The following is a 144179-nucleotide window of genomic DNA, read 5'->3' as shown; positions in this document are numbered from 1 at the left end:
TAACAGGAATCATGATCTCATTCTGAACACATGTAGAGCCTGTTATGTGAGGACCACAGGATAATTCAGCTTCGAAGGGACCTGAGGAGGTCTCTAGTCCAACCTCCTGCTCAAAGCAGGGCTAACTCTGAGGTCAGACTCCTGGAGCCTGGCTCCATCTTCTTGATGACCTCCTCATAGACACTGGGAGCTGCTGTTCCATGTCCACAAAGCTGTCTCTTCTCCAGGTTGAACAAGCCCTGTTCCCTCAGTCTTTCCTCACAGGGCAAGTGCTCCAGCCCCGTCACCATCTTTAAAGGAGTTGAACATTAGCTTCTAGATAGAAATAGAGTACATCACAAATTCCTTCATTCATCCAGTAACAATTTACAGAAGAAATACAACAGAAGGGTTAGAAATGAGGTAAGATACACTTTTTGATAATAGTGCTAAGATCTATACTGGTGCAAGTCAAATATCAAACTGCTGTATTGAAAAATATTGCTATAGCATCTCATATAGTAGATAATTCATAAAACCACAGGAAAATTCGTGTTGGAAGGAGGTAATCTAGTCCAACCTCTTTCCCAAAGCAAGGTCAGCTATGAAGTCAGGGGTTTAATTCTTGAGTCATCCACTAGCACTGGTAGCAGATAAAGAATTCAACCTTATTTTCAAAAAATCCATTTCTTGCTAACTGACATTTCATTATAGGATTCTAAGGAATGAAATTATTTCATTATGAACATGGGAATTATAAGGCAAGAGGGAGGGGTAGCCATCTGTAGTAGAACACACTGCTCCTGTTTACATTCATCTCATCAGTTTGTTTACAGTGAACTCTCCTGAACCTCTCCTTGCTAGATAGGATGCCTTCCCTTTGTGTTAAGCAGGCTTATGCTTAAAGTCAGAATGAGCAGATGGAAAGAAAAGTTTTAACAACAAGAGTGCTCTTCCATTGTACTTATGATGACAAAACAGTACAAAGTGGCAGCAGACTCTGCCTACTGCTGACATCTACAACATTAGGTTTATTGCTGGTTTGCTTAAATCCAGAGTAGGCTGTTTCTGAGCAACTTGAAACATGCAGAAAAGATTAAAAAACACCTAGTCAACTGAGGGCAAAATTCAAAGGAAGTCTTTCATTCCATGTCCTATCCTTTTGTATATAGTATATATAAAAGAGGCAGTCAACCTACAGCCTTAGTTCAGAGGTAGTGCACAAATACAGTTCACCCACCTCTCCACTTGCTGTTCTTCAGTCAGGAGCACCTTAGGCACCGGCAGGAGGGGAAATGAATGCCTCAAACAGGCAATTACAACCTGCTTCTAGCTGACCTCCTCAGTGTTAAATTCAGACACAGCAGTTTGCACAGCAGTTTCTGGGCTCTGCTTCTAGATCTTCCTGAACTCCTGGGATTGCTGGAGGACTCCTGGGAACTCTCTGAGGAGCATCAAGGTTCCTGCAGCTGCCAGGAGAGGATAGCTACAGGAGGCTGCAGCTTCTAATGAGTGCTAGCAGCTTCTAACAAGGTCTGGCAGCTGTTCTTGATCAAAGCATGTTCTAGCCCTAATCAGGAGATTAGGAAGGGTCAAGCACCCTTCCAGCAGGTACTAGAGAGAGCCTAGAGTGCAGTAGTTTATGCATAAGGTGGGCAAAAACATTTTTACCTGTGCCTATGCAGAGGCAGTGACATGACATAGGGCATGATCCCCACCAGTGACTGGAGCAACTAGCCCTGACAACCTCTTTGATGACTGAGGACTGCTTAGAAGAGACAGGATCCACCCAATCAAGTGGAGTGTGGCAGCTGCATCCGTAACATGGAGCAAAGGCATCTTTGCCAACAGGCTGGCCAGCCTGGTGAGGAGAGCTTGAAACTAGAAACAAGGGGGCCAGGAGACATGGCAATACCCAATACATCAAAGAAGTGATGGACAGGGTTGGCAAGTAAAGTGTGCAGCGTGATGTGGACAGGAGACACCTCAATCAATGGAGCTGGGCTGAAGGGGCCACCCCAAGCCTCTACACACAAATGAATTGCCAAAAAGACAGCAGACTGCATATGTTTTCTCAGAAATCAGTAAACTGGTGCCTCTCTGAAGTGCCTGTACACCAATGTTCACAGCATGGGGAACAGGCAGGAGTAATTAAATGTCTGTGTGCAGTTACAGGGCTACAACCTGATTTGGAACATGGAGACATGGTGGGGTAGCTCACTCAACTCGAGTGCTGCAATGGGTGGATACAGGCTTATTAGGAATGTGATAGTGGATCCAGATGGATCCACCATTTGGAAGGCCAGGATGATGATGAGGGGGAGTTGCCCTTGGTGTGAGAGCAGCAGGCAGGTGATGAGTCAGCTAACAGCTTATAAATCAGAATCACTGGGCAGACCAAAATCAGTAATGTTGTGGTGATTGTCTGCTACAAACCACCTGATCAAAAGGAAATATTGGATTTTGTGGCCTTCTTCAGACAGCTGGAATAAGCCTCACATACACAGGCCCTGGTCCTCATACAGACTTTGACCACCCCAGTATCTGCTGGAGGGACAATACAGCAGGGCACAAGCAAACGAGGATGTTTCAGGTGTGCATTGAAGATGACTTCCTGACACCAGGAAGCAGCCAACAAGGGGAGATGCTCCGTTAGACCTTATACTTACAAACAAGGAAGAGCTGATCAGGGGTGTGAAAGTTGGGGGCAGCCTTGGCTGCAGTGACCATGAGATGTGGGGTTCAGGAGTCGTGGAGAAGGGTACAAGGCAAATAGCAGGATCACAGCCCTGGAATTCAGGAGAGCAGACTATGGCTTGTTCAGGGACCTGCTTGGAACAATCACATGGACTATGACACTGGAAAGAAGGTCCAAGAGGGCTGGTTTATTTTTCAAGGATCACTTCCTCCAGGCTCAAGAATGGTCCATCCCAATGTGCAGAAAGTGAAGCAAAGGTGGCACGGAGCTCCTGTAAAACTCAACTATCAAAAAGAATAATAAGAGGTGGCAGCAGGGACAGCTGACCCAGGAGGAATACAGAGACACTGTCCAAGAGTGCAGTAAAGGGGTTAAGTACACCAAAACCCATCTGGAACTGAATCTGGCTGGGAATCTACAGGGCAGTCAGCCTCACTGCAATCCCTGGGAAGGTAATGGAGCAAATAACCTTGGAAGCTAGTTCCAAAAATATGAAAGACAGGAAAGGAGTAGTCAGCATGCATTTATGAAGCAGAAATCAGGTCTGACCAACCTAATAGCCTTTTATCACGAAATCACTAGCTCAGTGGATAAGGGGAGCACGGTGGATATTTTTATCTTGACTTTAGCAAGGCTTTTTACACTTTTTCTCCCATAACTTTCTCACAGACATATTGATGAAATACAGACTAGACTAGTGGACAGTAAGGTGGCTTGAGAACCGGCTGAACTGCCAGGCTCAAAGGGCTGTGATCTGCAGCACAAGGTCCAGCTGAGACCAATCACTAACGGTGTACCCCTGTGGTTGATACTGGGGCCAGTGTTGGTTAACATGTTCTTAATGACCTGGAACATGGGCCTGAGTGCATGTGAATGGGGATGAGCAGCTGGTACACCAGACAGTTTTGTTGCCATTCAGAGGGACCTCAACAGCCTAGAGAAATGAGCTAACAGGAAGGTCATGAAGAGGGAAGGACAGAAGTCCTGCATCTGGGAAGGAATAACCCCATGCACCAGCACAGGCTGGGGGCCAACTGGCTTGAAAGCAGCTCTGCAGAGATGGACTCTGCAAAGGAGGGAGTGGACAAGTTGACCATGTGCCTTTGTGGCAAAGGCAGCCAGCAGTCTCCTGGTTTGTGTTAGGAAGAGCATTGCCAGCAGACTGAGAGAGGTGATTCTTCTCCTTCACTCAGCACTGGTGAAGCCACTGAGTTCTGGGTCCACTCCTGGAAATCCCAGTACGAGAGACACACTGGAGCAAGTCCTCCTATAAGGAAAGGCTGAGAGAGCTGGGACTCTTCAACTTGGAGAAAAGAAGGCTCACACCTGATGGTGGAGACAGAGTCTTCTCAGTGGTACCAGCCTCAAGTTCAAATACATGAAATACCATTTAACCATCAGAAAAAAAAGAAGAAAGAAAAAAAAAACCCACATTTTTACTGTGAGGGAGATTAAACATTGGAACAGGTTGCCCAGAGAGGTTGTGGAGTCTTGGTCCTTGGAGACATTCAAAATCAGATTTGACACAGCCCTGAGCAACCTGCTCTAACTGGTCCTGCTTGGAGAAGGGGGACTGGACTGGACTAGCTCCAGATGTCCCCTCCCACCTCAATGAGTCTGTGGTTCTGTGATCATTTTGGTCACCTTTCCAAACACATGACGAAAGCTCAGGAACCTTTCATCATGTCGTGGGTACACTTGTGGTCACTTGATTGGAACACTCATCTGTTTTAGCTGTATTACAAGAGTGCATTCACATCCATAACAGAAGAGGATCATGACCTATAAGCCCTGGAGTACTGTAGGAACACATGTATGCTGCACTGTGCTGAAAACATTGGGAACCACTGACAGAGTAGATTCTTTTAGTTAAAAAGCCTAAGCAATAACAGAGATCTTATAATTAGCTATGGAATCAAAGCTATATTTGCTAGTGCTGGAATTCGCAGGAAGAATTACTCTGTTTTACAGTAATTTGCCACTGAGGGTTTCAAACTTCACCAAAAAAAAAAAAACTAATGAGTTCATAATATAACAGGAGAGATGAGGAAACTCCCCAGGAAGGTTTTCTGTGTTGGAATATTTTTGCAATATTTTTGCATCCTTTCTCCACTCTGATTATATACAAGACTGTACTTGCTAACGAAAGAATTAGGAAGGTTGAAAACATGTTCACTAGAACCAGGGATGAACAAAAATGGCTGTCTAGTTCACAAACTATTTCTAGTTGTCAGGTTTTTTTATTTCACACTGGTCTGAACCAGAAATCATTCCAAAAAGAAGCCCCAAACCAGCAAATCCCACTTCAGACTAACCCACTGACTCCGGCACCTGCAAAGGAAAGCAGAGATGGAGGTTGACTCACCTGCTCAGAATTAAACAAAGCAGGGACTTGAAGTTTGATCTCCAGAATCCCGGTCAATGCCTTATGGGCTAATGCAGTGGAATATGTTAAGAAAAAACAGTCTATGGGGCTAATATGACTTTACTGTCCCCTTACAATAGCAAGCACTAAAATAAATCAGAGTTCTAAGGCTCGCAACACTTTAGCTTCTTAGCAGACAATAACAATTCTAATTTTTTAACATTCTATGGAGAACAGAAAAATAAGCAAAAAAGAAGTTGAAATCTAAAGGGTGGTATTTCTAGATGGGGGTTTGTTTGTTTTATGAGGCAATCTTCTACCACCAACCACATTGCACAGGATGATTACAATGTTAACATAAGTCCTTTTTAGGCAAGGCATTCTGTGGGATGAATTAAGTTAACTTTAAGAACAAAATAGAACAAGACAAAAATAAGAAGCATCTACAAAATCAAAAAGTTAGAACATATAATAGCTGTTTGTGAATCTTATACCACCACGTTACAGTTATATGATGTATATATACACATACCCATACACATGCACAGAGACATGTGATATCACTGCTGTTTGCATATACATACCAAAGCTAGCTGTAAACTAACTAGATAATCGTTGCTGTCAGCATAATCATAGCAGCTCAGCGCAGACTGGAAGACCTACTTGAGAAGCTTACTCAAGACCCTTTGGCAACCCCTACCAAGACCTACGCTTCCAAAGCAATACTAATAACTATATTTGAAACAGAAAGTTTAAAACTAACCTCATATATTGGCACAAGGCATAGTTATTCAATACCACTGAAAGATATTCTCTAACACATAAATCATCAGTGGACAAAGAAAAGCAGCGGACTATAGAGCTGCTAAAGAGGCAGCAACTTTGTAAACTTATACCACTTTTACTATCACCTAAGAAACACCTATCTTCATCTTTGTTCAAAGGTTCACATCAGAATGTTTCAGAAGACACAGCCTTACCTGGCTAAGAAGTGGTCACAGCAGGGGTCAAGTAGCCTGTAAGAGTGAGACATTTATTTCAGACAACTGAGGCCCATTAACCAAAACATCGTCTAATATCCCTTCTTACTCCAACTGTATGATCAGTCTCTGCCTCTCTCCCAAGTCCAGGTTAACCAAAGCCCACAATTATCTTGAGGGATCCCAGGATGTGGAAGGAGCTATGAAATTCAAGCTCTTCAATCTAGCTTTCCTCCAGGAAGGAGAGAGGTAAATGGACCGACATCTAATTGTTTCAACCACCGTGTTGTTTAATCACCAGTTAGACCTCATTTCTCATCTGCTAAGTTCAACCTATCGATTTCCAGTCACACACTCTTCTTGTTTACTTTAAAGATATGCCTCCTCTGTGCTCAGAGAAGGCAGCTACGTGTGGGTCCCACTTGTGCCCCAAGGCAGCTGGCTGTGAACCTGCTCCAGCTCAGCACTCAGCAGCCCCATTAACACATAGCTCTGCCTTTGCCTAGATGTCCACCTGAGAGCCAGGACATTTTATTGCAGGCATAGCTGCACACTAACAGCTCTGAAAGCTTCAGGCTGAAGTTGGCTCAGAGCAAGCATCTGACTATGCAGATACTGTCATCGAAAGCAGCCCTTGGGTTGTGCCTGCAGAGTGCTCTGTTCACATTAGTTTTCTAACTTTTTCAGACTTTTCTTAGAATAATTTTACATAACAGGTTGGGATGCCACTTGAGGTAGGTATAGCTACGTACAGCTTTATATAAGGGCTGTATAGAGGCCTCCGTACAGCATAAGTACCAAACTAAAAGCAACACTTATTCTCAGTGACTGGCTGTTAGCTGTTCTTGGGTGAACATATTTTTAGCACTACCTCAGTATTCCTGATGCTGAGAGACCTTCCTGACAAAGTTTTATTAAAATCATTGCTTCCACAAAATGTTTCAGCTTCAACAAAATAGTATTTCCTGACAAAAAAACCCCAGTGCATGCAGTAATGCTGAACAGTTCTACCAGCTTCTTAAAATAAGTAAAAACATTGGTATTGGAAACAGTGAACTGCAGTCATATGCATAGTAGAGGCAGGAAAAAAAGCAGAGTGACAGTGTAGCCCACAAATGAAACTCAAAAAAATGTTTGCATTTGTCTGGCTATTTTATATGCTAACCAGTATAAACCCATTGTTGCAAGACATCAAGTCATCTCAGTTACGTACTGTACACTTTCCTGTGGCAGAGTACTGAATGGGTCATTCTTGTCTACCTTTTCACAGTTTATATAGCTTATTGATACTATGAAATCAAATTTTTAGCAAAAGGATGGTCTGTCATTTTGTGGAAAGAAACGTAGAACAAAGCTACGCTTCTGTTAGTTTATCTGCATCTATCAGATTAATCTGATTACTTCTACACTTTCCTGAAACTATTCAGAAGGAAAAACTCTGTTAGAATTGGGAGTTACGATTATTATGTCCTTCTAATGTGCTTTACAAGAGAAATCATTACAGAATTCAAACCCCTTGGCAAACATATATTCCTGGCAAGGGAATGGACATTAACATGGCAGCAAAAGCAGTTTCTCATGCTCAGGCGACACTCTAGAGGGCTGTCCTGGAACAGAACTTTAGTTCTGGATGGGCTTAAGTCAGATAAAACCAGTTGAAAGAAATAAAATAAACAAGAATGTTGGAGAACAGAAATTTCAACAGTTCCTACGAAGAAACGAAAAAATTGCAAACCTACCATCACAGATAGCTGTAGAGACAGAGGCTGATTAACGAAAAAATATAGCATCTGATGCTGTGTTTGGCTAGATGCTGAAAAGCGAAGTCCATTTATTTAGAAGAACAAGATGACAATGATACAATCTGTTTAGAACAAGAATGTAATTTTCAGTTGCATGTCCACTTTCAGCAAGTGCAGTTGCTGGGGGAAAAACAGGAATCGAATCACACTTGCTGCTAAATACATATTTAATTGCTTATGTTTTTTTTATATTTTGTTTTGCACCAGACTGTTTACTCTGCTCGTGATGAAGTGGAATTAGTGTTGCGAAGTTTTCCGCTCCCCTTAATCAGTCTTAAAGTGCCCCCTGGTGCACGTTCGAGGAAATAGCCCAGCCTAACAAAGCGGTGCCCGCGCTCGGGTGAGCACAAAGGCTGTGCCGGCAGATCCTGTTTCATGTCAAAATTTTTCACTACCTCCCTCCAGTCGATTTCATCAACTTTTAGCGGCTGAAGCGGATCCGGCACCTCCGGGAAGGTGAAGTAGTAACAGCAAATCCAGTGAGATCCTAGACCGACGCGACGTGGCTGGACGCAAGCAGCAGCTCTGGTCCGTTCCGGCCGTCCAGCCCTCACAGCTGTGACAGAGGAGACCTTGAGATGGCGGCTGGAGCACACGGTGTCAGCCCTCGGCACCGGCTCCCCCCGCCGGGACCCTCGCCCTGCCATCGGCCCACCACAGCAGGCCCGGGCCCGGGCCCGGGCCCCGGCCAGGGGCCGTCCGTCATCAGCCCCGCCGAGGACATCCAGGCTCCGGACCCGCTTTCCTCCACTCAGCAAGAGAGGATGGGACCCTGTGACTCTGTTTAGAGCTGGGAAAAGAAAACTTGAGGAACAGGTTTACCTCTTCTGAGGCTTGGGAACGGAGTGACAGGGCCTGACATCCATCCAAAGAGTTACAGCTGGCTGCGTCGAAGTAAGCGGCTACAGCAACAGCTATCGCTGAAAACTGCGGTTATTTAACCGCACGCAGGCAGAGCATTTTACATCAGCGTAACAGTTTGTGTTTTCCTCAGGAGTGAACAAATCGCCAGTGCTCTGTGACACAGCGAAAGGAAGAGAAGAGAGGGATTATCCCTTTTTTAATCACAGAAATAAAGAGATATGACTTACTCAAAAGCCTGTCAAGAATCACATGAAAAATCTGAAATGAACTGAGCTTTTGGTTACCTGACTTTTGCTTGAACCATAGACTTCTCCCTCCCTTCCAAAACAGGATATGTCCGAAGCGAGCTCTGCTTTTCACTCCCTGATAGTCTTAACACTGCAGTGGTACGAAGGAGCTTGTTTCTCAGATGCTTGAATATTACTCCTGATGTACAGGGATCTACCTGTCTTTTGTGATATGTTGTGATAAGCTAATTCCTTCTGCAGAGCTTTCCTGGAAAGAAATTGTACTGCAGTATGAAAGCCAAATGGAAATAAACAGTTACAATATTTTCAGCTGTACAATTAAAAAAAAAAATAAAATAAAAAAAAATTAAGAGAGTCCTTCAGTCATCACTATCACATATAAACCCAAAAACAATTGAGGATCAATAAATGTATCCAGCTGGCAAATCTCAGTGACAAGATGTCCTTATAATTAGGGCAGCAGCATCTGTGGAATGGTTTCTAACTGCTTTCCCCATCCCTCCCCCACAGAAACCACTTCAATCTTGCCTGTTAGATATTTAGCATTTACACTGATGAGAAGAATATAAATTCCTAGAGAGAAGATGCTGCACATACACATCAAGAATATTTTAATTCCTCTCGGATTTCTCTCCTCTTTGGGATTAAATCAGAGTTCATACTATGACTCTACATGTTGTGGTTTTATTAATTTGTGTCTAATTACCTAGAGAGCTATTTTGGCTTGACATTATTCCTACTTGGGTTCTGTTAAAAGATCTTCAACAGCTGTTCCAGATCAGTGTAAGAATTGATTTCACATCCATTTTATCATCGGAATTAATGAAGAGAAAGAAGTATCTGACTTGCTGTGTGGTCCATGGCAAGTGGCTTTGTCTCTCTGCTTGAGTTTCTACATCGGAACTGCTTTCACAGACACTTATCAAGAATCACTTTTTTACATTTATGCAGTACTAATCACACAAAAAAAAATGCAGAGAAAGTAACCAACAGCATTCTTATATGCGTCTTTCAGTGGTGTATTTAAAATTTGTCTAGTGCAGATTCCAAATACTTTAAAATGTCATCAGATCATGGATAATAGGACCCAAAAGATCATTAGTCCATCTGGTCAAACCAAGACAATAAGACTTTGTACTACAAGATTTGAAAACACCCTATCACGCCACAGCAAGAAGTGCTATGCAGTAATGAATTAATTTATTTATATTTGCCACAAGCAGCTTGTTCTCTCATTCTCTTCCCTGTAACCAAATTACATATGCAAAGTAGTATCTGGTAGGGTTGTTTTTCCCTGCATAAATATATACATGCTGCTGTGTGCTTATATTAGAGAAGTCAAGGTCAAAAAAAGTATACTTTCCATTAGAAGCAGCAACTCCCACTGCGGTTCCTATAGGAGATTATTAAAAAACCTCTGCTAAAATAGACCTTTACTTTCATACTGAAGAGCAACACTTACCCAGATATCCAAAGTGTCTATGTCTGAAGGCTTTCTTCTGAAACTTGTACTTGGTGGCGTGCTGAGTGGACCCAGCTTTTAAGCACCTTCATGGTCTTGGGGGGTTCAAATTGGGTCAAGTAGACTGGGAACAGAATCACTGAAGTGTTGTTTGTAAGAGACCCCTGAAGCTCTCCCGTCCAGTTTCGCCCTCCAGGCAAGATTATCAGCAGAACTGAATGAGGTCATCTATAGAAAACCCCCAAAGATGGTCACCTGCCTGGGTGCTGCACTGCACTCCTAGGAAGAAAGGATGGCTAACCTGACCCTCCCCATGCAGAAATTGTGGCCATTGCCCCTTGTTACATTGTCTGCACCTTCTGAGGAATGTTTGGTACTCTCATTTTCATAACTCCCCCTCTTAAAGTAGTTGTAGACATCTACTAGATCACTTCTTAGCCTCTATATGACTGTAAGCAAGCCCAGCTCCCACAAAGGGCATGGTGCCCTGTACTCCATCTTGGTGGCCCACTGACAGACCCTCTCAATAACTACATTATGTATTTATTTAATTGAAACATGGCTGTGTTCCGAGTTAGAACTTCCGAAGTCACTGGGTTTCACATTTAAACATTCTGTATTGCTGTAGACTCCAAAGCTGTGGAAAAGACATCATCTGCTGGACAGGACAGTACAGGAAATGGTAGAGGGTCTTTCAGATCTATTATGCAAGAACTCACACAGAGAATTTATCCTCCCTGCAGAAAATACTGTACTGTGGCTGAAAATACCTCAAAGCACAGTTTAGGTCTACACTAAAACCCTTGCATGTGTCTTGTTTACATTCTGTATAGTTGTGCTTTCAGCACCTACCTCCGGATCATTCTGATGAGAGTCATATCATCTTACACAACTGAACAATGCACTATGTCATGCATTAAGTTACTCATATCTTAGCTCAGCTCTTCTAGATATTGTCAGGTTGCATAACGTCACAGTCAACTCTGCCATCCTAATGGATCTTTGTAATATCTCCATGTAAACTTTAAGTACGTCTGGAAGAGGATTGACCCTCTTGAGAGGATTGAGCCATGTGTGAGAACTGTGGCAGAACTATAGTGCTCTTGATACTAATGTTTGTCTTGGAGCAAATACATACAAGTTCTGGACTTACAACTAAAAATCTAAAAGTGGACACATCGACAGAATAACCACAGACACAATTTCATTATCAAACTGAAATGCTAGAAATTGAAGTGTGGGATGTATGTTTAACATATATATTCTACTGTTTATACTCTAGCTCAAAGCAAGAGCAGCAGTGTCTGGCCTGCAAAGTGGCCCTCAAATACCACCTAAAGCTGAGGCCAACATAAGATCTCCTTCATGCAGCTCTTGTGTCAGTTGCTTCCTTTCCTGTCACAGGTCTAAAAATTGCCTTTTTACCTCTGGACATTTTGACTTCAGAAAACCACTCAAGTAGCTTTAGTTTAGAACTGTGTCAGCTCCCCTCTAGCCTGAGCTATATCATATTTTCCTCAGTCAGACCTATTTGATCCAATGCATCCAGTTCACTGGTTGTTTTGGCGTCTGCATTCAGAGCCATGCCTTTGCAATACGGCAAGAAACAAAAAAATCACAGACTCTGACAAGTAACAAATGTCTCAAAACAGAGAGAAGCTGGGGCAAGATTTATGACAGACAGCAAATCTCAAAATCTCATGTAAGAGTTGAAAGATGGACTTCTATTTGTAAGTTGTACGGTCCAATTTATAGCTGCTGTTCTGTAATTTTGCACATGCATGCAAATAAATGAGAAAACAATATTTTACTTTTCTCTTCCAAAAGAAAAACAGTTTAATCCTGGATTTGAAAGTTTTCTGGCTGCCCAGAGGCAGTGATGAAACCTAACAGCTACCCTACCTGCCAGTATTTGTGTGCAGATAACTCATCTCGAATCACAAAGGTTTTGGCTTTGTTTTAACCTAGCAACTGTTCCTGAGGATTTCCATCACTTTTACACAAATGCAAATGTTTTCCATGCATTGTTGCACACCAGCAACAATTGCCAGTGTCATTCTCCAATAAATTTGTGCAGAAGACCACAGCAGGAAATTCTACACGCCCCATTGGGCTAGCAATCATTAAATATACAACATCCTAGTGAAAGGCAGTTTACAGTACCAGCAAAGAACTTTTCACACATTGACAACCAGTTTCTCAGCTTTTGAAAGCCGCATAAAAAGGCTTCCAGCTGCCATACAATATTTGCAACCAAACAAAAACTAATCCTTGGCAAATGTCTTTGCAAAAAATAACTACAGAGAATAATAAAGTGGTTAAAAATGGAGGCACACCAACAGGAAAAACAAACATTAAAACAATGCTTTTTAGCCCCCTTTCCCATTTCAAACTGATATGACTCACTCTTCCACGTCAATCTCCCACCTGTGCAAACTTTGAGGCAATATACCAATTTTCAGTCCTTCAGCACAGACAAATATGATAGCAACTGTCCTAGACGCAGCCAAATCTCACATATCTCAGCACTCAATAGTACACAAGCCCCATCTAGTTCAGCAGAAGCCTAGTGCAGGCTGACATAGTAGTATTTTGACATCCAACTATGTTTTTCATAAAATCATGATCAATTCATGCGTGAATCTCATTTCAAAAACCTGCCCAAGACCCGGGAGCACAGATTCTCAAGGCTCTTGCTTTCCCTTCCCCCTTGGCCGCAGGTAGACCTGTGACAGCCCTCGGGGCAGCAGGGCCATGGTTGCGATCTGGATGTTAGCGCTAGAGAGTAGAAGCCTTTCAAAAGTGCTTGCATTTCGCTCTTCTTCAACTGCAGGAGCTAGTCAGAAAGGCAGGTGATGGCGTTAACCCCCTTCCATACAGCTAGAGAAGCAGGTGAGACCTGCACTCAGAGGAGGAATGGCAAGGGGCGAGCGAGGCCAGTGAAGTTGAACAGGGAGTATCTGGGGTCATTATGGGCTGGACGTCAGCAGGACAGCAGGAGCCGTGCTTGGCAATGCACCAAGGCACAAATCCCACCTGGCAAGAGCAACGAAAGAGGCAGATGATTTGAATCAACATCAAAGGCTTTATCACAAACCCCCCATCCAAATCCTACCCAAAAAGTATCTCAGCATTTGGGAAGGAAACTGAACATGATACTTGTGGAACAAGCCCTTGTGGGAGCGAGACTATCATGCTGCACTCTCAGTAAGAATCAATGCTCCCAGCCAAAGCCTGTGTTCCCAGACAGCAAACTGCAACTTTCTCAGAGAAGACTGTGAGTTTGCAGCTATGTAGCATGACTTAATACAAAGCCAAAGGGGATGGCATGCATCTGACCTATTTTAAAACACAAAGCGTGGAAACAACTCTCACCAAGAAAATATGAGCTTTACTTTCAAGTGCAGGCAGGCCAAAGTAGCCCAATTATTTACCACCCAAGATGCTAAGGAGGAAATTAAATCTCACGGCTTCCAGCGTTGTTACAGGATCTCAGAAATATTCATGTCTCTAATTACTAGATGATGTTCCTAATATCCTTCACTAATATTCTCCTCTCTCATTTTTTTTCCTGGTCATCAGCAAGCTCAAACTACAAATCTCATTAACTGACCCCATTTAATACAGCAATGTTTTTGTCTAGATTATGTTACATTATTTTCTTATTTACTTTGGAAATAAGTAATGTATTACTTAAACATAAATTAGTTGGGATCAGAAAAATGCAATGTTAGGAAGAAATAACAGAAGGGACAAATGTGTGTTTAACTTTCAACTCAGTTTTAATTTTGTAGTTCCACTAAAGAAAAATAGGCTTTTCCTGCTCTCTCCATCAAAGCAAGCAAAAATGTCACTAACGCAGAAATAGTACATTGCAAAGGTACTAAACTTATTTCCCTATTTCTTTAAGCCTGCACCCAAGAACTCCACATGAAGGAGAAAAAAAAAAAAAGCCAACCAAGCAGAGTCTCCTTTTAAGCATTTTGACTTAAACATCTTTTTTAACCCTGGTTGTATTTTTAAATATAGGGAACAAAATTGTTATGTGGGGCATTTGTAACTTGCACCTCAAAAAAAAAAAAAAACCACACACACACACCCCCAAAAAAAAAAAAAAAAAAAAAAAATCAATGGCAACATGTTTTTTCTTTTCTCTCTTCCAAAGTAACTTGTGTAAGAATCACCTTTCAGCATACCTGGTAAGCTTATTGGCCTGGTCATTAAAAAAAGCAAAATAAAAGCCCAGATGTCTAACACTAGAACTACATAAGGTAGCAAGAGCAAGCCAGGAGCCTGCCTTCAGTGACATCTATGAGGATGCCCTTTCACAAAAAGGAATTGTTTGCTCCCTCTCATCACTGATTTTAATAAGATTCATTGGCTGAGACAGCTATTCATGCAGAGCAGTTATGATCCCCTCAGACTTTCACTGACCTTCAGGAAATTATAAAAGAAGGAACCAATTTTAATTCCTGGAAGGGAGGAGGGAGAAAGGCAAGCCCCCTCTCACAGAGTAAAGGTAAATACTTCAACAGAAGGAGCTCTGATGTTATAAAAGAATTCCTAACAGCAGGGAAGAAGGCATCAAATCAACTGCTGTCATTTTAAATATTTCCTACAAAGGAGGAAATATGCTTTAGTGCAATGAGATATCCAGCAGTGGATTTTTATGTAGCATGCTCAAGAATTAATCTCTACGTTCAACCCTGCACTACTACAGCTGAGTCAGCACCATTCTTTTAAATGACCTGATTCTGTAATCCCATTATTAATATCATGAAAATGACTTTCCTCTTTGCTGTTTTGTGCTGTCAATGGAAAGCCACAGAACCAAAATGCATTAGCTCTCACAGGTCTCCTCTAGGATTATTTGCATCAATACAAACTGAATTAATCATGAAGACATTTGAATAATCACCACTCACATGCTAGTGCCAGAGCTATGTCAGGAGCTGTGGTTCACTTCTGTAAAATGTTGCATTTTATTTGTGTTATTGTCATCTGAACCATGCATATTTTATCATTCTCTATCAGGAAGATATCTTGCAATCTACGTTGTTATTCTTTTCTTATTTCTTGGCATATTATATACACACTGTCTGCTTTATGTTCCCTAATCAGCAAGTCTAAATTTTTAAGTGGCACATGCTTAAATTTATGCATTTGAAGAGGGGAATTAATTAGAAGAAACACTCATAAGAAATACCACATAATGGAGACCCCCTTTATTTTTGCAAGACATTGACTCAGCCTTTGATTTGTAGCATTTTATATAGCGACAGCATATAACTGCAAAGAGGAAAGAGTCTACCAGGGTACCAGAGGATTGCTTTGATGGCCAGTAAAGTTTAACTCTTATTTCTGAGCAGTGCTATAATTCAAGTGGACTGCAAATGTGAAGAGTAAAGTGCTTTAGAAAAAAAATACCTGAGATAAAATTGACCAGTTCTAATCCAACTGAGTTGGTAACCAGTGGGTTCAAAGCAATTTGTGGAGCCTGTTTAGCAACCTAAACTCTAAAGACTTCAGCATTTGTAGCAACTTATTAGTAAGCATTTTAAATGCAAAAGAGCCTCAGATAGCCAGGGTCAGAACTCTGATGAAAGTGCTGTACAGATTGTCAGCATATTTATTCTGCAAAATAAATTAAAAAAAATAAGATGCGTCATGAAACAAAAGCAACCAAAATTCTCACAAGACAAAGGACAGACTAGGAGCTCATCAAATGTTGCCATATACTACTGAAAAAAAATTACATCTCCCTCAAAAATAATGCATAAATACATATGAAAGAGGTGCAACAGGCACAATGATAGTGATAACAAGCAGTCTTACACACTTACACACAAAAGCAGGAGTCAAACAAATGACTTGTACTGAAAATGATCACAGAAAAATACGTTTATATCACTAACATGGCTGAAGCGAGTTTTCAGCCATGAAAGAAAGATATCATTATCAAAGAGAATTCAGAATAACTAGAGTGCCACACAGTTGCCATGGGCTCTGGAAGGACAGAGGTAGTAGCCGCTGTCCCGTCAGCCATGCCCACCACTTTTCTGAGTCCTTCCAACTTCCAGGGCACCTGTTGCAGCAGTATTGCAACATAAGCACGATTTCCCAGAGACAGAAAATTTAATGATGCAAACACTCTCTAAGCAAAACTATGGAAACAATAAAAGAATCACCATACCAGAAATAATAAAACTGGAATAGCAAAAAGCGACGATGTATTAAAAACATCCAACCAAAACAAACATTGACTTTCAGTGGAGTAAATATATTCATCTTTGCCTGAAAGGAGGCAAGACCTATCATTTATGAGAGGCAAGGCCTTTCTTGAAAGTACAACAGCCAATTTACACAAACATTCGACTGGGCTATTTCCTCATTAATTTTCTTCTGAAATGTTTTTTCTTCTTTGTATGTGGAAAACAATGCTTCACAAAAGTCCACACATGGAAAAAAAAACCAAGTATTTAATCCTACACTGTTACTGTACAGCTGCAGTTACCATAACAACTTGCTGTAGCTCTTCTCATAATAGGCTTAGGGTAACTTGCCCACAAAACCATTTTGTGACTGGAGCTACCGTTAGTGTACTCTTTCACATCCATGCAGCCTTTCTGTTGTGAAGAGTCAAATCTGTCTCATTTCAAGTGTAAATATAATTCACAATACTTTGAGATTTCATGGCTAGAAAAGTCAGACTACAGGAAATGTTAGTAATCACATCACTTATCACTCAATGTGGCACTGGATTCAACATTAAAAAATAAATAAAATAAAAAATTTGCCTTTACCCTACTGGTGCTCATCCAATGTTTCAGTATTTCACTGTGCTTATAACAGGAAATAGTATTTTAAATACATATGTGAATTTGTAGCTGTATTTTTCAGTCATCTCACTGGTTCATTTACACGAAATCTGTAGTTCTTTCATTTCTATATTTTAAAATGAAATGTCATTTAAGCCTGCACTATATAACAACCTTTCTTAAGTATCTTTTATTACTGTTCTTTGAGAAAGTACTGCAGCTATGGAGAATGGTTGTGAAATCTGTCAAAATCCAGTGTTGGTAAAGTTGGAAACCTGGTGCTCAATTTGGGGCTCAAATATTTTTTTGAGCTCCATTTCACAATATAGACATTCTTTTATGCAATTTATTATTAAATATCAGTTTCTCTCAGCCTAATTTTGGTAGGAAGTGTTTGTACAAAAGCTAATATGGAGCTTGATGTCAAAGTACTAGGTTTGAAAGGAGGATCTTCAAAATATATTTTGGATGTTTTGAGCTCTAATAATTCTTTAATGAAATTATGCTGTCTTTTCAAGATAATTATTCACAGTGCCTCAGTGCAATAGAAAATGTACATCCAATCTAGCCTGCTATTTGGTGTTTCCAGTGGAGCATATTGGAGCAAAGTGCTGGGCAAATGCAACTCCCAAATGCTCAAGATCTTCTCAACACCTTCTACTGGCGGGGAAGATAAAAGATTAAACTAAAAACTCCAGAATTTTCTCTCCTGAAGGAAAGAATAATCCCTTTTCTCCACAGGACAAATCTAAATGCAGACAGCAGCAAATATTTTGCTCTTAAGAAAGTCTTAAAACCTCCTTTTAAGCAGGTCATGAACAGGAACTCATCACTTTGCACCTATGGTCAAGATCCATCCACAGCCCCAACAAAACTTTCTTCCTCTGGCTCAGCCCCTTCTACTCTTTGTGAGACATTTTAACCACCTTGTCAACCAACACAATAAAATTAGAGTCCTTCTGCAGGTTTTTTGTAATTTCTTTGTTTCCTTTTTAAAGGCATTTCCTAATCTAAATCCTCCCCCAGTGAAGTTTAGCTCTAAATCATTTGTATCTGCAAAGTTCTTTGAGGTCTACAGATTTGAGGTATGTTATTTTATGAAGCTTGATGTTTAAAGCATTCCTAAATCAAAGTAAACAATGTGACATATTTGGACTTAACTTGATGTGTAAAGACCATTATTATCTAGTTAGCAATCTCCTCTCAATTTTAAGTATTTTAAAAAGAACACCAAGGGAAAAATTCTGCAGTGTTACAGTCAACGCATACAAATCATTAGCTAACACAGTATTTATCCTTACCTATTGATAGAATTTTGTCTCAAATTAACAAGTGATGAAAAGCAGCAAGAATTTTTGCATGCAGGCATCCTAAAGTGGTTCTAGTCTAATTGATTAGCATTTCCTAAGCAGAAGTGGCAGGCTAGCAAAGACTACTTTGCTGATGTCAGCTCAGCTCTGTCATCAGTAAAGTCCCTACTGCAAACTTACAAAGGGTGGGTAAGTACAATGAGCAGATTTTTATTTCAGACCCATTAAAATGCTGGAGATTGCATTGCCAAATAAAACAGCAAAATGGATACAAAAAGCAATTGTTTCCAACTTTAAATATTACAATGAAGAAACATAAACTAAAAGTGTACTTGGAAAAACAGCAATATCAAAATGTTGGAAATTCATTAATCTGTACAACATGGTCCAGCTTAATATTGCAAATTCCTCAACATGCATAACTAAACAACTTTCTGTGGAGGGCAATGCAATGTAAAAGACAAAGAACAGGTGATGAAATGACATCAGTAAAAACTGAAGGTTACCAGAGCCTTACAATTCTAGTTATCTCTGTGGTCAAGTTAATAGGTTTTTATTGTATACAGACTAATGCCTTGTTTCTATTAAGACAGATGTGTGATCCATGGCAATCACTAGCCACTAGACAGTCCATTTAGATGAAGGAACAAATACACACTCCTTTAGGAACACATTGCAAAAACCAAAGCTGTTGTCCAAGACACTTCTTTGTAAGAGACACAGCCTGAGCACAACTTACAGACAGGGTGAGAAGGAAATCGTTGAGACTTTAGTATCTGGAAAAATCAATGGGAGCTGTGAGGTTCTGGCACAAAGAATGGTGGAAGCCCAAGAGAATTTTATTTAGTGATAGTCTTAGAAGGTTTGGAAATATGCAAACACAGAAACTGCCTCCTGTCCAGTAAAGCTAGGCTTTCATACATCTTCATACATATCACCAGGACAGTGCCAGAGAAATGCTTGCCTCATCTCGACCCTCCTCTGAACAAGTCTCAGTGTGGACAATCATTTCAAAGAGCAAGAATGCTAAAGGCTTTCATATCCTGAGATGCTATAACAGCTGTACATCTACAAAAGACATGAAGAACCAGGTGCAAAGCCACATTCAAGGATACGTGCAAAGCCTGCTCTATTGTCATAGCATGAAAAATGTGTTTGACCAAGGGAGCTTATCCTTTATGTTCTTCTAAACACAGGCTTCATGCTGTATCTCTTAACAAGCAGCTGGATGTTGCACCAATTCATAATACCCTGAGTAGCACCACTTGCAAATTACTTCCAGGGAAATGAGTACTTAGGAATTTATCAGAGACCTGATTAGATGGTGAAATGAATCAGTGTTAGAACTGCAATAGACTTTGATCAGTTTAAAAATGGCTTGTTTGAACATTTGAAATCATTAGCAAGGTGCAAATAGGAGTGATATAATATAGTGTTGAGAGCAATTAGATTGGAGTTCATTTTGTAGTGTCTATAGAGTACATTATTTTTATCTGGTTTAGAAACATTATAATACTTGCATAATAGATGTGACACCCATTCTCCTTGAACATTATTATAGATGTCTTTTCAGTAATATTCATACACGTGAAAGCAGGAGTAAAAATAGCATTTGCTCGTAACTTGATCTTTCTCTAAGAGAAAGCTGAAGATTTTGGTGGATCAAATACTTATTCTGCCTCCCAAGGTCTTTAGACGTTTATCCAAAGATCTACTAAAGCAATCAATGCAGATGGAAATGAAACTTTAAGACCTAGATCTGCAAGGTATTTAGATTGAATTGGTTTAGAAAAATCCAACTACACATATTAAATAGAATGCAACTTCCTTACAAAATACCATTAATCTGGAAGTTATACCTCCAGTTTCTCCCAAAATTTACAGTATTACTTTTAAAATAAAGCCAAGTAAAATGAACGTGCTCCAGAGGGATTCCATTCAGAAATTATAGTGATCAAAGTCCCTGAGTTCTCCATTATTTATCAAATCAATTTCATATTTTCTATGTGAAATTCTGATGGTTGCATCCATCCCCTCTTCCCAGCAGTCCTGCCTCCTTCTCCAACAGCAAAAATTTAAAGCTCTTTTATATCACTTTGCAGTAAAGAACAGTTGGGAAATATACCTGTTTTAATGGTAGCCTGTAGAAAAATAAACACATTGACTATAGTGGTCTGAAAATCAAGATACATAGCTTAGGAGGTTACCTACTGACAGACAACAGGGTTTTCAAAATCTCATTGTTCCACATAGTTTAATATCTTCTTTCATTACAGTAGATCACATTAAGGGCCTGATCCAAACCATTTCAAACTCAACAGCAGTCTTTCTGTTGTTATTAATAAGCTTTGGATCAGACACCTAAGCATGGAAGTCTATATACATGCAATAAAAAGTGCCATTTAGAAACCAGTAGTAGGACTGCCTCTATGTGATTTATGTGCAAAAGCAAAAAACATGCAGAAACAGACTAGTAAATGGGGGGGTTGTTTAGTTTTTTCCTTATGGCTGTGTTCACCATGAGTCATTTCTAATATACAACACTTACCGTTAAATGGACCATTTCAGTCTTTCAAGTAGTTTCCCTCACAGTAACTTCATGTGAGGTATGGAATTAATTTTATCTTTATTTATATACAAAAATTTGAGGCATTTAAATATGCTCATAAAGAGAAATTACGTGACAGTAAAGGAAGTTACTAAACCAAAACACAAAGTTCATATAAACAACTATTTTCTTCCCCACCTCTTAAGTCTCTTGCTTAAGCAGGCACTGCTGCAATATTTGTCTCCGTAGCATTCCTAGTTAAAAAACTACAGCTTCCTTCAAGGAAGTATCAGGAGTTCAGACCAGTGACACCAGCGTGCTCTGCAGTGGCTTTGGATGGGGATTCATCGCAAATCAGAGGATAATTGCCTGTTCCTCAAAGTCCTATTTCAGGTTCCACAAGCAGGTTTTGTTGTTTCTAGGGCAGCACTGACATGGGAATCTGCTTTGGCACATTAACCAGAGCACCCATAGCAGTTCTGCTAACAGGCTGGAGGAAAGCAGCGTATAGACAGTAACCTTTGCTATTTAATGTTGCAAAAGCTCCTCATCTGCCAGATAATTTATGCCTTTTACTGAAGCTAAATCCTTAGAACAAACATGTTAACTATATACAGAATCAGTTTCAAATAAATGATGACTTCTGCCCCAATGCCAAGTATTCAATCAGGAGCTTAAATTTTTGTTGTCAGGCAAATTAAAAACTGCTGTTCCCCTCGTTAGCGCTCCACAGCTATCAAACTATTACTTCGCATTCAAATCCTTCCTAAAAACTCAGCTTGCTTAAACATGTGACTGTGGGGGACTAAGTCCATGAACTTCTACTAAGCTTCATTCATTCTGCTTTTTCAGTCAGACATTTTGAGCCACACAGCACAGTCTGTCATATGTTTTTTGTAAAGCACAGAGTACACTAATAATTAGTAAAAGTAGTAATAAGAGGTTAAGAAACAGAGTCAAGCTAATCAGAAAAAGAGGTTTTCCCAGCATCATAGGTATTTCCAATATTTTTTGCTATTGGTTTTCCCTCCTGGAGGACATGGCAACAAGGAGGGCAGAGCAAAGCAAGGCAATCCAGCTCATGAGTTACTTCTAGTTCCCATGAGGCAGCTAAGAACAAGATTAAGTGGAATCATACCAAAACATTCAACTATGAATTATTTTTCTGAAGCAAAAGAAACATTTTGCCTGTGCAAAATTCAGAATTGTAGACATTAAAAATTTTCTGTAGAAAATTGACCATGTTTACAAAGTAACAAGAATCACATCTTTCTCCTGCAGATGGCCAGGTGGAAAATAAACCAACAAGCTTTTAAATGCAATTTGTCCATCCTAAATAGTTTCATTGTGCTGGGAGGGAGGGGTTTTTAAGATTATTTTATTTTAAATAATCAGTCCTTCAAGAATGTCAGGTCACTTAAAACAGAACCAGTAAAACAAAAACCAACTGATTTCTGCCCTTGTCGGAAGATGGATAGTCAAATAAAAGCCAACAAAGGTCGAAAGGAAGATGATTTCAGGGAGAGAGAGTTAAAGAGAGAGAAGCTCCCAGAGGACCTTACTAACAGATGTGGATAGTATATTACGCCATTGTTATCAGGCAAAACTGTTCTCTTTGCTTGTAAATTAAGTTAATGTGTTACTATCAACACTTAAGGATTTGAATAATAAAACAGTTTTCAGTTACCAGCACATTTCTATACCTGGTGAGGATTGAGTCCTTTATATCAGGATACATCCTGCAGAGTATTAGCTACTTACAATCAATTTCCCTGTTCATCTGCCTCCACTGCTTGCAGGATAGCAGGACAGGAGCAGGGGAGTAAAGGCAAGCTGGCATGGGTGGCAGCAATGCTGCTTCTGATGGGCCCCTAACTGAGCCCTCATGTAAGCTCCCACCACCACCCACCCAAGCAACTGGTCTAAAAGACAAGCAAAATTAGGGCAATCCTTATAGCAGTCAATTTGAAATATCTCTAGGACTGATCTCGATAGACAGTGTCGAGCTAAGGACTATAACATGTACACAAGTGGTGAGAGGCAGCACTCAAGGGTCTCAAGTCTGACCTAGTCAAGAGAGAGGGAATGAAAACGCTTCCTCACCTCACCTGCTGCAGCCTCTCTGCTCGTTCGTATTCTCCAGTTTGACCCCCCCATGGGCCTTGCCAGTGGTATCTCCTTGCATTTGGGCAAGGACCCCCTGCCCTTTAGATCCATCTCCCCCTGAGCAGCCCCACAGAGAACTTCCCTGTGCCAGATCCAAGTGATGCAAACCAGGGCAGGAGGCTGCTCAGTAGAACAAGGAACTTTTCCCCCACCTCTACAGTGAGAAACAGGAAACTTGTATAATTAGTTAATTTAGACCCTGTAATGAACGTTGTTTTATGTTCTGACATTAAAGGATGTAAGAATCATTTAAAAGCTGGAAGGCAAATTCACTGTTGGTGCAAACAGCTGACTTCAGTGACATTCAGCTTGTTTATGCAAGCAATGAATTTGGCCTGCGTGTACTTTTTGCTCAATGCTTCTGTCAAACAATGCAGAGCAAACAATATTTGGCTTCATATCACTCTGGGCAGATCAACTATTTGCACCCAGGACTTTTTTCTTTGCCCGCCAGTTTGAATTTTCCCCCAGCCCAGGCTTTGATGTACCTTTATAACAGCTGCAAAACACATTTCATGCCAAGGAGCAATTTGCAGGCACAGCACTAGACATTTCAGAGCATAGCTAGTTATTCATACAGTATTTTTTTGGCAGCTTTTCGAAATATAATACCATAGAACTGTCGTCTCTCACAGTAACAAGTATTTTCATGCATTTGTCTTTTCTGTGAAAATAATTTATAATTTTTTACCACAACAGAGAACTCATCCTAGCAACATAGAAATTTTAAATCCAATAGTTTGCTTTTAACAGTGCTAATTCTAAAGCAGTCTTAACAAAAGCTATCTTGACACATGTGTACAAAACATCTCTTGCAGGTAGGTAACGGAAAGGAGGCAACAAAAAAAAAAAAAACCACAAACACCTTACATCCCCCATTGCATGCTTCAGCTGACCTACCTTCCCCCAGGGAAAGAATGCAATGCCTGATAAATCACACACATGCTGTGAAAGCAAAGGCTCATCTCTCTCTTCCTGCTTTTTTTCTGTACAAAATGTACAAAGAAGTACTTTTAATTTGGATAATAATTCCACATAGGAAAAGGTTTCTGTTAAGCAGGCATAGGTCATATGTACTTCATTAACTTGAAACTCCTAAAACCAGGCTCAGAAGGCTCTGAACTTTATAATTTATGAGTGATTTCAGCATAAAGATATGGTAAATATTTAAAAAAAAAAACCAAAACACCTTGCACTCATACTTTACTATCAGCAGCATTACCAGCAAAAAACAAAGCTGTTCATAGTAGGTTTCCTCAATGAAAAGAGTGTCCATGACAGGCTAGCTTCTGAAGTATGAGAAGATGACTTATTCTTAGTTTAGTTGCCTTTTAAGACCCAAATGTATTTGCTACAAAGACGTCCAAGGACAGTTTCATCATAGAACTTAAGTTCCATTGATATTCAACTATCAGTAAACAATTCCTACAGGCCAACAGCCACAGGACACCATTTCTAGCTCTCTATCTTTCCTCAATTCAGTACATACATCACTGTTTTCTTTTTGTTTCATGTCACAGGCAGATTTAGCCATCATCCTAAGCTACATTTTCAATGTCAAAATCAGACATCCACATCTCACGTTCTGGCAGACGTCCATCTCTACTCACCAAACTCTCCCCACCTCATTCACCCGGTCAAAAACTTATCTCATCAGACTTAAAGGCATCCTGATAGTCTGGCTTTTAGGAAAGTACTAATTCATCCCTGGGGGATGGGCTGGAGGCACTTCCAGGATAACCTCCTGAGAAGAGCTACCTGCAGCAAGTTTAAGCTCACCAGCGCAGGTCTCCTCTGTCCTGGAAGGCAGGTCAGCCCTGCTTGTCCAGGAAGGGATGTCCTTCTCCCATCTGCTCCAGCCCCAGAACCTCTTTGGGAAAGAGAGAAAAGGATAACTGCTGCCAATTCACCACTCTGCTCCTGCGCCCTCATGCACCATCCCCAGCTGCCAAGCAATTTGATATTCAGTTGGCAGCAAGCATCTTGTTCTCTCAGAGAAAGTAAACTAATTGCCTTCATTACTACTGTTGTTTCTCACCCCATTTGTGCTTTGTGCCACTTGGCTCTTTTGATCATTCATCTTAAATATACACAGACTTCAATCCATTTAGATTTATCAGTGTTGTATTCTGCAGGTTATTACTCTTTCCAGAAAGTAAGGTTTCTTATAGTTTGATAGTGTTTGGATAAGTAAGGAGTCAGTGTCTCCCTTTGCACCTTATTTACTTTTCCCCTCCCTCCACATATCAGTTAATAAAAAAACATGGATGCAAAGTGTAGGAAAATCTTATGAGATAAGAGTGACTGCAAAAACATACAGAGAAGTTAAACACCATCACCTAGCAAATCAATAGCAAAGTCAGAAAAACTTCCAATCTCTTGATCTAAATCCTAGACAGTCTCAAAAAAGTACTTTATTTCTAACATCACCTTGGCTTCATTTATGACATATTTCTCATTTCAGTTGCTTGAAATACTTTCAACAGTGAAAGAAAAAATATGTGATGAGCTCTCCTTTATTTTTCTGGTTTAGCTTTAAGTTAAACAGAGGAACCTAGCATCATCTCTAAATCCTATATTTCAAAATTTAGGTTTGAATTAACAAGGAGAGATCAAATGGACAGCAGAATGTGGGGACATTCTTTGTTTAAAACAAGGCAATTTTTTATTAAAAATGGAAGGAAAATCTCTACAAGTACTTCTCAACTGTAATTTGCTGCAGATAGATAGATATAAAATAAAAACATCTGACTCCAGTTTGGTGTACAGAATAATAACTACATAAGAACAATAGTCAAAACCTAAAGATTCAGTTTTCAGGATCTTCTAATATTGAAAACTTTACTTAGAAGCATTTTTGGCTATTTGATAGATGAAAGAGATACATATACCCAAAATGATCAGAGCAGATAGGGCAGCAACTAGGTAGCCTTCCAGTTGTCATTTAAGAGACTCAGATAGCAAAAAACACAGCCAGCAAGGCAGCTGGATGCACAATTTATTTCCAGTCTCTTTTCTCATATTAAAGACTATTTCTCTGTCATAGCAGCAACATTCATTATAATCAGAGCAGTGAAACAATGAAAACATTATCACACTGTAATTGGCCTCAGGGATGCTGGCATTAGGGCATGTCAGTTCTTTCAGAGGAAGACTGTGGCTCATTCCTCCAGTGATCCCCACCCAAAACCAGCTCTGCAGCCAAGAGCTCCTACACCTTTGTTAGAGCTATTAGTTTATCCCGTCAGGCTTAGATATCTTAAAACACCGTAAGCAAACTCAAAACGATCAGTCAGTCATCCCTACTGGATTCCACTCTGGCTTAGAACAAATTGTGGGTTTCATGAGCAATTACAATTAAATCATTTTGTGATGAAACTTTTATTGAGAGGCGCCATAGGAACAAAACCAGCAGCATAATTCAATTTGTTTTCTCACTAAAGATACATTGTTGATCAGTATTTTTCAAATCAAGGCCTTCTACCCTTGTGTCTTGTAAAAAACAGAGGACATTTCTCTAACCTCATTAAGTTCATAACAAAGACCAGAAGGAATACTGTCTTCAGTTTTCAAAAGATGACATATGGTGTGTTCCACAGGATTGTCAGAACTAATCTCTGAAATCTTCACCTTAAATTGGCTGACAACTGTGCTAAGCTAAATTTATTTTTGTATTAACCCTTAGGAATACAAGCACTTTCCAGATTGCCAGCAAATAGTAAAACTAGTAACCTTTGCAATTCCATTTTGCTGTTCATCTGAAAGCCTCAAGGCAGTATATATGTGCCAGTCTTCAGAACATCCAGTAGGAGAGATACTAAAGCCACTCTAAAGATAGAAACATAGAGTAACAAACAGAATAAATTAGATGGCAAGATAAGATTGCAATTCAAGGACAAAGCTATGAAGCTAATTTCCCAAGTCCTAGCTCATAGGTGCAGACAGTCTTAGCATTAAAAGAAGCATTTCCTAAATGTTTGCCAGACCCACTACAATATCAGCATCAGCCAGTTTGAAAACTTCTGAAAACTAGCATCTTCAAATTCACAGAAAACCATCCACACAAGGCACTGACTCCAGTCTTGTTGGCTTTATGAAAGCTGTTCCAGTTGGGACCCAGAAAGATATTAATTCCAACACTTCCATTCATGTATGTAAAGAATTTGAAGAAACCTGGGAGACTTCTGCCTCGCTAGAGAATCAAATTGCTATTATCCTGAGCAAGGACCTTAAAATGAGGTGCTCAAAACCATTAAGCAACTTGTTTCTCCTGCCCACCCACCCCAAATCTATAAAACATCATTCTGTACTTCAGAGATTCTATGAAGCAAGCTGATTAAATACTAAGATACTCAGTTATTACAGTCAGCAGTCATGTATATGGGACAGGACTTTAGTAAAAGGAAAATTTTTCCATTAAGTGCAGGTAAAACTTGTCCTCCCATCATTTCAGATGGTCTCTTCCAGCTTTTGCTGAACATTGTTTCTAGAATTACTCTGTACAGCACTTGAGGCTATCTAAAAAGATCAGTAAGATCAGTAAACACTAGCAAAATCAGTTTTAACAACACATCCAGACTTATATTTCTCCAATACTAGACAATGTAGGCATTCTTTGGCTTAGTAGCAGAGAAAAGGAAAGCTTACATCTCTAGAAATCATTTCCCTTTGATCATTTCTTGATCAGACACAACAGCTTCCCTCAACTCCATCTAGAGAAGTTGCCTTAACCCTTCCTAGATTTTCTTTGCACTAAGGCATATCACAATATACTATTGCTCCAAGGTGAGGTATTTATCTCATAAAATATTTGACTAGAAGAAAAGCCTTTCTGAAACTGAGGAATATCTGTTGTCCCCCAATTATTTTTGTCCCCTCAGCTGTTAGAGATTCCTACACATTATTATCTCTAAAACCTAACTCCTCACAGCTTCTTCCTAGCTGTCTTTCCATAAACAGCTAAAACCCATACTTATTTTTGATCTGCATGTTCATTGTGCTTGACTGTAGTGTTAGAAATCACAGCCCATCTGAGCATGGCTTTTTTCTTTATCTGACTACTGTTTATTATGGCTACCAAGAATTTGCCTCTGCAACCTCCCCAAGCTGTGGTACATAAAGATCATTTCAGAGATAATCTCAGATTCAACAAAAAGTATAGGCAAAAAGTATAGGCATTCATTTCATGAACAAAAAAATCTTCAGCTGGTGTTGTTCAGGCAACATCAACTTACACGCAGTCTTTGGGAGATGTCACTCGGATTCTCTGTGAACAAAGAGTCCTCAGAGCCAGAGACTCTCTGTCATGCACCAAAAATTAAGCTTGCAAGCTCCTCTAGGCAGAGAGGAAGAAACAAAGAAAACATTCAAGTCCCTTTTATATCACATACACTTAATACACATGTGAAAGAGCAAAAATAACACCGGTATAAACCCTTCATCTACCAGCTCATCACCTCCATTGGAACTGCTGAAGCAAAGACTTTGTGTCAGCTTCATATTGATCACAGATGGAAATCAGTTAACCATTTCCCCTGTCACAAAGTTTCTCACCATGAAACTGCAAGCACCTTTGTAATATAGAAGTTACTTGTTCAACAACAGAAAAGAAGCTTTGGCTTCCACAGTCCTGAAAATTAGGCCTCTAACTCCATTGTGCCACAGCCTATATTCAAAACTCACTGCATTCAGAGGAATTAGAAATTTCTATCTACCGTTCAGAATGATACCTGTTGATCTTATGGGGGGGTTTTTTGCAGCTCTTCAGTCATAATAGCATAAGTATGTCAAGATTTTTGTAAAATTTATTTCAATTATTCCCTAAAAATTAATGGTGACCTTTTGCAGTAGGCTAGTATAAGTTCAATATCTATAGACTTTCTTACAGCGCTCTGCAGAGACATTCTCGAAAGAAATACAGACATTATTGCTGAAATTCACATCATCAGAATACATGAAGTGTTACACCTGAGAATACTGTAAGGTTGTAAGATCAGACAGGCACAGTTGGCCTATAATTAATAACATTGCACTGACAAGCACATGCACATGTATATATATTGAAAACTAGTTATATATATAAAATGTTTATATCTTGCATAATATTAATTTACATATAAAGTAATATGCAAGATGAATAATTTTCTCCTGCAATGATAATGACTTCCAGTTAGACCTCATATACAGTAAAAGCTTATGCCTGTGCCAAATCACGTATAAGCACTTTTATGCTCTGTCAACACTACACCTCTGTATCAGCAAAGCATTGGGGAGCCAGCAGGCCCTACATTCTCAAACATCTTTGAATCGAAGCTTATTTTACATGAGCTATATTGGCAAAAGTGGTTTGCTTTTAAACCAAAGTCTTGACCTTTCCAGGGCAACAAAATTTTCTACTGTACATTGCCATTTCCAAATATAGGCAGAAATAGTCCTTTCTGGAGCAGGTTCACAGAAAGGTATTCCAGTTCATTTTCAAGTGAAATACTAGCCTGTTTTCCCAAGCAAAGCAGTGAAATGCCAAGGGTAGGGGAAATGGTTACTGCTGGCCTTCAGTAAAATGATGTCTACTATGTGAAGCTACATAGCTGGCTGGGGCCTAGGTGTCCCAAGACGTGTTCGGGACAGGCTCCAAAAAGTACAAAGAGCGATAAGATGCTGCTTCAAACAGCCTATGTAGGCCCTAGCTTACACAATCTTTCCTGCTGGTTTCAGTGGTCCAGTTGGCTTTACAGCACAAGTCTTCTGGCCACACTCCAGTAGGCTCAGACTCCCAAAACGTGTTCAGCCCTGCCTATTTAGGAGGGGAAGCAGCTCTCTAAAACAACAGTACACTCTTGTACGAACAAGTAACTGCTGAAAACAGACACAGCCCAGCATAAGGCGACACTCTCAGCCCCTCCCCTCACCACATTTCCACGCTTTGGTGTTTTAGCAAAAGGTTCATCTTCATGGCTATAACATATTTAGAATTCTCCTTGATGACTGCAGATGAACAGAACCACACACACACCTGCTTGCCTTCTCTTGACTTTCGATTCAGCAAAACTTTAACTAAATCCTATCATTTAAATAACCATGACATTAACATGAACACTTACCACCACTACGTTGCTTACTCTTCTTGTATCCCCATCAGGTCCATTTAACTTATAGCCTCTCTGAGATGAGGACTAATTATTGCTTTGTGTTTGCACTCCAACATCATCGAGCCCTACTTACGAGCATTTAAGATAATAACAGCATGCTTGTATAAATTGCCACAGAGACAATTCAGGCACAACTACTTTTCTTCAGTGCATTTAAAAATCTCACTCTACTTTGCTGTTATTTGGAGAACAACAAATAGCATTGAGGACAGTAGTAATTAGAAAAAAATTTACATACATATATATACAAAAAAATAATAATATAAAAGTCCCTGTCTAAAAACTTCATGCCTGAATCTGTTCTTATCGGAACCAACTCTCTAGTGAAGTGAGAAAACAATTAAATGAAGCTCATGAAGTAGCCATCCTTGAATTTTTGGTTGAAGATGAAATTCCATGCAATTTTTATTATTTATTTTCCACTATTTGGAGTTGAATTAGCTTAACGCTTGCAATATGTAGGCATCATTGAGTCTAAACTAGAAACGACATCTGATCTGGCCTCAAGTGTCACAAACACGATCAAGTCCCTAATGTTTTTCTAGGGAAGCAAATTTTTGCACGGAAAAGTAGTAAAAATGTTAGTAGCTCCAGTTTCACCCAATACTTTGTATAAACGATGGCATACATTAATGGGACACAAGCTTTCCAAAGAGTTAATGACAGAAACATTTCAGTGTTTATGTGTCAGTGTTACAAATTTATTTCTAGTAGCATCACAAGTAATTATTCATTGTGCTTTCCATCAGACAATGAAGAGTTTGGGGGTTTTCTAAAGCAAAGAACATGAGAAAAAGTGAATATTTTGATCTATGTAAATATAAAACTACACAAAATGATGATGAGATAGTTAAGGTGATACAGATTATTAAATTAACCTGCCTCAACAACCCATGAGGAAGGAAAGCTGGGCTATCAAAATCAGCTGTAATTGTTTAACATGGATGAAAACCAACAATTCAGAACTGATCACATAACTCACAGTTAGTGTGCAAGTGTTAATGTGCAATACCTACATGAGATAGGCTCTACTGATATATTTTCACATCCAAAATCTACGTTTTGTAGCAATTGTTTAGAGAGATGGAGATTAAACTATAGTTTACCATCTTAGAAATGCCAACTTGGAATTTGAACAGTTTAATATATTATTGTACTAAACACCCCAGTATTTTCAGAGAACAGGAGAATGTTTGCTTAATTTCCTGAGATGTTATAGATTAAGACATTAAAATTGCATGGGAAAGCATAACTGTGCCCCCTTGTGTGCATTAGTAACATCATCATATGACAGGTCTTGAACACACTACATGCTTTTCTGCCAGCTTAGTTTTCAGTTTATGAAACTTTTCACAGAATTTAGTTAACTCGGGGAATAATTTCATAATGAGTAGCACAAATGTGTCAGGTAAGAGGCAGCAAAGGGAGATGCATGGTAGGCCAGCCCTCCACCCTACTGCTCATGAGCGCTGGGTGCCCATGATACCCTCCAACATCGCTCACAGGCAAAGGAAATTAAAAACTTGAATTTAAGCTGAAGGGAAGAACAAAGTACAATACGCCTGCAGCACGACTCATTCAATATCACTACCCCCAGGCCAGCAATGTTGGGGAACATTGCCCCAGGCAGTGTTTAATGGTGTCCTTAATATGCTTAGCATAAGCTTTTTTTTTCTTTTTCTTTTTTTTTTTTTTTAAATTGGCTATCCTGAGTGAAGAAATTTTTTTTTTAATTAACAACAGTGGAACACAGTCTCCAAAACTCCAAAGAATTTTCCCAATAACAAGGAATAGTTGCACTTACAGCTTCTGAGCTTTTCTAACACAGTGAAATAATGTAACTCGGGTGTCATTGGAAAATGACATTGGCTGCAATATTCTGCTCTGTCCGCAGGCCTATGTACTCTTCAGAAGAGAGCTATTGAAGATCTTCCAGCAAATTTATTCCCTGTTCAGAGTCACATGACTAAACAGCATTAAGATTAAGTCAAAACCAAAAGTTACTGATTCTCTCTGCTTTTAACAAGCTAGTTTTGAGGTATCACATGGATTAACAGAGTACACAGAAGTCTGGCTGGGTACAGCACTGGAGTTCTCTTTGTAGATGAGCTAGATTTCCTTCCTTCTCACAAATAATTTTAAAAAAGGATTCTCAATTTAGACAATAAGGTTCAATTGCAAAAAAAAAATCATGTGTCCAATACTAAACAAAAGAAAAAATAAAACACCACCACAACAAATTTTATTAAGAATTCAGTGTGTGTAAAGCAGGAAGTAGTTTTCTTTGTTCTGTCCCTCTCCCCACCAGAGTATTTATACTCTTGGCACCATGTGACAGCAGTAACTTAAAACAATAAGTAGGATATAATCGCTTTACAATATATTTCAGTACTGACTAGGGTACAACCTCACCACCAGTGTTGGTGTCCAAGTTATTGGTCTACAGGAGAACGGAGTCTTTACAGATGGTTGCGTGATGTTTATAGAAGGTTAACATGTTAGACCCTTTTCCCACCCACATATTCTGTTCTCCCTATTGCTGGTTTTCTGGTTATCATAACCGATAAAAACAAGGAACTGCAGATTAAACAGTGTTCCCAGTTATAGAAGTAACACTGCAAATACTGGGATTAAGGCAATAAATACAGACTTTTATCCCCCAAAATTTTCAAAGATAGTATCTGGAAATTGTGAGAACGTATGTAAGTATATTCTCGTATACAGACACATGCACACAAGAGAGCAAAGGTGATGCCTAAAACACCACCTGACTTTTGGAAGTGATAGAATCTGACACTTAAAAAGGAAGAAAAAAAATCTCTGAAAAAGTATTTGTGACATTGAAAATACATTACCAAGCTACAAACATGGTAGCTGCACTAGGTAACTGGTTTATTCTCTTTTCTGTGTATATGATCCGTATAGTCTCTCCAAAGACACCTACCTCCCTGGGGGCATAAATTGTCCTCCACACCATACATACAGCCCTTCCACTGTGCAACCGACTATGTGTGCTGCTTCAGGAGTTTCATTTGAGACATGCAGACCCATAGAAACCAGAGTTAAGCATGCCAGGTAGGCTGCTTTTGGGGCTTACAACAGGCTGGTTTCAACCTCCCCTGCTTTTATCTTCCCTGTTCCAGCAACCACTATAGAGGGGGAAGAATGTAAAAGGAGAAAAGCCCTGAAGCCTACAAAAGAAAAGTTAACAAAATAGTAAATCTACATTTGCAGAAGAGCAGGCAGAGCCTCATTGCCAGAAATGGAGGAGCCTGAGACAAGTTCAGCCATCCTAAATATTAGGAAAGTTAGGCTTCTTTGCTGTCTAAAATCCTTCCAATCCAATTACTACAAATAAATATCACATTTTAAGAATCTGTTCAGACGAAAGGCATGGAAATTGTTTTTGTAATCAGATTTTGAAATGTTTGGGGTTTTTTTCCCATGTTGATTGAAGAACTAATATAGGCCTCTTCATGTAAAACATGAGGTATTCACATGTATTCCTTAGCAGATGTTAGAAATGCTAACAAACTACTGAAATACAGGCAAATTGGTATCGAGCTACATCAAGAGAAGCTTAAAAACATATTTCAACATGTAATAGAGAGAGTTTTAGCACATTGAACAAACTTGAAAAATCCCATTCTTGTGCTGTTTGCAGAAAAAAACCCTACAAATTACTCCCTGAAGCCAGAGTCTGCTCTGATAAGAGTTTTATGTGGCTAAGCATGATTTAAGATAGAATAGTCTTTTTTCCATATAATTTGCTGTTTCTTCCCATTCTCCCTCAACCCCAGAAGTTCATTTTTAAGCAAATCAAGAAAAATAGTTTTCTCTTGAATTGGATTTTAAACACTCGTCATTACAATTCTGTTAAGTTGGACTGCAAGCACAAACACCTCTCTGAGTCAGGAAAACTCTGTTGTGAGAGCTAAAATTTTAGAAATGTTTAGTCTTCAGGTAGCACCTTCACTTGAATTGCCTTTTTTCTTTTAAAAATGAAAATTCCATAACTCCTGAAAATCCAGTCTGTAAATGGATCCAGTCTGTTCAAGGATCTCCAATCCCCTGTTGACACAATAATCCCATTTTTTTCATGATCCTTCAGCTTCCAGTGCCACCTAGCCAGTCTCGACTTTGCTGTTTTCAATCATTAATAACATTCTAGTGTTAATCATTCTTCACAAATAGATGAATGATGCATCTGCATGGATTTCGAAGTAGAAGGCTGGATCTTTATTAGCTGCGAGGTGATCTCCTCTCCCAAAAACCTGATACCTTACTGGGTCTAGGCTGAAGTTAAATAAGCTCTGACATTAGTCAAGGAATCACAGTTAGCACTTTTAAAGCAAATCCCTTGACTCCTCTCCTCCTTATGAGGATAAGCTACACCCTAAGTCTGTTCATTATTTACCCCTGGAAACTGGTTTTCTCAGCTTTGCCTTCCTTAAGAATTGTAAGTTGATAAACTTTGTCCCTGTAATATGAAACAAATCCTATTCTCACTTCCCTATAAAGAAAAACTGTCCCTTAAAATGAAAGTAAAGACACAGCCACCTGCTCTCTTTTCTCCCAGATAGAGGAAAACAGGCCAAAAATACACAGGCAAATCAGACATTTTGGGTCTAAGCAATATCTCCATTGTATGGGAGAGGGAAAGGCGACACTAGCAGAACAACTGTCTGATTCTCAGGAGTGCCTTAAATGAAGAAAAGACTTGTCAGATTGCCAGTGGCTGCAGGAGGAAGACCAGACCCCCTCCTCCTTTGAAAAGTAAGGAGAGTTAATGTTCCATAAACAGCAGACTTTAAGGGAAAAGCTATAAGGTAACTTTAGCTAGGGACACGTTTTAGGTAATCGAACAATGATGAAATGTTATGATTAATAACTAAGCAATATTCCAGCATACAAACTCCACTGAAACACCTTTTAATTCTGAAATTTCTTTCTATTCTGAATAAACCCCATTAATGCATGGGGGTTCAGCATTTACTTCATCTTCAGCATTTACTGTATTGTAATAATCCCTTTTAATAAGTGGACTTTAGATGCAGCATAGACTATATATCTTTCCTCAGATAGTATTTTGAGAACTACTCAACTTTAAATTATTTTTTCTGCTTGTCAGCTGGTAATAGAACTTCCTTCAAAGGCTCTTTGTAGGTCTGAAATCATCAGACTTACAAATTGTTATATTGCATGTCCTGAAGTATTCTTATGCAATCAAAGATTTCTCACACCTTTCTTTCCTCTACAAGTCACACTACATATAATGTTACAACCATCCCCTAAAAAGGCCTATGCTTCTGTTAAAATACGTTTTCCATAGAGAAAAGCCTCAGATTGAGACTTAAAAAACAAAAAAAAAAAAAACAAACCTCTGAAAACTGAGTTCTCTCTTTTGATTAAAAGGCAAAATATATCAGCAAATACTTTTTACTAAGTTGTCTCCAGGTTTTCTTAGTGAAACTAGAGCAGCCCTACCGGGCAGCTGGCTTTAGCTTCTGGAGACAGTCCTCACCAGGCTTTCCTCTGATGGGCTTCGCAGCAGCAAGGCAGCTCGCCAAGGCAGGCAGACATAAGCACAGCACACTGGTTTCAAGAGGCAAGGCAAATCGTTTCAATCACGGTATTTGAGTAGTAAAACACTGAAACAATATTGCTGAAGGAAAGTGAAGGGAATATTAATACAGAGGAAGGTCAAAGCACACAAACTGACATCTCAGAGAAGCAAAGACAATTTTTCTTAATGCCATGTTAATAAGCGTGGAATAGATACCAATACTGTTTGCAGCTCATATAAATAAGATTGTGTGAAATACTTGGTAAAGTGGTGGGAGTAAAGGTTTCCCTTATGCTTTCTCCAGGATAAAACACAACGTCAAAAACCTTTTGTAAGATAGCTTCATAAAACACAAAGTCAAAAACCTTTTGTAAGATAGCTTCATTAACATTAAAAAGATGTAAAAGTATGACATTCTTCTAGTACAGAAAGCAGCTACAAAGGTAGTAACCCTCACCTCCTGAACATCACTTTATGGTACTTGATAGCAAACCCCTGTGGAAAACACATTAAACAATATTAGCATAGAGCTTCCCACTTCACAGAGAACAGAATCTCCTCATGGTGACTAGAGCAAGTTAGAAGAAAAATGATGTCGCAAAAGGTGACCTCTGAATAGTTTTATAGAGAAGTGATAATATAAACCTATTCTCCCAAAATAGAACAGCACAAGAATTGCAGTTATGAGCTAAAGAGGATTAGTTCAATTGCCCTATAGCAAGGAGAAAGTATTTTGTTTAAAATTAAGAAACTACAAATTAAGAAATATGATTACATTAAGCAGAATTCAGTTTTGTATGACCTTTCCCATTGACAACAGGGTATGAGTAATCTATAGAAACACCAGTCTTGTCATATCAAGCAGTGCATAGCAGCATTAACGCTGAGGACCTTCAAGACTCCCTAATGATAAATGGTTACGTTGTGGTAGCACTAGTTAGCATGCAGAGTGCCAAAATCCTTTGAGAGTCAAAATATTCCTACAAATATATATCACTGATTACAGATTTGTAAAGTAAACACAACAGATTTCTTACAAACAAATTGAGCAATTGAAGGCAGTCTTCAATTTTGTTCAGCAATCAGGCTGATTTATTTTTTTCTAGAAGCGGTAAGAGTACAAATTCATACTGGTTTTAGTCAATAAAAAGCTGCTTTTATAGTCTATAGAAATGTTAAACTCCTAGGCTTTGAGGATTTATACATAAATAAAGCTGAACCTCAGAAATAGGCAAAGTATTCTTTCATTCCTGGTTAAAAATATTTAAGAGTATTTGAGCCAAGCTGACTGCCAGTTTTTTCAAAAATTCAAATATTCATATTTTCCTGAAACTTTTACATTAAAAATTTTAGTTATTTAAACTTCCTTTTGCTTTTCACAGTTAAAAAAACCTCAGCAGCACAGTTCTCCTATTATTTAATTTTTTCTAGAACAAAAGAGCTTTGTTAAGGGATGGTGGGAGCAGCAGCCACCTCCAGCAGCTCCCACCCAGGACCCTCCTGCCGAGGCGCTGGAGCCCACCCTGGTGCCCAGGGTCTCTGCCCAGCCTGAGGGACGCGGCTGCTGCTTTCCTGTTTGCAGCTTCAACCAGTAGCGAAGCTGCACACGTGTCCCAGACACACACAGAGGCACACGCAGAGGACGCTGACGTGGCACAGACACACGCGCACACGACACTGACACGGCCGGTCACACAGGCTGCCACAGACAAGGCGCTGCCTTCAACAGCACCTACCGACAGGACTCACGTACGACACAAGGCCAGCTCAGCTGGTAGAGACAGGAGATCCACTAGTGAAGACCCCACACCCACCCACCCCCTGCCCCACGGGTCCTCTACTCACCAGCGGGGCCTGCTTGAGCTTTGCTCGTGAATACACACGCACACCTGGTCTGGGGGAGATACACTCGCCCCCACAGCAGCCAGGGGCACCAGGCACACGGGCTGTGATCCACCGTCCCCCTCCAGCTGCTGGCCCTGCCGAGCCCCTCACTCACCTCACTCACGCTGTTCCCGCCCCAGTGGCTGGGACTGAGACCCCCACTCACTCCAGTGGGTGGCACAGAGACCCAGTGGCTCCAGCAGCTGACTCCGCAGGCCAGGGGTGCCCACACCCCCAGTCTGACTCCAGCTGCTGGCCCCAAATCCACTCACTCTGGTGACCCCCAGGAGCTGGTACCTAGTCCTGCAGCACTCACACACAGTGAGGTTACACAGAGAGATCGTTAAGAAAGGATTTACCCGGAAGATCGGACAGGCTGTGGTGATCAGGTGCAGGGCTCAGTCAGAGAAGCGTACTGACCGGCTGTTTTACAAGTGACCAACCTCTTTTTTTCCCCTTTCTGTCTATTCCTCCATTGTTCCTCCCCGATTCCCTTCCCCTGCACATTCCCCCATCAGATTGTGCCGTACCGCTGACCCCCTGCAACGTCCTGGACCCTCAGGATTGCAACCTTATCAGCTGCAAAGTCCCAATTTGCCGGTAGTTTCCTGATAGCCCATCAATTAGTGTGAGTGGTGAGGTTTTTTCTTGTCTTTGTCCCATTAGGTTTGTCTGTCAGGTCTGTGCCTCTGTATTTTGGTCATTGCCTCCCTGTCTCTTTCATCACATTTGACAAGGTCCTTGACCAGATAATCTTACAGAAATAAATGTTCCCACGTTCCCCACACCCTTTATTAGTTAGTGTGACATACCCCTACATAGTCCCACACGCCCTTAAAAACTTCTGATTGAAGTTAAGTGAAATCAAGCGAAAAACACATTTCAAATGTATCCATGGATAAACTGCCATGGGAGTCTTCCACCTTCTATTCTTCTTTCTGGCGCGCTCAGGCAAGGACTGTATTCATACTCATGTAGAGAATTTATACTCCCTGCATTTACAAAGTATCTCCATTTTATTTCAAAGAATCCTTCAGGGAGGAAAGTTATACTCAGTGTCAGTAAAAGGTGCTTTCAACTCAAAATGCAAGGCAGATTATACTGCAATAAACCAATCTTAGGAAAAAAAAAAAAAAAAGCCTAGATCATCCACAAACCACAGGCAAGCATTTAGTCAACAATCCTATTTTCTGTGAGGAGAAAAAAAAAAATTACACTTTTTCCAACTTTGAGGAGAGGTTTGCAAGCCAACGCTATAGCTGCTTCACTCTCTTTTTAAACCACTAAAAACGTAGAAAGTTTTTGGTCAAATGTAGCATAGTTTTGAAAGAAAGCTTATTGTTTCTTTCCCTCATGTTCCAATAGTTATGTGTCCAGCTAAGTCTCCCCACCTTGCAAAGAAGGGCAACACCAGTCTCTGGAATAGCACTACAAAATAGTGCTTAAAATTTCAACAACAGCAACCCTGTTACAAAATTTAGAACAAATGGTAAGCACAGGGAGAGGATTTTTCCTAAATAGTTTTCATTTAGGAGTAGCAGTAACATACTGGCCAAGGATGGCCAGGGAATGTAACAACATGGGCGATGAAAACACATAATAAACAGAAGAACTGGTATTAAAGCTGGAGAAAGAGGAAAAACATTACTTCTTTGGAATTTTCTATTCCCCTCCACAGCTCCAGAAAGAGTTTCTAGACTTCAAGTGTCTGATCCTAGAGCCTAATTTAATTCTCCTTCCTGAAAGCATTTATTGCTTTTTGTCCCCCCTGTATTCTGAAGTTCAGAAATACTGTCAGGAGGACACAAAATTATACTTAAAATTTATTACATTGGGTAACAAAGAGATTATATCCAATGTTCCAAAACAAAACTATTTGAATTAGAGGATCTAGGGCAGAACTTTTGTCAAAGTGTTAATCTAAACCATGTAACCATCAGACCAGCTCAATCCTTCTAGGCTCTTGCAATGCACCTGACAGGTAATAGAACCTACACTTGCTCAGCATACACATAGATATTTTAGCCTAAAAGAGCTGTTTCCTTACAAATGTGTCTAAAATGCCCCAGCTCCCTGTTTAACATGCATTTTGTGTTAGAATTTAATTCCTCCATATGCAAAGAATTTGACATAACACTGTTGGAAAGATTAACTCTTCCCCCAACCTTAGCCCCTCCTAGGTAACTATACATACATGGCAGTTCATACAAATTCTCAAAGAGTTGCTCCAAGTATCAGCACTTCACAGCAATTATACTTTACAAAATATTCTGCAGTTTCTCATTGAGTCAGGCAGTTTTTATGAAGAAAGGTTTTTTTGGTGGAAGGGGGGGTCCCCCTTTTAAGAAACACAGCTTATGAATCCTACCTGCTTACTGATAAAATTGACACTATTGGAAAAATAAGGCAGCTGATTTAGGAAACAAGAATTATTCACACTGGGGAGGTATACATCATTAACCATTTTTTGTTTCTTAATGTTCTTCAAGTGCTGTAGATAGAACAATTCTGCCACCTAGAGTAAAATCCAGGACCAAGATAAAAAGATTTTGGTGAACACACACTATCCGCTTGACTAATTTGAAATGGAAGAGATACATTCCGTGGCAGATAATTAAATGCAAATATTATGGGCTTATTCATTTTTAAAAAAAATTGTGCTACAAAAATATTTAGTAGGCTGCTTGCTATCAAAATCAGCAGCATTGTCAGAGAACTAGGTGAAATATATGATAAATACAGTTGAGATCATTTACATTTTTATTGGCCCTTTCATTACATACATCTCCAAATAATTCCAAAGCTTCACAAAGTAGTTATCCATCTCCCCATATAAATGGAACAGAATACCCTTAACAAGGTTTTAAATTAGGAATTCGTCTACTTGGGCAGATCAGGAAATCATAACCCAATTTAACAGGAAAATGGTTCCAGTTCATATAGATATATATATACCTCTATCTCTCACATCTCCAAATATTTTTATTTCTGAGGCCAAGAACTGCTGCCAGTTGATATGTAAAACACTGTCCGCTAGCTGGGAGGGGAAAAGTGAGGTAATGGCAAGGCAAAGCAATTCCTCACAAAGAGTTGATGATCTTTAGTCTAATTTACATAAAAACTAGGATTTTTAGCATCTTATTAGTATGAATTAATGCATCTACCTCCAGTTCTCCAGCTCACAAGGGTAAAGAACTGATGTCTCCTTGGATATGAATCTGCGGTTTTAAAGATTCAGATAAATTTAAAGCAATAAATCATCCTATTCTGAGGGCTGAAAGGGCATATGCTGAGCTCTTCCATAAGCAGTTATGTCAAAGTACCAAAGAGCACATAGTTTTTCCTCTAGTGACTAAAATGCATTTGTCAATGTGTTAGATAAAGATTTACTTCCAGCTAAACAAACTAAAAATATTATTTTCTTCCTCTAGGTTCTCTCTCTTAGACAGAGGAGAACACCCTATGGAGGGTATGCGAGGTTAATCCCCCAGCTCACCAAGCACTGATTGAAATGGCATGGACAAGAATTCCCTTCAGAGGCAGGTGCTGGCTGTAACCTCCGGATCACAAAGTCTTTAAAATATTTGTTGCTAGAAGCCAGGGGGGTTTGCCAGATAAAGCATCTGTCTTTTTCACAGTTCTCTTCCTTAAACACCTGCTATTCCTGGAGACTAGATAGCAAGATAGCTAAACCTTGGCACAACCCATCATGGCCATCCTCGTGTGGCTGTTTTTGTGATAGGAAAAGCACCAAGAATGAGTTATTGCTGAAATTAAAAATAGCCTCTGCTTATTGGCAATAATATGTTGCACCGGATGCACATAGCACACTTCATCTGAGGATCTAAGTGTTTTGCAAACATTAATTAAGCTCTGCACTGCTGTTATGATTCACAGAATGCCATTATCACACCCAAGGGATGCAGGAAAGAAAGCCATTGAAGCAAAGTATAGGGAAGCAAACCCTTGAAAGCACAATGACTCTGGTTCCATTTCAGATCACATCGCAGGACAAAGAAAGTAAAGTCAAGGATTATTCAGAATAGAGTATTTCATTTTTACATGATTTATGAAGCATAGATACTTTTTAAAAAGTACTGATTTCTTCTGACCATTCTTTCTTTTCTTGTCACTTGTGGGATTATATATTATTAACATTTCCCAGTCCTATTTCTGTTTATTCTGACCTCTTCTCTTCCTAATCCTGAGTACATTCACCTTTCTTTTCCAATCTGCTAGTCTTGACCTACTTCCAATCACTTGTCCTTTGAGTATCACATTTCCTCCAAACACCCTATCCCTCACATTCTTTCACTTGGCATTCCCCCTCAGAAGTCAGAGAACATTTTCCTCTCTCAACCTTTACCACATTTCTCAATACTGTACTGATCATTTCTGACTCCCTGGGAAGCAAATTACTTTCTACTGCTAGGAACAGGGAGTAAATAGGCATAGTGGATCTCGGGAGCAGAGAGCAACAACCAGCATCCATTGTCCTCCACTACTTCCTTTCTTCTCATCTCCATTAAAGCAGAAACACGCTGAAGGACGTGTCCTCAGAGTTTCAATTACTGGTGCGTTTTGTGTTGCAATAGGTCTTTATAGTATCAGTCATGGTATCAACAGGGAGCCAGCATGACTGAGCACCTCTCTGAAGTGCCTGTAACGCTAACACTCACAGCATGCAGAACAGACTTTAAGACTTAGAGGTCTGCATGCAGTTGCAGAGCTACAGTCTCACTGGAACCATGGAAACATGGTGGGATAGTTCACACAACTCGGCTGCTGCAAAGGGTGGATACAGGGCATGATGGTGAGGAGGTGGAGTTGGGATGCGTGGAGCTCTGCCTGGGGACAGGTGATGAGCCAGCTGACAGCTTAATGGCCAGAATCACTGAGCAGATCAAAATTGGTAATGCTGTAGCAAGTGTCTGCTACCAACCACCTGATCAGGAGGAAGTATTGGATTTTTGCAGCCTTCTTCGGACAACTGAAGAAGCCTCACATGCACAGGCCCTGGTCCTTGTGCCGACTTTGACCACCCCAGTATCTGGTGGAGGGACAACAGAGCAGAGCACAAGTGACTGAAGATGTTTCAAGAGTGCATTAGTGATGACTTTCTGATACCACTGACCAAGCAGCCAACAAGGGGAGATGCTCTGCTGGACTTTATAATTACAAAGAACAACTAGTCAGGGGTGTTGTGATTTAACCCGCATAGGCAGCTCAGCCCTACACAGCTGCTCACTCCCCCCACAAAGGGATGAGAGAGAGAATTAGAAGGGCAAAAGTGAGAAAACTTGTAAGTTGAGATAAAGACAGCTTAATAAGGAGTGGGAAAAGGGGGGAAAAAAACAATAAAACAAAGAGAAAAAAAAGCAAAAGTAATCGCTTACCACCAGCCAACTGATGCCTAGCTAGTCCCTGAGCAACAACAACCCCTGAAAAACTCCTCCCCAGTTTTACAGCTGAGAACAATGTCTTATGGTCTGGAATATCCCTTTGGTCAGTTGGGATCAGCTGTCCCAGCTGTGTCCTCTCCCAGCCTCTTGTCCGCCTCCAACCTACTCGCTGTGGGGGGCAGAGTGAGAAACAGAGAAGGCCTTGACGCTGTGTCAGCGCTGTTCAGCAATAGCAAAAACATTGGTGTGTCATCAGCATCACTTTGGTCACAAATACAAAACATAGCACCATACAGACTGCTATAAAGAAAATTAACTCCATCCTAGCCAGACCCAGTACAGGGGGTGTGAGAAGGCTGGGTACAGTCTTTGCTGCAGCAACCATGAGGTGTGGAGTTCAGGATCCAGAGAGGAGGGAACAAGGTGAAAAGCAGGATGCTGAACTCCAGGAAAGCTGACCTTGGCCTGTTCAGGACCTGCTTGGAGGAGTCACATGGAACATGGTCCTGGAGAAAATGGGAGTTCAGGAGAACTGTTTGATTAATTTTTTCTTCCAAGGGTCACCTCCTCCAAGCTCAAGAATTCTCCACCCCAATGTGCAGGAAGTCAGGACACGTGCACAGATGAACAGGGAGCTCCTGACAAAACCCATCTATCAAAAGGAAACATAACCAGAGATGGTAGCAGGGACAGGTGACCCAAGAGGAATAGAGAGACACTGTCCAAATGTGCAGTGATGGGGTCAGGTACACCAAAGCCCATCTGAAGCCAAATCTAGTGAGGGACATGAAAGGCAATAAGACAGGCTTCTACAGGCATATCAGCAACTTAAGGAAGACTAGGGACAGTGTGGGCCCGCTGAATGGGAAACGCAGCATATGGTGACAGCCAGAGTGAATAAGGCTGAGGTAGTTGATGCCTTCTGTGCTTCAGTCCTTACTGGCAAGATCTGCCTTTCAGGAATCTCAGATCCTGAAATCAGTGGAAAAGTCTGGAGCAAGGAAAACTTAGGAGAGAAGGGATGCACCCACAAGCACTGAGGGAGCTGGCCAATGTCACTGTGAGACCACTATCAATTATCAATTATCTGAGGAAGGTTCCCAAGGACTGGAAGATAGCAAGCGTCACATCTTCCAGAAGGGCAAGGAGAAAGATCGGAAGAACTACAGGCCAATTCACCTCACCTCAAACCCTGACAAGGTGATGGAGCAAATAATCCTGGAAGGCATTTCCAAGCACATGAAGGACGGGGAGGTGATGAGTCAGCATGAACTTACAAAGCAGGAATCATGCCTTAACAGCCTAATAGCCTTCCATAATAAAGTTGAGCTCAACAGGTAAGGAGAGATCAGTGGACATAGTTTATCTTGATTTTAGCAAGGCTTTTGACAGTCTGCCATAACTTTCTTATAGACGTACTGCCAAAATACAGACTAGGTAAGTGGATAATAAAGTGGATTGAAAACTGGCTGAACTGCCAGGCTCAAACTGGTTGTTGCAATCAGCAGCACAAAGCCTAGCTGGAGGCCAATCTCTGATGTTATATCCCTGAGGTTGAGACTGGGTCCAGTACTGTTTAACCCCTTCATTAATGAACCAGAATATGGGACAGAGCACACCAACAGCAACTTTGCAGATGATAAATAATGGGGAGGAATGGCTGATACCTCAGATGGGTATGCTGCCATTCCAAGGGACCTCAACAACCTGGAGAAATGAGCCAACAGCAACCTCATGAAGTTCAGGAATGGGAAATTTCAAGTCCTGTATTTGAGGAGAAATAACACCACGCACTAACACAGGCAAGGGGGCAACTGGAAGGAAAGCAGCTTTGCAGAGAAGGGCCAGAGGATCCTGGTGAACAAGAAATTGAACATGAATCAGCACTCTACCCTTGAAACAAAGATCAACAGTCTTCCAGGATGCACTAGGAAGAGCCTTGTCAGCAGGCAGAGGGAGATGATACTTCCAGTGTTGATACACACCGTAGGTGCTATGACCAGTCCTGCTCTCCCCAGTACAAGAGAGAGATGAACAAACTGGAACAGTTCCAGCACAGGGCCATGAAGATGACTGCAGGACAGGAACATCTGAAGAGTGGCTCAGAGACCTGAGATTGTTTAGGCTGGAGAACAGAAGGCTCAGGGAAACCTTATCAATGTGTATCAATACCTGATGATAGCAAGACTAAGTCAGACTCTTCACAGCGATACACAGTGAAAGGACACAAGGTAATGGCCATAAATTCAAATAGGAATTTCCATTCAAAGACAATACTGGTTTTACACTTAGGCTGATCACACACTGGTACAGGCTGCCCGGAGAGAAATCGCGGAGTCTCCATCTGTGGAGATACTCAAAATGAAACTGAACACAGGACTGAGCAACCTGCTGTAGGTGACCCTGTCTTCAGTAGGGGTATTAGATTAGACAATGTTCAGTGGTTCTATCCTAAAAGTTCCGTGATTCTATGACACATGTTCTGGCAACTAAGGTGAAAATAAAAAATTAAAAAAAAATTAAAAAGGAAATGGACTGTTCTCCAGTACGTTTCAAAATCAACGTATGGGAAGAGATCAGATTGTTAGACAATCACAGGAAACATACGCTAACTGCAATCCACCAGCAGGTTAAGCCGTCAGTCATCTCACCCAGAATAAAATCTCAGGATACTTTTGAAACACTAGGTGGGCTTGCTGAGCATGTTGAGTTCCAATAAAGTCAAGTTGCAAGATTTTTTTTCAGGAAAGGAAACACAAACTCCAAAAACAGGGACTATGCTTTAGCAGAGTACATATGTCAATGCCTTCAGCTAATAAGCAGCAATGACAGGATAAGCTTGAACATTCCTCTCTCCTATTTGTGTCTACTCCATTAATTTATAAAGGTTTTTATAATAACTAGCAACACAGATGTGAAATACATATAGAGCACTGTTGAAAGTCTTTGTGATGGTTCTGTGCCACTTACACTTTACATTCTCAGTATATGAAGTCTTTCTCTTCCCCCCATCATGTCACTTTATGAAACTCCCTGTTTAAGATGAAAGAAGGTCAAACCTGCTTTTTATATCATACTCTTCCCTGGCTTTTCATTTTACTTGCCACTCACTTCCCCTGCCCCCCACCTCTGAAAATGAATAGGTTAGAGTATCCTGAAAGACAGAGCAGAGTTTAATGTAGCTTTGAAAATCAATACTTCTCTTTGCAAGAGAAAATGCTTAGCTCTCAGAAGAGTTTTATCCCTTAATCTGGTGAATTACTAATAATATCTACAATTCAGAGTAGTACTTTCAATTAACAGAAGCTTAACATTCATTCAATCCCTTGCAGGAAGCCAGTCACTATTGCCTTTATTTTACAGAACAATCAAAATGTCTAATTAAAAGTCACAAAGCAAATAAGTGACAGTAAGAACTAAATTTCAACTGCCTGTCTGAAGCTTAACTACATGTACTATGTTATCTATTTGTTGACATTAAAGCAAAGATCCAAAGGTATTATCTTTGTCGATACTCACCTCTGAAGCACCAGAAAACAACAGAAAACTTTCACTTCAAAGTGACGACAGACAACAGATTTTTTCAGTTGAAAGATTTGTTGCCCTAAGGTGTCAGTGGGAATTCATATGGATCCTTAGCCATATATTTATTTTATACGTATGTATAAAAACATATACACACAGTTAGCTGAAGTTAAGTTTTAAGCAATGTCATTTTTCTTCTAAGGAAGGGTTGGGGTTTTTTTCCTGTCTCATTACTGTGAAGATTGCCTTGCTAGGTAGTAGCTATTTCATTCAGACTGAACCTGGCTGAGCTGCTCTGGGTTGGGTCCTGTCAGGTAAGGCCCTCAAAACATACAAAGCACAATCAGTAGCAGTCTAGGCAGAGCAATCAAATACTAACTTGGAGTGCATTGGGAAAGCACATCTGGGGCTGCTTTATCTGGCTGCTGAAACAGAAAAGAACAAAGTCCTACTGGTTCATTAAAAGCAGCTTTGAAAGACCTGTAGTTTTGTAGAGTACTTCCAGAGCAGCCATCACTACATAAGATGAAGAGGGCTGTGTAAAGAAAGGTTCATGAAGCAAACTTTTTCACAGTTGTGAGCAAGACATTACTGCTGTTTTGTCCCTGAAAAACAGAAATAAAGAGCACCATACTACCTCATTTTCACTATGGACAGGTAAATGATTTGCAATAGTGCACAGTATATGTAATAGTAAGTTATATTCTTATGCTATAAAGACACCAAGTGCAGTCTCATACTCAACAGTCATTTTATGTGTATTTCTACATTCCAATTCTACAGTGCTATGGAGGGAAAGTTTAAATAAAAATTCAGTAATTAAGGTTTTGGTTGCACTTCCAGCACGACTTGGCAAGAATTTGCTAGTTTTAGCTGACCATATCATACTACCAGAGATGGGGTCAGAAATGTAATAGAAACATTAGTAATAATCTTACTGGAAGATACTTAATTTGGAAGAAACGCCCATGGTTACTTGCATGAGCTATAATTTCAAGTTCGCAAGTTGATGGAGCACTATTTAAGTGTTTCAAAGTTATAGGATACTATTTTAAACCAACCTAAAAACCACAGGTGTTGGTAAATCTTTCTGGTGTCCATACTAGTAAGCTATAAAAATTCAAGGAGGCTTCCGATTAAAGATTCACAATCCAACAGTATTTTCCTGAAAAGTAATACCGGTGTGATCTTTGAATTCCTGCCTTTTCTATTATTCTCCCTCCCCCAAATTCTTCATTGCTCCAACTATACCCTACAGTAGAGTATCAATCAAAGCAAATGTCCTTTGCTGCTACAATGCCCTCCCTCTTTTCTTGCATGGAAAAGCATCCACTGGTAGGACACACAGATTTCCCTAAAGTCTGCAGTAGGCAAATTGTGAATGTGATGTATCATGAACACAGCACTAAAACAGTGATTCACCAGTGCAAGACCCTGAAGAAAAAAAGAAAAAAGAAAAAAAAAAAAGAGGAAGTAGCTAGTGTTTAAATGCAGCCTGAACTCTGCTGAAAGCGAGGGAACGATTTGTTTAATTTCCAAGCCTTTCTGTTCAAATGAATGTTTGACTTCTCCCAGACAGGGAATAAAGTAAGAAATAAAAGGCTTTTTCACAAACAGCTAAGAAATTGAGCCGCCTGCCTAGTTTATATAATTCTTTGTAGAGAAGACATCCTCTAATGTGCATACTAATTTCCCCTTGTGAAAAGGAGCAGCAATAATAACCAACAAGTTGAAAGTTAGCATATTTGCGACCTAGCTGTCAAATCAAAATGTGTGAATTACAGTGCTGCTTTCTCCATTGATGTTCAGAATTTAACATATGCCAGCTTACACAGTGCTCGGAGATGAAGAACATCTTTAAAGGAATGGAAAACATAGACCGCCTCCTCCCTCCGGAACAAAAGAAGAAAATTAATGTTTGGTTGTAATGCAACAAAAATCAATCACAGATCTTTGATAATAGGTTTGTCTGAGCTCCCCTGGAAAATAAGACCCTTGAGAATTCTTAACTACAGTAGATGCAAATCCAAAATAGCCTTTGCAATTGCAGCAAATTAGTGCCAAGGAAGGCAGAATTATTTCCACACAAATCTCGGAACAGTTTAGTTCCACAGGAATACTGAAAGATCTGGCAGAAGCCAAAAAGACAAGATGAACATCTGAACCAAAATACACCACCTTTTACCTACAGATGTGTATGGCAGGTAAGCAGCATGGGGCAAATATTCTTCCTGAGTTTGGCACAGGCTATATCTAAGAGAATCTAAAGAAAGGAATGAATGAGTACCTGTTATTGAGGATCTCACATTTAATTTTAATAGCTCTAGATGAAACAGGGAGAGCACAAGCAGCAGAACTGTATTCTCTGTTACACACTCAGGAAGCAGGAATGGGAAAGTACATGGTCTTTAGCTGTGTTTAGAGAAAATGCCAGCAGGCATTTCTGCTTTTTTGCAGCTCCCCTTCACAAGACTCATGCAGGACCTTTAATTTTAAATTACAGGATCTCTAGATAATTCAGTGTTATTAATGAGGGCTCTGAACAGCAGAAATCTCTTCAGACATGTGGAGGAGCCTGGTTTGGTTTTCTCTTTAGCTTGCTCTAATACTGAAGAGTACACTACAGCTCTCAATTATTGATTAATTCAAAAAGAGCAAAGATAGCTCTTATAAGAGATATTAGCATCATGGCAGCTAATGATTACCTTGCACAACTGGCCATACTTTAAATGTCTTTATCACTGTATTTTCTACACACCCAATTCCAATCCTGACATCGTGCATGTTCAAGTTGATTAGCAGCTCAACACCAAATTCTACATTGGGCTGCCAAGTCTCTTTCCCAAGTTCTAAATTACATCTAGAGCATTCTAGGGATAAAGTAGTTGACATTTCTAACATACATATATCAAAACTGATAATCTAATCACTCTTCTACACTTGTTTATACATATTCCACCTTTCCCATCTTTAATGAAGTTAAATACCAATAAATCTAACATGGAACTTGAGGTGCCTTCACTGTTCCCATCAGCTATGCAAGCATACTACTGCTTCTAGTTTCTTAACTCTTGGCTGCTGTGTCATGAACACTTTCTTTTGTAGCCCTTTGCAAGAGGAACTATGTTTTCCTTTACTCACACTTCTTTGGAAAGCTGAAGGACAAAGTAATACTAATTTTTTTTCTTTTCAAGAAAATAATCTGATTCAAGACTGCAGTAGCTAGAGCTCCTTCAAGGCTTTTTCTTAATTTATATTGGCATGATTTAGATAGAAAAAGCCTCAATATTTTGGTGAATGAGAATTTTCCCCACTCCCTGCAGAGCCTCACCTAGTATACTTGTCTATGGCTAATATTAGCAATGGCACTGAGTAGCTACAGCAGTTGCCTCAGACACGTGATCCCTAGCAATGCCCAGTAGCTCTGGCCAGACCTGCCAGGAATGAAGTATTCCAGGCTTGACAAAACAAAATTCCAATTAAAAAAACCTTTGAACTTGCCACAAAACTTCGGTTTGCCTGTAACATGAGGAGATACATTGACAACAGCAAAGCAGCAGAGATATCCCAGGCCTGATTTAAACAATGGAGATTGCAGAGGTAGACTTCAGGGCATAAATTGCACTGCAGAAACTTTTTTTTGCATCACACAAGACAAAAAGTAGTCTGACTTACTACAAAATGTAACTTCATGTTGAGGTAGACACTTGGAGTGACGGGTTGAGCCACTTATCAAAAGAAATCAAGATCACTGATATACAACTAATTGTTATATTTAGCTATTTTACACTAGAAAACTTGTCTTAAGAGGATGTATTCTTCCCTATTTGAAGTTTCTCAACTGAGGTTTTGGGGCTTGGGGTTTTTTTTTACTTCAACATATTAAATTTGGAGGTTTTGCTGTTTATAGATCTGAAGACAAACATCAAAGCCAAAACTACACAGTTAAAGCACACCTTTGGCTGAACAATTCAGCAATGCCTAGAAGTATGAATGCAAGGACTTTTTAAAAGTGTCATGAACCTCATTAGAAAAAGCCCACATTCAGAAGACCTTTGCTTGTTAGGTACTGGTGATACATTATCAAATTTCATCAAAACTTACAGTGTTTCTTTTTTATGTCTCTGTTGCTGTTTCCACCCTAGACAGAAATTAATCAAAATATCTGGCAATGTAAACTACGGTTATCCAGGCTGTTATATGCTCTAACTAGGCAACAGCATACTAAAAAAGAAAACACTTAAAAGACCACAGGGCTTGGAGGTTGGGTTGTGGTTTTTTTCTTGTAGAGATTTAGGGTAGTCATCTATCTTGGAGCATTCCTGGCAGATAACATTAGCTATGCCATTGGAGATAGAATGTTATTTCTGATGTTTTATTTATCTATCTATCTATCTTTCTCATACTATTTTATCTAAAATTGCTACAAAAAGATTAATACATTCTACAGGTTAAGCAGAAAGCAGAACAGATTTTTTTTCCACAAAGCAGTATTTTCATTCACAATTCTCTTTAGAATTTTATCTCTACACCTCAAAAACAGGGTATATTTCATGGGGGGGGTGGCGCGGGGAGGGGGGGAGACAGGAGGAAAATGCTTCAGCAATTACATAGTCTGCGTTTGAACTTCCCTCATATATACTTCATCTTTCCAATCATTCTTCCAGACTCTTGCATTTCAGAGTACAAACAAGTAACGGTGTACTCTGTCTCCTGCCCCTATCCCCAGGCTCTTTCTTTACCTAAATGCTGTTATTGTTACTTACAATTTCTGGAATATTTTCCTATTGCTAAGCCTCCTCTGTATAAAACCAATGAGAAAAACTGAAGAATGAGTAGCTTTATAAGACATAGGTAGTATACAGAACAAATGGAAATGCAGCATGAGGTTCAGAAATTACTTCCAGAATATTATCAGCCACTAGCTGAAAGACCTCTTAGAATACAGACAAACAGTGGCCTTCAGAACTTAACTATATTTATAGTTTAGATTCATGAGTTCACCATTTAACTGCCACTTGGAAACACTGGGGAAAAAGTGATAATTTTAAGTATAGGAGAAGAGAAACAGGACTGAAGCCGACAAGTACTGCAGCATTAAACTGATAGGGAACTCAGCCAAACTTTACTTCAAATACAGACGAATTCCTTGAATAAAGAAATACATGTCGCTGTGCAGCCATGTTAGTGGATACTTCACACATACTTACAAGGCACTCAAAAAGAACAGGGAGTATGGGAGACCTTTATGAAGCTGACCCAGAACTGGCTTAACCAGGAGCACTCTATCCCTAGGAACAGCTCAATGCCCAAAGGGCCTTACCAGAGACTGTCCCATTTCAACCCCATTCCACATTCTCCATCTCGTCAAGGGCAAGCAGGATGCTACAGAATTTCACAGGCAATGCCATCACCCAGTGGAACTGGTAAAGTTGTCAGTTTAAAAGCCTAAATTTGGCAGGGTAAGGAAATGGACTTTGATTCAATAGTAATCAAAAGCATCATCTGGGGGGGGGGGGGGGGGGGGTGGGAACCCAAACAAACCCAAACCCAAAAGCTGACTTCAGTGACTGAATACCAGCTTGCTGAAGTTGTTAATTAACCACAGCTCAGTAATATCCCATGGGATCAGAATGCTCTGTGTTCTGCTTGCTTGGGTGCCAAGTCTTGCAGTAAAACAAGATATTTCTTATAAGCTATGCTATAATAGCTCAATCGAAATTAGCAGAAAAAATTAATAGTAGGTCCCCAACAGAAAGGTATTTAGCTTTCTGAAGATGCAGAGCTGATTTTGGCTTTGCCAGCCCGTATGTATTTTCCATTGATAAACTGTTAACACTCTTTAATCAAGAACACTAAGGACAAATTGAAGTGAAACAACTCACACACACCAAGTTATTGCCTCTGCAGAGGGCTTATTAGACAACTACACAATTGAAAATAATTTATATATGGGTTCAATTACCAATATCCTATTTTTATCCAGGAAAAACTGATTTATTTTGCACTGTAAGTTTTCTAAACATGATTCACACTGATCCCATGGTCCACATCTGTATAGTCACTCACTCATTTATCTCACTGCAATCTTGTCAATTCCACATAGCTGGGACTTTTGGTTACAAGAGAAGCCACTTTTAAAAAGCTCTTCTTGATGTATAGATAGTGCTTCTTCCTTCTCAGAGTTGCTACAAGTTAAAAGGAATATTAAACAACAGCAGGGAATTTTTTTTTTTTTTTTGATAGAGCACCACAGGTTCTCAAACTAATCCTCATGCTCAAAATCACAAGGCTATGCATTATTCCAACAGTCATTTGGAAAGGCATTTCACCTTGTTCGGAAGAAAAAAAATAAAATCCAAAAATCTTCAAAATATGAAACAACTTAAACTCAGAAAGGCTCTTTCAAGCAAAAGCCGTAAGACTCAGGATTTCCAAGCCTAACTGTAGCACCCTAGCTGCCAAACAAAACTGTCTCCACCTTTCCCTTCCCAGTAATATTGCTGTCAAGATTTAATAATAGTATGAAGCAAAGAAATATTGGCCAGAATCCTAAGCAGAATGAAGAAAATTTATCTCAAGTTAAATAAATATATAAAAACCAAAGTTTATATACCCTGGGAGTGGTCTAAGATGAATTAACATTACATAACATTTTCACTAACACAGTTTCACTTTTCAAAATGGAAGTCAGATTTATTCAACATTAAGTGTAACAACACATCAGAAATCAATATCCACTTATAAAATAAAGTAACATGAATAAACACAAGAAAATACTGTCTGAGACTCTCCAAGCAGGACATTTCTCATAAGACTCACAGAAAAAAAAAAAGATTTTTATATGCAAACAGACTTAGTTCCCAAAAACTCAGTTTTTTCCAGTTGTAAAACAATATATAGCTAATGGGAGATAAACTAGAAAGGGGAATGAAATGCATCATGCTGTACAACATCAAAGAAATACTCCAACTGCATTTGTGTACAGCATTAACAACATGCAGTAGGTGAGGTTAAAAGCCAAGTACAGTGTGTATTTATTAGAGAGACAGAAACTAGTCAGTCTGAGGGCTTTGTTTCTTATTTTAGTTCAACTAATGAAAAGAAACAGAGCTAAGAGCAAATAGAGGAAGAGCAGAATCTGCATGGAGAACAACATCTCTTCCCAGAACAGTAAAGCATCTTAAATAAGATTTAAATTGTGCACATATTTACTTGTCTTGGTCCTCTTCTTGCTATGTCATTGAAACATACCTAGATCCAATGACAGACTTTATGCAAGTATCTACATTTTTATAAAGCTGTAATTAAACAAAACAATGCAAGTCATTCAATTTCTGCTAATCTTTTAAGTCAGGCATTAATATGCTGAACACTCACTACAATTCAGTGTTACTTAAATTAAAAATAAAAACAGGGCAAGACATCTCCCAAATAGCCTTGCTGAAATGTAGGGTATTTTAATTATTTTTGTTGCTTGGAGGAGAGCAATGTGAAAATACACATGCTACCCAGTTCATTTAATTAAGAACTATTTAAACAATTTTTAGACAAAAAGCTGGGATCTTTGTTGGTTCTACTCAGTTCACAGCCTGACAGATTTCTCTGATTTCTCTTGCCAGTCTTTTTTTGTTTTTTTTTTAACAGCAATTTTTTTAAACAAACCCCCAAGATCTCCTATAGTTTTTGTCAGCTATTGAAAAGCAAGCAAGCATAGCGCACATGCAACTTATTAGAATTAGGTAGCCAAATATAACTAACTACAAAGTTCCAAGCAGTAAGTACATCTACATTCCCCTGGGGAGACTCCATCTTACTGGGAGATGGTTTTGAAAGATGATAAAGAACACAGGTTACATGGTTGACTTCAGAAGTTCTCTGCCTTCCACCTGAAGACTTCCAGGAACCCATTCTACCACCTAACAAGCTAATAAGCTAGTACAAATATTCAAGATTTTAATTTGTTTCAGTAAGAATGGACTGATGGCTGACAACTGAAGACTGACTTTTATAGGGCTGGACATACTGACCTTAATTTTAAATGAATTCAAGTCTGAAAATAATTGTGCAGCATCAAGTTAAGATACAAATAAAAAACAAAGGAGAATTTAATGATAACTTTACTGCTCCTACACAAATTGCACCAGTCAATGATGTACCTACTTCAACTGAGGTGCAGCAGTGTTTTTACAATATCCAACCATGATCTAGCCTTTAAAAAGCAAGTATTTTTTTTCAGCTGAGAATTACTAATCTACCACTTATCTATTAGTAATTCTCAGCTGAAAAAAAATACTGTATTCTAAACATGAACATGAATCAACTATCAGTACCTGTTTATTTTTTTAACAGTAGAGGGATCACAAAGAACTGAGTTGAGTTAAAATAAAAGGAATGTAAAGGAGAAAGTCTTAATTCAGATATCTTTAGCACATATCAAACCAAAATTGCCTTTAAGACATGCTACTGAAATCACTACATGAAACTGCTCTGAGGTCTAGCAATCATATAAGTTAGTGGCGTAACTACTAAATTTAATGCTGGGCCAAAAACTGAATAGGAATATGAAGGTAATGCCCTTCAGAGTACGTCTAAAGAAGAAAGGCTTTTTCTTGGATAAAGAGTTACTGATCTAAAAACTTTTGAGACTGAATGTACCTCTCATCTCCAGCAATGTAAGCTGTAAGCATTCCTTAGTCTTCTGGCTGCGGAGCAGATAAAATATCTCTGAACTCTTCTTCACCCCCTGCAACGAGCATAGGAATTTCTTTTTTACCCTGCTCAAATGTGCTTTCCTTAACACCTAAGCAGAGACCAACCTTCCCACTTTCATTTCAGTGAAGCATTAAATACACCACACACACACAAAATTTGGTAAAATTGAGTTTCAGAGTTGTAGAGGACAAAAAGGTAACACAAATCCATGTTATTTCTGAAAGACTGAAGTGGACAGATAAATACTATCATCTTGCTTAAGTAATGTCAGATGCAAGAGCAACGGGAGTAACAGTTTAAAGGTTAATATTGCTACAATTTATATGAATCAGTGCATTTTGTTTAGGCAAGAGAGGACTAAGTGGAGTTTCAGATCAGCTCCATCTCTACAGGGCTGGAAGGGAAAGCTATCTATTGAAAACGGGTATGACACTGTTGAACTGCTACTGAAGCCTCAAAGAATGGTTACCGAAACATTTACACGCTGTCAGGCAGTCAAACTCTACTGGCAAAAGCCTTTTTTGGTTATTGGTTATATCAACATCTGTATTTAAGTCACTAGTAGAAAAGTTTACCAGCACTTAAGAATCAAACAGCCTTAGTAGACTTAACCACTATTCAGTGAAGATGCAACATCCAGGATTAAAATGCCTACAGCAACTCAGAGCAAGCAGTGTTTCAAACATGAGATAGTAATGCATCACTTCAGTCAGTGCAACTGGAACAGATTAGAAAACAGTGTTCACCCTACTTAACATATTGTACAAGGATATAAGCAAATAGTAAAGAGGTCCAAGAACCAGTAATTCCTCTATTTGGCTTTAAATTTTTTTTTCCCAAAGTTAAGCATTCAGTTTATTTACATTCTTCTCCCCTGCTTGTAAGTAAATGAAAACTAAATGCTTCTTTGCATGCATTATAAAATTAAGGTAGTAATCCCTCTCTAGCAACATATCTTGAAAATGGAATGAAACTATCCTGAAGCTCTAAAAGCTGGTAGTATAAGAAATGCTAATTAGAGCTCATCTCTCTCCTGTGCATGCTGTTTTCCCATATATTGGGAAGCAAAAGGGCAAACTCTTGAAAGCTTCAATTTCTAATTAATTTTATCTTTTTAGGCTTTCAATCAGTCATAAGTTAATGCCTAACTCAAGCTGGCATCCATAAATATCATAAGAAAAAACTGAAGCCAAGTATCCTTGGCTTTACCACCTTCAAGGCTTCTAAATGAGGAACTGTATTCTTACTATAACATTATTACCTTGACTACGATGGAGAATCTTCCCTCTTTCGGCAAACTGCCCATCAGAGAGTGGTGGGTAATCTGCTACCTAGGTACCAGTGAAGTGGGGAAAGAAAAGTTGACATATGCCTAGAACTGCCAATAAGCAATTTTAAATTCCATCACTGAGCAGGGAAAAAGAATCAACTGTTTTAATCTCAAAGTCGACAGCGTAAGCTGGTCAAAAGCATTCCCCGTGGCAACCAGAAATGCCTTTCCTAAAATTGTTATGCTATTAAGAAAGAAGTGCCACATAGCTTTAGTAAGAATTGTGGAAAGGTTTGGGTTTGTTCAGTTTTGGAAGAATTGGGGGTTTTTTCCTTCTTATTTATATATAGAACCACACACTTGACACTTGTTCCTTTTACAGGTGAAAGACTTAAATGGTAACCTCTTAGGGAGAAGCCTTTTAGGCAGCTTCTTCTGAGAAATACTGGAGAATTTAAAATAGAACATGGATTTTAGCTATAAAAGCTCAAAAAAAAACCCAAACCCCAACCCTCTGATCACAACCATTCTGAGTTCAGAGCTTAGGAAGTCCTCAGCCATTTAAGGATGATGACACTAGATGATTGTCTTGAATGACTGACACGTCTTACAGAAATCCTAGTGGTTGGAATGCTGGCTAGACTCACTGACTGCCAGCCAGTTCAAGTTACACCGTTAAGCAAACGGAGAAAAATGGAGGACCTTTTAAAGCACATCGTCTCATTTCTGAGATGTTGACATATGCCAGGTACTGCAACATTAAGACTGGACTTGATGTTTGCCAGTGAGGGTCTACCTTAGAGTCAGCGCTCTCAACACACCTTAGCAAAATGATGCTAACAGTTTGAAGATGAGCATTTCTACAGTAGCCATAGTAGGAGCAATGCAAGTCACTTAGATTGTGTACAAATTCAGGTGGCAAGATGTGCAAGAGGTCTATTAAAATAACAAAACAAAACCAAACCAAACCAAAAAAAACAAACCAACTCCATGAACTTGAAAGTATACCTTGTGCTCCAACATACAATACTCACCACTTCTGATCATGTTAACTTAAGCTTTTAGTTCTATAATACTTAGTAAGCAGCAGCTATAAGGTTACAGGACAGCTGGTGATAAACTTAGTGTTAAGAGCAGTCTGTGCTCCAAAGATTTGCCATTTTGAAGCCAAAATCTATCACTATGATAATCTCATCTGATTTGTTTGTACAATACCATAACATTTTTTTCCAGAAGACAGTTAAATTTTGTATTTTAAAAAGATACTTAACACTTAAACTCATAGTCAATGAAGAGTCCAACATCACCTCTATTTCAATTTTTAGTTATACTTACTACAGAAAACTGACTTAGTCTGTTTTGGCTTCTCAGTATTTGAGCTTGCCTGACTTTGACGCCAGGATTAAGAAGTGCTGTCCTCCCACTCCTCAGTACCAGATATTTTTTTCCATGTGTAAATATTTACTCTCCAGTATCATAATGCTGCTTCATCTTCTTTGGTAATGATAGAGCAGAGTTCTCAAACCTCACACTGCAAGATCTACTATCCAGCCCCAGATCTTACTTTAAACTCAATTATTGTTATTGCCTTCTCAAGTGCAGACATCAAAAGTGAACATTTTCTGTTAGTAGTCTTCTCCATGCTGTTTGGGAGGCAAAATAAGTTCCTTACTTTTATGTACTTTTTCCCTTTGTACATGTTCAAGTACTTCATCAGGCTTTTAACTACAACTCTGAAGGCTCAGCATTGAGGTGGTTCTCTGGCACAAGTCTTTCTGCATCACTGCTTTTTTTGTCTACCATGTACAGAGTGTACAATCTTTGAACAAAGAGACCATTACCTTGTGATGACTTTTTTTTGCAGCTATAGCTGTTCAGTCTGATGATTCAGAGAATAATGGAATATCACATTCTCATTATTTTCTATTCCACCAATTTTTCTCTTCTCCAAACTTTACCAAACAGGGGATTCCTCCTATGCTTTTCTGTATAGATGACATACACTCATTCTTTGTTAGACAGCAAAACTCTGGATTCCTGTTCTCTTAAGGAATTAATCAATGTACCAGGAGTTTTAAGGTACTTGCACATGTAAGGTCTCCATTCCATTTTCTAACCTTCCTCTTCTAACTATTTCACTAGCCACAGTAAATGCTTCTGTTAACATCACCACCACTTCTTCAGGACAGAACTAACACATCATTTATGTACAGTGGAACCTAAATAGAAAATGATGGAAAATACATGTATCACTTGATTTCAATTAGCTACAGGTTTTGAAGGTTCCTTACTAGAAAAAAAGTCAGGCAGTCAGTGACTTAATTCTTTCATACAGTACAGCATGTACATATTGGCAAGAAGTGAGTCCCTAATCACAGGTCCCTGGCAGTGGCACCTGTTACTGAGGCAACTAGAACACCCCTATGGAAGAGCTGAAACTATTTAGTCATCACTGGGTAAATTGCTTGTGTTCACCAGAGCAAGAAGTATTTCTTTGGAATGTACCTCAAAAGAAATTCCTGCTCAGTATTAATATTTTCAAACAAACTGAATAAAAGGCACTGTTGCTCAAGCAGTACGTTGGTTGTCTCCAACTGTTTAAAAAAAAATAAAAAGATGTTTTTGAACAACTAGCTACTGTTGCCCTAAGAAGGCTTCCTTGTTACCTCGTAGTAATTTCATCTCTCCCTACAAAAGCAAAAGCTTAACATAAAAATTGCTTTTATCTGAAGCATGTCGAGTCTCACCTTTATATCTACCTTTATATCTAAAATTATGAGTTAGTATAACAGTATGCATTATAAAATTATACCATTTACTTCAGACATGTCTGAACAGCTAAATCTTCAAACTATACAAAAATAAAGTGTATGAAATCTTACAAAAAGAGGACATTAAGACATTAATAGCTAATCCAAAAAAATATAACTTATACATAGCAGTAAGCATAAGCAATGTAGCCTACAACAGCTTTCAATTAACAGGACCTCTGAAACGTGTCTGAAACAAGCATCAGCTAAAATTGGAACATTCCCAAGCACAATAATGTTTCCAATTTATTATCTTTACCACAGTACAAACTTTCACAAACCAAATGTCCATTGTCTGTCAGTCTGTAAACAAAAGCTACTATCCCCCCTCCTCATTTTAAGAGGGTGAATATTTTCAGTCCTCAGTCAAGTTTCATATCCATCACTTGCATAAGGAATCAAGAGCCTTTTCTCTTGTTAAATTAGTTTTTTTCCTTTTTTTTTTTCCATACAGCCTGCAGTGAAGTAAAATCACAGTGAAAGTCCTGGGAAAAACATGATCTTTACAGCAGGACTTGAACCATTCTAATAATAAATGCATCTAACAAAGCTTCCCATAGTAAAAGCATGGCATTTCCATTTCCAGAAATCAAGTCAATTAGAAATCCTAAGTTCTACTTAAAAACCCCAAAAGATCTAAAAGTGAAAAGATTCATCTTCTCAGTCAAATACAAGTCTTTCAGTTTCACTTGCAGAGAGACTTTTCCAGTCTGTAAAACAGTAGTGCAATTCAATTAGTTCTACTTCTTTTATTTTTCTTAAAAGTCCAGTAGATAAATGTCCTAGCTCTACGGAAAGATAGGAAGATGCTCCGGTAAACAAGAAACTTTGGCAAGCCCAGGAAGGCTTACTAGTCCATTAAAGCTTAGAAGTCCAAAGTGGCTTAAAAATGATTTATGAATAAATTGGGGGGGGGGGGGGGGGGGACGGGGGGGGGGGACAACAACAAAACAAAATTTTAAAAAATCAACACTAAAAAAGACAAACTAAAAAAAAAGAAATAAATAGGCAGAAATGAATGTAAACTGTCTGAACTTTTTAATGATTTCTCATTGACAGTTGGCATGACCTTTGACAGTACAGTCAGTTAAATATAGTTGACCTACAGAGCATTCCATTAGAGCATCCAGTTTGGAATGCTCAAATGGAATTACATTCCTAAAGATTTAAAAAATAGAGTTCTTGTAATATTACTATAGGTTTCTTCTGCCCACATCACTTACACTTCTTCTTAAAGAAACTTTTTATTTTTGATGGCTTTTTGTTTTTTTCACCATTTTGGTACAGGTCCTGTGGGATGCTACTTATCCTAGGGACAGAAGCAGCTTCATGGCTGGGTTTACTATCACTGCTGGCTGAAGAACACGAGGTGTGCCGAGGCTTTGGGACTAGGATCCCAGTTGAAAGCTGGTTCATGCTGCAGGACTTCTCCAGGATTCCATTATAAACTTTGCTTGCAGGACTAAAGATCATGCTCTTAGTTTCTGCCATGCCTACACAGTCAGGAGAGCCCCTAGAAATATCTGCAGTTAGAGAAGAGGAGTCTCCTGTAGATGATTCCTCCAGTGAGAATTCTTCTGGGGATGCTTTCTGAGGAGAAAGTGTCTGGTACATCTCAAGACTTGCTGGAGGAGACTGCTTCCTTCCAGTGGATGAATTTAAGGAGTCACATTCCGAACCTGTTTCCTGTACTTCCCTGAGTCAGAGCAGAAAGAGGAGAAAACATAATGAAACTACCATTTCCTTCATGGAGTTAAAAAGGAAATTAATTTAGAATCAATAGCATTAGTCTAAAAGCACCACCCACACTTTTCCTTAGTAGTTAATTAACAAAAAACATTAAGTTAAACATTAAGTTACAACTTGCATGACATCATTTTATTATCTAAACTTAAGATAATTAGTCTGTGCAATCTTGGGTTTTGTGGGCAGCAGCAGCATCTGCCCAGAATCAGTCATTTGTATCTCACTTCAAAGAACAAAAACTATCTTTCTGGCACATGAAGTCAGAAAAGTTATGAAATGAAAGAAGGAAATTAAGCCTATCATATACAAAAAGTTTCTTCAGGACAAGCGTCCCTACCTTTCAACAAGCTCATTTGCTCCTTCCAAAAGGAATTTAACCTTTTCCTATGAGGCCATGTAACAAGAGTAGGTACACGCTCAACATGCTGTAAGAATTGTGTTACCATCCATCTTCTCTTCGCCCAGTAGCTGACATTGCTTTTGATCCTAGTTTCAGATGTAAAAGCCAGTAACATATTGTAATGGAGAATCAGGGTTAGTTCAGTGCACCCTGGACTGTAACATTACTTAACTGTATATGACATGCTAGCTATTTACATACACATACCAGACAAGAACTCTCTCTGTTCCATGTGGACTATATTAATTTATGTTATCCTACAGATTACTTTAACTTTTGGCTTGGTTCAACCTCTAATTCTAAACTGTTAGTCTCAAATAATCCTATCAGAGTTCCAAGTGCTGTTTGCTAATCTCCATACCATTGTTTATCAGCAGAGAAGTAAATGGCTTCCTCCTCCTCTTCAGTTCGATAAAGAGCTGGGCAGCTCGACACAGAAAGGATGTCAGGGTCAGGGGAGTGCAAAGCATGCTGAGACTGTGGAGATGATGGCACAACATTGCGTCTTGATCGACACAAGCTACTGCTTCTTGCCAGTGTGCTGGGAGGTTTTACAATCGACCCTGAGGCAAAGAAAAAGCAAACCAAAACTCTCCAAGTGACGTTGATGTTAACAATATCTACTCTGAAGACTAAATAGCAGGTATCTGCTTCAGCCACAGTGATTCTTAAACAGCTTTGACATTGCTTGACTGTTTAGGGGGAAGAAAGACTGGCATCACTTTATACATCCTACAGTTAGATGAAGCAGCTAACCAAAATGCAACTGCAGCAGTTTTGTGCGGGCCAAATATTACTCGATGTGCACCAAAGCTCTGGCTCACTATGCTCTCTTGAGAACAAAGAGAAAGATTCTGCTGAAACTCCCAACCCTTTATAAACTAAAAATAGCAGTGCTGAAATTAGTATGTTACACAATATCCTGTATTTTACTTGTGTGGAGATTTGGAGCTTAAAAGAATATGTAGAAGTTTTGCAATGTAGGTATACCTAACCAAAAAGCCAACTGAGATACACTGCATTATTTGAAAGTTACATTACACAGAGAAAACCAATTTCATTTATATAACATGGAGAAAATATATAATTGAACCTCATTTTAAGCTCAAGAATTTCCTATTTGATAACACGTTCTTTTGCCAGGCTAACTATGAATTTCCGGAAACAAAAATACTAAGAATGGGTGGAGACAGCAACACAAGACTTGACCAGGGAAGTGTCTAACAGGAAGTAACAAACTGAAATGTTCCTAATCCAATTCCTCCTTCAAAAGATGATTAGGCATACTTCTATGGAAATACATCTACAGACCTGTTTTCATGCTAGCTGTTATGAGCCTCAGGATTTCTCATACCCCTCTTCAAACTGCCCCACAGAATGTATCACTGCTTAGGCAAGACAGACCATACCCTTACTGATGTTCAAAATGTTTACCAAACACAACACACTAAAAAAAATTCAATTATTTTTGTAGACAAGGATGTCTAGCCTGACAAAATGCATTTTGTTTTCTGAGATGCCAGTTTAGCATCAGGTAAATTACAGTTTCCCTTCCTGGAATCTCAGAAAAGGTTGAGTTGTCATTCTGCTTTTAGTGCAAGAAATCACAACTTTCACAAAAGAGCAAGTAGCTGCACCTTCCCCAACACTTAAGACTTCGTTTCCTACCACGCTGAGCAGAAAAGAAAGGTTTACAGGTTCCAACATGACAGTTGTCATGTAACTCAAACTCTTGGTTTTACTTTTGATTAACTCCCTACTGACCTGAAAGGAGGTGTTGGCAGCTCAAAAATAAGCTTGTGTCATTACAAAAATATTCCTAAAAAAGTAAATGTGAACTGAGATAAGAGAATAAGAATCCCTTTAGCAAATTTGTACTATGTGTACAGGTACATCAGATGCCATCCTACTCACTGGTGTAAAAAAAGAACAGGATTGCACCATCAGTGAATTTTGAGAGAAGTTACAAGCATTTTAGTTCCTTGTAAGTGTATATACACAGGATTATGAAGGATTCAGCTATGACAATTTAACATCTAGAATTTTCTAGTACAAATGAAACTCACTAAAAATCAGCTGAATCCTAATCAGTCAGTGGAAAAGTAGAAGTTTCACTATCACCTTCCTGTAATGACTTTGTTCCAGTCTCATACCTCTACTTCTTTATCACCTTTTGTTCTTCAGCTTAGAATTGATTAAACAGATCTATTACTTCACACCATTTTAGCCTATCATCCCAACTGCTGCGGCACAAAGAAGCCTGTCTGGCAGACTTCAAATTTTGTCAATCTTAAGAGATCAAAGGTTGCTGGGGCAAGGTAACAGCCCAGGTAGTTCAGTATAGGTCCAAAGACTGAAACAGTCTTGCTCATAACTGACCTGTCTGCACACTGCGTTTTGCTTCTGCACACTGCATTTTGCCTGAAGCCTCATGACACAAGCCATTTTGCTTCTCCTTCCTCATGTGCATTTGTCATTTTTGTCTAAAAGTTGGGAATAATGTAGCAGTTATCAAACTAACCTACAATTATTTGACTCCTGAACTGGTTTCAACAACAGATCATTTAGCATATTTTCCCCTCTCTTTCCCCATGCCCAAGTGTTTCCAGGTTTTTTTTACCAAGTAGAAATTTTAAAAGCTAGTAAATAAAGGAGAAGCTATGTGATCACTTTAACAAAATCAGGCTCTCATGCCTTACCAAAATTCAGAAAAACACACTTAAAGTTTTTGTAATGTTACTAAGATTCAGATAACTCACCACTGAGACAACATCCATTAGCTAAATACTTCCAAATGAACTGAACTCTAACAAAATAATCAAACCATAATTGCAAAAGCATACAGTAAAGTTTCAACTAAGTATGCTCTTACAAACTGTACAAGCCCTTCTCTAATTTTACTTCCTCTGAACCAGCTGCACTTTGCTCTCTGGCTTCACTTCTATGCAAGACCTGAATGAGAAGAGTGGCTAAACAAAAAAAAAAAGTCTGAAGTCTTATACACATATCTAAGTGTTTTGTCATTTTAGACCATCTGGAAAGTTGTGCTAATAAATGGAGCTCTTCATTTTGAAATCAGACCACAGGTTTCTCCATACAGACTTGGAAGTTTAACTCTAGGCATCCACATTTTACTGGGCCATCCAAGAAATTTGTTGCTAAGGTTTAAATAAAAGCCTTCACCGTGAAGATAACTAGAGAGACACTATTCTTTAAAAGTGATCAGAACTTGCAGTAAGTAGTGTTGCAAGGGGATTAATGAACTTTTCAATGTGGCCTATAGAAAAAAGGTTGGTACATTCAGAAGAAAAATGTGTGCCCAAGGCACACTAAATGAAGCCAGCAAAGTGGTGACCATTCTCCTTGTGCTGTTTAAAAATACAGTTCTAATTTCTCCTAAGAATCCCAGCTCTGGAAGAAAAATGTACATATATGACAAAGTTTTCTTCCCTACTCATTCCTCAGCTTGTTATTGCTTGTTTAAATAGCTACATGGGAGCTCATCCTTTTGATTTGCCTCTAGAGTCCAGTTAATCACAACTTCCATGAAACAGGCTCTTGTATTGACACAATGACTCAAGATACGAGGGTGGTCTGAATCCCCAGTGTGTATCTTTTCATCATAGTTTAACCAAAGCTGGATTTCCCTCCCTCCAGCACTTGGCCTCTCTGCCTCACACTCAAACAACCCACTGTATCCAAACACAAACATTCTGCCTGAAAGCTTCCCTTGGACAACAACATGATTTTGTTCCAGCCACTAAAGAATGTTTGAAAAGCTATGTAGAATGCAGCCTCTCAAAGGGTGTGATCTTCCTAGCAGCTCAAGGGACCCTAGACTAACTCCATCCCTTCCATCTGAAAGAATAGATGTGCTAACAGAAATTCAGCATTACTCATTATAAATTTTTGTCTAAGTGGCAATCCAAGCATGACAAGCAGACTTTCAAAACCTCAGCTGGATTTGCCCCCCACTCCCCCACTGAAATGGAATAAAGGCTTTTTCTTCATGTTATCTCTATTGCAAAACCCAGTTTTCAGTTTATGCAAGTCCCAAAAAATGCACCTGAAACACTAGATAGAATTTTTGTCCTTTTGACTTTGATCCAATCCTGTTTGATTTCAGCACTCTTCTCCCACCTGACTTTAAAATCCCATGCCTCCACAACTTTTCCCCTTTCTTTTTACTGAGCTCACCACTTACCATGAAACTGTGAAACTATTGGAGGAGTATCTTCATCTAAGTCATCAACTCCCCCTGCAATTGGGTAAGGAGGAATGGAAACTCGAGGCATAACTACCCAGCTGTGATCAGAGTAGAGAGAAGAGGTCAAGCTTGGTAGCCCAGAATTGTGTGCTATTTGAAAACCGCAAATCTTCTCAATCTGTTGCCATCGATAAAGACGCTCTCGCAAACACGTCGTCAACTCAGAGAGTGCTTTCCTGAAGAAAAGCACACATTAAAATTACATACACTGTTCTTAATGATAAAGCAAAGCAACACAAGTGCAGTCATTCCAGCACACCAGAAGATCCATGAGGACTGTCCAAATATTTGTACTTTAATGTCTTTTAAACTGTTTTATTTAAAAGTGCAAAAACACTTCAGACACTAAGTTCCATAACTCTCAAAAAATTCCATTGTTCCAGGAATTAATGATCACAAATGAATACACATCCTGGTAATAACTCTTACTTTGCTTCAAGGATTTTATGGTCCACTTCATCTAGGGAGGAGCTGTGTGCAACATGTAATGTTCCAAATACAGTGCTTCTCTTCTTTTTTATCTTTTCTGCCTAAAAAAAGCAAGATAAAATGCAATGCATAAAACTAGGACTTATATACTTAACACAGGTGACAAAACATTAGCAATATTGACAGGTAGCAAACAACAACTCAGAGGAAAGAAAATATTCAAATGCTTATCTGAATAATTTGTATTTACTATTTCATATATCTAGCAACAGATCAGGAAGGTCTTTCAGTAGCTGAAGAGTAAGAGTTAGTACCTCATCTTTGGCGATTGCTAATTGCATTTCTGCATGCTGTCTTTTGATATTGTAATATTGTACTTCAACCTCATGTGTTAACTGAAGCCACTTTTGCAAAGCTTCAGGAACAGACCAATTACTTCTCAGCTCGAACTCCTTCTCAGCCTTTTTTAAAGCCATGCGAACCTAGCAATCAAGAAGAAATAAAAGTGTCACCAAGAGTATCATTAGAACTGACAGCAGAAGAAAGTGAAATATAAGCACCTTTATACCCCACAGCAACACACTAAGGCTTTACAGAGCTTCGGTGTGTGCCAATTGCTGTTAGGAAGGCAGATCTGGCACTTCTGAAATACAGCATACGAATTTCCATAGACTATATTATACTCAGATTTTTTTCTCCTGTGATATATAGTCCCTAACTTGAAGCTTAAATATTTTTGTAAGGCAGTATTTTTATTTAGTACAATAAATCCAACCTGTTCCTATTCACAAGAGACAAAGCTGCTATCTCTTATCTGATAACAAGAGAGAAAAAAAGGCTTTTTGTATATATTTTGTTCCATGAATCCAACAACATTATGATAAGCTAATACACAAAGTATAATTTTTTTTTATAGTTTCAGGATTATTTTACTAGATAATGGCATGGTTGACAGACAATCATTAAGTGCTCTTAGAACTCTTTTTTCCATTAAAATCTAGCATTAGAGAAATTCTGCTTTAAACACTCCTAAGGATCTAATAAAACCAGGACCAATTTAAAGTCAACACTAAAATTATAAACAGTTTGCAGATACCTGTACTAGCTCTTCCTCTGCATATTTGAGCCTGCTGAGCTCACATTCAGCTCCCTCCCTCAACTCCCTTAGGCGATGAGCTTCCCGTTTTGCGTCATTAATCTCATCCATCATTTTGCGCTCTAGATTTTGCTTTTCCACTGCAACATTTCTATTCTCTTCTTGTGCCTTCTCAAGCCTTCACAATTGAAAAAAAATATGAGAAAAATACACAGCATATTTGTTAAAAGTTGCAGCCCTCAGGAGAAGAAAGTGTGTCCAGCAACAGGGCAAGAGGCAGTGGGCACAAACCAGAACAACAGGTTCCATCTGAACATCATGAAACACTTTTTCACCGTGAGGGTGAAAAAGCACTGGCACAGGTTGCCCAGGGAAGTGGTAGAGTCTCCATCCTTGGACATATTCAGAAGTCACCTGGACATGGTACTGGGCAACCTGTCCTAACTGATCCTGCTTGAGCAGGTGAGGTTGGACAAGACAACCTCCAGAAGCCCCTTCTAACCTTAACCATTCTGTGATAATAAAGACTGTGCAAGCTTCATTAATCAGCAGCAATTACATCACACAACGTGATGTCCACATCAGACAAAATATGCAAACTTTTATGTGAACCTTCATTAAAGGTGTAGTAAGATCAAAGTACAAGTCTTTTATAGACAACTGAGTTACAGGTGCACCAGAGAAGACCATGAACTCTCACACTGTTAAATAAGCAACAGAAAGTAACAGTCCAGGTCTGTCTCAATCTTGAGAGCTTAAAAACAGGAGAAATAGTCTCATTTCCATGTATGTAAGTATTCCAAAGTAAACTGTAATTATATGAAAATAACAGTAAATACTTCTAAATCTGTAGGTAAAGAAGGTTGAACCTCTATTCTCTACCTTCATCCCCAAGTTCATATTGCCTGCTAAAATATCCGGGAGCAATTTCTACCCCAAAACCCATCATCACTGAAATGACAATGTCTATGCAAAATGAACAAAATCCAAAGGCAGCTTAGTGCAAATAATTTATGACTGTAAAGGATCTGTATTTGTATTTAACCTCAAAACAAAAGGACAACAAAACATTAACTTTTTTTGTTTTTATACCTTTCCTGCAAGTCAAGAAGACTTTGCTCTGCTGTTTGGAGACTTTCCAAGTCCTTCATCATTTTTGTGATATGTTCTCTTGAGGTTCTGTTCTGTGTATATGCAAACCAGCAGCCTCCAAAACCAATAACTATAGAGACTGTTAATATAAAATCCTTCATCCAGTTGTGAGGGGGACCTGCGCAGAGAATAACACTATCATTAACTAGTTCATTGATACAGACAACAGAGTATGGACTTGGTTTTTTTTCACCCCCACAGCCTAAAAGGTGACAGAACCTGATGCTAAACAAAATTCCATCTCATTTATCTCAAACCATCTCCAACGAATACCTTTCAACCTTTCAGGTGGATCCCAGAGCATTCTTCATACAACATAAGCAACTCTGCACTAATACAATCTACTTAATCTATACTAAAACATACATTAGATTGAGGAAAGCTTACTAAGCTTTTACAGTACATAGTCTTTATCTTTCTTTAAATGAGTTGAGAGGGCTTCCCCAATTACACTTTATCAGGCCAGTAGGAACTTTAGTTATGTTCAAGTTCTCCCCAGTCTGCACCCTCTGGAATACCCTATGCCGAGTTAAAAATGCACTTGTACAAAATAAAGTAGATTTTAAAAGGGTAAGTAGCTAATAGCAGTACTTTGTAAAAGCAAAACCTGGATTGTCAAAGTATCATATCCAAGATTCACATACAGTTCTTTGTTAGTACAACTTTTATAGCCACTTGCTCCTTTCTAAAACAAACTTTTAAAAGATAGTTTCTGCTAGCATTAAAGGTATAATACAAACAAAAAGCGCTTTTTTTTTCCCCCTAAAAATTCCAGCTCAGTTCTGTCAGGCTAACTCAGCTCAGTCAGGCCAGCTCAAATCTGGCCTGACTTTTGCAAAGCCATTTACTACTCTCCAAAATGACCACCAAGCTCTGAAAGGGCCTTGTAGTTCAGGAATATCCAACATGCAACAGATCTGTAACTGTGTACAAGCAAGCATGCAGACCACTGGTGATGTGGTAAGGAAGGGTCTGCATATGCTAAAATAGGTCAGATGTGGAACTCCTGCATTAAATTTAACTGCACTTAAACTCAGGTCTGCACAAAAGACACTAGTATTGGATTTGCACCACCATCTCCTTTCTTCTTCCTTGGGGAAGGTCATGCCCTCTCATTTCAGCATCCCAGCTTACACTGTCCAAGCTAGTTAGGAAGTGAATATAATGTTAGCTATAAGTGTAATTTAAACACTCAAAAACATTTAGAGGGCACATCTTGTGACACAAAAGGCAACATCCATCTGATAAGTGGGGTTATACTAAAATTTCTATGTAATCTTACACACAGACATGAACCTTTGTCCTGATCGCAGCATCTTGATAACCTTTCTCAACTCATTGCCCAGTGCCACAACACATGCCAAGCAATCCATCAGTACATCCACAAAATAAATAAGCTGTCCTACCTACAGTATCAAGTGTCACTGAAAATATTCTCTGTTAAAATTCTTACAGGTAAGAGAGAAGAAAAAACTCCAAAAAGTTACTAACGTGTGAGAGGTCCAAATAAAACAACATCCAAGGCTTTAAGCTGAAGCTTTTGTCTATGGCTCCGGTCAATTATTTTCAAGTGAGATATCATGAAAGCATGTTCATTAACTGCTATCCTGTTAATGATAAAGACGAAATGTTACCTATTCCACAAGCTATATTCAAAACCAGTCTATGGAAAGAAATACATCAATAGCATTTCCCACAGTTATATAGTTACGCAATTAGAAAGAGAGATACAATACAATGACAGCAGTGCTATAAAAAACAACATATCAGCATGTGGCAAATGAAGAACATCAAATCATTTCCTATTCTTTTCTTTCTGGAATAATCATGAAATAAATCCATTTGACATAGTTAAAGATAGTGGTGTATTTGCAGACTTGTGACAACAACTCTCTGAAATACATGCAATACTCAAATTTAGTAGTTATGGTCTAGAAAAGGGGTTCTGCAGATAGTTTTTTGATGTATATCCCTACAATAGATTGGAAGTTGTTCAAAGAAAGTTCACTACCATAAAGAATTATGCGATCATTTATAAAAGCTTCAATAGCAAGAAACAAAACTAAGATGAAAGGAGTGGCAAGAAGCATTTATATTTTGAAATATTTTGGCAGAAAAAAATGCAGCCAGCTCTTCAAAACTGCAAGCACGCTTCTCTTTTTTTGCATTTGACCATATCTTGTTAGACGTTAGGTTCAACATAGTTGTTCCCACACACAGACTAAAGCAGCAACCTACAGGGAAGCATTTGAAACTAAGCCAGAAGAAACTTTCACCTGGGAAGTGTTGTTCCATTGACATTGCTGTCTCTAAAATTCTTTTCATATTGGGGCAGTTCAACAAATTCTGACAGCCACTGAAGAGTGTCTTCTTGAGTCCAGTTATGAACTGGAAGAAAAAGTCAGTTTAATTTTTGTAAAAATCAATAGCAAGACATAGAAGACAAGCAATAGAAAAGCAGGTTACAGTGAGCAAGAGGGTTTAGCCGAATATAATTGCAGAAAAACTAGAAGTAACATTCACCAAGGTGTTTCTGGCATTTTGCCTTTTTCATTATATGCTTCTCAGAGGAAGTTTAAGCAAACTATAAACAAACAAGCACAGAACCAATAGAAACATTTCTTTATTAAAAATTCCACAGAATAATTTAGTGTTTTGCTTTAGTTTAAATCAGGACAGCATCTTGTGACTGTTATCTACTTAAACTGATCTCAGCCTCAATCCTTTTGTCCTTGCTACCCTTGCAGAACTAAACACGTCAGCAGGTGTTGTAGCCTTTTAAGGCAATGTACCAAGATCTTTCCCAGGGTGATGGCTTAAGAACTTGTTTTCACAAGAATCTTCATAGAGGCTCATGCCTATTAAGCACAAAATGGGAGCAGAGAAGAGAGGAAATTTTCAGTATTTTCTTTCAGACAGAAGAAATTTAACAAGAAAACAATTAAATTTCTCTCAAATATGCCCAAACCAGCTGTATTACATGCAATAATCTTCCCACTAAGAAAAATTATTTAAAATAAACACATGTAGAGAATAATTACCAATTTTCCTGTATAACAGTAACAGTCTATATAAACTTTCATAGCTACACGTGCTCTAAGAAAATAAGGAATTACTACCCATAGATTTTACAAAAAAACAAACAAAAAAATGACATTTCTGGCCCTTACAGGCCAGCTGCTACAGCTTACAGGTTCACACTGACAAAGTTGAAGTGAAATTGTTCTCTCCATTTGTGAAGTCTGCAGAATTTTGTTTGCACATGAAAGAAATAAAGCAACAGTCTCCTTCTGGACAGATATACCTTTGCATGAACAATTCACACACACACACAACCCCCGCCCCCCCCCAGCCTTTAAACATTTCTCTATCTAAAACTACTTGCATGTATGTGACAATGCTGGTCAGAGATTTCTTTAGCAACCTTATCACAAGGACACATTCGCAGTGGTGAATTCTGACAAAGATCCTTTAGAAAGAGCTGCTGAAAGCTTGATAGGTAATCTGCAGGAAACGGAATTTTTTATGAGTTCAAATTCATATTTCAGTTCACACTGAAACTGAAATAAGGACTTCTAGGTCTCTTGTCTACACTAGCGTAGCTGAAAAATAAGCTTACACATTTCAGATTTTCATCCTTCTAGATAACCAGAGACAGAACACATTTCACAGACCCACTTACAGCTTTAAAAAATAAACTCACAGTACAAACCACTTGTATTCCACCCATATGAATGGCTACATCTCCTTCCCAGCATGCTGTCCCATTTCCTCCTCTGCTTTTGAGCCACAAACTGTTTTCCAGGTATTGATCTTGCCACAGACTCAGTTTTATCATACTACTCTAAGCTTTTAGGCAAAATGTCTGGGCCCTGTTTGTAAACAGATCATTTTCACGCTGCAAAGACTCTTAACTGTTTTGTGAAAAATAAGTGATCAGATTTACAAGTCATTCTAATCATCTCAAAAGGGTGGCAAGATCATCCAGAAAAATATCACCTTAACTGCATTTCAGAAATACGTTCATAAACTGATCCAAAGCAAAAGCATTGTTTTTATGTGACATAGGAAAAAAGTCACCTAAAATAGCTACTATACTCTACAGACTTTATTACTGACAGTACAGAACATGCAATTTCGGAAGCCACACAATTCACTGAATTTATAAATTGAGGGGGAGAAAGAAAAGAAAAAAAAGAACATTGAGAATTTTCACTTCTACTGTTGAAAGTATTTTGCAGTCACTCTCTCTGTCAAATTTTATGTAAATTTGTACTTTTTTATACTTCAGTAGTAATTTTAAACATATTATCATGTTAACAAAGGAGGTACATATTGAAGTTGTTTACAGCAGAGCCAATCAAATCTCTTCTACTGGTTAGACTGGTGTGATGTTTCCTTCATAGAATATCACAGAAATTTCCCCAGACAAACCAGTTATATTTAGGAAAAAACACTGTGCTATTTCTTATCTATGACTGTATCAGATACTTCCATTAGTACAGAAACTGTGAAAAGAATCAACTGAAGTCTATCCTGAACTAGAATCAGAACTTGTCCTTTCTGTATTCTTACGCTGACAGTAACTTTTATGTAAACAGGTAACAATTACCTTTTGGTGTTTGTTGTGTCCTTTTAAAGGACCACTTGCCATTGAAGCTAAGCATAATCAATACATACAGTCAAGTCTTATTCTGGCATTTCATGGTCTGAATCTCTGCCCATGCACGTATTTCACAAGAAATCTAGATTTATTATGTAAACTAATTCTGGATTAGTGGAATTCCAGTGTCAGTGCCTGCAAATCCCCAACTTTTCCAGGTGGAACCAGATCCTAAACTACCCTGTCCTCCCTTTCCTACAGCATCACACTGGAGCCCTGGAATATTAATATTAGTGAAAACATTCAGACTGTTTCTTTCTGTTGATATCTTCTATATGCTATATATTGGTAAGATGTATTGCTTAACTTGTCTCCAATAAGACCTTATGACCAACATATATGTTTATTCTACAGCAGCATACAGTACTGAGAAGCAAACTGGCCTTTCTTCAGTAGAAGCAGTTATAGCCTACTGAAATATGACACAAGACAAGTGATATACACCAGGTGTACTGAAAAGCAAGCAGGCCAGCTGAAATTCATCTCGATCAGCATTGCCAATCAGCATGTGCAAGCTCCTACTAATTAACTGAGGTTGTAACTTTTCTTTATTTTAATCACCCCAAAAGAATACAGTGCTTCAGACAGTGGAGTAGCAACTGAGAATTACTTTAAGTTAAATGCATATAGTATTAAAGAGTAACCATAACATCCTTCCCTCACACGTATTTTCACAAATAGATATCTTGAGAGAGAGGATGTCAGCAACATGCCTTGGGCAGGCAGGTGTAGAAGCGACAGTGTTTATACCCCAGTGCAGCACTCAAGTCTCTAGACTTGCATCAGCTGTTCTATTTCAGATCACAAGTTGGGGGGGGTACTTTTTTTTTTTTTTTTTAAACTGCTATTACAACATGCCTGTAGGTAGCTGAAGACAGCAGAAGTAGCTTCAAATTGGCCCTATATGAAAGTTGCTCCTTGCTAAGCCACACCAATGGCTGATTAGAAGATCAGGCTATGTATCATTTTTTCATGTTAAATTTGTACACTGCTTCAGGGCAGGGAGGCACGAAGTAGAACAACATTACACGGTCAGCCTCAGTACTCCTATGGGCTTCCTACTCCTTTCAGAAATCAAATTACATTCCATAAGAGTATTTCATGGCAAGGAGTGAATGACAGCAATGTATTAGGCTTAAAGTTGAGAACAGGCTGACCAGGGAATACAGAAAAACACAAGATTGCACACACAAGGATTCATAAGTTAGTTTTGTTTTAGCAGGTCCTTCAGCAGCAACATCAGCATGAAATATGCTGCTACCAGTAGGTGTTTAAATAGCATGAAAAAGCAAAAGAGAGGAGTAACCCTGACTATCTTTTCAACAGTCTAAGATTACAACTCTTGTTTCCTCTCACGCAGAAGGGCCAGTCTGCAGCACTGTACTGGTCCTGCCTGGAACAGCATGCAGCATTATGTAACTCATCCTTAGCCAAGCGCTGCTGGCATGTATTTCCAATATCCGGATTTTTAAAACCTGAGACAGCAAATGATTAAGAAAGTGCGAGGCGACCATAACATCTTTGTGGTGTGCAGTTTAGTCCCACTTGCTGCAAGAAGACTTGTGCAACATTACCTCAGAACACAACAGATGATCTCACCTACAAACATAAAGCCATTTTTTACCTTCTTCCCCTAATAAATAAGGTACCAGACTTCAGGTCACCTTCTACTTTCCACAGAGAAGGAAAAAGTGTTAAAAAAAATAAAATACACAAGGCAGGGGAGAAGCTTTTTTTGTATTATAGGGCAGTCCACAGGATATACTATACATTAAAGGTCAAATATGCCATAACAGTAGAGAAAAACTACTTTTTTTTAAGGCAGTTTGTAAAAACTAGTTTTGGTATGACTTGGGTTAGCCTGACAATAGTAAAGCATTCATGAACACCAGGTTTGACCAATACGGTTTTACTTTGCTACAAAATCAAGTCCCAAGGGACAATGCTACATCACAGAGAATGCAGCACCCTACCTATTCACCAAGACAGGTCAGAGACCTACCCAGCTGAAGACCCAGCTGCACTGATTTTACAGACTCCCTTACTATTGAGACTAAATACCTACACACCTCTCTTCAGACAGCAAATTGATATGATCTCAGCCTATTAGAGGGGCAAAAAAAAAGAGAAGACAGACACCCTTGAGATACAGAATTTTCAAAGGTAATTGTACAAAGACTGGTATTCAGACATCAAAACAAATGTTCATCTGTCCCCTTTACTGCACTCACAACTACCACTTCTTCAAGGCCCTTGTAAAAAAAATACTGAAGATGCACCTTGGATTTTAACCCAACAATAACTACTAAGCTTGACTTTAGAATAGCTGAAGGCTCTGTATGTGTATAAATACTGCTTAGTTAAAAAGGAGACAGTCAAAGCAAATACCATACAACAAGCATATACTGGCATTTAAAGAACAGACACACACAATAATAGAAGCCTGAGGACTTTCAGAAAGCAATGTTTTTCTATGCTTTAAACACCTATGCTAGTTCCTAGCCATTCCTCTAAATGGAGCTCTCTGTAGAATTAGATGATGATATTAAAAAATTTAAAAGATCGCAAAAAGTGTAAGTAACATCAACTAAACTAAATTGACAGTCTTGTTTTGTACTAACATTGAAACTGTGTGGCAACACAGCAACAATAGGCTAGATGCTGATTTAAGCTAAGATATGATTCCTTCCATGAAGGTAAAACCTATAGTAGCCTTGAAATTCCTTTTAATTTGCACCAGTACAGACAATGCCTTAAGTATTCTGCACCAGGTACAGATACCAAAAGCCTGCCAAGTGCCAGAAATATTAAAAAGCAATATTCTGAAGCTGCTTCTCTTATTTTATTAGGCAATATTCAAACCTTTGAATGGAGCCAATCCTCAGGGTTCCATTCACTGTACAAGATTCTGCTCAAGCAACTACTTAAAAAAACCCTCTTTTTCTTAATCCTAAAAGGAGACAAACAGCAATAACACACTTACTATACCATAAACCGTGTTTTCAATTTCTTCCCTCAAATCTCATCTGTCTCACATCACCAATATCTTAAAGAGAAAGCAACTTTAAGCTATTTGACAAATACTTAAGGCAAACAAGCAAGCTTATGGGAAGGAATGGGCAATTCTACTCAGCATAAACTAAGCAGCAATAAATCCAGAAGACATTTCTGCATAAGCACTAATGGGCACTGTCAAGGGCACTATTTAGAGTCTGTAATTCTCATGCAGATACCTCAACAGACTACTTAACGAAGTTTCAAATGACTGATACCATCATTTACACTACCTTCCACCCTCTTGTTTAATGCTGTCAAATTGCATTAAACTGGCACTGTAAGCTAGCCGCACGTAAGAAAAAAAATAAATCCAAAGTCCTAAAAAGTCTAGTAAGGAAAAACAGTATTTTCCATGTTAACTAATAGTAAATGAAAGTAGTTTATTCTTTGAGGGGCTTCATGCTTTCTAACAGTCACCAGATGACTGTTAACACCACTTGGGAGTCTCACTCTAAGGGCCTTCCCTGTGGTGCAACTTCAGTTTCCTCAACAGGGTGCACTGTAAAGCCATTATGAGCAGACACAATAAGACCAGACATTCCTCTCAAAATCTTTTTAGTCTTACTCACACTGCTCACTACATTCAAGAAACCTGGAACAAAAGATATACACAACAGACAAATGAGATACTTCTGATACCACTATAGCCTAAATTTTTGAAGAGTTACTTATAAGTTAGAGGAACAATTGTAGGAAGATAATTTTCTCTGTTAATTTAGTTGCAATACTTTCATTGAACAAGATCTTTAGTGAATAAGTATTTACAGAATATTTGAAGAGATGAGGCTAAAAATCACTGGTTAAAATTTACATATTTACTACACAGCAAACATTTAACCAATGTATTACTTCAGACTGCACTTATATGACTTCCTACATTAGCAGAATGAACCAATGGTGTATTCCTAGTTTTACTCCTCTTTTGTTCCTACTTTTAGCTGTTTGACTAATACCAACTTTTAGATCTCTATATGCTCACCATTAGCACAACACTTTCTGAGTGGTGTGGAAAAAAATCCCAAAAGTTAACTATTTTTCTCCTAACAACTCTAACATTCCAGACCTCTAGGAATTTTGTTTTTAATCACTACATCCTGGAACATATTTGGCAATAATCACTGTACTGCTTATTAAGTACTGTCTTTTGATATTTGGAATATTTGGCTCAACTTATTTATTTCATTCAAATCAAAGTGTGGGAGCAATGGCGGTGTTGGGTTGTCAGTCCATTTTCCTGTATCCCAAGTTTAAAAAGATATTACAAAGTGCTTTGGACTAAGAATTCTAGCTCTTTGTAGCCCAAAGAAAATTTACATCAAAGTGAAAGCACAGTGGACTTTCCACTTACTACAACGTATAATAAATGTTTAAAAATAGCTTGACAGCAATTGTTAGGGCTTACTAAATTAAAAATATGCTTATCTGGAATTCAGCACTTGCAACAGCCACCTTCATAAATTACAGCCTCATATGGATAAGTGTGTAAGCTAGCTTAGTTTACTTACAATACACCCAGCACTCATGAGGAAATTAACACTAGCTGGACTGAATGAGTTTTTAGTCAGGTTTACATATGCCTATAAATAACAGTACCAAAACAGATTCATGAATATTCTTTACGAGGTCATCCATTTACTACTCTAAACTCCTTGGTGGAAAAATTGTTGAATTATGTCCATTTCAATAACCAACATCATTTTTAGCTGTTCCTCTTTACCTACCTTCAGACGTTTTCCAGCGTTTCCACAGATCTTCAATGGTGATATGTTTGTCTTCTCTGTGCAGGTGACTATGTTTATTAGAGGCATCCTTGTATTGCATATCTTCCCTTAGAAACTGAAGAAAAGGGAAAAACATCATCTTAAGTGCCAAAATAACAACTTCTAAACAGAAACTACAAGGAAATCGGGCAGAGGAGAATCTTTACCATCTCTTCCCCATGCAAGCAGCACACAACTCATGTAAGTTGACTACATCAAAGACTCCGAAAGCAAGTTAAACACTCTTACAGGATTTTATTTTCACAATGATAAAACCCTAGAAAAACTGAAGGAGCAGTTGCTAGTATACTAGGTTCAACAACATTATTAGTACGCCTTAGATTTACAGTGATTACAAGAATGCACCACATGTCACACTGCATACTTCTCTATTCTGAAGACGTTTAACCAACTTCACCTACTTGAAGATAAGACCATGTAAGATTTGAAAACATGCCAGTCCTTTATGGATTAGTAATACCTGAATCCTCCTATACCAGTTAAATGCAACTGTTTGAGGGATGAGAGAAAGGTATTAACTAAGTATTACTAAAGTCATTTGATTAGACAACAAAAATGTTACCTCTATTTCATCAAATTAAAAAACAGAATTCATCTCATGGTCAATTTCCCTCTTGCTAATCATTCCTCAGTGGTTACACTCCAAGCACAGAAGCATTACACAAAGCTGTTTCATTCTCAGTAATTAATGGGAAGCCTATGTCAAAATACAACACCTTGCCTTTTAGTAAACATGATGAAAAGGAAGATCCTGCAATCACGTCACTTATAGCAGTGTTGTATCAGTATTTCAACAAGTCACTACAAATGGGTTCTCCAAATACATACAAGAAAAAAAAGCATGGGACTGTAAAACCCATTTTATTTTCATTTCACACAGGCCTAGAAAAGTTGGAATACTGGTTAGCAAACCACCTCCCATTAACAGTGGAAACCTTCCATAGATATCAGTCCCTAAAAGGACAGCATGAGCAGTCTCTGTGGGTGGAGACCTTAGTATTAGTACCAGAAAACTAACATGAGAGCTAAGTAATCTTCCACAGCAGATTGCTCGCTTTCTTCAGTTCCTGAAGGATAAAGCTGCTCAAACTAAAACAGCTATAGATAGTCATGACAGCTAACTCAAAAAAAAGCTTTTTATGTGGCTGGTTGTATGTCATCACCACTTCAAGCAGAGGTGAGGAAGACAACCAAGCTAGCGATGCACTGCAAAGATCCCACTTCTTAAAATTCACTCCTGGTAGTAACTTATCTGCAGAGCTTCCCACATAGGCACCATTCCTAACAAATCTACAGATTATGTCATTCAAGAAACTGCAGGAGAAAGTAGTCAATGTTAAACCATAATATTTACTCTTAATAAAAAGAGACAGTGTATAATAGCAGAAATATGCAAGGGAGAGCTAACATTTATCAATTTCCCCTCACTAAAAACTTCATTCTTACCAGGAAGAAAGGGAATCTAAAAATATGGGAAGGGATTCAAGTTTCTCCTCTAACTGTTAGACGTGGGATAAAGTACTAGTTGCCTTCCCTAATGCAATCATAAAGCTATACATGTCTTTTGGTTCCAAATACAGATTGGATGCAAACTCTCTCTCATTCATCTACCACTTCGAAACTTTTTTGATTGTCAGATATTAGCTTTCTAAAGCCTTTTCATTGCTAAAACAGTTCCATTTAGACCATACAAACTGCACAAGCATTTTTAACTTCTCTTCCCTATGTATATTAAAGGGCATAAATACAGATATATCTACACACGTGTATATACATGAGAAATATAGGAGAAATTTATGAAATATGTGATAACAATTGAAAATAGCAGCCTGTTGGGGCAGAGGCAATTACAGGACTTCTGAAACACCATGGACCAGCAACTGTAAAAAGGTACAATAAGCACAGAAAAGGACTGATTGCTGTAACTATATGCAAACATAAAAACATCTGCAGTATAACACCTCTGTTGCATATTCCATAGACCCAAGTATGAACTCTGAGTACTTCCCAAATTGGCACAACTGCCATGAAGCTGGCAACTTCCACAGCTAACATGCAACGTGCAAAGGCGTATTGTCTCATTCATTCCCACTCCATGTTTATTAAAGGGTAAACTGAAGAAAAGGAATCAAACAGTAAGAAAACAAAAAAATCTTCTTATTCACTAATGTCTCTGAGCCTTTCCAGATTAAAGTACAGTCTCACAGCTGGAGCAGCAGGAAAAAAATTATGTTTGCCCACCTCACCTTTCCCCTTCAGACTGCAAGTACCTACTGTCAACTGCTGTCCCCAGCATGTCTTTTGGGAACTTGTGAAAAATGTACTAAAAAGCCAGCAAAAAATGTATTATTGGTCCCTCCCTGTAAAGACCATCTCCCTTCATATGGGGGTTAATGTACACGTTAACAGTCCTCAGCCTTCTAGCAATTCATGATGCACTGCCCTTGGAGATTCCAAATGTCAGGCATGGACATTTGTTTTAAAAACAAACATAGTAGGCTGATCACATTTCTGAAGAGGAGCAGAATGGAATATATGCTGTATGTAAAGGTTTCAGCATATTTTGGATCTCCTCAGCTAAAACTCATACCTCAGATCAGTTTTATTCGTAAGAAACAAACTTGCTTCTATCTGTACTGCTAGTTGTCAGCAACGGTTGTAAAATACTTTACTTTAGGACATTTGACCAGTTACAGGTGCTGTCAAGGAAAATCTGAATGGCTGTTGACAATACTGCATAGAGGGTTAGGAATAAAGAAGAGAAGGAAGATGCCAACTGGTAAACAGAAAAGCTTCAAGGTGTTACATCTCATGCCAAAGCACTATAAATGTACTATAAGAAAGTGTTCTAATTTAAAAAATGGGACAGACACAGGTTACTTTGACACCCAGATAAGCAATGCAAACAACAGTTTATGGAAAACTTGCAGCATTTCATGTCATTCTGCTATGGAGCCCGCAGAGGGAGCAAGAGTTAACGTATGAATCCACATTCTCAACACACTGCTGGAACACAACCAGCTATGCTAACAAATTGAGATAAAAAATAAAAAGCCTGATTTCAAATTTCATCACAAATACAGAAAATAAATCCAAGTTCAAAGCACAAGATTTCCCGGGAGAAGATGGCAACAGTGGAAAAGATCTGATTTATACTAAGAGACTGTTTAGAGTATTTGACTAAGTCCCTTTTTTAAAAGGGGACTGTCAACACACACACTTTGTAAGCAGTTTGCATTTCCAATCAGTATGCAGTCACTCCTCAGGGGGAGAATTTATACATTTATGAGAATTTCTTCAAGAAAAAAAAAAAAAAAAAAAAAAGAGCCCCTCTTCTGCTGTTCAATCCTACCCCTATTGCTCCCAGATCCTGTGAGAATAACCACAACGACTTCCATCCAGTGTTAGAGAACCTTGTTGAGGTCACAACCCTAAAGTTACAGCGTGCATAGCTAGAAAGAAGCAGTCACATTTCAAAGAATGAATGTATTTACTAATGAAGAGATGTGACATCAAACTTCCTTCTTTTGTTTAAAAGATCTTTGTTTCAAAACTGCCCTAATATGGAAGTTCTCCTTTAAGAAAAGGAATTGTGTTCTAAATTGAAGAAAGCCATAAAAACAGAACAAATCTGGTAAAAAGAGAGGATTTTTCTGTTCCTTGTCATGGCAGCTAATCTCTCTTCTGTTGCCCTGGTCATTAAGTATACAAAGAAAAGGTTAGAAAAATAACTCTAAATAGGGAGGTTAAAAGAATAAACTCTAATAAAAAACATCTAAGGATTATCTTAGCCAACATAATTACTCAAGAGAGAGAAGGCCTTTTTAAGACTACAAAGTTCAAACCAGGAAAGCAGCAGATAAGTTACCTAAAAACTCTGTGGGAAATAAAAAAATCATTTGTCAAAGTAGTTACTTCAAAAACAAGTAAAGAGTAAAAAAAATACCACACCTAGACTTGAAATTGGAGTTTTGATCCCAAAAGTACCATAACAACTGTGCCTCTACAAAGATTCACATCCCAAAGACCAAGGTTCAGCAGTGTAATAGGTGGAGAGGAAACTTTCTCCTCCCTGGAGGCGACAGGACTTGTGGAGCCTTGGAGAAGAGTTACAAGGTCTGGTACACCACAACCTTCCTCCTTCTTCAGAAAGCCTTTAGTACCGTAACATTCACCAAAATCCAGTCAACTCATAATCAAAAACTAACCTGAAGCGAGAACCACCAAAAAACCAACTCCAATCCTTACAAAAGGGGGAAAAAAGACACACTAATACCCAATACCTGTTTGACATGGAGATAGCACTTATAAACCAAAGTCACATGCAACAATACAAAAAGTTAAAATATGGACATTGTAAGAGATGCTTGCTCCTTGAAGAGCAAATGAAAAATTGCATACTTTTACAAATGCCAGTTGAAAAGTAAAACTAACCACACTCACTAACTGCAGAAGGTAGTACTCATGTGCTATGTTTACATTTTGTTCTGGGTGAAGACTCAAGTTTATGATTTTCAGTTTCACCAACTTAAAATAGACCCTCTAACTGACGAGTTTACTTTAAGAGCAATTAGTGGCTAAGTGTTGCTGTCTTCCTTGAGCACCTATTCCTTAAACAGTGTTATCTCCTTCAGTTTTATTCTTTCAAAAGAAAATCTGCAAAAGTTGCAACTTCAGTTCTCCTATAATCCTAGCTCCAGATACAGCTGGTCACTGTTAGACAGCCTTTTAGTACATTCCCTCCTGTCTACTGCTACCAGACTCGTTGTAGCTACTGCAATGTGTCACATTTATTTGACTAAGTTATGATGGCAAGTGTGCTTTTTAAAGGCAACGTACTATGATTCAGGTATGACAGAGTTCACAACTGCCTAACCTGTAGAAAGGGCTTCTACAGATGTTACACTGTAAACTAAGAAAATGCATTTAAGCATAATAAAAACATTAGTAGGAAAATGTATGACATAGCCATGAAAGTGTTACCAAGTATATCTTAAGTAATCTACAAATTCTCTTGAAAAAAGATTACTGCAGCTCAAAACAAAATTGTAGCTACTACTACTGGATATACTCCTAGTGCAAAGCAAACTTTGCAATCTCTTCAAAGCCAAGTTAGAAGCAGGCATTTCATTGTAACAGGACTAAATGCCTGCAGTGCTGCACAAACAGGTGCAGAAAGCTACATATTAGCTTAAGTACCTCCAAGGAGGCAAGGCATGAGGTAGGGCTGATCCAAATCACATTGGAACAGGTTTCTATGCAACTGTACCCATGCTAACACATGCTGCCTCTCTACAGGACTCTTTGCATAGGCACAGCTGTAGACTAACATGGTCATAATGTTTTCAGACAAGACCTGGCTCCTACCTATCCTGCTCTGAAAAAAACAGACTGGGTAGACATGCTCAAAGTTGCTCAAAATACTTCAGGAGGCTAAAAGACACTCTGCCTGGGGACAAATACATTAGCAGTTGAATGATAAAATTCAATGCAAAAAAGACCTCTATTAACAGATCTACAATAAACTAAGGGAATCAAAGGAACCCAATAGCTTGGGGGGGAAAGGGTTGCTATGCTGGTTAGGAAGCTCAAAATACCCGTTTGAAAGATCCGTGTTCAAAACACAATGTTCTTGCACAGTGAGATGAAAAACACACTCAAGAGACATCCCAGTATTATGCAAAACAGTTATGTTTTCAGTTTCTGAACCACCGCAGCAGGTATTCTCTATCATGCAGAATTTTGCCTAACCAGCTAACACTGAAGTAAGTATAAACTAGTTTACAGAAATAAACACCAGTTTAAGGACCTTTATTATACAAATGATGAAGATGAAACCAGAATACTACAGGAACTTTAAAGGACATTTAACATCTTGCTGAGTGTGCATTTGCAGACAACAAAATGAAGCAAGAGCTCAGTCCATAGCAGAACCTCTGCCGACTGGAATTGCAACACCTGGAGTAGGGTCCTGAAGTTTAACAAGGCCACAAGATGCACTAAATGGAGACCAAGCTTTTGAACTACATCATCCTTTATTTTTTAACATCTGTTCCACACATAGCTGTACTTCTCCCCCACCTCCAAAATCTTCTGCTAAATCTTTACTCCCTGCAAGATGTAACAATCCAAAGGAAGAGAAATTCTGCACATAAATTCGCTTTCCTTCCAGAATACAGAAGGGCTATTCACTTAGAGTCATCCCGAGTTTAGTGTTAAATTCTGAAAGTGTTTTTTCACCTTACACTTTATGCTCCTAATATCCAAAATATACGTACTTAAAATGGGGGCACCACACTATATTGGCATCTAGCTCTTCAGGATTTCCTCTCATGGAATTTCTTGCAAGTCTGCCCAAAGTATTTAGTACTCGCTACTGTCCAGAACAGACTATTGAAATGAATAGGTCTCTGGTCCAAACTAGTAAATCATGTTTCTTTCATTTTTTATATCCACAGACTTCTTTCACCAACTCATCTTTACACAAATTGAATAGGCAGCTCTATTTCAGCAGTAATTCAGAAAATAATTTTACATTGAAAAGTTACATGTTAAATTTCATTTCTCCAGAGTATCCTAAAATAGTCATACTAACGCATAATATTTTAATTTAGCAAGCTTGTACAATAGATTGTGATGTATAGATGCACGTACCATTTTAATTGCTAAAAGAAAGGAAGCATAAACAACCAAGAATATCACTAGCATATTAGTTACATTATAACAATAAGTAATAAGAGCATGAACTGGTTCTCCTTTATTATAAAGCCTTTAATCACAAATTAGCACTAAAGGGAGGGTATACTGAAGCATATGTTTCTGAGCTTACCCCAGTTCTATAAATTATTTATTTTTAACTGAGTAGTTTACACCTGACCTCTGTATCTTCTCCATTTTTATTTCTTTCTGGATTCTTCCTTTGACTTTTTTTCTTTTTTAGACTCCACCTCTTCATCTTCTCCCAAAAAACACAGCATACTCTCTCAAAGATATTTATGTTTGTTCCACCTCTCTTGGATTATTTGCATCCTGGGTGCTAATATGACCTCAAGCCCTCAAACAATAGCTTCACAGAGCCCATCCATTCAGAGATAGTCACTTCAAAGGAAGATCTTGGGCTGTCAAATAATCTGCTTGTCATTATAGCCAAAGTGCTATATAACTATTGCTATTCCTTATCAGATCATACTAGCAACTTCTTCCACTTTAATCACTGTATAGAAGACAATCATCCTCCCTGGTTTAGGCCACTAAAGCTAGATTCTTTTTGATTCTTGCCTCCAGACAGCATGTTTAAGTCAGGCACTTCTGCATATCAACCCTGAGGTTCCAACTACTTTGACTCTAATGTTAAAAGCCCTTCTCTAATCATTTCATGCTTTCGATACTGCAGTCTATTCCTCTCCACACAGTGTTTTTTGTCTTTTTTTTTTTTTGGGTGGTTTTGTGGGGGGTTTGCTGGGTTAGGTTTTTTTGTTACGTAATTATGCAAGTGCACTCAAAAAAAAACTCAAACAAAATACCCAAGATATTAAGTGATCTATCCAAAGATCCCCACAAAGCTGTAAATTCATGCCATTAGCTTTGTGTGACATTAGGCACACAGTAAGATATTAATATTTCAAAAACATCAACTTATTCTATTTCTACAGAGAGATTCCTTGAGGAAATGACTTGATGTAGGATCTACATATAAAGGTTCTTTCAAAGCAGGAAAAACCTATGTAAATAGTGAACATATGATAAGTCTGTCTTATGCTTGTGCCTTTTCATCATTAAAACAAATCGTGTACACGTGGTGCAACAGATGCTTCCTGAGGCAGATAGCCTCCCACAACACATGACTAAAACCTCGGTTAGTAATACACCCTCCCTTTCAGTTACCCTTTTACAGCCTACCTCTTTAAATCAGTTTAAACAATTGCAATCTTCTGTATGTTAATAATAAAGTAATAATAGCAGGAGCTAGTTTGATAGGAAAATTCATATTAGCCTGCCCTAATGGTACGTATAGTCTTTTTCCACATCCCTCCTTTTTCCTCTTCTCTGCTGTACCATACACGCTCTCTGGTTTTCACACTGTGATAGCCTACTTTACAGAAATTAGTAACTGCACAGTAAAGCATACTCTACTTTAAAGTACGACACAAATTTATTACCTAAACCTTTTTTTTCCCCCTTTAAGTTATGCTTCTTGTTTTGAAGTGCATAATTCTACATTGAAAATTCAGGGCAAGTATTAGAAAGTTACGTGAATCCTGAATGCAAAAAAAAAATTTCAAACATATGAGTAGCTATGACAAAAGCTCTTTTCCCCAAGAATTTTATAATAACTAGATTTAGAAAATTATATTCTAGTGAATTTAGAAGTTCAAGCTTTTTCATCTTTATAAGTCTCTTAAGTTATACCATCTAGTCTAACTTAAGTAACAGACCAAAGAATAAGGAAAAAAATATCTAACCAGCCCATGCTCAGACTAGAGCCCCTCTATCTACCTTAGAAGACTTCAACAAATCACTCATGTGTTTCTATGACTAATGAATCCCGTGCTATAAATTTAGATCAAGTTTCCCCACATCAATTTCATCAAGGTCAAATACAAGCTTCTTTCCAGTGCACAGAAGGTAAATCCAAAAGGCTTCCAGCATCAGACAATTTTTGAGGAAATAAAAAGTTTCTTATAAAAGTTCAAGTTTTCTTGTATCCTAGAGAAACTCTTTCTCTACAGAATGATTTTCTGTGAGACTTCATTTTACAGAGGAAAAACAAACTACAACATAAAACAGGGCATGAGGAAAATTAGGAAGAATTATAGCCTGCAGATGAAATGTCTGCAATCACTGTTGGGAGTTCTCAACTGGATTAGCAAATTAAAATACTTAAAATACATAGTTCAACATCTTTAGCTCTTGTTACCTTCCCCTCTCAAAATAGCTTATTTACAAGAACTTCCTCCCCTGGTGTAAATATACACTTGTAATTTGTAACACTGTTTTAGTGCTGATAAAACAGCAGAAAGTTAATGTACTTTGTCACATTTTTCCTGCCAAATAAAAAGCCAATGAATATCTAATCAACATACTCAATATACTGCTCTTCCAGGAGTCTTGCAAGCAAAACCATGCAGCATGAAACAGGAAATCCATTACCCTGCTGTTAAGTAAAATCACTGTATTTCATGTAAGCTTTAATTCTAATAAAGTTTTTTTTTTAATTATCAGTCTTCATTCTTAATCACCCACATTCTTAATTTACCCACTGTGACAGGAAAAAAATAAATAATCTAGTTTTGAAATAGTGTATATTAGGACATATTTAGTATATATTCAGACCTACTGTAATCAGGTAATTACATAACTAAGTTGTTAAAATGTCAGATCTTTTAAGATTATGGTAAAGATCCAGTAACAGTGCTACAACAAGAACATACAGATTACTAGTTGAACTTGCAACTAAATTGCATTTCTAATTAATTTCAGGTTTGCTTTTAATGTCTTAGAAGAAAGTCCTCTATGCAAATACATATTCAACACTGATTTGCATAGAAACTATATGTAGCAAAAAGCTAATTTTGGGAGGTTTATTAAATATTTCTTCAATAATTAAAAATGAACTAGCAGAAAAAAGGGCTAGATTTCAGTCTTCTTATTTTATGCAGAGTAAGTAGTTTGAATATATAGTTTCACTCGTCTCTCATTACCCCAGCTATAACAGTATCCCTCATGAACTGTTCTAATTTCAGTCATTTTAACAGGTTTTAAGAGTAGCTTCTGTTGCTTGAGTTTATCTCAACATTTCTCTGGAACAGGAAGAAACTTAAGGTCAGATATAAAGATGGTCCACTGGATACCAGGACAGATCTTTTGAATACTACTAAAAAGTTTCCAATGCATAAATATTTCAGTATTTTCTTTTAACTTTCTTAACTTTTATGTATAACAAATGCAGCACAAGTCAAGAGAATCACACAGCGCTGAGAAGCTCCTGAGAAAGCTCATACTCTATCACTAAGGTTTCAGTTTGCAGACTGGATTGTGCCTGTCCCAATCGTTAATGGCACTAACCAAACATTCTGCGATAACAGAGCTAGACTATTTCCAGTGCCTGAACTACCTTGCCATGACACTCCCTAAGGTACAGAGCAGATTTTCTCCTCCAACGTTAAAAAGTACATGATTTTATTCTGGACCATTCTCTCCACTGGACTATATTCCTTCAGAAAACTTGTATCAACCAAGCATCAATCACTGTTGATGCTGTTGTACATAGTCACACAGAAAAGTAAGTAGCATCACATTAAACTTGACAATGATAATTCACAACTTAATTCATTCAGGGAGAACAATCTTCCCTGAGATGTTACAAAAAAAGGGAAGAGAAATCAGGGCTAGATTCTTCTCCCACTCACCTCCAGTGAGAATGGGCTTCAGAACCACATGGCAATACCCTCATTTTTAGGGGACAGGAGATGAGGGGACATCTTCACTCACCTTCCTTCCTCAAGCCTGTACCTGACAACTGCCAGAAAGCAAAAGAAGCAAGAACAATGAAACTACACGGGTATTTCCATTCTTACCCAGTAATTTTGAGAATCCCAATGGTAAAGTTCAGTAAATGCAAGGGCAAGTCCTTTGCCAGGACCACCAGGAGCCTGCCTACCAAACCCATTCAAGGACAATCACAAAAATCTTCAAGGCAGGTCTGAATAACCTTCTTTAGTCCGTAGGACTTAATCTACCATTAACCTACAGCAGGAGGTGCCTGCTACTTGCCTGTTAAATGTAAGCAAAAACACATAAGAAAGCTTTCTAGACTGCTGTCTATAACAGGTATTGCTGTGCGCCATGAAGTGCCTGGAACAGATCTAAGGTAAACAGAAAAGCCCACCGATGCCTTAAGCAAGAAAGCCTTGGAGCAAAAAAATCTAAAATTCCAGGTGGCAGATCACATCAACTCTTGGTCACCTCACTGCAAGCTAAACCGATACCATTTGCCTACCTCTTACACTAATCACAAAAATATCAGCTTTTATACAAGTCATATAAAACTCTCCTTTAGGCTAGAACAATGGACAACAATATTCCATTTCAGACAATTCTAGAATTCAGACTTCCCTTCCACATTTGGCTGTGGGAAGGGCTGAATTAAGAAAGCCATCAATGACTACTCAACATAAAAAGCTGCTATATAAAACAGGGGAAAAAAAACGACAGACCTCATATATACAGAAGTGAAGGCTTTTCACTCCTACCTCATCACTTTCATCTACTTCAATACCACCATCTTTGTCATCATCCATTTGCTTATGGATCATGCGGAGAGCTTCTAGGCTGAATCGATCTTCCTCAGTAAAGCACGGTGGGCTGAGTGAACTGCAGGGATCTAAAGGGGGGGGTGGGGGTAGGGAAGGAGGAGGAGGGCAGAAAAAACAAAACACAAATATTAGCTACTGTCACCCTATGATATAAAGCTCCCCAGCAAGAGAAAGGGCTTAAGTTTCTGTACATGTACTTCACTACACATAGCCACCAGGTCATAGATGTGAAATTTAGCTGTAAAATAATAACTCTTACCAAAAAAGTGAAGGGAGGCAGGGGAGGGGGCAATCCAGGAAGGAAGCCCAAAGAATAGACTGGAATAGTTTGACTCTTGGATTTTTTTCTCCCACCCCTGTAACTGCTATCTCCACCTCTTCTTCTGTGTATCATCCACCCTTAGAAATGTATTACTGCAACAGAAATTAAAGTCACTTTGTTTTCCAATCTCCTTTGTGAAAGCCTGGGCTAAACAGAGAGGAGTGGAGGAAGAGAAGAAGAATTGTCATGTCCTACAATCATAGCTTCATAAACAAAGGGATGGTAACCACACTGCAGATCAAATTCAAAGTAGCTAGTACTACTGAATGCAAAATATTTAAGGACGACTGCAAGAGAAGAAAGCACACCACAGAGAAATTTCAACTAATAATAGTACATGATATCTCAGTCCTGTATGCTCTAATCAAAAACAGCAGAGTCACTGTGGAGCAGGATTCCAGGTCAAAACCAGCACGTTTTCATTCGCATTTGTGACTGAAGCTCATGACTGCTGCAAATCTGGTGGCTCTACTTCCACCACATCAGATTGTTATAACTCTGTTCTTCTTTCCCTTCCACAAGGCACATGCCAAACACTCCAAAATTCTACGATGCATGATGACCAACCATCATTAAGACTGGTCTTTCACAGACCTTGGCATTAACTTATAGCTAGCTATTTCATTAATTCTGATGTGCCAAACATCATCAAAGAAAAGAAGGTGGAAAAGGATATAGAAATCATTTTTTGAAAGTTCAGCTTTAATAAGATAGTGAATTCCCACTGTAATAGCCACTATAAAAAAATGCACTGACTAGTCCCATAAACTGCTACACTCCACTTTAATCATTTCAATGCAAATACAAATTGAGGCAGCATATAAGTAATTGCTTCTTCTAGTCTATCAAAGGATTAAGCTTTCATGTTACTACAGAATTTATTAAAGGCTCATTTATCTAAGTAATGAAAAGGAAGCGGCACATAGAGAAACAGATAGGATCAAGAGTTTGTACAGAAAAATAAATTTATCATTTTACTACTTCCATACCAATGGAGTTGACATGATTCTGCTTTTCTGTCTATTATAAATTTTAAAATAATCAAAAATAATGGATACTGATAAGACTCAGCTTGCATAAGGCTACAAAGCAGAAGTATGACAGTAGCAACCATGGCATAGCTGGAATCTCAGACACATATTAATAGGACTGACACCTACAGCTAGACATGAGTCAATGCATTCTTACTTTATACACCAGTTTTATTTTACAGAAGTTAACAGTTACCTGTCACCTATGCCCATGTATCAATTAAAAACAAAACAAAAACAAAACAAAAAAAAAAAACAAAAAACAAACCCAAAAACAACAAACCTCACTGATACTGTCCCAGAACTGAGAGATGCTGCTTTTAGAACTACTTTGTATAAATCAGAAAGACAAATTACTGAACATTAAACTAGGCCAACCACAAACAATAATCAGCTTTGGAATGCAACTAATATTTCCTGAAAAAAGTGAAACTGAGTAATTTTTTTAAATTAAAAAAAAGATCTATTTTATTTGTCCATCTTTTTTCATTAGAAAATGTTTAATTTGCACAATTCACAGGCTTTAGATTTTTGCCTTGCAATGAAAAAGTTACTGTCATTGGGTGATTAAAGGACTTATCCCTGTAATACAGAGTGCTTGGTGTAGAAAGGCTTCCCTTGCAATAGTAATGAATCACCTCAAAGTTCTGCTAATAATTAAATTCCAATAGCCATGAACAAAGAATAGGACGCTACTTAAATACAATCATATATCAGATGAACCATCTTTGTACTGCAAGATTAAATCTATACTATGTTTTAAATTAGAAGAAAGCATAATTTTCAGAACAGATAAACAGGTCCCTCAAACACATCCAACTTGTTTAATTTCTACTTAGTTCTTTTCTTACATAGAAGAAAACACGTCACATAAATAGTGTTCAGTTTGCAAGCACCCACTCAAATGTTTTCCATTTTGTTCAGCTGAAAGCCCAGCTTTTCAAATAAAAAAAGGTTTTCTCAGAGTACATTTTCTCAAAACTGAGGCTGATCAGTTTATTAATCAGAGTACTTATTTATCTTAAATATGCCTTTTTTTGGTTATTTAAGCATGAAGGCACTTTTAAGAGCTACAGCTCTTATTGAGAGAAGTAAACAGGCTGCTTGTGCTTCAAAAGTCCCATGCATTGGCTCCAGGAACACTTGATCTCTCCCTTAAGAGATTATAGCGTTCCAATTGCTCCTTTTGGGACTGAGAAACATGGAGTAGGACCACATCTTGACTGTAATAAAAATTAACCCACTCTAAACAGAATCCAGGTTTACCTTCAAGCTTATTTTCATATGGTAAAATTAAGCACTCCCAGACTGATGTCACTCATCATCCCCCTCTTCAGAGAACAATCTCAAAACAAAAACAAATTACAAAGCCACAGCCTAAAGAATAAGTGAAAAGCATTTCACAAGCACACCTATGAAGCCGTACCAAATCCAAAAAACAGCCGACAGAAATTTAATCATCTGCAGCTCTGCAGAAGATTCTAACATGCAGTATTCTGCCTCACTTGCATGGCAGAAACAATTCAAATTAACACTAGATGAAGTATGGTTAGAAACTTCTCAATCATCCAGTTAATTAAGATAAAAGCCAAGAGGAAAAGTCTCAAGATACAGCAAGCACCATAAATGCAGGCCTGAGGCCCCGTAACAAATTATAAGACTAGTTGATTAATTTTCACTTTGAATCCACCCTGTTGAAGGTGTTCTGGGATTCCAAACGTTCTACTGTACTTTAAGGACAAACCTAATTGCACGTCTGGACCAATTTCTGTCCTAGTCTGGTGTCATGTATACCCTTAGTCCAAAATCATCATCACAGAAAAGAGCACAAAGAGGATACCAACAAGTTGACTCAGGGAGTGAACCTGATATCTTAGAATTTGACTCTTCCTTTAACAAACAGCACAGAAGAATTAGCAAAGCAAACAAGAGATACAGTTTAGATTAGGTGGACAAGAGGCATACAAGCACACCATATGCCACTCTAGGCAGGAGTTATTTTACAGCCCAGTTTTTCATGTTGCTCAGAAGTGAGGAAGTTTCAGGACTTCTGGTCGTAATAAGGAGGGAATCTGTTACTAAAAAATTAAATGTCAAATTTATGGCTCAACAAACTTGGCAGAGGCTTTTGAACCAAAAAGTTCCTCCTGCCTTGAGTAGCTCAGTAACTGCCCCTGAGCTCTGAGGCAAGAGGAGAAGGTAGTCTTCACCACTCTGCACGAAGCCACGGGTTCAGACCAGTCCTACAGGAGACAGTTTGATAATGAACCGAGTACAGAGGTATTCAACCTGGTATACAGGAAACTTTGTATTTACAGATAAGAGGAAAGTAACACTTAGCACTGTTTTACCCTGCCACCACCACTTCTTCCCCATCCTTCCCCTCCCCCTCTTTTTCAACGAGGCTGAGATAAGGCAAGACTACAAGAAAAACTTCAGCTTGCAATTCTCCCAAACTTTAGAATCATGGCTTTTTCATCCCATTTCCTGAAGGCAATAGGAGTTAAAGCGCCACTGTCAACACAAGCCAGTAAGGAAAATTAGTTACAACTATCTCTTCAAGCACTCATGTCAGCAAAGCCCCTGAAATTTATTTTAGGAATACACCATTAGAAATTGTTCCAAAGCAGAAGGGTATATGCACCTCACACAGTCTTTCTATCCTGCACTTACTTTTCCCTAAACTGTTGTGAGTGTAACAGACTTCAGAATGAAAAGGACTGACAGACCAACAAGTAGCTAATAATTCTGCTGTTCTCTTGCACACACTTCACTTCGCTTACGGACATTGGAGCGTAAGAGTTACGACTGTGCCAAAGCCTGTGGCAAGGGGACCCTAGACAGGCGTTTGCAGTTCCAATCTGGCCTCCAAAGCACCTGAGCCCTTAAGTCTTTTTGATGTCTCAAAGAGCCTTTTTAAGAATACAGGGACACACAAAACCTTTATGATTTTCAGAGGTACCTGGAACGAGATACACACCTCCAAATTTAAAATTTTAATGCCTTTAAATTTCCCTATTAGTTCACTCAGAGCAACTTTGCAGTTGGGAGTTATTTGGAGAGACTGGCTACTACACATCATTTTTGTTCTGTGAGGATGTTCAGCATTCACCAGGAAGAAAGAGCATTTTTTTACACTAACATATGGCAGTCCTATGGAAGCCCCCAGTGTTTCCATGACTGCCTTTTTCTAATGAATTCAGGAGTGTACCATGTTCTGCTAGTTTTATGATTCCTCATTCCTAAGAAGCCATCTGGGATAAAGGGAAGCCTCACAGAAAAGGCAAGCACTATACACAAGTGTCAGCTTCCCAAGTGCAGACTCTTAGCTTAAAATAACTATATTTCAGCAAGCCATGATGACAGAAATAGGATTTCTTTGCATTTTCCAGAGCCAAAGCAGGTGGCCACAATACCCCACCCCACCCCACCACCACCCCTGCCAAATGCGTCTTCATCTAACTGGGATTTCTGTTTCCTTACATTTCTTTTGTGCTTTAGTTTTACACTGTACTTTAATACATCACAGTTTCTTCATTGATTCAATGTGATTCCTTTCAAGGCAAAAAAAACCTGTACAAGAACAACGATTATTAAAGACCTGAGTACAAATCTGAGTGTCAGGTACAGTAGGGATTACTGAAATCACTGAAAAGCAAGCGTTCTCAAGAATTTCACCAGATGTTCAAAACAGCTACTCATAGTAAAGGCAACAAACATGTTGCTTTTATCTTAAATCCTTACATAAGGTGTCATTAAAATCTTCAAATGCTTGAAGAGACAGCCTCAGAGTGAGCTCCGTTTAATCTTTCAATTAAAAGCTCCCAAAGCAAATCACTCCTACTCTTAATAATTAAACTCCTCCATATGGCAAGTAGGCCGAGCAGGATATAACAGTTAACTTGACAATGTCATTTATGACATTTATTTAAATGATTAGAGTGAAAAATAAAGTTCATCACTGCAGCACAACTTTCCACTAAAAACATTTTAAAAAACAGACAAAATTTTGACAAAAGGGGCAGAATACACTTATCTTCTAATCACAACACCGATGTTACTTAAATTAGCTTCCTGAAGAGGAAAATGCCATAATAATAATGACAGCAGGCAAAGGGGTGCAATCAGAAAGCAGATTCAGGATATTGTTGTCTTCAAAGAATTTTAAAATGTGAAGTTTCACATTAGGCTTTTCCACTACTCCATATAAGAAATTCAGGTAACTTCTGAAACTGTGTTTATAAACTCGTGCAAGAACAGCAGATGAGACTCATAGATGAAACTCCTGACTACAAAGTCCGGTATCTGAAGCACTTTTTTCTGAATACATGTGTAATGCTTAGTGACTGGTAACACTTCAGTTTAAAAAACAAAACAAAACAAAACCCACAAACCAAACACCCCCTACCCCCCAAAAAAAACAACCCCAAACAACTACTTGCAGTTCAGCTCCATGAAGCTGCCATATTTCTTTCAAAATCCACTCAACATCCTTCAGCAAAAAAAGACGACATTTCAAACAACCTTAGAATAAATATTACCACTTCAATATGTATATATGTGATCTTTGCATGAGAGATCCAGACCTGGTTTTGTCACTATTGACAAGTGTCCATTTATTCTGCTATTTCAGTATCTTTTAATATACGCAAATCGACAATACTTTTTCCTACCCACATAGAAACTTGAAACTTGATGAGGCAAGCAAGGCTTTGATTTTTCCTTAAATCACCATTAGCTCATCTCTACTTTCTCCACACCCACAAAAAAGCTGTCTAATTCTAACTTAAATTTCATTTTTTATACATAGGAAGAAAGAAAAAAAAAAAAAAAAAATCAGTGAAATCACAGTTCATTATTTAAAGCAGAAATTCAGTCAAATAATACCATTAGCAAAATCAAGTCTTAAGACAGGTTTTGATTAAAGCTTTTCCAATCTTTACTAGATAAAAAGCTTCAAAACAAACTGTAGAACAGCAGACACTTAACTTTCTGATCACCTGTTAAGACATTCAAAACATCATACATGATCTTAGAAAACTATTTAAGAACTTCATAGCAATAAAAATGTGTACTCAAAGGAAAAGATACAAAAGAAATTCTCTAGAGAATTAAATTTCATGTCAAATCTAATTTTGCATTAATTCAACTACATTAAAGGCAACTATAGCAAATCAGTAATGCTTGTTTAAAAAGGAAATTGCAAAAAGGGGTTTGAATACATTAATCGTGTCAAGGATTATTCTGACAAGCCAAAATATCAGTATAAACACTTCATTTAGACTGTTAGGAAATTACTTATTAAATTATAACACTGCTCTGTCTGACTAAACAAAAATCAAGAAGACGGATTCATGGCTTTTCCATCTCTTTCCCACACCCTCCCTGAGCAATGACACAGTTTGAAGGGAAGAGGAAGTTGGACAATTATTGTATACAATGGTCAATGCAGACTGATTTAGAAGAACAACTCCTGCCAACCCTAACAAAGCAAGATGAGAGGAAACTGGGAGAAGCATCTTACGAAAGCCATCGAAAATTCTCCATTTTTATCTCCTTCCAACCTTACTTGTACTTTAACAATACTTACTGTACAAACTTACAAACTCATATGATTGTTCAGTTAAAAAAAAAAAAAAGATGCCAGATGTCCGATACCTACTGTCAGCGATACGAAAGTCTGTCCCACTTTACTTATTAGTACAAGACCAAAAAAAAAAGAAACTTTTAATGCAGTTTAAATCTAAGTTTTCATCTATGTATCTTGTTTGGTAGTAAAGACTATTTAACGCACCTTTAAGAACGTATGATTTAATCTTTGCACATTACAGTAATTATTAACATCCAAAATTAGAATAGCTCCCAGAAAAAACAAACTTACATAGGTTCAAGGATGACCTACATTCCTAACTTCACCTGGAATAAAAACACACCCTTAACTCAGACAAAATTAACAAGACAGTCGGCATTTTTACCTTATATCCCATACATGTTTAGAAGTTACAGCTGTCAAAGAAACAGGACTGTGAACTTACTATTTGAGTTCATTTGTCAACAGAATTTTAATTAAGCTGATGAAATAAACTACCAATGTGTATTCATATATATCCAGTGACTATTAATGCATAACATACATCTAAGCACATATAACACCACACATCTAAGCTTTTTATATATTTTAGGTCTGACTAGTTCTTTACTGCTGTTCTAATAATTTTCTCCCTTTCCTAAGAGCAGGAAGCTGGAAAAGTTGCAGTGTCTCCCTGATCATACGCTTTAATCTGCCCAAGAATTTGTCAGCTCTTAAGGAAGAACAGTACCATAGCATTTAAGCCACTTTCTTAATTTGGTCAGGAAATCAGAAAAGCAATTACAGGTGACCTTTCAAATGTCTGACAATATGTCCATGTGATTTCTGAAGCAGACTTCCTAGTAACTGTTTTTTAAATAAAACCTCATTTTCTTGCTTAGAATTCCATCCTTGTTAACACCTCTGCTGCACATTAATATGGATGCCTGATCTTTAGCCTCCTGGTAAAAATGTATAGGCAATATACAGTGTACCAATTTCTATTCAGATACGGCTCAAGAGCTAAGCAGAGCATGAGCCACTAAACTCCTGGAAGACAGTGATCTGCAGAATACAACCACCATGATAGTATGGCTAGTAATTTAAAATTTTACAAACTTTTTCATGCTGAAAAGGTAGTTCACAACTTCTTAGAATGAAAAAGGGGAGGGGAGGGTAAGGATTTTACCACCTTATATAATTTTTTAAAAGTTCAGTAAAAGGCATAAAAAGTTTTACAGATGTGGTTTTAAGATTAAAAAAAAGCATCTTTTAAGACCTAAATCCTTACACTTACAGACAAATAAACTGAAACATGCTAAAATAATAAATTAGAGGAGTGTGTTAAAGTAATATTAGTTATTTTCATATAAAACTATGTATCTTTAAACTTATACTTTTAATCACACCAGTTTTTCCTCTGATATATTTGTTTTCACATGTGATTCATAATCATATCCTATATCCATGAATCAGGCATGTAAGCATGACATTGCTGACATTACTGAATTACTTCAGTCTTCTACACCATCTGATCTAGTACATATATTATTAACTGTTCTAACCAAGGAATCAAATTTAATCCTCTGTGAGCACCATCTGTAGCATCGTCAGTTCCCTCAGAGTTCCTGTAACAACATGTTGTCAGGATGTATTTATACTTTAAGAGAACACATCAGAATTATACAACTGAAAGCTAAATTAAAAAAAGATGTAACATTGTACTTACAATAAAGAAGCTTAACATCACAGCACTTTTTTTTTAAATACAATCTGTTAAGATTCTAGCATTTGAGTATTAAAGTTGTCAGCCTATATGTTTATACTTTCAGAAATACAAAGGCACTGAGTGCATAGATTTTATTTAAACAATAACACCATAATGAAACACTTCCTTTAGCACCATTCAACTTGTCAGTAATTTTAAGGATGTATAAATATCAGTTTCTTTAAATAGCCCTATTAGCTTATGTGAAGATTCAGTAGTGCAGATTGCTGGCTAGTTAAGGACTATCCTACTTCCAGAAGCTTACATGAACCGCTCTGCAGTTAGCACTCACATCCAACTCCAGACTGCACAACTGGCAGTTTTGCTCCTACTAATATGTTGCTAAATATTTTTCTCATGATGAATTTCACCAAGTGATAAACTGGGCTGATAAATCTACTGACAGTGTCCCAGTTCGCCTTGGCTTATTTGATGCAAATAAGATCTAAAGAGCCCTTTTTTAAAAAAAAAGTTTTCAGAATGTAAAAAAATGAGATAGTCACACATCTTTGGAAATAACATATCATTATGCTATTGCTCAAACTTAACACAGATAGTGATATTTACAATAATCAGAATGTTAGAATAAACCATAGTTGCACATACCTTAGATACATCTTGGTTGATACCGTTTTGATAAATGTATTTCTGGGCCCATAAAAATAGTAGCAAATGGTGTAATTGTCCAGTATGTATTCCTTAGTTGTTAAAGTGATCAAAATAGAACCCAGTTCTTACAATGAGCACACACTGAACACTCGCACTCTGTGCATAAAGTCATGCACCGGCATCATGCAGAATAGAAAAAGAGGAAACAGTTCAATTAGACAAGAACTCCAAAACTTCAAATGTCATGTAATTAATGTTAGAGAAAATTAGCTCAGATTGATTCTGTTTTAAAAAAAAAAACAACAATAAAATAAAATTCATAGTACAAACGCGTGGCTCTTCCCATCAAAAGGAGTTAAATACAGTTTGCATACAAGTTTAAAGTATTAGTATTCCACCTCTAGACACATCTCAAGAAATCACATACAAAAAAAAAAAACAGTAAGGTTCCTGAATACTCTACATTTGCCTGAACAACACACATTGCCAACTACTACGTGTACAGCTTCAAATACCACCAGTTGCTCCTCAACAGCGTGACCATATTCAGGATGCAAGGAAGAGCCAAGGCAAAAGTTTCACATATGCTCTAAAGCAGAATAAGCCAAAGACTAATGCTACAAGGATTCCTAATTGTTTGTGCCCCCACCATTTGTTCCTGTCCCTGTATTATCCCCTTCCTTGTACCAACATAAGCACATTTGTGCAATCATGCTGCAGGAAAGATCAGGAAACTGATTCTGCCTGAATTGGTTCTCTATATGCCTGCACAAACACTTGTGACAGCGAAGTTGCAAGTTCAGTTACAACTGAATCTAGCCAGCAACACAGTAGGCAAGCAATAAACTGAAAAATGGAATTAATGCAGTGGAACAACAGCTACATTACTCGAGCGGAAAACTCCAGCTCCATTTTTTAGATCTTTGCTTTCTCTACTAGGAGGCGTAGGACAAGGCCGTGTCCTAGACAACTTGTTGCAATTAACAATTATCAAGTGGAAAAATTACATACATCTTTATCTGCAACAAGTTGACGTCATGGCTGGACTTCAAATACAACATTGAACTCTCTACTTGAGGCAATCTGCATTTTTTCAAGTAGATTTTTGTGGCCTATAAAACCTAAAACAGACTTTTCTAACACTATAGCAGGAGTTGGAGTACTAGCAAACACAAATAAAACACTCCACAAGATTTGACAAAACAGTTTCTAACACCACTGCCAGCAAGCTCAGAATTTGTCCTTTCTCCAAGGTTCTCCCCACAAGCCCCCCCAAGACAAGAGAAGTCACAAGCTCTAGACAGAGCCCACTTTGGCTGCAGTCAGCCCACACCATAAACGGTAGGTCTTCAGAGACACCTCATCTCTACAAACTTACACCAGCAAGCTCAAGGTGTCTGCTAAGTGCATGTCTGTCCCAAATACTGCTATAATTTATGTAGTCCCTTCACTCAAGCCCCAGGTTTTTGACTAGTTTCCAAAACCTACGAGCCAGAACATGCATTAAGAATTCAATACACAGGACTATAAAAAAGTAACATAATATGATCTGTCCCAAAGCCGACAAACTATGACACTTGGCTACATAAAACCAAGTGAGTGTGTGTTTGGGGGGTTTTGTTTTGTTTAGGTTTGGGGGTTTTTTTAATTTTTATTATTGGCAGCACAAGATAGTTTAAACAGCCAGGAAGATACTTATGGAAAGAACAAAGGAAAGAACAAGAAATTATAAAGATCTTTTAAAATTTAACACTGTGATAATTCAGGTTCCAAACAACTGCAAAAGAATACTAGTATAAGATATCTTTAAAGGTAACGAATAATGTTAAGAGATCTATAATCTACTCTTAAGTCCTCGCTTAAGTCACAATGTATGTTCCTAACATACATTGGGAAAAATCTAGATGAAATGAAGTGCAGTAAGCTTTTTCCAGATAATGACTACTTCTACTTAGGAGAGTCATTACAGGTACTTTATGATATATATACATATGGTTTAAACATAAAATTTCAGCATATATTTTAGAGTCTTACATGAGACTTTAAACACTAATATTGATTTGTATCTACCAGATTTGAAAAGGCTAAAGCATGAAAAATAATATCCTAGGTATTTTTTTAAACACTGCTGGACACATACTGCAAATAGAACTTGGTATCTCATGCACAGAACTACCGATGCTTCTGCTGCTATTTGCTCCCTGCAACAGACAGAAGTTGGAAAACAGGCACAGAGCCAAAATCCAACAGACATAAGTGTTTCTGCTACATTACCTTTTCTTAATATATCAAATATCAACACATACAGGCAGTCCATCATTTTCAATATCAAAAAGGAAGCAACTTCCAGAAGTTAAAAGAGCCACCTGCCTGTCATTAAGCATAAGCAAAAGTAAACCAGAACCATGAAAAATTAGTTCTATTTCAATATATTCAATTAGATCCCATTTTCAAAACCCCCAGGAAGTTAACTTCACATGAGACCTTCTGTTTCCCACAGAGATATGTTACAAATAGAACATACAGAAAAAAAATCCACTTTTACTAAATTAGGATTACTTTCAAATATGTTGGGGTTTCTGTCTTGTTTTGTTAGGCGTCCTGTTGTTGGTTTCTGGCCTCCATAGACAATAAAACACATCTGAAGTTCTTCATTCACATCTCAAAGAGAAGCATGTTTTGTAGAAACTATTCTACTTTGTAATTTCACTTTGGTTTAACCAAATGCAAGGAACATACATTCTACAGGCTTTATCTCCAAGGTCTATTCTCATACCCTAAATGCAATATCTGACAAAGCTAACATCCAAAACCCAACTATTCCATGTCAGTCACATCTATCAACCAGCATAAATGTTTTAATCTTTTCTATATTAACACAGTGATTTGTAGGTTATAAATCTTTGACTTAAATCTGGTTTTGTCTGTAACCATATTAAAGTAATTTTTATACCAAGTCATCTGCTGGGGGCAGGGGGACAATGTTTTCCTACTCTACGTTTCTGAGGAATACTGAGCACAATCAACATACAGTTAGTAGCAGAAAATAGGTAAAATATTTATGCCTTCCTCGCCATAACACAGAGCTACATTCTCTACTTATTCTATTAAAACACAAAGAAAATTTCCTTTCATTAAGTTTCATTTCTTTAGTAATATTTAAATTAACACATATAAGTTAACACATGGAAGTCTCCAGTTAACATGAAAACAGGTAAACATAAAAACACTCTTCTGACATTTAAAACTTTTGCTGAAGTTCTCTTCAGGCAAGTGAAGTTTTACTACCAATGACAAATCAAAGCCAGGTGCCGTTGCCTCTAAAATCATAAAAAAACCCAAGTATGTTTAAACTTACTCAGTTAACATTATCCAAAAACTAATCAAAAGTTTTCAAACTAGGAGGATATGCTCAGAAAAATTCCACTCCTATTCAGAAATTCTCTCTGGAAGCAACATGAACCAAAAGTCTTAGACATATGCTTGAGACAGATCAAAGAATGGCGATATTTATATATGTGACAAAGATAGGGCTACTACAACAAGAGAATTGAACCCAACTTTGAAAACCATGGTTTTAATATGTTACTTCGAAGGGGTAGCATTACAAATTGAAAGCTTAGTATGCTCACCATACTGTAAGCAGACAGCTATCTTGCAGAATTATTTTCTCACTTCCTTTACCTGTGGTAACATTACAGTCTACTCCAGACAGACTGTGCTACTGACCCACTACCCTACCAGCTTAGCAATTATCAATTAAATTCTCAATTTTTCCTTCCTTTCTTTTCTTTAAAATTTGATTTTGGTATCTAAAATCTTAAGATTTATTTAAAGGAGGAAATGTCAAGGCATTAAAGAAAAAGGTCTTCCATCTACGCATATCAGAAATTTAGTTTGAAAACTTTCTTTTAAACAAGTTTACAAATTTACTTCTCTGTGAGCTACTAATTCCTTATCTCATGCAAGATAATACTCTCAAGAAACAGTCTGAAGCTGTTAAATGTTTTAAGTGAAAACTCTCCATCTTTTTCTCACTGGAGTAATAAGTTATTCTATTTTCCACTCACACGTCATCTTAAACTCAGTTGAATGAAAGAACCTTTCTATATGTGGTTGCACCTGGTTTCTCTCCACAGCCTACTGGTTATTATTCATATGTGATGGTCTAACACACAAATAACCTCCAGGCAGAAAAATTCCTTCAAAAAATGTAAAGTTTGAAGCACTGAGACTGAAGGAAAACATTAAATATTTTCTATACAGAAACAGACTATAGTTTTGCAACCAGCCGACAGATAATCTACAACATTCAATTAACTTTTTTTTTTTTAAAGTAAAATGTTGCATTGTTTGACCATAGGTATACACATGAACACACACATACTTGCAGCATGCAACCCTTTTTTTATTTGTTTGTTTTGGAGGCTCATTTTGAATCCATTAATACTACATGTTCTCACGACTTTTGCTTTCTAAATCTTGTGCCCAATGAACTTGTTCAATTTTATTAAGATTAAAATAAAACAGAAGTTTCAATCCTACATAATTTCAAGGAGTCACAGATTTTTCAGAAAGCTGGGCTTGTTTAGTCTTGAGAAGAGGAGGCTAAGGTGATCTAATAGTAGCCTGCAACTAACTACTTGACAGTAGATGGCAAACCCTCCTCAGTAGGGGCAGACCATATAACACGGGGCAACAGTCAAATCATGCACTGTGAGGGTCAGGTTAGACTTTTTTGCTTTTTTGCTAGGAGTGCATTGCAGCACTATGGTAACCTACTCAGAGGATGCGTAGTCTCCACTCTTAGAGGTTTTAGCCAGAAAGCACTATAGATGACATGTTCTTGTGATGGTGACATTCTTGCTTAGAGCACAAGTTTGACCTCCAGTCGTCCCTTTCAATCACATCTCTATCACCTCTGTTGAAAGGCAGATTCTAGAATAACAACTGCCCCCAAAACTGAAGGCTCCAATTCACAAGTACAAATAAAAATGTAATGCTAGTAGTCATTCCTACTTATGAAATGTTAATTGTACGCTCACCATACATTCCTAGGAAGCATGCTGTTGTGAAGAAGTGCTGACCCACCACATTTACAACCCAAAGTATTAAGTAAATATCTAGTGATAACAAACAGAAGAACGAACAAAGCAAGCCTGAAGAAACCTTTGGAAAATCCTGATCAAATCTCAAATTGCATCTTACATCACTGACATTTGTGCATAGGTTTTACTCCCTTTAAATGTGCATATGTACTTCACATGTCCATAGTAAAGAATATTTGTATTCATGCATACAAATGAACTACTTAGGAATGCCTTTGCAAAATCTGTGTGTTTTTACTATCACATCAGTTCAAAGCAATACATTGTATATAATGAAGAGATACAGTTTCAGCAGAACTTAAGGCATTCTGAAAAAAAATAAACAGAACAGGGTGTCAAGAATTAGTATGCCTGTAGAAGGCCAGGGCCTGAAAATCGGGTGATAACCATTCAGAAGATAGAATTCATCATAACTAGAATAGGTATGTTTGTTCAAGCATGAGGGTTTTTTAAAACTACACTATACATTGTATAACATTGCTTTGCATCTTGTATTTCTCATGGAACTACTTTTTATATTAGGAGACATTTTGTATGCACAAGCTTATGAAGGCAAATACGCTAAAATTCTACTATGCATGGCCATGTTAGCCCCAAGTAAACAACAACCTGCACTTTTAAGTGAGACAGCTATTGCAAAAGCCTATACCTTTGTGCCATAGCTAAAGCAAAGAAACTTTCTGACACTGTTAGTTTTCTAAAGATCCAGTAAGTTGCAGTGTTGTTTTGGTAAGAAGCCTCACCTTTCTTTTCAGCAATATAAAAATTGAGACATTTAATATACTCTGGAGACAAATACCTAAAAAAGGTTTAATGACTTTATTGACATTTACACAAGTTTAAAGCTAAAGATTGAGAAGGGTTAACAATTTTTATATGCAAAAAGAAAAAGGAAGAAGAGAAAAGATAGGGTTGTTTCAAAATCCTTTCACTGTTTTTACAAGCAGAAAAAGTAATTTATGAAAAAGTGTTACATAAGTTACTGCACTACAACTGCAATCTTGATCAAAAATAAGATTCAAGATGCTGTTGGCTAAGTTTCAGTCAGCAGCAGGGGGAAGGGAAAAAGAAGGATGTGGAAATGGTAGAAAAGGAGATAGTCATAGAACGGTTTGGGTTGGAAGGGGCCTTTAAAAGACCATCTGGTTCCAACCCCCCTGCCATGGGCAGGGACACCTTCCACCAGACCAGGTTGCTCAAAGCCCCATCCAGCCTGGCCTTGAACACTGCCAGGGATGGGGCATCCACAACTTTCACTGGGCAACCTGTTCCAGTGCCTCAGCACCCTCACAATCAAGAACTTCTTCCTTACGTCTAATCTAAATCTACCCTCTTTTAGTTTAAAGCCATTACCCCTTGTCCAATCACTACACACCCTTGTAAAAAGTCCCTCTCCAGCTTTCTTGTAGACTCCCTTTAGGTACTGGAAGGCTGCTATAACGTCTCCCTGGAGATAAGATAGTAAATCGTCAATTTTATTGATCTACTTAGAGCAGTGTAACAAAAACACCTTACAAAAAAACATGCAATATATTGACAAAAAATAAGAATTTTTAACCTGAGACTTCACCCATATTTTGGTTAGAAAGCTACAGAAATGATTGCATATATGAAATGCACTAAAACTGAAAAGGAAGCAAAAACAGATAAATTGAAGTGAAATTAAGGACATCTGCAGAATTAATACAACCAACACCCTGAAAATATACCCAAATCTATCCCAATAGGGTTCAGTTCATAAACTGAAAGGAGTTCTATCTCAACAGGAAAAAGTCTGAGCTCAGAGCTCATTTGTGTTTAACTACCTGCGGCAGCACCTTACAGAAGGTGCAAACCCTGAACCAAGCTCAGGGTTTAAACAGAACACTCTTAACAAGAATTCATTACAGCCTGTTCTAGAACAGAATCAGCTGTTCCATGTAACTGTACACTGAACTCGAGCATTATTTATTGAAAGGTGGGCTTTAATGCAATTAACTAAAACCCTTTCTCTAACACTTGCCAGGAATAGCTTACCTAGTAAGCAGAGTAAAGCTATTAGCATTTTTAAGTGACAGTATTTGATCAGTCTCAAGCAGCAAACTGTAAAAATCAGTGTACCAAACATTATTTCAGTTTACTAAATTTACTGGTGTAAACAATTGGAAGTTTCACCAGGCTTTTTTTTTTTTTTTTTAAATCTACAAGTTTTAAGAATATAGAAGTCACCAGGTAATGTAAATTACTGGCAGTAAAATTTAATCTCTGCACTGTATAAAAGATTCTTTGTTCTTTTTTTTTAAAGGGGTAATTATTTCAACACAAGTTTTAATAAACAAACTTAAACACTGGAGTTCTTTAAATTCCCTTGTTTCATATGAGATCACATGAGCTATTGATTTACTGATCCCTTACAAAGGATTATGTCTTGTAGCAAAACCTGATTAATAGAATTCTTTTAGCTTGGTAATTCAAGTAAATATTGCACCACTATTTTAAAGCCATAGGCAAGACTGCAAGACTACTAGACTAATGCAAAAATTAAGTATCTAGTATTTCAAATAGAGAATGCCAAAAACTTACAGAAATTGTAAAACAAACAAAAAACCCCAACCCAACTTCAATAACAGGAAAGTTGAGAGCCAAGCACAATCTTTCAAATGATAACAGAATTCTGCAAATACCTGCAGAGAGGATTGGGGGGGGGGGGGGGGGGGGGGGGGGAATCTACATTACTAAAAACATAACCCTATGTTGCTACCAAAGCCCTACCTTGAAAAGAATAATTTCTTTCACCAACATTTAAGTGTGCCTTTCCATGAGAGGTCAAATGAACAGAAGAATTTCCACAAATGCAGACCAGTGAAGCGACAAATGAAATACCCAGCTCCAAAACATGCATTTTCACATACTTTTACTCTAAAAGCAAGTGTTCCGTTTATTCTAAAGACAAGTAACAAGTAATTTCTGCCCACTCTCTGTAATATGCAACATCATATATATACACTTTTTTTTTTTTTTTTTAAACCTCTTTGAGTGAACACAAGCAGACCCTTTTCTTGCTGGAAAGGGCTTTCTAACCCCAGGCCAATTTGGAACAACTCCAAAAAAGAGACAGCAAGAGGGTGAGGGCTGTCATAAAAGGAGATAATCTCATATATATGCTTAAACACCCACTTGCACTTTTCAAATTAGATCAGCATTTGCCAGAATTGTATACTTCTATATATGTACAAAAAACAGTACACTCATGAGGGCAAATAAGCATGTACATAATTACTAAATAAAAGATATCCAAAGTACCAAAAAGCAAGCTGCTAGATAAATTAAAATGAAGACAAGCAGGATTTTAGCTACAGTTTTCAAAGGGGCATCTTGATATAAATGACCTCTAAAGACATAGCTTTTCTCCCAATATTTTTATTTTTAATTCTGTAGGTATTGCTACATAATAAACTACATTAATATATGCCAAGTTCATATACCAATAACCAAGCACAGGCCCATTGACCTACTTAAGAAAAACACCTGCAGTAGCCCAGTCAAACCCACAAGCAAGGAAGAATTTGAGAATGGTTTTCAACCTTGTTTAAATAAAGCCTGATGGCAATTTAAAAACAATAAACCTGGGCAACAGTTTCATGTCACGTTTTTCTTCGAAATGATGCCAGAGTCCAGAATTTGTTCAGTCACCCCTAGCATCTTGATCCAAACCTTACAGTGCCACCCCAGCTCTGCCTGCACACCGTACACTAGTTTGATTAATCACTTTCTGCCATCTAGAGAATCATCCACCCACACGAAGATAGAAGCCACACCTCAGAGGTTTCAAACAGAAACAAGGAAATCGGGCCAAACATTCAGCCATGTCTATTGCATCGTGCCTTTCTGTCACCTCTGAGATGGCAAACTGACTCAAAAACCTATCTTCTCATTAGCATCCTCCCTTCTCTGATCAGAGCTCCACTGCCCAGCCACCCCAGGGTCCCTTTGCCTGGGCATGAGACAGAAGAACAAACTGCAGCACAAGCCCAGCACAAACTGAAGCTGCAGCCTCTGTGGTACTTCATTAACTAATCAGGAAGACAACAGAAAACTGATTTCATAAGTCAGTCTTGAAATTTTCTGTATGGGTGCAAATAATTTAACTCAGCTTGCACACGCCTCAGGCAGGACTTGAAAAGCAGACATAATCACTTTTAGCACATCACTGAGCAGTCTATGGCTAGAACCACCAGCCTGTGGTTTTGCATGCTCAATTCACAGCCAGGAAAACAGCATGATTTGAAGAAGCTACAGAAATATTTAGTACTCCAAACGCTGAACTTGTTATCTAGCACAAAAACGAGCTTACAAGATACTACATATACTACTAGACAGCTATGGCTACTGACAAGGATTTTAATGTAAATCAAGGTGGCAGGAGAAGTACACAATGCTTATTCCTACTATACACAAGCTTAATATTTAAAAATTAGCAGAAAACCAACTATAACTTGTTACTTTCTGCTTTCAATGCTGTCAGTTCCTACAGTAAATTAGGTTGCTGCTTTTCTCATTTGTGTCACTTCTCCCTCCACTTCATCACACACACACATAGGAAGGTATTCCCTACTTTGCTCGTATTGTTCTTCCATTTCCAGGTTTTCTCTCAATGTCTTCCATGTTTCATTTCCAGTCACAAGGTTTTCATTCCAGTTTCTCATCAATCTCCTTATCTGTGAAAGGAGTGTTATCAAACTACTGTCAGATAGTTTTGATGTTCTGATATCAAATTTATCATCTTACTGCATCTTCCTAACCTTTTTTTAAACCATAAATATCATTTGTCACGTGTAGCCGCCTATCAGTTCTCTTACTTGACTACAAAGACCACTACTTCCCTCTTTCTTCTCAAAAATCACTTCTTCACTTTCCAAAACTACCTTTTTTTTTTGTAAAAACAATGTCAACGATTTATTTCTCTTTATCCTTCCCACTGCCAGCAATGTTACAGTGGTTCATTCTGGTTAGTTACTCATTTTTTCACCAACAGAATGGCAAATATGCATAACTAGACACTGTTGATCAGTTAGTGGTTTGTCCACTGAACCAGCCAAAGTAATTTTTGCACACATACACACTCCTCCAAGCAATGTTAAGAACAGAATTTTGTTTTGTTTTTTTAATTTCTGAAAACTTTTTCTTCAAAGAGAACATTGCAGAGAGGAGAACAAAGGAAATATCATCACAGGGACAAAGGCAAGTTTCTAGATGTACAAAGACGATTGCCGCTCATTGTAAAGGAAGATCATCTTAAATCGGTATAAGCATGCCAACACTGTTGATACAGGAACATCCTTATGCCATCAGAGACGCTGATGAACACAAGGGCAGAAATGCCAGAGTGATACTTAAAGCTGTCTTGCTGCGGTAGTTCATCTGTTTAAGTGATGTACATGAACTAAAAAGCCCTGCCTTTCAAGCTCTCCTGAGCAGGGGGACAGGGAATGGGGGTTGTGATCAGTTCATCACACGTTGTCTCTGCCGCTCCTTCCTCCTCAGGGGGAAGACTCCTCACTCTCCCCCTGCTCCAGCATGGGGTCCTTCCCACAGGAGACAGTCCTCCATGAACTTCTCCAACATGAGTCCTTCCAATGGGCTGCAGTTCTTCACGAACTGCTCCACCATGGGTTCCTTCCACTGGCTGCAGTCCTTCAGGCACAGACTCTTCCAGCGTGGGTTGCCCACGGGGGTCACAAGTCCTGCCAGTAAACCTACTCCAGCGTGGGCTCCTCTCTCCACGGGGCCACAGGTCCTGCCAGGAGCCTGCTCCAGCACGGGCTTCCCACAGGGTCACAGCCTCCTTTGGGCACACGGCTGCTTCAGCATGGGGTCCTCTGCAGGCTGCAGGTGGAGATCTGCTCCACCGTGGACCTCCCTGGGCTGTAGGGGGACAGCCTGCCTCACCGTGGTCTTCCCCATGGGCTGCAGGGGAATCTCTGCTCCGGCGCCTGGAGCACCTCATCCCCCTCCTGCTTCACTGACCTTGGTGTCTGGAGGGCTGTTTCTCTCACATATTCTCACTCTTCTCTGGCTGCAATTGCACAGGTTTTTTCCCGTTCTTAAATACATTATCCAAGAGGTACTGCCACTATCGCTGATGGGCTCAGCCTTGGCCAGTGGTGTGTCCGTCTTGGAGCTGGCTGGCATTGGCTCTGTTGGACATAGGGGAAGCTTCTAGCAGCTTCTCACAGAAGCCACCCCTGTAGTCCCCATGCTACCAAAACCTTGCCACGCAAACTCAATGCAGTTATTTTTAACTCCGAAATGGTGGTTGTATTCTTTATTCCAAATTACTATTTCTGGTGAAAGATGTTAGGGACATTCTTGCTAAAAAGACAAACAAGTACATCAAAGTCTCACCACTTGTTTATCCCACCTAGAACTTCCCTCCATTAAACCACATCACAGTGTAACAACAAAAAACCCACAAACTTCTAAGCATTTCACTTTATCTATTTGTTCTTGTTTTCCCAAAAAGCAAAAACAGAATTTCATTTTTTGCATGATGAAAACACATGTTTATATGTGGTTGGTTTGGGGTGGTTGTTTGGTTGGGGTTTTTTTAAAGTTACTTTCCCTTCTGTTAGGGAACATGAGAGACAAAAAATTGCAATGAAACTAAAGGAAATAACATTCCCATAATTACATATTGAATTGGACATACCATAACTCACTAAGCATCTAAGAATCTAAGCAACATTATCAAAGATTTGTGCATAAACATTCACAATATGTAAATTTACACAACATGTAAACAAAATATTTCTTATTAATAGGAGTTACTCAAAAAAAGGTGGTAGTAGTCATCATTTGGTAGGTAAAACATTTTATTAGCAGAAATGATGAAAATGTTGCTTTGTTCATTTCAGTTTGGATCCACAGGAATGCTTGGTCACACGGAGCCAATAGGTTCCTGACAGAATGTCCTCAATTTGTTTGCTGTTTAACTGAAAATGTTTACCAAATAAGGAAAAAATTACACTTCCCCTTCCTTTTACTCAGCCTACCAGAGTGCCTTGAGTATTCTCTTCCCTTATCAATACAATAAATATTGCATAAATATGTTCTAGGAGAAAAACAGCTACATTCAGCTCTGTCTGGAAAATGTTGACTTTGTTTCTTGAAGGTAATCTAGTATTTTAGCCAAAGACAAACTCAACAGCCAATAAATCCTACAAAATCTTTTTCATAAGCTGTTGTACTCAATAGAAGAGATGGTACAACATGTAAAACCAAACAAAAGACAACTTTTCAGAGATAGGATACAAATGCAGCAGAGAAATACTAAAGACAATGTATGGAGCAAATCTTTTATATTCAGAGGCTTTCTCAGTTTATACCCAAAACAAAAACTGAGACTTCCCTTTTTCCCTGTCAATGCTGAATAGCTACAAGTTCAAATGCAGAAATGATACTGAGCATAACAATCGTCTTCCTTCCTACTGAATTTTGCTGTTGACAAAGTAAAGCTTGTTAACAGCAAATGCCATCTATGACAATTTGAAAAGAAATCCAAGCCTGAGCTGCAGAGAGGGAGATGTAGAGGGGAAGGCACAGAAAAACTGACCATTGCTGATCTGTGCAGTAAATCACCTGAAGTCATTATACACATTGGAATGTTTTAGCAGAGAATTTCTTACCAGAAAGATTGCTAATTGGTGTTAACTCCATTAAGTTCTTTACTTGATAAGAACTTGTTATCTAGCACAAGTTAGAAGTTACTAAACAGAGAAATGCAGAGGTAATTACACCTTCCTTGCTTGAGTACTGTGTGCTGTTCTGATCATCTCCAAACAGAATGAGCATAATTCCAAAAGAAGAAAGGGGAGTTCTTCATATGCAAAAGGCATACGATAGATAACAAAGCAGAGAAAAATAAACCAAGTAGTGATTTTTTTTCTTCTGATTGATAGTATTTTGGAAAGCTACTAGCTACAAAAAAAACAAACAAAAAGCCAACACCACAGCCTGCCTTTACATAGTGTAATACACAGTTGTGACAATGAGTTCTACCAATCATCATGTCCAAGACACCCAACTTTTTTCAAAGTAAGATATTCGTGATGGAACATAAAGCCATGTTTATAACAGGCAAGACAAAAATCAAGCAGTCTGGAGCAAGTCTTCACGCTTCAGGACATAAGGCAACTAGTAAATGTATTCTGTCAGGAAAAGTTATACTGAATCACTGTGCTGCAACTATTTGCTAGATTTCTTACAAAAGCCTTTTCTCAAGCCCCAAATAGACTGTTATTTCAAGATACTAAATACCTACATCTCTGATTTAGTAAGATAACACTTATGTTCTTAAACAAAGTTTTAACCAGACACTTCTGGACCAATGAGGGGGGAGAAGCACACAACAATATACCTAAAAGCATATTTGTGAGTAATACCATCAATTGTTGTCTCAAAGAGCCATCTCCATAAAAAAAACTACAATTCCCTAAAAAGCCTCCATGGATTTCCACATTACAAGAGCATGAATAATATACATGGCTTTTCTCTTAAAGAAGCAAACACCAATGTTTTAGTAAAAGTTGATGCCACAGAAATTGAATCCTCTCTCCTACCAGGAAGCGAATTTTTAGCAAAATGGTTCTGAATAACAGATGACAGTGATAGATGCTCTGTAGAAATGCAATTAAGTTTGCTCTTTTATAAAAGCAGTAAAAATATTGCCCAAGATCACTTCGTTCCAAATACAATATTTCAGTGGTCTGTAAAGATCTACAGTCACATCTAAAATTTGATTCCATTAATTCTTTTTAAAAGTTAGGTAACAGAAGAATATGATACATGCATACAATCCTCCTTGTCTGTTACCCAAGTCTTTGGAAGTAACCAAGTACTCACAAGGCTAATTTACTTACAGAAAAGTGAAAAAAGCCTTTAGAGTTTCTTGCTACATAATTTCAGTACTATTAATTTTTGGACAATCAGTTCTTATGCATACACTAACACAAATTCTGCTAAACCAAGTTTTTTAAGAGAGTAAAACAATTACTAAATCCTACCCTAAAACCAAAAAGTGCTTTATCAGTGAATTACCTAACAACCTCCAGTCACATAAGAAAAGTATACAAGAGAGTATGCCATGAGTGGAATAAAGAATACACAGTGTAACATACCAGGCACCCTCAGAGTGGAAAAATTCAGAATCACCACATTTCTCATATAAAAATAAACCACATAATTAAAGATGTGTCTTAATTTAGCATTTGTTTTGTTTTATACTTGTTTCTTAAACAGCTATGATAAAATATTGTTTACTTACATGAACAAACACACCAAAAGAATGAGAGACAAGGAGTAATCCAAAGGAACATTTCCCAGCTTCCCCAACTTGTGTACTGCTGGGAACTGCATATGCAACCGTTTCAACCCTACACAAAAGAAATCTGTCACCACATCTATCCTGATGACTTGTATGTCTAAATGCCATTAATGCCAAGGTTTTTTTTTCTAGACAGATGCAGCATTTTTGCAATGCATTGTGCAGCATGCACAGTCTTTGCTACCCTCCCTTGACAGAGCTTTCCCTTGGCCCATCCCTCATTCCACTGGTAACTTTTATTTAGTTTCTCTACCTACGTTCAGCCAGCATCCATCTTCTCTTGAACGTTCATGAGGCCATACTGGCAACCTCTCACTAGTTACTCTTATTGCCTCAGATTTTCCTATTTCTTCTCTTCTTTCTACAACCTGGCTGGGCAACATTGACAGCTGGTTGGCACATTAAAAATTACGCCAAGCAGGTGCATGGACAGAATGGATAAGTTAATTTTGACACACCTTTTGCTGAAAGCTGACTACGCTACTTTTAATTATGGAGTATTTCATATTCCTGGACTATTCAGTTATTTGCTAACATCACTATACACAAGCAAGGTCCCAGTTCAGAGGAGATGTTAAAGTTGTAATACCACAATTAAAGGTCCTTTTGCATACATTAAGTGTGTTAGACTAAACACAAAAATCATTCCCAACATTAAGTGTTGGATCAACCATCAACTCTGAATGCAAAGACACAGACGTTCATTCATTGGGCAAAAAAAGCACAAAAAGTCAAAATAAATTCAGACAGTAATAAAGCCTTAAATAATATAAATGGCTTTGCATCATATTTATTAATTAGGAACAAACTCCGGATTTCTCAACTACTCACCCTCATATCATTCACCCCCTATCTGAACTGAGCCACCTCATAAACAACATAAAAGCAAAAGTTGCACAGAAATCTACTTTCAGATATTTTTTTTTCTTCTGAACACATTGCTTAGCAAGTTCCATTGGATATTCAGCTGAGGAGGTAAATAACAGATGTGACCAAAAGTGAAGGTAATGTTGGACAGGCATCCAAAGCCAGAGTGTTGCCCAAGGCGGGGGGTGGGGGCTGGGGGGGGTGGATTTTAATAAAAAAAAAAAAGTTACATTACAGAATAAGTCATTCTATACTAGACAAATCACTGCTTCTAAATATACTATTGAGTTATTAAAAGACTTTCATATAAGGAGTTACCCTGCAGATTTCTAGAAGTCTTAATTATATGAAATACACTCAGTTGTGCTTAGAAGTACAGTACAGAACTTAAGCATAAATGTTGATTTATTACAACTTGCATTAGTCAGATTTAACAGGTGAGAGTTCTCTGCAGATTCCAATGTTAGTCCAAAAAGGGAACAGAAACTCAGGTACAATCCTATCAGATATTCTGAACAACTACTGAAAGATCCTCCAACACAGGACAATTGCAGCCTCCTAACAAGCCCCAAATTATATGCCACCAAACATTTTTGAAGATTTTGGGTTTTCTCCATCTCTCCGATATCTTTCAAAGACAAGTCTATGCCATCAGAAAAAAGACATTGCCCACAGCTGTCATCCTTCCTACTGCAAAACACATATGAATAGTAATGAACCACTAAGAGCAACTCCAATGCTATGGTAGCTTGCAAAGACAGAGTAGGCAGACCAGTATTCTGCTTGTGACTAAACCAATCACAGTTGCACGATACTGAACAATTGTGGGCGAGAATATCACAATTTCTAATTTAGCACAACATTCTGCTATGAAGTACAAAGTGTTACTTGAAGTTCCCAGATGCAATTAATGCAGAGGTGGAATTGTTCTTTCCTTTTTCCATAGCTGTGCTTCAGTCTTATCTACAGATCTAAAATATTCCTGTTAAAGAGTTTCAGAACTACATTAACTGATGGCAGTCTACTCTTTACTCCTGGTACTCCTTATAAACATAGGCAGATAGATGTAAAACCAGCTAAGCACCTTATAGCCACAAAAAAAAAAAAAAAAATCTAACAAAGCATTGAAATTCCTTCTGGAACCTACATGGCACTTTCAGTTATGTGCTGTTGTACCCAACATTTTACAAGACCCACACAATTCCTGCACCAAAAGTTTAGCAATAGAGAATGGCTCTATTCAGCTTTTCAGTATTCCTTTTCCATTCTTAAACTGGAGCAAAAAATAAGCAGTGAATCAAATGAGGTGAGAAGGCCTGTTAAGGAGGTTGGGGTACACAATCAGAACATACAAAACATGCATAAGATTTGTTGGGGTGGAGGTGGCAAGGCAAGACAAATGCAACAGCATGACTCAACAGATAAGACATTTAAAAGAATCTTACAAACTACATTATGAAACATTACATCCCAAAAAAATTAATCTCCTTACACTGCAACCCAACCATTCAGATGAAGTCTGCAAAACAGTTCAAAAGCTGAAGTGAATTCAAGCATAGATCATCTTCTCTAGTAAATAAGTATCTACTAAGAAGTCTCAAACCTTCTGAAAGTAATAAATTACAGCTAACAAGACTATCAAAGATGGGGAGAAGGAGTTAACACTACCTCCCCTGAGTAACATATTAATTATAGCTTCCTAGGTAGTATTACTGATTGGCTGAAACCTAATCCTGCAACATTTTAAACCTAAATGAGATAGAAAACAAAATCTAAGTGCACTTAAGAAGCACTGTGAACATAAATAGCAAATTAATATCCAACCTGAGCAGTAATTATTCATTCTGTAGCATTCAAAAAACTTAAACACATACAGAAACATGGCAAAAACACCTGACTTAAAAAGCATTTAAGTTTAGATACAAACAAACAGATTAGAGGTTCCTTAAACAGGATGAGGCACAGCTTCTAGAACAGTTCTCATATAAAGGCAGGAGAGCAACATTTTTTCCCTATGTCTGAAATAAGTGTCCTCTTCGCACTCAATAGAAATCTAACTGACACAGCAAGTAGAGTTAGTGGTGTGATCCACATGCGCAAACAGGGCTTTCGAACTCATGGCAAAACAAGTTTACTCTGTTATAGAAGGAGCCTAGATGCTGACACCTCAAGAGATGTGAAATGAATCCCATCCTTAAAGCTTCTGATCAAGTAACATCATGGGTATGCACTTTGACACCTCTGGGCCCTACAAACTCAACACTGTTAAACAACAAAAGAAAATACTGAGTAGGTGAAGCAGGAAACTGTACACAGTAATTGCTACCCAAGCATGCTGTTCCCACCACGTCTTGAAGTTTGTATGGTCTGAAACACCAGCTCCCAAATGACACCGCCTTCTCAGAGTCCAGTATAACAACAATAGCCTTGGCATGAACAACAGCCAAGCAGAAAAGCCAAGGAGAAGGAAGCAGGCTCACTGCTGGAAATATCCAGTGTGGGCAGCAACAGCTGCTGCTGGGGCTGGCTGCTTCCCTGCTCTCTGGGCCCTACACCCCACCAGTAACCATCCCACATGCTCCAACCTCTTCTGGAAGCAGCACTTATGCCAACAGCAAGGCTTTCTGCCTGCTCTGCCAAATGCAAATTTCCCTATTTCCTCTGAAAGGGATGACAACCAGACAAGAGCTGGAAGATGCCTGGAAGTCATCCTTCGGATGACGACACCTTAAAAAAATAAAGTACAGTTTCTGATAGTAGACATATTTAACCCATATTCAGATATCTAGGTATACCCAATTATCTTTAAAATCTTTTAGGTTAGGAAAGAAATAATTGAGGTTGCTTTCATTACAACTAAACTTCATATCCATTTCAATTAGTAAACAGAAAATGACTAACATGCAGTCAGTAAAAATCATGGGGTTTTGCCTGTTTAACAAACCAACTAACTAGAACTTGCACATTGAAGTAATGTGTACTTAACAGAAGTTTGAGACAGGCCAAAGAGGAAGCAAGTTTCAAAATATTTCTAAGAGAGAAATACGAAACCATCGGGTGAGGCTATTTCATAAAACAAGTGAACATGTCAGAGCCAAAGGCTCATTATTCATGCGACTATAACAGGCTAATTCCAACTCTTGGACAAGATGCACAGGAAAAGTACAGTATTTACCTTGCCCTAGGCACTTAAACCTACAATACTTTGAGAACTTCATTATTAGTGTTAGCACCAGTACTTATCACCAGTATGAACGTCATAATTCATCCTCTACTATGTCTCTAACTTACACTTAATTCAAATACTAAGATTAAGAAAGTATCCAGGAAGTATGCTCTTCACTAGGTGTCCAACAACCCTGGGGTTAAGTAAAATACTTAAGAGAAATGCCTGACATGCTTTAGTTCCATGCAATACAGAATGCTCTATATTCAAGTTCTGATCTTAAATTCACTACCTATCAAAACAAAAGGAGCTCTCTGACATATCCAAGCAGTTGTACAAATGGCAGCCTCCATGGTGATCCCAGGACATATGCCACTGTTTTCCACAGCAGTTTACAGTTGGTGTTTCCAATTCTCATCTCTGTGCAGAAAGTGCCAAAGAACTTCATATTTAAGTCTGTCTTCTCCAAAATTCTGAATGCAAAACTTGCCAAGGGAAACATAATTATAGCTCTGTCTGGATAGTGAAATACATGCTCCTTCCTGCTTCTAACAATTGTCTTGCTACACTCCCAATAAACAGACCAGAATTAAGCTTGTCCTTTTCAATCATTGCAAACACAGCACAGACCTAGAAAAGCAAGATGAATTGCCACTCCTTCAAACCCCGTACTTCTCTTAATTTTCATGTGCAAAATGTCCTTGTTACTAGCAGAGTGTTTCACTTCCACTTTCATTTTTATTGTGTACACAAAAAAAAATTGAAAAAGGCAAACTGAACTAGACACATTCATGAAACATTTCTGCAGTCAGTTTTCAGAGCAGAGCCCATGGCAAGACCAGAGAGTTTCACTTAAAGTATTCACAGTTGCACAAGAAGCAGTGAAACAATCATTTTCATTCCAATGAGCCTTTGAAACCTTTTGGAGAAAAAAAAAAATTTTAAAAAAGAGAAAAGAGGCCACAAAGTCTGAAAAGTTATTTAAAGTTATTTTCCCTCAACATCCTGCAAATAAAAGTGGCCTGGTCAGAGCTACAGAGTGAAATCCCATTTTCCAAAGCAAATTGGGTTGACTGATCTTCAAAATTGTCACACTACTACCTAAAACACTACAGCTGCCCAAAATCTCCACTTCACCCACAGTCAGATCTGAAGGTAAAAGACTAGAGACTGTTTTTTTCATCACAGATAACAAGGCACTACATCCAAACTTTAAGCACGTTAATGCAATTATAGTATTCTGAAAACTCAGTATCTTCAGTTAGTATGCTTAGTCCTCTGCCTAAAGTCTTCTCAAACACTTCATAGACCCCAAAAATACAGCATCAGAACAACAAATGACCAGAATTAAAGCAGCACTTATTAAAATCTTTGTGCTAGAACATCAAAAAATTCTATTCAAATGAATAATCAACTACTACTTTCATATTTAAAGAATAAAAGCAATAATTTGGGTAACAAGACAATGGCTGTCTTGTTCTTTGGCTTCTGTAAAAATGTTAATCTGCTGCTGACAGCATTTTGGGCACAGAAAAATAAAAGTGGCAAAAAAAAAACCACACAGAAAAGTCATTGTAATTTTACTAACTTCCAGCAGGAAAGAAATTACAGCCTTAGGATACCATTTAAGACACTGCAAACCAATACAAATCAAGATAAGAAACACAATTCAATAAAATCAATTTACAAAGTGAGTCAGTGCCAGCAAATATTTTGCTAGTCCTCAAGTTGAAAGCCCCCGCTTAGGAACAACTTCAAAAAACTTACCGCATAAATTATGATGCAGCTTACTACAGCATTATGATATTCTCCTTTAAGCACTTTACCCTTATTCTTTCTATGTTAGCAATCACTTTAAACTTTTGCACAAAACCAAAAATTAAATGCTAATGGAAAACAGCAAGTATGTCAAACTGTCTTGTCTCAAACACCACAACCGTACCTTGCAGTTTCACAGAAGACTAGCAAAAACATATGAATTGGTCACACTGAATCAAAGGTGTCCATCTAGTTCAACCTTGCACAGCACCAGTTAGCAGTAGATGGTCCAGTACAAAGGGTGATATCAAGAACAATTTTTCCCCAAAACAAAACATTTTTAGTTTGCAAAACAGTCCACTGCAATGAGTTTTCTAGTTTAATTCTACGGGTTCATACAGGTGTGCTCTCCCCCTTCCCCCAGGAAAATGGGAAGCAGGGGGATATATCTATTTTTAAACCTTCTTCTGATTTTCAGTGAATGCCCCCAGGTCTCATAGCACGAAAACAGCGACCAGTCTTCCTACAGTTGCCTCCTTCATAATCCTCATGATTTCTAAGAGGTCTACCACATCCTCAGTATCACCCCCTAAGACCTGAAACCCACCTGGCTGCCACAGTGCTCTTCCATCCATCCCTCCCGTCCTCCACCTCCTTGGCCTTCCTTGCTTCCAGTCCAGGGGTCATTCGACCTTCCTTCCCTTAGCCAATTTCAGCAAATTATTCCAGCAGAAAATGAACACAACAACTAAACTGAAATAGCTCAGCATGAGTAAGAGGAGAGGCTGAAGGCCTAAACCACAGTTGCCAACATATATTGGCTTTAGCTTCCAAAGAACTACAGCCACAGGGCACGTCTTCTAAAACCTTGAAGTCCTAATTTCTTTTCATAAAAAAAAAAAAAAGTATATATAAAAGCACTGGCAAGCTTTATTCAAACATTTTCTAGTTCTACATATCCTTTCAAGTGACCACGATTAGTATACTATTTCCCTTTCTCCGTAATTTCTTCCTGACCAACAACCAGGCTTTTTCCAAAGAACAATCCACTATTACTCCCCAAAAATCTCAAGTGTAACAGCTAATCAGAGCTCCAATTATTCAGTTAAATCCAGTCCAAGGATACACTTCATGGTATGTAAGTACTGAATAAAATAACCTCCTTCCTCCTTTCTCTCCCTGCCCCACTTTTTTTGCACTTTGACACTGCCATCTCATCACCGTGTCACAGTATCATAAAATACCATCAGGAATCAATGCAGGCAACAGCAGTTTACGTTGAGTCCCCCTTCATCATCCCGCTACACGTCAAACTTCCACTCACTTCTAAGCTAAATAGTATAACACTCCAGTTGTAAGCATCTAGTACCATGAAGATGCATCTTTTTTCTTCCCATTAAGATAATGTTTTACCTGTGATTGTTTACCACTCTTTTGTAAGGAAATAGCAATTTCTGTGGACCTGATCACAGCCAAGGTTGTGTACAGACCTTTCATTTTGTTGAAATAAGGAAGTCTTACCATTTGTCAACATCAAGATAAATTAGAGCCTTGACTACTGTTCACAGGATACTATAAACAGACATGAGGCAACATAAAACAAGCGTCTGAGTGCTTTTGTGACAAAAAAGAAACACATCACAGATGCATAGTTTCTTAGGAAGGATGTTTACTCAATAAAGGAAACAAACCCGTTTTACTTGGATACCTTTATAACAAAGTTTAAAAGTAGTCAATTGGATGCATTTAGAGCTCAGGTAGATGGGGTTTTTTTCTTTCAAACATCTACAGCTGAATCAGAATGGGAAATGTCTTCATTATCCTGTATTAATAAAATCACATTTCATAAGTTTTGCTTTATAGAAGTAAATAGTTATGCCAGGCAAGCGATTTTAGTTTTGACATGAACACTCACTCTCTTATAATAAATCAACTGGTAAAAACCAAATTAACTCCCAAAACAAAGGTTTCATTCCAAAACGTGGATTTTTCTATACGCTAAGTTACTATCATCTACAATAACTAATCTCCTTAAGAAGCCCTACTAAAATCTTGGCTGTACTGCTAATCTAGAAGTCTCCCTCTACAATTCTATGAAGTAGTTCCTTACCAATTTTGAATGCAATTTTCCAACTTCACAGTTGGTAACATCTGTGTAAAACGCTGCTTTTTGTGAGGAGCTAAATCTCACTTACCCACCTTTCTCAATCACTATTTATTTGGCATCATGCGTGGGCTTCTACTAAAATGGTTAATACTACCTTCCTCCAATACCATTATCTTCTCACAGATGCCATTGTGCAGCTGTGCACTGAACTGAAGCAAGGACCTGATACTGCTGAAAAAAAATTAATACCAACTTCCAGCTCAATCAATTTCCCCAAACTAGCTCATCTCCAGCCACAATAATGTTAAGGCAGCAGCTGGAACGTATAGAATAAGCAGGGAGGGAGAGAAAGCAACAAGCACAAAGGAGGAGCAGCCCTTTCTGCAGAAACAGCCTACGCCAAGGTCAGTTTAAATCAATAACAAAGCAACATCCTTCAAAGACTGCAGAGCTGCAGGTCTCATAGGTCTCGTATCGCTGCCTGCAACACAACCACAATAAGACCAATTATCAGGAGGGCAATTTCCTAAGACCAAAACCAAAATACCAATTTACTTAACATGCAGTCTTAGAATGAAATGGGTCATGGAGCTGTTGGAGCAAGTCCAGAGGAGGGCCACGAAGATGATCAGAGGGCTGGAGCACCTCTCCTGTGAAGACAGGCTGAGACAGTTGGGGTTGTTCAGCCTGGAGAAGAGAAGGCTGGGGAGACCTTACAGCAGCCTTCCAGTACCTAAAGGGGGCCTGCAGGAAAGCTGGGGAGGGACTTTTTACAAGGGCATGTAGTGATAGGACAAGGGGTAATGGCTTTAAACTGAAAGAAGGTAGATTTAGATTAGATGTAAGGAAGAAGTTCTTCACTGTGAGGGTGGTGAGGCACTGGAACAGGTCGCCCAGAGAATTTGTGGCTGCCCCATCCCTGGAAGAGTTCAAGGCCAGGTTGGATGGGGCTTTGAGCAACCTGCTCTGGCGGAAGGTGTCCCTGCCCATGGCAGGGGGCTTGGAACTGGATGGTCTTTTAAGGTCCGTTCCAACCCAAACCATTCTATGATATGATTCTTTGAAATCCCAGTGAATATGTAATACAGGTTCATACACTGAAGTCAATGGAATTAATTTCATTGTCTCTTATCCGTACTTTAGACTGACATATTACTGCGCTGTTTCCAAAGTAACTACAATACCCTCTACAGCTCTTACAGCAGTGTTTCAGTAGATACATTCAGGGAACATGAACCAGGTAGGAGAGAAGAGATTGAGGCAGCCATGCTCCAAAAAAGTACTGGCAAAGTTAAGCCTTTCAAAGCAAAATTAAAAACATACCCTGGGGAAGACAGAGCTGTCTTGATACCTATCATTTGCAACTAAAAATCGCAAGTAGGAAAGGATATAAATATAATTTTCCTTCCTGCCACATCATGATATAAGTATTGGAGCTATATGATATTATATAGTCTAATTTTCTTATTTAGCAAAACAGTAAACAATACTTAGCACTAAAAAAAGTAACTTCATTTTCACTTCAAAATAATTTTTATGTCTTTAGGCAATGAAAATAAGTTAAGCCAACAGTATTTTTCATATAGGCATACAATGTTACAGCAAGAAGTTACCTTTCAACCTTCTATATATAGCAATCTAGAATTAAAACTACAGTAGAAGGAAGTCTCCTACGCAGAATAATTAACTTTCACATTTGTTTCAACATCATCACTGACCACATGGTTTGGGTGGTTTTGTTTATTTGTTAACGGTATAATATTTCTTGCTTGTTGTTCTTCAAATAAAAATACTGGGTAGCATTTCAAATTGAGGAAAACTAATCAAGCTTGTCATTTCCAGACTATAACTAGAGAAACAACGTTAAGACTTATTCTTTTTACTTGCTTTAGATCTAGGCATACAAACAGAAAATTCACCTGCTTACTGCAGGTGGGAGGAATGAATTTGAAGTAAAATCCTGTGGTTGGAACAACAACAAAAGAAAAAGATTCAGCAGATTGACAAAAGTTATGTTCACAACTTCCTAGCAATGCTCACTGAACATATTTCTACATGTAAACAGAGTAAATTTTAAAAAAAAAAAATCACTTATTGAGCCATCCATTCATTCATCAAATGCTACACATAGAAATTCAGGAGTTATTGATGACCAATCTCGATGTGAGCCTAGAGGAGATATTTACTATTAAGAATAAAATAATGTTTGCATGAAAATTTCCTTTCTAAATAACATAACTTGCAGAGAACTCTTGATTTTAACTAATTTAGTTCACACAGTCACCTAATGGAACTGAGAAAAATAATTACATACAACTAAGCCATTCTTTTATTCTAAACCACAAAGCGAGAAAGAGTATTCATACCACACCTTCATGTATGGAAAGTTTCCCGTTTTAAGGAGAAACTACACAGAGCTTAGAAATCCAAAATGTCTTCACCAAATTTTTATTCAGCAAAAACTTGTTTAATACTCTACCACAAGATCTGCTTGCTTTTAAACACAGCTTTAAATAGGTTCAGATAAACCACTGTGTATTGCTTACCTCAGTTTTAGAAGCTGAGTGCAATTTCTTACAAATGAATAATAACCACAGAAACAAAGTACACCAAAAAATAAGAATCGGGTATTAAAATTTTAACTGGAGACAGTACTAGAGGGCTGGGCTGCTGACAGTTTTAAAATGCTTCATGATGCAGAAGAAAAGGTAGGAAACAGAAAGCATCACCTAGAGTAAAAGGATGAAAGCTATCTTTGCATTCCTATAAATTCTGAGCTACTGCAAAAGTTAAACCTTCACACAATCCAAGTAGCCTCAACAACCATTCCAATTTACACTAGTTTCTTCGGTGCTGCTAGTGGTTTGTTATACAAGCTGCAGTAGTCAGTAATGGGTTCCCTCTCACCTCTGCATCCAGGAATCACAGGGGAAGCAAGATTTACCTGCAGTAGTATAACACTATCTGCATAGAGAGGAAATTTTCTTCTGATATTCCTAAAAATCTTTGCTAGAAACCACAGGAATAAGATTTAAAAGGTGAGTTGTTCTTAAATGTTAATTCAAATTCTGTTGACTCAATTGAGTCAACAGCTCTGTTATAATGAGTGCTGTTAACTCAAATTCTTAACTGTTCTGACAATCACATTATCTTCAATTTTCAAGACAGATTTTACTTAAAATTCTGGAGTACTTTTCATTATACAGATTTAAAGATTCCTCTAACAGGTCTCTGAAAAATTCAAGGTCCAGAAGAAGGAAAAAAAGGGAGATAAAAAAAACCCCAACACATGAAATATAGTAATAAACTCTCTTCGGTTAAGTTTGAAATGCTCACAGAAAGCAAGAAAACAAATGCAAGTTTCATAGTACCCAGACAATCATCACATTCTGTTTATGCTGATTCTAAATTTTAAGAACACAATTTCATTTTATTCACCCCCTCCCCCTTTTAGGTATGCAAAGATGGTTTCCATAGTAACAGGAGACTTAGTAGTATCCAAAGGCAGAATAACACTTAACTCATGTAATAACTTGAAACTCACCTTAGTTTGTAAAATGCGTATGTGCTTATTTTAGGACAACATGCATAGTGGTTATTTATTCGTAACACATACCATATGTGGTCAAGTTAAACATCTCAAGTTCCTGTATCTTAAAAAGCCAGTTTCACAGGTAGGATGTAACAGGCTAATCCCAATGAAGTCTCCTCATACATCAGGATTTCTGCAGTAAATTAAAGTGAATTCTTATGTAAAATAATACACTTTTGACTTCCGAGGAGTTTTTGAGAAAGTACTAAAAATTACAAAAAAAAAAAAGTAGTAATTTTCCTAGCTTTCCCACAATATCACAGCTCCTTGCAATATGTTCCTCTCCCTCGATGCTGATTGAGAACAGATATTAAATACAAAAAGGACATACAAGTTACAGCACACAAGCTAAAAATCAATTAAAAGGGTATCAAATTGCTTACTTCATACAAACTTCAGAAAAAGGAAACTACATTTTTAGGTGTTTTTCATAGTGATAGTATCATCATGGGAAATCTTATCAAGACCAGCTGCTTCAGTCATTGGGTCCAGTCCTCCTTCGACAAATACATCGCAGCTCAATCTAGTTATAACAGATCGGTATCACTGAGGTTAGGTAGAAGAAAATGAGTCATGCCCAAGCTGCGTAGGAGCAGCTAGCCAGAATCTGGTAGGAGGTCCCCAGAAAAGCAGAGCTGTCTTCAGAAAGCTTACAGCTGAAAGGGCAACACAAAAACCTGCCAATGGAGGGATGATGCCAAGTAAAAAAATTTCAGGGAGGGACACTGAGGGGTTTTACGAAAGGGTCTGCTACAGACTACTACTGTAAGACAAGAAAAGGAAAATACCAGCTAAATAACCTGGCTAATTCCCAACACCAAGACCAGGGAAATCTTCAGAAGAGGTGAAGCTGATGGTCAAGGAAAAAAAGCTCACAGAATACCACAAAGTGCAGAAACCCGCCAGGAAAAGCACTGAAGAGTTACAATGAAAACACTGGAAGGCTGTCAGGCAAATATACTGGGCTACAGGCAAAGGAAGTTACAAGTGCTTGGGATCTTATCTCCAAGCGAGATTCCAATGCCACTCAGCTACCTGAAGGCCAAGATTTTTCCTGGTTGATTGGGTTTTAATATTTGTTTCAAAAACCTCTACAAATTCAGCCAACTACAGCTTTTTTTACTTAGTATATCTAGTAGTTATGACAATTCACTAACTGTTGATTGAGCTATGAAAACCCAGAAACCATGATGCACAAGGTTTCTTTGCTGGATTTCTCCTATTGCTGGGTTTCTCCTATTCTTTATCACTAAAAATAAAGAATATGCTAAGAAACTAAAAACCTAATGCAACTGGGAACAGAGCAGAAACTAACTGGATTTCAGGGACAGACGACTGCATTAAGATGCTATCAGAAAGTAAATGACAGCTTGAAGTTGACATCCTTTAGTGGAGAAAGGACTTGAAATTTCTGTCCTCCCAAGAGAAATGGTAAGACCAGATCATGAAGAGCTTAACTAGAGACTGATAGAAGTAATGGAATAAAAGAAAAACCTATAATGCTGTTTTCACCACTAGAGAAATCTACTAGCCTTAAAAAGCAGTTTGCTAGGGAAGTGACAGAAGTCTCCTAGCTCACAACCTTTTAAGACCTGTGCATGCCAAAATAATCACGCAAAAATCGTTTTGCTACCATGACCAAAATCCCTGCACTCTTTGTATTAGTCCACCACATGTGAAGTCTCGCACACAACCACCAACTTTCAAATGGATTACTGAAGCCCAAAAAGGTCACTAACACAGTTTCACAGTCACCTTAGTGATGCAATTCTACAGACAGCTACACTCAGACCATCACTCACTGCCATCACATGAGGCAGACCACCCTTCTTCCCCACTGCTGACCCCACCTGCACGGTCCCATCCTCCCTCTTCTTTGCACTGGTGCTAGTGCTTAAAGCATATCAGGAGAGAGTCTGGTAAGAAATCCATCGGTTCTTCTGTTGCCTGCGTTTCTTTTCACATTCCTGCAAGCAAAAGCAACAGACAGTGCTCATCACAACACTGCGGGCAAGCAGGGTACAAAATAGCAAGGGAACAGGAACTCTCCCTCCCTCCTTGTGAGTACTGGGATAAGCATGCCGACTCCTACTAGCTCTCTTGTGCTAACAATATTGCTTGCATGGCCAGCTGGGGTCAGCTCCAAAGCAAGCCACCCTTCAACAGCCACCCACACTAGAGCGGCTTAGAAACCAATCGAAGTTGCAGCTAAAACCACGTTTTCTAGAGACCCTTGCTTCTCAAATGCCAAAGTCTGATTAATTTGAAGAGCTTAAGAGTGTTAAGATGATGGATAAGTTCCAGAATGAAAACTCAATTAAAAGAAAAAAATCTTTGAATGACCTTCAGGAAGAGGTTACATTATGTTGCCCATTGTTTCTTCAGTAAATACAATGTAGTGCTGTAGTTAAAAATGGTCTAGCGCAATATTATAAGCCATTATTTGAGAGAAATTTATTAGCCAAATACAGGTCCAGGTTCTCCGTCTCACCTGGAAGGCAGCCAAATTAATCCATGACCATGGAGTAAATTTAGACTTTTAAACAAGAAAAGAATCCACAATTATCCCAAATTACAAAGCAACTTAATTAAAAGTCAATCAATAAACTGAATGTGAAAACCCAGTGTTATCTTCAGGCTCAGAACAGAAGGTTCCTTAAAACTTTCTACCAAATTAAGTAGTGAACAAGCAGAGCTAGAATGAATAGAAAATAGCCTCATGGTGTTCCATCCAGTGGAAACACAGTTTTGTTCATCTGATTTTCATAACTGTGAATAAATAAATACCTTCAGCACAGTATCAGATGTTACATATACAGCTGTCATTTATAAATTACCATTAAAAAGGTACAGATACACAGGAAGACAACAGCAATGATAATTCACATAAACAATTCAGTAAATCCCTGAATATCCAATGAAATATGGCAGGAGTAGAATCTTAGGCTCTTTCCCAGTCCTAAAATTCGTCATACATCTCTTTTCTGTCAAGTGCCTAGATTATCTCTGCCAGTTTCTTCTCTAACCCAATAAAACCTCCAATGATGGGAATTTTTTGAACGATCTATGTTATTTGACTGTTATAGGTAAAAATTTTCCAGCCTATAATTAACCCAAATCTTGCAGACTCCAATTTACTTCCTCTTAACCTACATCTTAACCACAGAGAAAATGGAAGAAGTTTAGAAAAAAAAAAAACACAACTATATCCTCCTGTGAACTATTTCTTACATACACACCCCTCCCACAGCCTTTTCCACCCCCCAAAATAAAGCAATACATTAGTATTTTTTTGCATCCGTCATAGGTTCTGAGCCTCTCAATCCACATTGCTACTTTCTTCTGTACGTTTTGGATTGTTTAATAGTCAAGACTAGATGCAAAAGTGCAATCAAAAAAAGTCGTCTTTAATTTAAACTGGATCAACATATCCAAGGATAACACCCGCTTTTGCCAGTTGCATAATGTTGCTTATTCAGATCAATTTGTGACTAGGACTCTTGGATTACTTCCTACAGCTGTACTGCCCATACACCTCTATTTGAGCATCTGATAGCCTCTTCCTACAACAGCATGTTATACCTAGCAGCTTTTTATCTTATGGATTGCACATCTCAAACCTATCAAAACAACTGAACTAAAAGTTTATTTTATTCTTCTCCAGACAAGTGTTGGCAATCACTCCTAACTCGATGGCACATCTGCAAGTTTTATCTTTTAAGGAAAGAAGGATGGCTAATATAACTAAAATCACCCCCTGAACATGTCATCTGTTTTTTTCCCAACCTTCAAGAGTTCTTCCAGCTTTGCATAGAGCAACTTAAACTATTTGGGTTAATTACCAGACAGGCAAACAACTTACATGATCAACTGAATCACCATATTTATCAAGTGGATGAGCATGGAACTATGTTGAAAACCTCCTGAAGATTAAAACTGATTCTAAGATGGCTCGTAACCATATGTATTTTCCAGACCCAACTGTCATGTAACTCAGTAAATCCACTTTTAAAATGTTCGACTTCTCAAATAAATATATTTCACCAGATTCACTGCCGGGGGTTTGGGGGAGGCAAGGAACACACCACAACAGCTGATAAGCATCTCAATACTGCTACAGTCCCTAAATATATTAAAAAAATGGTTTTTCCATATGGGCTGACACATCAAAATTGATTAAGCCTGAAACATAGACAGCATCAGCACTACACATAGCAAGAACCGTTTAATACCACCTAAAACCAGATTAACTACAGTCTGGGGAAAAAAAAAAAAAAAAAAAAGCTTTTACAATACAGCATTTTCACAACACCCTTGGGAGGTACGACTGCTGCTTCACAGACTGCGGATGTTCCAACTTCCTTAGTTTATACGGCAAGCTGACAGATTGGACAATTTAGATTTCAGAAATGCTGTGTCCTCAAACAAGATTGCTAGATCACATAGCCTTGCATCTCCATCTCAGAGTTATTTCAGGAATACTGTTGAAGTTTTATTAACTATAATTAAAATTCATGGTTTTTAAAGTGCTATGTTGAGAAGAAACCCATGCATGTTTCATCCACTGAAGTTCAGTAATTTTAGCTCAGGATGTCAATACTATTCCAAAGAACATTAGAAGTTCTTCTCTGATAGGAAACGCATGCTACTTTGATTCAGAAGGGGTATGGGTTTTTTTCTTCTTTCTTCCACCTTCCCCACTCATCCCTCCAACTCGAGAGCTTTTTGAAAAGCACATTGTGAGACATGACAAACTTCTAAATGTTTCTGAGTATCTCCCGAGACAGAAATCCCATTTTCCTAAGTGAACAGTCTAAAGACCATAAAGCTTCCTACTGTTCCTTACAAGATAGATCCGGAACGTGTATAAACAGTTCAGAGCCTGCTGAAATGAGATGATTTTAAACGTTTCGGTGCAACTGCTCTTTATAACTGCAGGCATTACCATCTGCCGTACGTACGTCTGTATGAATACATTCACTTTTTTTTTTAAAAAAATAACTAAGCGAAGGCAAAAAAAGGCTTTCCACACTTTTCTGGAGAACTAAAACACCCCCGCCCCCCCGCCGAGAGCTCGGGAGGGACATCTTTGTCTTCACAGCCCCGGCCGGGCTCCTGGGCGGCGTTGCAGCCAGCCGTGCCGCGACACGGCAGGACCCGCGAGTGCGCTGGGGCGGGTCACCTCCCCTCCTGCCCCGGGGGCCGCCGCAGACCCCCGGGGCCCGCCGCAGACCCCCGGGCCCGCCGGGCGGCCGTCCAGCATCTCGCCTGGAAGCCGCCCGCCCTGCGGGCGCGGCAGCGGGCGCCGGGGCCGGGCCGCGGCAGGCGGCTGGCGGCGCCCGAGACACCCGCCCGCACGGGCGGCACCGCGGGAGCCGACGCGGAAGCGGCGGCCCCGGATCTCAACAATATCGCTATTCAACAGGATCCTGCACGCATCCTGCGGCGGGCGCCTTCCCGGGGAGGGGCAGCGCGGCCGGCCGGCCCCCACCGGGGCAGTACCGCAGTGCCGCCGCCGCAGCCGGACCCCCTGCGGACCGGACCGGCGCCCTCTGCAGAGCCGCATCGCGGCTGGCCCCGCGGCCGGGAGAGGCGGCTCAGAGGCGCCCCGGAGCCCCGCGGAGCCCGCCGGGCGGGGCAGGGCCCCGGCAGGAAGGCAGGCGTCCGTCCGTCCGTCCGCCCGCGTCCCCCGCCCCGCCCCGCCGGCGGGATGCTCCCCCCGCCCCGCCGGCGGCACGCGCGGGAGCCGTTACCTGTCACAACCGCCGCCGTCTCCGCCGCAGAGGCGGTGGCGCCTCCCCGTCCTCCCCGCCGGCCACCGCCAGCGTCCGCAGCCTCCAGCTCGCATCCCCCGCCGGCGGCGGCAGCGGGAGCGGACAGGAGCAGCCCCAGCAGAAGCAGGCAGGTCGGCACCGGGGTGGCCGCCGGCCGCCGGCCGGGCGCTCGGAGCCCGCTCATCGGTACCGCCGCTGCAGCGAAGCGAAGGGAAGGGAAATGAAGGAAGGAGGGCAGGCAGGCAGGAAGGAAGGGGCTGGAGCTGCGCCGCTGCCCGCTCCGGCGGCACGAACCCGCTTCAGCGCCGGCCCCACGCTGCCTCCCGCCGCTTCCGGCGGCCGCCGCCGCCGAGCCGCCCGGGCGACACGTCACCGCGCCGGTGACGTCACCGGGGAGGGGGCGGGAGGCGGCCCGGCGGGGGGAGGCGGGCCCGGCGGTACGGCCGCGGCGCGCGGAAAGCGGGCGGGTGGTCACGCCTTGCTCCGCCGGAAACTTTCGGGCCGGTCGGGGCCGAGGGAGCGCTCCCTCCTCCCCGGCGGGCTGGGGCGCCTCGGCCGGCTCCCTGCCGGCCCTGCCCGGGGGTCCTGCCCAGGTTTGGTCCCCCCGCGGCGGCGGGCGGGCAGCGGAGGTGTGCCGGCGGGGCCGTGCCGGCGGGGCCGAGCGGCGGGCGGGCGGGCGGCTGGCTGGGTGACCGCCCTCAGAGCAGGACCCGTTGCTCAGCCGGGCTCAGGAGAGGCACAGCATCTTAAACCAAAAGGTTTTAGCTGCGGGAGGGGCGTGGAAATGAGAGGTCGGAGTTTGCGAAACGTGTCCTTATCGCACCGAGGCTGCAACAAAATGCAGCCACCTGAGGAGAGCTTTCTAAAGGGAAGGCATGTACGAAAAGTTTCAGCTCGGCCTGTACTTCAGCCCTTTCAAAACAGAAAAAAAAACGAACGGTGGTTTACCTCTGACCCCATACAACCGAAATCAGGAAAACTAAGCCCCCACAAAGATTAAAGCCTGATTTCGTTGTGCTTAAGACCTTGGCAAAAGTTCCAAAAAAAAAATACTTTGGCTTAAGATGTTTCCATCAAGCCACTGAATGGGAATAAAATCTATTTTGTGCTTTGTCCTGTCCAAACCTGTGGGATTTTCAACCATTCTGGTTTGAGCCATTTTATGACAATAACACAGCCTTTAAAGGCTGAATTCAGTCGAATACCTCAGGTACACAATACATGACAAAACAATGCAGTGTGGATGGTAAAAGCTATATAAACATTACATTCACTATTAACTGTAGCAATCACCCAAGAAATAACAGGGGAAAACTGTTTTGAACAGGTCCTCAAAAAAGCCTTTTCCTGTTTTGCAGACCCTGCAGGAGGTAGGAGCATAAAATGGAAAGGTACAAGCTGTTTTGGCAGGTCAGCAGAATCCAGAAAGCTAACTGTGAAATTGTTATAGTACTATTAAATGCAGCAGGAAATAATTTCTCTAGCAATATAGTTAACGTGATACTCCATCCCAGCTGAAACATAGTTTTATGAAAAAGAAAAAAAAAATTTTTAAGTAGTCGTAGAGCATATGAAGATTTGGAAAATGTGTCTAAACCTAATGAATTCTGTTTGAATTGTGAAGTCTGTGCGTAGCCTTATCATTTCTGCTGCTGAATACAACAGCCTTTCAAGACCAACAGTATCTGACCAGATCTTGTGCAAAGAGAACAATGAAATGCCTGCCTCTTACGAAAGCTTGTTCAGTGGTGTTTAACTTTAGGGAGGGGAACTGGAGCAGAGTAAATTCCCCAGATGGAAATAAAGAAACCAGCTGTTAATTTAATTAATTAGTTAATTTTAAAATACAAAGAGAGAGGTATTCATAAAGGGTACATGAAAGAGGCAAGTTCCCTGGATGAGTGTGAACTAATTTAGCTGAGAGCCCCTGGAGTCAAAGGATATGGACTGCATGTGTCCTATAGAGAAATGCCATGCATCAGAATAGCTGTGAGGTGGGGACACTAACAGAGAGCACTTCAATGAAAGTGCTGCGGGCCTGAAGTAGAAAATGATCCTTGTTGAAAATCCTCTTGCAAAGTCTGTTCATTTTCACCACTTGCTTTCAATTACAAGTCCCCAAATCAGGAAGCATGGAATGGATTGTTTTCAAGCAATGCTTGTGTTCTGGAGTTGGGGGGAGGTCAGGACTGCTGGTCAGGGCACCTTAGCAGAAGATCTCAAGGTGAGAAGTGTATTAAATGGAAACACCTCGTGATGCACTGCCACTTCACATCATGCAGACTCAGCTGCATAAGCTCAGAATCAAGGAAGGTACCTACCCTGGGCTGCAGCCTAACCCATTAATCCACAGAAACCTAATATGACTTGTGGTTTCAATATGAGGACCCAAATACTGCTGAGTGCCCTGCAAGGCTTGATCACAGAATCATAGAAAAAATTATGACCTCTAGAGTTCATCTAGTCTAACCCCTCTACTCAGGTCTGAGGAACACCACTCACAAATACATGCCAGTTTTGTTTTGGACTGTTGACCACTACTTTTTGGATAGAGTGCTTCAGACTCTTTTCCATCCATCTTGTCCACTTACCCAGTCCCTACCGGACGAAAAAGATGCTATGGATACCGTGGCAAAAGCCTTGCTCAAATCAGTGTGTGCTGCTCTTACCACCTCATCCATAGAGCCAATCATCTCATCATAGAAGGCAATGGTGCTGGTAGAACTGTGCTGGTTTTTCTGAATCAACTTCTTGACCTTCATCATCCCGGAAATGGCTTACAGAAACATTTGCTTCATGATCTTCTCTGAGAGAGAGGCTGGGTGAGGATGACTGTCCTGTAGTTTCCTGCACCTTGCTTTGATGATAGATGTGACATTCGCTTTTTCCCAGTAACTGGAAATCCCACCTGATTGCCACAGCCTTTCAAAGGTGACAGGAAGCAGCACCGTGACATTAGCCAGCTTTCTCAACGCCTTTACAAGAAGCTCCTGTCCAGCCCTAAGGAATTGTAAACATCTAATTTGCTAAAGTGGCCCTAATTCAGCCTTCCTCTACAGTTCGTAGTAGTCTCCTCCAAACTTTGCCACTAGGCATAGAGATCTGTGAGGCCTGAGGGCTGACCTTGCTAGTAAAGAACAAGGGAAAGAGGGCTGCGAGTATCTCGGACTTTTCCTGGTCCTTCATCAGTAGGTCACCTACACCATTCAGCAGCAGAGCCTGTGGTTCTTAGGGTTAGTATGCTTGTAATTAAAATGATTTCGATTGTTTTTGCTACCTCTGGGTATAGACAGCTGTAATAGAAAGGCTAGAATTGGTGTGAATGGAGAATGAATGGTAATGTCCAGGCGTGGGGGCACTGGATGGAGCACACAGCAGCAAAAGGGCTCTCAGCATGGACTGTTGCTAATGGCACCCATATTAGCAGGTCATCAAGACCCCAGCACATCTGTGTGCAGTTTCACAAGACACCCAGATCTGGAGAAAAAGAGCAATGAAGAAACCCTGATGACTCACAGAGGTGGGACAGGATGGAGACGCTGATCACTATCAAAGAGGCATATCCAAAATCTGTGCATGGTTACCAGCCTAAGAAGAACCCAAGAGACCTCCCTGTAATTGCAGTGGATGCTGGACCTAACGTCTGGACACGGGCATCGCAGTGCTGGGTGGGCAGCCTGATCACCACTGCCTCGATACCCCATGGCCGCACAGGCTTGATGGACACGCGCATCCTGGTGCTCCTGAGCAAGACAGCACCCTGAGGGTGCCAGCCATAGTTAAAGGTGTTTCATTTCAATTTCTGTTTTTAAAAAACACCACTTTCCCCTCAGAAGGTCTGGCACTGGTGTGTGCTACCTTGTTGATAGTGTTGCACCAGTATTGCCCACAAGCTCCAATGTTTATCTTTTTGCAGAGAGCAAACTGGTCTCAAGGTCTAGAGTTCAGCCATTTACATTACTTTCAGTCATGAGTCCTGCGCTGTATTGATGGACTCGTACAGTCTTAATCAAATTTTCTGAGTGTACTTTGCTGCATGGATAACCTGAGATGGTTTTCTGAGTCCTGTCCTCCATCCTTCCATTGATCTTCAGAGCAGAAAGCTATTTTTTTATAGTGTATATTTCACTGCTTTGAATTGCCATTTCTGTCAGCAATTTTGTCATCCACCTAGTCTTGCTGTGCACATTGATTTTTCTAAACAGAAAAGGGGAGAGAAGATAATCTTCAGAGTTATTTAATGCCCACAGTTCTTTCCAATACACACATTCAGCCAGTCCTAAAAAACCCTAGAAGCAGGTTTGAACAGTAGAATAAAGGAAAAAAAAAATACTGTTACTGCTATTTGGTGCTATTTACAGTCTCTTCAGACTACAAGCTGGGAATGCCCTGGGTAGATGTGAGGACTGAAGAGGAAAAGTATTAACCATGTAAAGAAACACACTGATAATGACAGATAAGAAAGAAACCTGGTGGGCAAAGCAGAAACTAAGCACAAGCTGAAAAAAGTGCTGGGATGTCACATTACAGAAAAGAAGACTTAGAAATAATAAGCAAAAGCTCAGGTAGAAATTAATACAATCAGATTTATTTCTTTAATAAAAAACAATGCAAATACAAACTGACAGTAAGTTAATGTAAATTAAAATAAGCGATGACCAGATTATTGGTAAATTGTCCAAAAAGCATTTAATTCTACAAATGCTGTGAAAAGAAACAATCATTTTTAACAGGTTTGAGAGTAAAACTCAAATGTCTTCTCTTGATTAGGGAAGTTACTCATATCTGCACCCAACTTATAAAAAAATGTACTAATTGCAAGCTTCCAGTTCTCTGATTTCACATGCTGATAAAATATCGAATGAAGGTGGAATTTTATAGCCTTTATATTCACCAGGATGAGAGGATCAATTTACAAACCCCTTCTCAGTTATTTCTGAGTTACTGAAGTTTATGTTTTGAGGAGGGAAAGTCATTAGCTCAAGAGGGAACTATACTAAGTATTTTAAGCTGTCCTGTATTCCCAGCCCTTAATGGACTAAGAAACTATGGGCCATAGATGTTATCTCAGCCCAGTAATGAAATTGGAACTGAGAGAATGGAAGTCAATTAAACATTTTCCTTATCTGATGAGAGTACTAGCCCTTAGGGTCTTCTTATCGATGACCAAGAGTCTAGGTATCTTTGAAATGAGCAAATTTCCTGGCAATAGGCTAAAATGATGCTAAAGTGACAAAATTTCTTTCAATCAGTGAGAAGGAGCAGTCATTAGCTGCAAACTAGAGCTGTAGATCTGCAAAGAACTTTTTGATTATGTCTCCTAATTTTAGATATTTTTTTCAATCAGTATTGTCACTAGTATTGCAGAAGATTTTTTTCTGTAACACTTAAAGAGTAAAGTACAAATATAAAAAAAGCCTTGAAAAATTCAGAATGTTCAGCAAATATTCATTGCAGCTGAGTCTCCTATTCGAATGGAAGCTTTGCTTCTGCTTTTTTCAATTTTTTGAGTTCTTTATGGGAACAAAGATGCCATTCCAGCTAGAATATATTGGCTAGGTAGACTATGGTTGGATTTTGTTTATTTCAAAAATAGACTCAAATCTGTTTACACAAGATCTGGAGGCACATCCAGAGATACCAAATCTGAAGGACAACAATGGCAGAATGAGTGAATAAAATATTTAAGGCAGCACTTTGATTTCTGGAATCGGTAGTAGGAGCCAAACAGCTTGTCAGGACATAATCTTACTGGTGATGGAGGGGCAGGATTCTTGATATCTGACTGAATATTATTTGGCACATCAGTTAGACTACAACAAAGCAATGCGTTGTTATATGTTTTGACAGCTAAAGGACCTTTGAGAGTAACACAAAAACAGCTGTGGAAATTAATACATTACAGATTAAAGTGACCAGAAGTATGTTAAAAACTGCCAAGGGACAGTCTTGGAGATCATGATGTGACTGAGTCCCTCTCCTCATCTGATCTACTCAGAGCATACCTTACTATAACTTTTTTTTGCCAAAATTGATTGCCAGACTGTAAAAGTCTAGACATTAAATTCTAAGAAGGCTTTGAGTGTGGCAATTTTGCATCCCCAGTAAAGTCGTAATTGGTTCATTTGTAGTTCAAACTGTCTATAAATGATCAATGTAACCATTCCTGATGTTTAATGAACTGTGATATTACACAACCAATCCATACACTAAAAATAATTTGCTTGCCATCTTTCTTTTTCAGTTTTCAAGCAATGTGAGAATTCAACCCATTTCAACACAGAAGTGATAGCTATAAGGATGACTCACTGAAAAAGAGTATCTATCTCAGAGGGAAGGGAGTACAGAATTTCACTGCCATATGAAAAAAAAATCCCAGTATGTACATAATCTTTCTTTCACCTTCTCTGAATCTCACTAAATCTCTAAATCTGCCCTTACCTAGAGCAGAGACAGGCAGTGCTTTGTGTCTGCTTATTCCCTCCCTTCCTGCTATACAGGAAACAAGGGAAAAATTACAATCAGGAGGTAGTGAGAGTCATTACTGTACATGGCTAGCTTTTATCTTATAACAAGCATGCTGACCAACTGTGTGAAAAAAAAATAGAATAAACATCACCAAAAAAATCATTTGGACATAATAATTTAGCACATACTCATGACCACAGCAAGTATTGATGACCACCTCCTGGGGCGTGCTTGAGTATGTTTTCACTAGGAGAAAAAAGTTCCTACTCACTTGGAACAGGAACTGTCAGGATGGAGTCTGCCTATTTGTGCTGGTAGAAGTGTTCTGCGGGATCAGTTGTAATCTTCTCAGTGGCTGTAAAGTAATTGTTGCATTAAAAATAGTGTTAAGTAGTAACTTTCAGAATATTTTTCTGTCTAAATAAGGAGCTAAAGCCCTGTTAGCTCATAATGTATAAAGCTGCTCTTTACCTGAATAAGCAGGGTCAGAAAAATACTGTTGGATTAGTTATTTATAATGGAAATAATTTGCCCCTTTAAGTAAATATTTGAGATAAGAACAAAGAATATTTATGACCTTATGAAGAAGCAAGAAGGAAGTGACCAGAGCTTTTACTTCGAGTGTGGTTCTGGTAGTTTTAGCAGCTGTTGATTGAAAAGTGGAACAAGAAATCACTCAATCAAAGGCCAGAGCCTGAGTGAGTGGGAGATTATATTCTCATGATCTGTGACTAACAGGTAGTAGTAAAAAGCCTAGTGAACATGTGTATTATGTAAATACAATTCTATTGTCAGATGGTTTGTCATAGATTGAAATGGCTGCTCTGAGGTCACAGCAAGCAGACTGTTTCCTGGAATTTCTGCAGGCAAGTTGCACATCCTGTAAACAGGAGCTCTCTAGATCCGTGGCATGTACTGCCAGGTACCATGAGCAACACAGGACCTAATAAGTAAGATCATTCTGCAGAGGCAGAGTCAGCTGTCTCAGATTACCCAGAAAGTTGAAGGAGACATGGAAACTACTGCTGAGAAAATCAAATAACAGGTATTTTGTTTTGTCTCGATTTTTTTATGTCTTGGTTTGTGTAATAGGGAAAATAGCATCGGAGACCATATCCTCAGTTACAACGTCATTGGAAACAGGCCGTCTTCCTACTTTCAAACACAACCTTGGGCATTTGGCATTACGACTTACTACAAACAGCTGTATTTCTCAGGAAAAAAAAAAGTGAGAGTGAAATTTCATCCATTGCTTACATCTTCAGTAACAGTACATACAGATCATTTTTGTTCCTGCTTGCTTCATGAGTTGTGGTACTTGGAAGGTTGTGTGCAATGTGCTAAGCTTCCCTGAGCACTGGGGTTGAACGAGCTTTCATGATCTTCCTTGGATCTGGACTTTTTTATTCCTTTATCTGCCTTCATGACGAAATTGGGAGAGTTTTGGTTAGGGGTGGGACAAAAAGGTTCTGCATTCAGTGAAGTTTTGTCAGCTTTCTCTGATAGGACCTGTATAGGATAGCTCATATTATTTATTATTTATGTACTATTTAATGAGTTTTAGCCACTCTTTTTAAACTGTTCCTGGTAGTTAACAGGAAACACAGGAAAGGGCTCAACTAAAAGTTAGATATCTAAATCAGAGACGGGCAACTCCTAATCCCTTTAGAATCAATAGAGAGTAATGGGAACTTCCAGAAGATTGGCCATTTCCTACTAAAATAAGCATCTAAGATCAGACAACTTCTCTTTTTAACCACTTGTTTCTCTTCACTGACAATAAAGGGAGCCTTATAAAACTATTTTAGCCATTTAACTGCGAGATTTCTAACATAAGTTGAACTAGATCCTGCTCTACACATCTTGCCATTAAAAAATAAGAGTTGAGAAGGGAGGGAAAGGAGAGGAGGCGAGAGGGAGAGGACCCACGGAAAGAGTCCTGATGCTTTTCCATATGCCTTATTTCACATCCTTGGGACACAGGAATCCGAATAACTTTTAAGCCTTACAGGAGTGATACACCTAGAAAACAACCATAAAGGTAAAGACTTACAGCATGAGAGAGTTGGAAGGCACATCCAGTAGCAATGGGTAAACCTTTCCTAATGGTTTGCTATCTGCCATCATATTTACGCTGCAGTTAGTTCAGAGAATATCTTCAGAACAAATCTTGAAGGACTAAAGAGAGACTCAGAGAAGTATTTGGCTCCAAAAATGTACTACCAGTGGGATTACCTGTGCTAACACCAGCAGTGTTCCCCTTCACCTGGAACCAGTGTTTGTGATCATTCAATATTGACAGTTTCAGTATCACTCCAGGACTGGTACCTTCTACACAATCTTGATACTTTTGTAATCTGAAAAAGAAAGACAAGCTCAAGAAACAGTTAACTATAAGACCAAAAAATTAGGATGCTAATGCCTCCTGAATTATAAAGGCTTGAGGTAGATGTGACACCTATCCAGAGTTGCTGAAGAGAGATTGCAGCAAACCATGAACTACGGCAGTGGGTGTTGTTCCTTGAAGCAGGGCGGTTGCCTTGTTTTGGGAGTTTTAAGCTGGAAAGATGAGCACAATGCGTGGTGTACTTAAATTCTAACAACTCCCCCTTTCAGATCTAACAGATGGCCTGAAAACTCACACTGAAATAAGGGGGCTAGTGAATAAAATAAATATTACGAAGGAAATAAAAAGCTAAGATGCCTAGCATTAATCCTCACTAAAATCTTCATACAGCACTGAGTCTTGAAAGAATGTTTCTGTCCTGTAATAACTCTGCCTTTGAATGGCCCAGTCCCACCAAAAGCAGAGTGCACAGCGTTGACCTGTTTGCATTGGAACAATTTCCTGAGCAGTATCAGCAACCATCTCTCTGTTTAAATGTCTGGACTGAAGTCAGAACAGAGAAGTTTATCCTGCACTTGCCATTTAATAATCTCACCATGGTGTTTTCTAAAAAGGGACAAAATTTCAGTCTAGAGAAAATTGAAATGATGGCTTACATTTGCATGGACAACATACTCATTTCAGTTGTGTTGTGCCCAGTTTTCTGAGAGGTCTACGGTAAATTCTGCAAAAACAGAACACAAAAGGCCAGTTTAACTGAGAATAGTCTTCATTAAACTGTTTGGAACTTGTGAACAAAACATCTGTATCTATGAAGGGCTATTTCTTCTATAACAATTTACATTGCATATGCCTTTGTGCTGCTGAAGAAAAGGTGATATTTTCCTTTATAAAAATACAACAGACTGAACTGAGAGTTTATAAAAATGTTCGTAATTGCTTACCTATAAGAATACTGGCCTTGAGTTGAAAACACAGCTAGAATAACTAAGAATTATAGTTCATGCTTTTAAACTACGAAAATACAAATACATATTTATATAAATTCATTTATTCAATGAAAAAAAAATCACATCTGAATAGGCAAAGAAAGACCTTACATGTCAGAGAGACCCTTACTCTTTATATTAAAAAAATCCCACAGTTTACTTAAAATAATGAAGATTTTGATCAACCTCTGGGGGAGATTTTCACCATTTTGCAGAGACCAGGAAAGATCTGACAAACTAGAAAGAAAGTGTAAAGCCTCTAACATCACAAAATACTATTGTACATACCTCATAAGATGATCTTTGTTTTTTTTCTTTGCCCAGATTTCACCATTCTCCATTTGTTCTCTGGAAATGATACTTTTATTTTGTCCTACCCTCATGTTCTAGAATACTGTGTAAAGATCTAGTGTATGCAAAACAAAGAAGTTTATTTGTACAAACTACCATCTTCGCCCTTCTCTCAACCAAAGTCTAGTAGCAGGGATGAGTTTTCTGAGTAGCATAGAATAATGGGAATAGATTCCCTTACCTGTTTGACAGGACATATACCACTGTGTGTGACTTCTTTCAAAGCCAAGGTGCTCAATAAGGTCCTAGACAGGTTTTTTTCCAACTTTGAGTGAACACATAGGCTAACGTCCAGCCTGAGAAAATTTGCACTCATTACGGTGTCTGTCACTTCACTGCTTCTCTGCCAAAATAAATACTACCTGCTATAAACCGACTCTTCACTATAATGCTTACCCTTTATCCGTATCACCACCTAATGAAGGAATGGACTGATACTAAATCTTTAAAGTTTTCCAGAATTTCATCATAACAAATGAGAAACATTATCTTTCTCAGGGAAAGATAAGAGTCCTAATCAGAAAGGCTTATATTTTCTGTAAGCTGTAAACTATAATTCACAAAGACAAGAAAACCAGATTAGACAAAACTATGTAAGGATGTTGAGTATTGCAAAAATAGAAGAGAAGAAGATAAGGCTCTGGAACATAAACATCTAGTGGTAAAAGTTTGAATTTCAAAATTTATACAAACATATGCAAAAGACATTTTCTCTTTCATGTGATTAACAAAACTTACTCAAACTTTTAAAATAAAAAATAATGAGGAATTCGGAAACACATTCATACCTTTTTATTGGCATACATGTTTTAATTGCTGAATAAAGATACGATCTAAAATCAGTAGAAGAAAGTGTAGTTTGTTAAATATACAAGTAGCAAATGATGGCTTTCTGTATTGCAGAGATCATAGCCTACAGAGTTTGAGCACCTTTTTCCACAAGCCCTTTCTTTCCAGAATCACTTTGCCCATAGTGGAAGTACATTTTGTGAGCATGAGGCAGAGGTGGGAGACAGGCTCTCCTGCCTGTACTTTAATGGTGAGGGGTATTAAAACTACTTTCCCATGTCTATCAATTAACTGTAATGCCTTCAGAAACTGGTTATGGTTAGAATATCTCAAATGTATCACAAACTAAAATTAAATCTCTAAATACATCTTTTTGTCAGAAACTATGGATGGAGAGATCTTCTTCACTACTAACGTGAGGGCTGAAAGCAACTGGAACTTCCTTCACAAGCTGTAACTATGCCAGTTTTCCACCGTTACATCTTGATGTTAACATTAATGAACCAGGACTGGGCTTCAAAGCAATGCTTATGTTTTTCTAACCCAGATGCACTTAAAAAAAGGGGGTGGGAAAGGGAAAATGTTGTGACACTAGACATATTATCAAACAAATTTAGATAATAAATAATTCTGAACAGATAGAAAATTAAACATTATTGCTTTTTACAACATATATTTGTGCTGATTTACTACTTATAATTGGACTTATTAAAAGCATAACTATCCTAAATAGAGCTTTTCAGAAAAAAAAATAATCATAGAATGTACCATTCATGGAACACATAACTGTTGAAAAAAATGAACTATCAGATACTGACTAAAACATATTATGTGGCGATAACATAGTATTTTGTCTTTTACTATCAAATTCCAATTTGTCTCTTAGCAACGTGATACAGACTTTTTTGTTTAAAACAAAGCACAGAAATGGGTTGCATGCTTTGTCTTGCGCAAATTGTGAGCTTTAACTCGTTTGTTAAATATTCCATTTATTTTGGTCATAATCCCAAAAGAAACAATTTGTTCAAACTGTTCAGCCAAATACAATGTCATCTGGCAAAGCACCATGCTCCTTCATAAAGCCAATTCTCTAGAGATAGTTGTTTGCACATATCAGTAGTCCAACATCTAGAACAATACACTGATTTTGAAATATGGGCAAATAGAGGCCTCCCTACATCCTCCTTCAGAGACCCTGAAGTTCACCTTCTGTAACCAGTGATGTCTGACAAGACACAGAATCAGGCGAACCTCCCTGGGCTTAAATAAAGACTCAAAAAAAAAAAAAAAGGTTTGCCGAAAAGCAGTATTTCGCCCCCCCCTATTTATTTTAAGGCTGATCCCCAATCAGTATTTAGCACAGTTAGACTGTGTTACAACCGTGTATGTGCTGCAGTCTTACAAAACATGGTGAACCCAAGACGAACATCCTTTTCTAACCATATATTTATTCTATCCCCATTAACATCTGCTGACTTCTGTTGCACTGTATGTCATCTCAGAAGACACAAGTATCCCCAGGTGCTTCTCAAAAGCATAATTAGTCTGTATGGCCATCATTTGGTGGATATACTATTAATTGCCTAATTCAAAAAACACTAAGGTGAGACATTTTAACACTGTTTTAAAGCAGAACACAACTGTTACACTGCTGGATCAACACGATCTTCCCTGCATTAACAGTTTTGTTAAGGTATTGAAAAAGCTGAGCATGAAGTGTGGAGGAAAAAAACCATTCTTTCAGTGATTTCAATCAGCAGCACAGCTTATTCTTGATTCTAGAGGGTTTGGATTATTCTGTGGTTATTTACTACAATAAATGGCTCTTGCAGAACTGCTCACAGACATGCAGTCCCTCACAACAAGCGTGGCCTTGTGCTAAAAGCCTGCAGCCTCCAGAAGGGGCATTTTTTCCTCCTGTACCGGGTCCTAAAGCTGCAAAAACCCCAACCAAAACACCAAACCAACAACAAAACCCAACCCCGCCACAATTGTCCTTCAGTACTTCTGAAACCCGGTATCGTTAATACGGCGACCTGGAGGGGGAACTGCTCCCAGGGGTGGTTTACTTTTCATTACTCCCAGGTCTCCAGCCGGTGCTGCCCAGGAGGACAGGAAGGCTGGCTAACCCCCCTCTGACGGCCATTCCCGGGGGCCCTCGCCTCGGCCCAGGCCCTGGCCCCGGCCCTGGCCCGTGTCCCGCTGCATTCCCCTGCCCAGTAACCGCACACCAAGCAAGCCCTTCGGGCCGGAGGAAGCCAGCTGTAGCTGGCTGTACAGAACACAGAGCTCTGTTGATCTCGAATACGCGCCTCAGCTAATTGCCTTTCCTGTGTGGGCTCTGGGGATGAAAGCGGCCGCATCTGCCCGCAGCCAGGCATGGGCAGGAACAGCCCTTAGGAAAGGAGGGAAAAGGAAGAGCCCAGCAGCTCCCGCCACCCCTGCTGCATCCTTCCCCTCCCTCCCTGCCCCGCTTCCTCACGTAGAACACCGGACAGAATATTTTACCGATTTGTTAAAACACGCGGAAAGGCTCTTACCCTTCCTCGCTGAAGATACGGCCCCACGGTTTTGACATGTATTTCAGTATCTTTTAAATAAATGCTTATTTTGTCTTAATAAGCGGCTCACAATATTGCTTTCCCCTAACTGATCTTTATACGGCAATTCTGTTCAATGAAATCCCTTCAGTCTTGTTGGAAGAGTTCTATAAAATTCGTTAGAAGACAGTAAATGA

At 38.8% G+C, this 144179-nt stretch overlaps 1 protein-coding gene across 2 annotated transcripts; it reads right to left on the bottom strand.

Moving 5' to 3' along the window:
- Positions 1–60575: 60575 nt before the first annotated feature.
- STIM2 (stromal interaction molecule 2) lies at positions 60576–130855 on the bottom strand. Of its 2 annotated transcripts, XM_075024205.1 has the most exons (13): positions 130478–130855; positions 89404–89534; positions 78092–78206; positions 70927–71038; positions 70142–70257; positions 68591–68768; positions 67499–67676; positions 66717–66884; positions 66403–66503; positions 65911–66149; positions 62068–62269; positions 61644–61792; positions 60983–61256 (listed from the first exon to the last, which is right to left on the bottom strand). In XM_075024205.1, the coding sequence occupies exons 1-13, from the start codon at positions 130680–130682 to the stop codon at positions 61219–61221; spliced, it is 1932 nt and encodes a 643-aa protein (XP_074880306.1). In that variant the 5' UTR covers positions 130683–130855; the 3' UTR covers positions 60983–61218. The 2 variants fall into 2 exon arrangements, with proteins under 2 accessions (XP_074880295.1, XP_074880306.1); XM_075024194.1 differs by lacking the exon at positions 61644–61792 and having other exon boundaries at positions 60576–61256; positions 130478–130852.
- Positions 130856–144179: the final 13324 nt, after the last annotated feature.

Source organism: Buteo buteo, chromosome 1 (genome assembly GCF_964188355.1).
Source record: "Buteo buteo chromosome 1, bButBut1.hap1.1, whole genome shotgun sequence".
Taxonomy (NCBI): domain Eukaryota; kingdom Metazoa; phylum Chordata; class Aves; order Accipitriformes; family Accipitridae; genus Buteo; species Buteo buteo.
The sequence above is the reverse complement of the archived record's forward strand: the minus strand, read 5'-3'. Positions and strand labels throughout refer to the sequence as shown.

Bases quoted from the DNA above. Each gene is read 5' to 3' on its own strand.
- STIM2 (XM_075024194.1), bottom strand. From the start codon at position 130,682: ATGAGCGGGCTCCGAGCGCCCGGCCGGCGGCCGGCGGCCACCCCGGTG. The intron at 66,504-66,716 runs GTACTAACTCTT...TGCTTTTTTTAG, and splicing joins TAGCAATCGCCAAAGATGAG to GCAGAAAAGATAAAAAAGAA. The intron at 62,270-65,910 runs GTAAGTGGTGAG...TCTTTGCCTCAG, and splicing joins AATAGTTTCACAGTTTCATG to GGTCGATTGTAAAACCTCCC.